Source organism: Oryzias latipes, chromosome 14, assembly GCF_053564925.1.
Source record: "Oryzias latipes strain Hd-rR chromosome 14, Olatipes_Hd-rR_3.1".
Taxonomy (NCBI): domain Eukaryota; kingdom Metazoa; phylum Chordata; class Actinopteri; order Beloniformes; family Adrianichthyidae; genus Oryzias; species Oryzias latipes.
The window spans coordinates 6,997,695-7,141,873 of NC_136250.1; the positions used below are offsets into that span (position 1 = coordinate 6,997,695).

A 144,179-nucleotide genomic window follows, 5' to 3' on the forward strand; every position below is an offset into this window, starting at 1 on the left:
TTTTCAATGTATTCAGTTTCAGGCATGAATGCATGCATTCAATTTTCACTGTATTGTATTGAAATGCATGGTAGTTATAACAGTGCGCCACTTTGCTAGCATGCCACGCACACGCCGTTCAAAATCTACAACTTCTAATTCCAACATTTTTTCCACAGTAGCTTGCCATTGATGCCCAAAAAGTTTCGAGATGATTGATGAAAATTCCAACGACAAGTTTAAGTTTGAATCCGGTGGTAAAGGTGTTTTTTATATAAAATTCAAGATGGCCGCCTTTTCCTGAGGTCAAAGGTCGACGAAATTCCAAAGGTGATTGTAGACTTACGCTAGGGACATGCGAGTCAAATTTCGTGAAAATCGCTCAAAAAAAAGTTCCTTTTTCCATATTGTGTAAAAACGCGAAAATCTCAAAATGGCCGATTTTGGCACAAAATGGCCGCCAAACCATAGGTCGTGTCGCCATCACGTAATGATTTCAAAACTTTGTTTGGATATACCCGACAAAGTTATCTGGGTTTCGCTAGCTGATTCATAAAAAAAAAATCCGAATTTTTTTTTTTTAGCCGAGTCAGCACTTTTTTTTGCGATCGTTTTTTGTTTACCACGGCCACATTCCTTTATGGATTTTGTCGTATCTGACATTGTTTTGTTCAGTGTGGGCCAGGGTATCGCATATTTCAGTTTCAGGCTATTTCGATAAAATATGTGCGTGTTAGCTAAAATGGCGATGGTTGCGAATTCGCCACCCGCACGTGTTTCAAATTCTACAACTTCTAATTCCAACATTTTGTCCACAGTAGCTTGCCATTGATGCCCGAGAAATTTCAAAAAGATCGATAAAAATCCCTAGGACGAGTTTTCGTTTGTATCCGTTACTAAAGGTGCTTTTTTTTGAAAATTCAAGATGGCCGCCCTTTCCCAAGGTCAAAGGTCAACAAAACTTCTTTGGTAGTTGTAGAATCGTGTTTGTGGCATGTGTGTGCAATTTCATGAAAATCGCTTGAACAAAAGTGTTGTTTTCCCATATTGTGAAAAAACACGAAATTCGCCATTTTTCTGAGTTCGCCACAAAATGGCCGCCAAGCCGTAAGTCGTGTGGCCATCCCATAATGATTTCATAACTTCTTTGGGATATCTCCAACACGTGTGTTTTGGTTTCGTAACTGTATTTCAAAATATTTTTTTTTGGCCCCATAAGCGATTTTCGGCCCATTCATTTTTTTTACGGGAACGCTCGCCGTGATGTCACTGCCTTCGGGGGGTTGACGTTTTCTTTGCCGAAAATTTATTTTCAATTTATCCTAGGTGTGTGCCAATTTTGGTGAGTTTTCGGGTATGTGGCGGGGGTCAAATTTGAGCTCAAAGGCGCAGATAGAAAGCGGAATAATAATAATAATAATTAAAGCCGCAAGCGGCGTTGTATGGCCCGCAGACGCAACCCGCCTTCCACGCCCAACTCTACGCACCACCGCCCTCACCGCCCTCACTGCCCACTTTTGATAATGGCTAGTCAAAACTGCATATGCTAAATATGCTAACTATGCTAGCTATGCTAATGTGGCTAAAAGTTCTAGCATAGCGATCAGCATCATCAACTGACTCAGAAAAACACATTACCTAAAATGCTAATTATGCTAACTATGCTAGCTATGCTAATGAGGCTAAAAGTGCTAGCATTGCAATCAACATCATCAACTGACTCAGAAAAACACATTACCTAAAATGCTAATTATGCTAACTATGCTAGTTATGCTAACATAGCTAAAAGTGCTAGCTTAGCGATCAACATCATTAACTGACTCAGAAAAATACATTACTGAAAATGCTAATTATGCTAACTATGCTAGCTATGCTAATGTGGCTAAAAGTACTAGCATTGCGATCAGCATCATCAATTGACTCAGAAAAACACATTACCTAAAATGCTAATTATGCTAACTATGCTAGCTATGCTAATGTGGCTAAAAGTGCTAGCATTGCGATCAGCATCATCAACTCACTCGGAAAAACACATTACCTAAAATGCTAATTATGCTAACTATGCTAGCTATGCTAATGTGGCTAAAAGTGCTAGCATAGCGATCAGCATCATCAACTGATTCAGAAAAACACATTCCTCCATTGGTGAGAGCTATATGCCATAAGTTGATAAAAACCCCACTTTTTCCAAAATGGCGGCTATTCTGTTGATTTTATCTCCATAGCAACCATTTTATGTTTTGGTCCCCTTGAGAAGACGAACAGATTGACTTCAGTTTCGGACAAATCGGTAAAAGTAAACTTTTTGTTGTCCTTAGCAACAGTGGTTTTATGCTAACCACGCCCACATTCCTTATATGTCCATATCCAGTGTTTTTCAATGTATTCAGTTTCAGGCATGAATGCATGCATTCAATTTTCACTGTATTGTATTGAAATGCATGGTAGTTATAACAGTGCGCCACTTTGCTAGCATGCCACGCACACGCCGTTCAAAATCTACAACTTCTAATTCCAACATTTTTTCCACAGTAGCTTGCCATTGATGCCCAAAAAGTTTCGAGATGATTGATGAAAATTCCAACGACAAGTTTAAGTTTGAATCCGGTGGTAAAGGTGTTTTTTATATAAAATTCAAGATGGCCGCCTTTTCCTGAGGTCAAAGGTCGACGAAATTCCAAAGGTGATTGTAGACTTACGCTAGGGACATGCGAGTCAAATTTCGTGAAAATCGCTCAAAAAAAAGTTCCTTTTTCCATATTGTGTAAAAACGCGAAAATCTCAAAATGGCCGATTTTGGCACAAAATGGCCGCCAAACCATAGGTCGTGTCGCCATCACGTAATGATTTCAAAACTTTGTTTGGATATACCCGACAAAGTTATCTGGGTTTCGCTAGCTGATTCATAAAAAAAAAATCCGAATTTTTTTTTTTTAGCCGAGTCAGCACTTTTTTTTGCGATCGTTTTTGGTTTACCACGGCCACATTCCTTTATCGATTTTGTCGTATCTGACATCGTTTTGTTCAGTTTGGGCCAGGGAATCGTATATTTCATTTTCACGACATTCCGATAAAATATGTGCAAGCTAGCTAAAATGGCGACAGTTGCGAATTCGCCACGCGCACGCGTTTCAAAATCTACAACTTCTAATTTCAACATTTTGTCCACAATTGATTGCCATTGATGCCCAAGAAGTTTCAAAAAGATCGATGAAAATTCCTTGGACGAGTTTTCGTCCAAGGAATACCTTACTAAAGGTGCTTTTTTATGAAAATTCAAGATGGCCGCCCCTTCCCAAGGTCAAAGGTCAACAAAACGTCTTTGGTAGTTGTAGAATCGTGTTTGTGGCATGTGTGTGCAATTTCGTGAAAATCGCTTGAACAAAAGTGTCTTTTTCCCATATTGTGAAAAAACACGAAAATCGCCATTTCTCTGAGTTCGCCACAAAATGGCCGCCAAGCCGTAGGTCGTGTGGCCATCCCATAATGATTTCAAAACTTCTTTAGGATATCTCCAACACCCGTGTTTTGGTTTCGTAACTGTATCTTGAAGAAAAAAAAAATCGGCTCCATTTGAGATTTCGGCCCCATTCATTTTTTTTACGGTTTTGCCGACTGTGAGGTCATCGGGTTTGGGGGGGGGGCGTTCACTTCGCCGAAAATTCATTTTGAATTTATCCTATGTGTGCCAATTTTGGTGAGTTTTCGAGTATGTGGCGGGGGTCAAATTTGAGCTCAAAGACGCAGTAAGAAAGAAGAAACGTAATAATAAAAATGAAACAAAGCAGAAACAATATAGAAGTTTGTGCGGTTAGGATTTCCTATGTATTTCAATGCGGCCTGTCTTTTACTATAGGCTGGGCATGTCTTTTTGGCTTTAAACCCTTCTTTTGAGGGCTTTTTGGGGCTTTTTCGTGTTTTTGTCGTCATTTTTGCGATTACAAATTTGACGTTTTTGCGTTGGTGTTGTACGTGTGTGTGTATTTTTGTTGCGTTACACAATTGTCGTGTCGTTGTGTGCTTTGGGCGACTTTTGACCCCATTTATTGGCGTTTAGACGTGTTTTTTTGACGTTTTGGACCTTTTTGAGTGTTCGACCCTCGTAGCAGTTACAATATGGTCCTTGCAGTCTATGACTGCTGCGGGCCATAATTAAAGCTACAAGTAGCATTTAGCGGGCCCGAGCACGTGCGACCGCATGGCACGAGCGACCGCTTGTCAGCTTGGTCAGTGGATGTTGCTGCAGTTGTCTCCCTTGCTGGGACAGCTGGAGTTAAACACAGCAGCTCACGGCTCTGAAGTGGACCCCGTTGCTGTCCCAGTCTGGATGGGCACTGTGGCGATGTTCCAATGGCCAGGCTGGCTCCTGGTATAAAGAGATTCCCAAATACCATTTCCTAACCGCAGAGCCAAGGATGTGTTTACATGTTTAGGTCAAAAATGTGATGGACAGCTTCATGTTGTCTAAACATGCCACCCTGTTATTAATCCAGTTGATATGGTTCTCCATCTGTGTCTAGGTGATAGAAAAGCATTTTTTTTTTTATATTTAGAGCTCTAAGCAAACAAACAGTTGTCTATATAAAAGAGCTTTTACAATTGTGCACTTTTAGCAGGTCTCTGAGTTCATGTGACCAATGTATGGTGGATTTTCACAGACCTTGTTTAAAACTGAAGGTGAGAGAGACTTAGAGAAATGGCTTCATTGTTCTGGAGTACTTTGTTTCATCCACAGAAGAGTAGAATTGGTGATTGATTTTGAAAAGCTGCTGAAAAAAGTATCTTTTTCAAATTGCAATTTCTAACTTGGGTTTTACATTTTGTGTTCCATTTTTTGTGCTTTAATTGGGAAGCATTTGTTATTTGTTTGGTGTTTTTAAGGTTCTGCAAATATACACATCATTTTTTAGAGACATTTGTTATCAGTTGTGTTTGTTGATTTGTAGTTTAATTTCATTGGATGTATAGATGTCGTGTGGGGGGGAGGCTCGAGAGCAGGTAGGACCCAGGCGCAGAGACGGGAGGCAAACGGGTTCAGGGCAAGTGGGTTTATTTAACTAACAAAAAGCGCTGCAGAGCAGGATGACAAAACTAAAAACAAAAACTTACTGTGGCATGGCAAGGGACATGGACGCCAGACAAGAAGACGTGATCAACATGAGCAGAAGTTAATGGACCAGCACAGGAGGAAGGCAGAGACAAGACTTATATACAGACAGGGCAGACAAGACACAGGTGAACACGATTAGGGCAGATGGGGACCAAAGGAAGTAAAACTCAAGAAACATGACAAGACAGGAAACCTTTCAAAATAAAACAGGAAACAGAACCAAACAAGACAGAACAAGAACTAAAGCGAAAAACAAGACAACAAACTGAAACCATGACAATAGAAAGGAAAAGAAGTTCAAACATTGATTATAAAAAAGGATATAAGAGATAAAAAAAAAAGAAAAAGGAAAAGAAAAAAAATAAAATATTGATTTAATTGCATTTTGAATGAATAAAAAACAATGATTAATAGAATCAGAATCAGAATCAGGAATCAGAAAAAGTTTTATTGCCAGGTTCAGTAGAGCGCACTTTACAAAACGAGGAATTTGACTTGGTGTATAGTGCAATTAAGAATAAGTTAAAAATTAAGTTAACAACAACAACACACTATATACAGTAGAGTAAGGTGAATTAAAGTGGGAGCACAGATGGGCTGGGATGGTGGGGCCTGTAAGTGGCACCGACAGTCCTTTGGTGGGCGGGGGGGGGGGTCACCTGGGGGAGTTGGGGTTCTGTTCAGCAGGCTGGCTGCAGTGGGGAAGAAGCTGTTCTTGTGGCGCGAGGTCCTGGTCCTGGTGGACCGGAGCCTCTTGCCAGAAGGGAGGGGCCGAAAGAGATTATGTCCTGGATGAGAGGGGTTGGCTACAATCCTGGCTGCCCGCCTCCAGGTCCTGGAGATGTGCAGCTCCTGGAGAGACGGGAGGTGGCAGCCGATCACCTTCTCTGCTGAGTGGATGACGCGTTGCAGCTTGGCCTTGTCTCTGGCCGTGGCCGCAGCGAACCAGACTGTGATGGAGGACGTGAGGGTGGATTCGATGATGGCGGTGTAAAAGTCTACCAGCATCTTTTCAGGGAGGTGAAACTTCTTCAGCTGCCTCAGGAAGTACATCCTCTGCTGGACCTTCTTAGTGATGGAGCTGATGTTCTGCTCCCACTTGAGGTCCTGGCTGATGATGGTTCCCAGGAAGCAGAAGGACTCCACAGAGGTCACCGGGGAGTCACAGAGGATGACAGGGGGGAGGGGGGCTGGGGCCTTCCTGAAGTCCACTGTCATCTCCACTGTCTTCAGAGCATTAAGCTCCAGGTTGTTAGCGCTGCACTATGACACCAGCCTGGCTATTTCACTCCTGTAGGCCGACTCATCTCCGTCAGAGATGAGGCCGATGAGTGTGGTGTCGTCAGCAAACTTCAGGAGTTTGACAGACAGGTGACCAGCTGCGCAGCTGTTTGTGTACAGGGAGAGTAACAGGGGTGAAAGGACACAGCCCTGGGGGGATCCGGTGCTTGTGGTCCGAGTATCTGAGACGAGCTTCCCCAGCCTCACATACTGCTGTCTGTCCGTCAGGAAGTCTGTGATCCACCTGCAGGTGGAGTCAGGCACATTCATCTTGGAGAGTTTTTAATACTAAAGATGTATGAAAGACATACCGAAAAAATATGTCTTTCAGTGTTTAACTGGCTGTCTTTGGATTATGCATGCCTGAGTAATGGCCATTCTTACTCCTCATCTCTCTGTTCACTGCTTGCTAATTTACATAGCAGGGGTCCCAGCAGGAGGGGGCGGGGTTGTAACACGACTCCTTCAGCAGAGCCAGGCTGAGAGAGGCTTTGACATGTAAGATGTTAGATGTTAGAATGCTAGATGTTAGAATGACCAGTTCATTTTATATCTATGAAAATATTCAGGGAGCTATGGGACATGTTCAGCTATAGGTCTGTGAAAATTGGTGTCGATTGTTGAAACATAAGTTACCATAAAAAAATGTTTGTTTGGAGTCTAGACAGATTTAACACAGGTTTTTGGATGAAAAAGGATTTTTTATAAATCATCTGTTACACTTTTAAGTCTGAAAAAAATATGGAAGGCAGCAAACACAGATCCCTACCGTTTTTAATTTTTTTGTGTTGATATTTGAAAGATAAGTTATGCAAAAAAATAGGTGTTTGCAGTTTTGCCTAAAAAGACGTTTTCGGACCTTTTTGGATGAAATGCTGTCTAAAAGTTCACCTGTAACTTCAATCATTCTGAATTTTTTTAGGAAGCAGTAGCACATAAATGCCTATTAAAGTGTAGTCTTTGGTGCTGATAACCTAAACAGAATTTATGCTAAAAATCTTTGTTCAGTCCAAAATTGCATAGGAAAAACACCGGTATGAAGTTTCTCGTAGACCCTATAGTGCTATCTATCAAAGTTGGAGATTTGTAAGAGGCATCTAACTCTGAAATCTCAGCTTCCTGAGACAAACGGCTGATTTGCTATGAAGCTTTGTTTTATGAGTAAGTGCAATTGACCACTTCCTGTTTGGGGGGGCCTTATGAAGGCACCGTCAGATGTACACCCATGAAATTTTAGATGATGAGAGAGGACCTTTCTGAGTATCTCCAGTTTTAATTTCATGCACGTCGGACGAAGCGCAGAGAAAAGATAGGGAAGAATGCGACAAAAACTGTTTTTTTCAATAAATAGATGGCGCTATGGAGCTCGTCCAGAATTGTCATATCCATGGGTTCAGAAAGGAAACCTCATCATATCCATTGAATTTCAGTGAGATTGGACAACGAATGTGCACGTGAGAGCAACTTTTGTGTGCATGGCGAGACGCCCAACTTCGCCGCTCTGTCACGACCACACCCCCGCATTGAAAGTTATGGCTTTTTATCAGAGTAAACTTCAATGGCTTTTCAACAGGTGGACATCATTTTGAGGTGTGTCGGCTCATCCTACTTGGAGCAGTGATGCTCCAAGTAAAACATGTCATTTCCTTTTGCCAGCAGGTGGCGCTACACCTGTTCTGGATTTTTCCACTTCTGATGTGGTCAGATTCAGACTACAATCATGCATATCAATTTTGGATCAGATTGGATTATGCATGGCTGAGTAATGGCCATTTTCCTTTTCATGGCGTGTTTTCGAAACGACCTCCAAGTTCGACGCGCCGCCACGGTCACAAACAACCGTAAAATCTTAAAAGCTTCACAATTTAACATCGGACATGTGTTTAGTTTACAAAACCAAAGTTTGGAGCCATTACTCCAAAATCTCTAGGAGGAGTTCGTTCTAGAGCGAGGCCTGCAAATGTCCAAAATGAAGCAAAAATGACATATTGACCTCAATATATCAGACTTCCTGTGCGAGTGACAGGTGGGTCCTTTCAGACTTTTTTGTAGGTTTCCATCTGAAGAACATGCCCTGTAAAAATCAAGCTTGTACGTTGAAGCCTATGCGGGGCGTCGGGACAAAAGTCACTGTAGGTGGCGCTATCGAGCCGTTTTTGTGCGCCCATGCCAATCTCCTATAAAATACGAAATTTTTCGCGACTCTTGATGTGTGTGCCAAATTTGGTGAGTTTTGGGGTATGTTAAAGGCCTCAAAAAGGCGACTCTTCCGGTAGAATAATAATAATAATAATAATAATAATAATAATAAACATTCGAATTACAATAGGGTCCTTGCACTCCGTGCTCGGGCCCTAATAATAATAATAATAATAAACATTCGAATTACAATAGGGTCCTTGCACTCCGTGCTCGGGCCCTAATAATAATAATAAACATTCGAATTACAATAGGGTCCTTGCACTCCGTGCTCGGGCCCTAATAATAATAACTCTTACAGATACAATAGGGTCTTTGCACTCCGTGCTCAGGCCCTAATAAACCTAACAGATACAATAGGGTCCTTGCACTCCGTGCTCGGGCCCTAATAATAATAAACCTAACAGATACAATAGGGTCCTTGCACTCCGTGCTCGGGCCCTAATAACTCTTACAGATACAATAGGGTCCTTGCACTCCGTGCTCGGGCCCTAATAATAATAATAATAAACCTAACAGATACAATAGGGTCCTTGCACTCCGTGCTCGGGCCCTAATAATAAACCTAACAGATACAATAGGGTCCTTGCACTCCGTGCTCGGGCCCTAATAATAATAATAATAATAAACATTCGAATTACAATAGGGTCCTTGCACTCCGTGCTCGGGCCCTAATAATAATAACTCTTACAGATACAATAGGGTCCTTGCACTCCGTGCTCGGGCCCTAATAATAATAATAACTCTTACAGATACAATAGGGTCCTTGCACTCCGTGCTCGGGCCCTAATAATAATAATAATAATAATAAACATTCGAATTACAATAGGGTCCTTGCACTCCGTGCTCGGGCCCTAAAAAAGACTTGAGTGTTTTTTCCTGAATAAAGATGCAAATCATTAACTTTTATAACTTTAAAATCATAAAAAGCAGCAGAATTTTGGGGGCTTGGAAGCAAATCTTTGCAGTTTAACACATTCCAAAACGTTGATGCTGTTTTGCAACCAGCGGTGTAAATGACATCATCACTGAAGCTTAGCAGCAGACAGAGGGGCCAGGAACCCGTGCAGGTTTAGACTGAGTGATTGGAAAACCAAGGAGTGAGTACAGAATGAGGAACCATAGAGGGATTGCTAGTGACAATATAAATGAGAAAACTGAAAGGGCAAATAAAATCCAGCGAAGGTTCTGAACGCACTCCAGAAATGACTTTCGGAAGTTACTTATAGGTGAGTTTGACATGCCTCACAGGATGTGGCAGGCTTTCTGCTGTAAATCAAATCAAGGATCCTGGTAATTGTTCTCACACAGAAAAAAACAAAACAAAACATCATCCTACTTCTGAACCACAAAAGGCCCATTCAATGTGTCCCATCAGTCTGACTCAATGGAGGATTAAAGGGAATGCTCAAGATGAATTATGAATCTAATGATTGATGTTTTAGTGTTGATGAGTCAATAAACTAAAAGGAGAAAGACATCAATTTTGTTTTGATTGGGTGAAGTGATGTATAATAAATCAGATACAACAACAAGAGAGACAACACACTTGGTAATGATGGCGGGTGATGACAGAACCTCCATCCTGTCAGCGTGATTTACTGACTGTGTCTCTGTGTTCCTGCAGTTCAGTCAAAATTTCTATTGAAATCAAAACAACAGTTTCACTGCAGACAAAGATTTATGAAACTAGACAAATAAAATCCTTTTCAAAGATCCCTGGTAACAAGGTTCTGATGATAATCTTCACCAATTTGTCCATTTTTTAGAGTCTGGAACAAAACTCGTTTTTTTCTTTCTCAAGTTGTTAGTTAGTGGTTAGTTAGGGTGGTGCAGTGGTTAGCGCTCTTGCCTCACAGCAAGAAGGCCCCTGGTTCAAGTCCCAGCTGGGGGACTTAAACATCAATGGGGGACCTTTCTGTGTGGAGTTTGCATGTTCTCCCCGTGCATGTGTAGGTTTCCTCCAGGGACTCTGGCTTCCTCCTCCCACCTTCCAAAAACATGCTTCATAGGTTAATTGGTCACTCCAAATTGTCCCTAGGAGTGACTGTGAGTATGCATGGGTGTGTGACATGTGTGACCCTGCGACAGACTGGTGACCTGTCCAGGGTGCCCCCCACCTTCCCCCATAAGTGGCTGGGATAGGCTCCTGCAGCCCCGTGACCCCAAAAGGGACAAACAGAAGAAGATGAATGAATGAAGTTGTGAGCTTAGTCGTTCCTCTCCTATCGCACAAGTTGTGCCTTAACCACATCTGGCTTAACAGGTTGATAAGGGCTGTCTGCAGGTATGCAGGCGGCCCGTATAAAAGTTTAAGATGGTAGACCCCTTGGTGAGACCAGAGCGCGCAAATGCTCATGCACATTTTTTCCGTGGGCATGTGCAGGCGACAGGTCGTAGTAAACACTCAAAAACATGTAGTGGTGAAGTAGGTGAGACAGACGCATGTCATGTGGATTTTTCGGTTTTCCAACTCCACCTGAAACCTGTGCACTGTGCCTGCTTACGAGAGCAGCCTGACAATTGAGAAAAATAGGAAATTAGGCAATCAGATCCCATGGGGGTCCAACAGGCACTTACATATCATCTGCACAGCCTCAGTAAAGGAGCCAGTCTAAGGGCACCAGACAACAGCGTTGCATTATTCTGACGAATACTTTACAATACACCCACTACATGCACAACAATTGTACGTTCCATTGTTATTACTCCCCTCAAGTTGGCCATAAGAGCCATAAAGAAACTGCACAACACACCTGCGCTCCCTTTGAGAAGCAGCCCCTCCTCTTTTCAACCCTCCCTGGGCCCAGACAGCCCAAAACGTCGTTAAAGCACCTTTACAGGAGTTGACCCATGCATGGGTGCAGCTGACAAAAGCATTGTTTGTTTATTGTTTGGTGAGCAGATCAATTAATCTTTGAGTAAAGGCGAGACTCTGCTCTTTTATTTAATGCATAAATATACATATTTGTTTGCTTTTGAGGTCACATAAAACTTTCAATTGAGGGTTTTTCTTTGCACCAGAGTGAGAAAAGACATTCTAACGTTACATTCCAGAAAGTCTCATGAGGTGTATTTGTCTCATTATTGGAAGAGTTAGGGACCAAAAGCAATCCAATGTGTAACCTCCCTTTTGTCAATCTCCTATGCAGGCATTGAGTACGACCCAATGTGACTTTAAATCGACTCCTTGCACAATCCAAAGAAAAAATGTCAACGAGTTAACACAGCCTTATGCTTTTTTTTTGGAAAAGGCATGTAAGATTGTATTATACAAATCAAAATTGATGATGTGCAGCAAACCAAACACATTAGTTCTCATTTGATCTGTTGCAAGTAAGAAAAATGACTGTGCCAAACCAAATAAATGACTTAAATTTGTAATGCATCAGGCTTAAATTGACCTCAACATGCCACCTATCAAAATGGGGGCACTGGATAATACAAAATCTTTAAAATAAAAATGTACTCTGTGTCTCCTGAAAATAGCTACCAGTTATCTATATTTTCTCTAAATCGATAGTTAAAAGCAATTAATAGTGATGGTTTTTAATCTACAGGTTTTAACTCACAGGTACACGGTTTCCATTGTAAGGTTATAAAAGAATTGTAGATCCAAATGGAAAAAAAAAAAAAAAAAAAAACAGGACTATTTAAAATATGCTTATATGGGAAGATTTGAACTCAGATAAAAACGTTTTTCCTCCATTTTCCCAAGATTATTCTGTTATTTCAACTAAAATAAACATTTGCAAACAAAAAACTAAGTTCTTCTAAAGTGTTACAACCAAATAATGTTGGAAATATTTTTCAGTAGTAAATTGATCCAAACAAATCAAATCAGGGTTGAATATTTTTTCATAGACTCTAAAAATATACATCCTGTCTTTATTGTAGAAGCCCTTGTTTTTATTTAAAAAAAAAAAAAAGAAAAAAAAATCTGTCTGAAATCTTATAGCTCAGTTTGTGTTGTCAGTCTCTGTAAGAGATGACAACAAACTTTCCAAAAGTTAAATAGAAGGAAATGACACCTAAGATTGAACATTGTCAGTTGTTGCCCTCTGTGTGTCCTCCAACTGAGTGTAGCTATGAGGCGAGTGTTGTAGCTGCACGTACAGCTATTTTCTGAGGATATCAGCACCCTTTTTGGTTCAGAGGAATCTGTGTTTCCCTGAAGTGAGACCTGTTTGGATATTTAAAAAAAAGTTACATTGTAAATTCAGAACTTTTTTTTTTTTTTTTTTACATCTGAAGGTCTTTCCCTTTTTACTTCTCATTTGATCAACACATAGAAACAATGTTTTATTGAGGAAAAAAAGGCTGCCCTTCAGCTTCAGGACTTTGTTATTTATTCTTTCTAAATTGAACAGGAGGTTTTGTGTATTTCAGTTCGAAATGAACAGCAGAATTTGTGCTTGGAAAAATTAGGAGCAAATTCAGGAGCCGTGCCAACATTTTTTTATGAGTGAGTTATTCTTATTCCTTTTCTCTTGTGTATGGATGAAGATTTATAGCCCTTTATTTTTCAAAAGTCATAGTCCCATACACTGTCCCTGGAGTGTCTATATATGAAATCTCTGAGGTGCGTCACTTTGCCCTAGTTGACACTTTGAGGTGTTCCTCTGAGGGACTCAAGGATTTTACTGCAAAAGTTTTGCAGTTTCTACAAGGTCTGCTCATATAGTGAGTAGGGAAAACTAATCTTTGAAATGTGTTAAACTGCAGTCATTTTGTACAAATTTTAATGATACACATAAAGCCTGAATATCAAATCGAACCATCTCAATCTTTATTTATAGAACACTTTTTATTTGTAACATAAATATATCACTAAATGTGTTATTTATCCAAAGTAAAATTGCGAGAATCTTGGAAACTCCTTCAAGTAACACAAAATCCTACGGATGTTTTCCTTAAAACAACAACAAAAAAAAAATGTAAAAAAAAGTAAAACTCTGAGGCACATTATGTCCAAAGCTGAGAGCAAATTATCAACTGTTACCTTGAATAACCAGAATAGAGGTTAAGCACAGTTGAACAGCATTGTCTGGCCTTAGATTGAACAAGATTGTATCTAAGCATTCTGATGAAAATACAGAAATAGAGTAGAGCTTTGGATACAGCCTTTTAACCAAATTATATCAAATGCAATAAATAGCATATAGGTACGGAGTTGGCTCCGAATTGACGGAAAAAAAAAAGCTTTTTCAATTTCTCGTCTAACTTGTTAGTGTTCTGCCTGAAACTTGCATTAGTCTTTCATTTTGGCACTTTTTCCTCCTCATTCGCAATCTGTAGTTTCTGCATCAGTGACGTTGGCTCATTTCTGTTTAATAAAGCTGTGACCCTAAAAAGATTATACAGGCCCTAAGAAAATAACAGGACGGGTGACAGCAGAAACTCCCTGGGATCTACCTGCTTAGCGTCAAATAGACCGAATACAGAGGCCGTAAAATCATGCAGCTAAACTTCCTCTTAATAATTCTTTAGAGGTTAGATACTGGCAGCCGCTTTATAATGCAGAGTTCGGGACTTTCAGTGAAAGCCTCAACTTCAACACAAACCACCCGGCTTGGCTATTGTTGATTTAAGTTTAACTGAATTCGAAATAACCCTATTTTTGACTGGTTGTGAAAGAATACGGACCCATTTTTCATTCGTCACATTGAGATGTAAACTACTTTTAAAAAGGGGGAAACCAAATTTCGCTATTATTACTCAGGTTCTGGAATTATATTTCAATCCAATCTTTTAGAAAACCGTGTTTGTTCACAGAAAATTCAACACACAAAACCAGAAGCATTAAAAAACATTATTAGTTTTGAACGTTCACAGACACTTTTAAATCATCGGTAATAAGCAATATTTAAAAAGAAAAAAAAAGGTTCCTTGTTGTTATAAATGGCTCAATAAACTTCCAAAGACAACTTTAGGAGTTAAACTGTTTTGTCTACTTTACAATTTCAAGAAACATATTTATTCAAAGATGGATTCTAAGAGAAAAGCACATAAAATAAAACCACATAACTATTCCTATTATGTATTTGTGTCAGGTGATGAGGGCTGTGGTAGCGTGAAGGACCCAGAATGCAGAGACGGGAGCACACAGTTCCAGGGCAAGGGATTTAATGTTAACAAAAAGCGCTGCAGAGCAGGATAACAAAACAAAACTCACGGTGGGCAAAACCTGAAAACATGGTAGGAGACAGATGTAACCCTGATTAAGTTTAGATGTTCAATCATACATCTTATGTACAGTACCTTTACTCAGACACTAGGGGGAGACACCCTTTTTGAGAGACGTTTCCTAGAGTGTCAAGGAAGGAGGAAGTTTCTTTTCATTGTTTTTCTTTGATCTGCGACGACACTGCTAGATGACGAGACATCGTGCTTCTTGAAAAAAATCAAATGCAGCTTTGCAGTGATCCAGACATTTGAAAATCGTTTTAAGGATTCAAGACAGAGTGTGTTTGAATGAAGAGATATCTTGGTGAGTTTAAAGTTGCTTTCAGTTGATGTTGAATAAGCTGGCCGAGTTAGCAAGCTTACAAGCTAGCAAGCTAGCGTGCGTACACGGAGCCAAGAAGAGAAATGTTTATTTTATGTTCTGTGTTTACTTTAATGAGAATTTCTATTTAAAAAAAAGCACAATTGCATTGTTAATGTTGAGGAGTAGGAATGTGCAAGATATTATTTTTGAGGATACAGCAAGAAGAAAAACTTGAGTTGGCTAACTACCTTACACGTGTGTGTAGGCTGGTTTTTTCCACGTGCTTCAAGGAGTGGACACGTGCTTCAATGAGTGGACCGAATTCCTCCGGATCTACGCGGAATTCACGCTTTTGCTGTGGCTCCACCTGAACTCAAGCTTACCTGATTTTCCCAGACTTACAGCTTCGAAACCAAAGGAGTGGTAAAGCTTCATTTCCCGTCTCAGGACGTGCAAGTATCATTTTTTTTTAATTTTTCTAAGTGCACTTCTTTTTCCCCCCCCACCTCCATTACTGGAGTCTTTTTCAGTTTTTTCTATTTTTTTCTTCTGAGATCTCAGAATTTAAGGACTTTACTCCATAAAGGGTATTGGTTTTCAGTTACCATTTAAGGTGTTGTTGGATCCAACGGTGATTTATTAAGAAATACTGAATATTATTCTATGTTGTGATTGATTGATTTTTCGGTTCTTTCATTGTATCTTGTTTTTTTTTACACCACACCCATAATTTAATTTTTGTTCTCAATTTATATGTTGATGTCAACATTTTATTTCCATGAAAGGATGTGTACTGAATAACTTGAAAAAAATCTGAATATAGATTATTTTTCCTTTCTACAATTTGATCTGTGTCAAGTGTGTTATTGTGGGTCGGAAGGGTAATTAGTATCTACTACCGCATTCCTCCTGTACAAACCTTGAGTATAAAGAAAGAAGTTCACATTGCGAGCTTAGTTGACCTCCCACCTAGGGTTATCCAGGTAGGCAGGGTTACACAGACATAGACAAGACAGCCAGGGAAGAGACGTTAAAGACGTTACGGACATTACATGAGAGACATTACAGACATTAATGGACCAGCACAAGAGGAAGGCAGAGACAAGACTTAACTACAAACAGGAATGACAAGACACAGGTGAACATGATCAGGGCAGATTGAGACAGCGGAAGTAAAACTCAAGAACATGACAAAACAGGAAACCTTTCAAAATAAAACAGGAAACAAAACTCAAACATGACAGTGACCAAAACGGAAAGCAAAAAACAATACAAAGAAACCCAAGCCATGAAAATTTGCACAGTTAGACTAAAAATATTTTTTGTGGAGAAATTGTATAAAAATCCATTAATGTATCTTCCATCGTTTCATAACTATTTAAATGGTGATTCATATAACAGACCCACCAAAAATGATGAAAAGGAGTTTTGAATGCCCCATAATGTACTGACAGACTTTCCCAGGTGTAGCCAGACTTTGCCCAACAGTACCCTGGGACTCTGGACAAAAATAAACAGGCATGGAAAATGGATGAAAATGTTTGTATTCTGTGTCTTCATTCATCTATTTGAGTTGCTAAAACTATGTCTGACACGTGGTCCAGGAGGAACGCACGAAGAGATGCAGAGATGTCACATTTGATGGGGAGCCTCATTTAAATCAGCAGCAAGCACTATCTGACACAGCTTAGTAATTTATAAGTCAAAGCGTTAATATTATATTGAACTTCAATAAATGCATATTAAAAACAAATCTAACGCTCAGAAAAGGTTTGGGTTTTTTTAACTGATCTTTTTTTTACCTTTTTAATGGGACAAAATAGTCTCAAATTTATTTAAGATGTGACTACAAACTTTTATTTTGTCCAACAGCTTGGCAAGTGGATGGATGTGACTCCATATTTGTCTTTCAAACAGATCACAAAGCCTCAAAGTGGATTTATCCCCTGCAAAGTTAGTATTAGTTTGTATGGTGGGTAGTGGTGGTATTAAGATGTGCTCACATTTTAATCATTTTAAATATAGTGGGAATTTTTTTTGTGTAAATAAGTTTTGACTTTTGTGCTTGTAATTTTCTATCACTTTTGAGAACGCCAGCTTTCTCATACCCAATAGTGCTGAAAGGAGATTGTTCGGCTCACACAGCTTGATGCTAACCGAGTAGGGCTGTGATGCCATATGTGTGGGCTGTAAAACTGGAATGATAATGGAACCTGGAATGATGGTGGAACTGGACATCTGTGTGTTCAGTGTTGCCATTACAAAAGATCATGCCTCCCCCAGTACTTATCTAAAGATGACACAACATATTATCACAGCCAGACTCACACATATCACTACGCCTGAAAAGAAACTAGGTGCCAAAGATGAAGTCATCGTTGGCTTCTTCTTTAGTGATATGCCACTTTCGTTTATTAACTTATACTCACTGTATAATTACATAAGTTAGACCCCCAAATGCTTGGAAAGCAACTATTTACATGGAGCTGTGTTGGGAAAGGACTTTATTTTATTTTACAATTTGGTAACATTAAGTCATATCCTAGGTGTAATTTGGATCAGGCGTCTAAATCTTGAGTAGCCAGTTTTGTTGACAACTGGGGTGCTCTAATTTATTCACCAATTACTGACTTATGTAAAAAAAAAAAAAAGGTATCTGGCCAAATCATATAATCCATATAAAGGTAGGAGGGCTATTAAGAATAGGTTTTGAAGTTGGGTCAGTGCAGACCCCAGGTGCACCTTTGATACTAGCATGTGCCAGTGTGGCACACATTTCTGCTGTGACTGCTGAACTGTATAAATCTAAGCTGACATCTCTCACTGTGTGACAGACAATATGGAAAAGAGAGATGGAGATGTTAAGTGATTGCTATGTAGCATCAAATACACCAACATAAATTAAACCAGAGTACTGAGATTCATAAAGGCTTACCTTTATTAGCAATAAAGACAAAAACAAGCCTTTTTTGTGGCCTTGTTCCTTTAATAATAGGGGTGTAATGATCAATCGACTTAATCTATGAATTGATTTTTATTCCTGAAATCCAACCAGACCGATCTGTCTGAGGCCAGTTGTTAATCAAATCAACCTATACCGTATTAAAATTGTTTCAAAATGAAATAAATCGATTATAATCAATATTGGAAAATATCATGTGGATTGAAACATGGTAGGTTTATTTTCCTATAACATAAAAATGACCAAGTGCATGCAGAGGGCAGCAAACGTGATGGCAGCAAAAACTGATCAAGCCATCAGTTCATACAGTATAGAATGTTCTAAACATGTTCCCTTTGGATTATTTGGTGTGGGCTGAATTTTATGGAATTGAAATGTGGATGGATTTGCCATGAATTATTTTTTACTTGTTTGTTTGGACACATATGTAACCCTTGTGCTATCCTAGGCATTTTACATTGGGAGTTGGGTCATCTAGACCCACTAGACAGTGCACTGAACCCTTTTTCTTCAATGATTTGTGATCTTCACTGGTGTCCATGAATTACATGAAATCTTTCCACCTTTATCCACCTTTGTCATGGTAGGGAGAACAGGTCAAAGTAAGGGGTGGGGTCATCTAAGATAGCACAAGGGTTAATTTACACTTGATTATCTTGCAAGAAATGAAAGGAGTCTGGAAAACTTCACCTGCACAGTTCAGTACAGCTATTTAAGAGAGTCACACTGGTTAAATTCTTGGCTGAAGATGTCCTGAATCAATTTTAGAATCGGATTGAATCGGATCCTTAAAAATGAACCAATATCTCACCGTCACTTTGTGTGCTTGGTGACATGAGTGCCATCGATATAGAAGAAGGATTAGCATCTATCATTTTCATAACTCTTTGTATTGCCAAAAAAACTATTTTAATAAATTGAAAAAACAAGAAAAATATAAACATAAGTCAACACAGAAATCTCCTGTTTGATCATATCAGCTTGGAAAAAATGTCAGCCCAAAGCTCAAGTAACTTTGAAAGAATTCAGTCTCTCTGGTCTCCTGTGGTTGACTCCATGACTTAGGGGGTTGAGGGCTTGGTCGTCGCTGTTCCTTGCCCTTCTGCCGTGGTTTGGGGTGGGGGTCGGGGCTTCCGGTGCCTGGCGGGGGCGGTGGGGGGCTCCGTTGGTCGGGGGGTCGGGTCCGGTGCCTGGGTGGGGCGGGCTGGGGCGCTGCGTGGTCCTCTGGGCTTGGGTGTGGGGGTGCGTGGTGGGGGGGTGGGGTGGTGGTCTGGCTTGGCTTGGGGGGGTGGTCCCTTTGCCTGTGCTGGGGGGGGTTGGCGGGGGGCCCTGCTCGGGTGGGGGGGGCCCAGCGGCGCCGGATGGGCTGCCCATCTGCACCTGGGGCTGGGATCGGCCCTTCCCTGGCTCTGGGACGGGACGGGACAACCCTCTCAGGGCCCCCGGCTGCGGGGTCTGGGGTGGGGTGGGGTGGGGGGCTTGTCGGCCCTGTCCTGTGGGGGGGCGTTCTGGGGGGGAGGGGGGGCCCATTATTAGTACGGGTCGGGGGGGCTAACGGGTCGGGGCCCCCCGCTGAGGCAATCAGTGGTTGCCTCGGCCGGTTGGCCTCCTCGGTCCCGTCGAGGCCTGACCAGAGCTCTTCTAGGGCCGGAGTCTGGGGGTGGGGGCCTGGGCTTGCTCCGGGGGGGGGGGGGGGGGGGGGGGGCGACGCTTTCTGGCTCCTCTCTCTCTCTGTGTGGGGTGGGTGGTGCCGGGCCTAGGGTGTCGGCGCCTCCGGGGGTGGGCCCCTGGGCTGGGTGGCCCTGGCCCCTTTGCTGGGGGTGGGCTAGGGGACGGCTGTTTGACCACCGGGGGACAGTCTACCAGCTGTCCCCAACTTACCCCCTTCCTTATATAACCTCATATTAGGGTGAGGGGGTGGGGGGTCTAGCCTGCGATGCGCCTTGGGGGGGGGCTACTTGGGAGTGGCCCCCCTCCTATGGTTGCCGTATGGAGTGGGCCCCCCCTCTTTCGGTTTTATTTGCACCTTAGACATGTAGGGTCCTTGGTAGGGGGGGTGCTTGGACATCACTGCAAGCAAGCAGCAGATGTCCTCCTGGCACCCTACCCGCCAATTTTAACCGCACCTTAGACATTTAGGGCCCCTTGGTGTGGAGGGTGAGGGGACATCACTGTGAGTAATCAGGAGATGTCCCCTTAGTGCCCTACTCGCCAATTTTAACTGCACCCCCCTTAGTACACACACCCCTCCCCCTCAATATATACATTCAAACATAAACACACACACATGCACACAAACACCCTCTCAAGCACCCATACACGCACACACATTTTACAAGGAAGGTGGGACCTGGGTCCATCTGTCCCCTACCCCTTCCCTGGTGGGGGGTGTGGGCCCCTTGGCGATGGCGGCCGTGTCCCTTGGGTGCCAGCTCCCTGGGCCCGGCGGTGCTCTCTCCGCGCGGTGGGGGGGTTCATATTACACCTGAGCCGGGGGTGTTCGTGTCCCTGGGGGGTGGGTCCTGGTCCTTGCCCCTGGGCGCTGGGCCCCGCCAAACTTCCAACATGGCCGAGCCTGGTCGGGCCATATTCATAACACCCCTTGTGGGCCGCCCTTTTTTCCCCGGGGTTCCCCCCTCCTGGGCGGGGGCGGCGGGCCCCTGCCTTGCTCCTACCTGGACCAACCGTGGGCCGGGTGGGTGGCTGCCTGGAGTGCGGAGCGGGTCTCCCTTGGGGGGTCCTGGCTCGTACCTGGGGTCGGGGCGGGGGGATGCCCGGAACTCCTGGGTGGTGGTGGGGTGCTCGTCTGGGGCTGTGGGCGTCCCTCTCCGGTGGGGCCCTGCGTTGGGCTCTTCCGGCGCGGCGGGGGGCTGCTTTCCTGGCTGGGCTGGGGCGGCGCTCTCTTTCCCTCTGCGCCTCCCTGCTCTCTGGCTCTGGGGGCCTCGCGGCGGTCCTGCTGGCCCTGGCCTGGGTGGCGGTCTTGGTCGCCCGGGGGGCGGTTGTTCCCTGCCTGTTCCCGTGTGGCGTTGGGGGAATTCCGGCTGCCGCTGCTGCTGCGGCGGGGGTATGGGTGTGGGGGTGGCTGGGCGCTCCTCCTCCTTCTTTTCACATTCCACCATCCATTTTAGAAGAACATAAACACTCACCTGAGCACAGGTGTTAGCTCACCTTTGCACTAATAGTTTGCATGATTGAATGAATGAAAGATTTCACACTAGTTGGTTTAAAGGCATAGGTATGCGTTCGTGAACACTATCTGTTTTGTGTGCATGTTGACATGTGGACTTTTTTGCGGCTAGCAGGTGTGTTGATAATATTTGAGTGTGTGTGAACAGGCCCCGCCCTTTTTGTACTACATTTGAACCGTACCGTAACAATAAACAACCAGTAAGCCTGTCTGCTCTATGCTGCTTCATGGTCTTACCCCCTTTCCCCTCCGATTATCACCCTCCTACCCCCCCCCTCTCTAACGTCCCTCTCTCTTCTTCCCCTCTTTCCTTTTCCGTCCGGTCCAACACCAATGATTTTCAAACATGATTGAAATTAATAAAGTTTGGCCTCAATTACAAAAAGGGTTTATTCAGACATACCTTTGGTTTGTCTGAAGATGAATAACCCCTCTTGTTAAAATAAAATATGTCCAACACAAGAGGCCCTCAGCTCTCATCTGTTTGCCTAGCTGTTGGACAGGACAAGTTAAAAAAAAAATAAAAAATAAAAAATGAACCAATATCGACTATGAATGGTATCAGCAACCACAAATTTTGATATGATTTGAATCATTACAATGAATTGTCACAACCCTATGGAATAACCTTATTATTACACAAGACTAAAATTCACCTCCTTCTTTTGAGTTAATTACTTGTAAAAACAAAATTGTGGTTGTTAAGTAGCATTAAACTAAGTTTGCTCTTCCATAAGCACCAGACTCCTCATTTAGATGGAGTATAAAAATGTGTCACTTGATAGTGAAAAAAAATGCTTTTTACTGGAATTGTAGAGTTGTTTTTTTAAGAGAGAGATAAAGTACACACTGTGGTGACATTAACTCCCCCTCACACACATTCACAACAAAAACAGCAAAACAAAGAAACTGTTAACACAAGAATTGATAAAAAAAAACGTTTAAATTGTGTCACAAATGTTAGACAGATGCATTTTTTGAAAGAGCAACAAAGTGGAATGCCATGAATTATATAGAAAAATGTAAAGAGTAGAAAATCTGTTCACACAAATTATTTCTGTACCAAGCACGGGTTGGAAGTTCCAAGGGCAAGATAGAAAACACCTTTTAATAGTAGGTTGAGAATGACCGAGCTAAGATCCTGTGGGACTTCCAGATACAGACACTATGGTAATGGATGACATAATAGTGTTGGGCAAGAAAGAGGAAAGTGTGATGATAGATACTGCAAAACCAAGTAAAATATCAGGGAGTAAATTAAGAAGCACCAAGGGCTGAGAGAAAGCTGGAAAAATGCGGAAGGTGAAGGCAATAGTGGTCCCCGTAGTAACTTGAACAGTCAGGGCTGTGACCCTCAAAGCTGGGAGAATAGCTCCATAAAATTTCAGGTAATAACATCAGAAAGGTTATGGCGGAATGTCAACACGGAGGTGCACACTTCTGCAGCTGCCGGGTCTTAAATGGTTGGTGTTATGTTTTGATGGTTTTTATGTATGTTTTGTGCACATTTGGTCATACTACTACACCAACAGCCTCCTGCCTTTGGCATCAGAATAATGGCCTTTTCATCTATTTTCATGTATTTATTATTTTTAGTCATAATTTTTTGTGTTGCACAGACCAAGAAGCACTTTTGGAATTTCACTGTACTTGTGATAATGATAATAAAGATCTATTTATCTAAATCTCTGCCCAGAAAAGTGCAGTCCAAGGAGAAGCTACGAAACTACAAGCTCAGAGAAGCTCAGTGGAGCTGTCCATGGTGCTGAATTTAAGTTGCGTATGCACTGTAAATTCCAAGGGTCAAGATGGAATCACATCAAGATTAGTTTAGAAGGATCACACTAAGATCATTCGGGGTTTTCAAATACAAACAGAAAGAAAAAAAATAAAACAGGCTGACATAATAATACTGAACAGGCAGGGGAAGGTCATGATGATAGATGTTGCAATCCAAAATAAAACATCAGGGAGAAAGAACATGAGAAGATTAAAACATTCTAAGAGCTAAGAGAAGAGATGAAAAAATGTGGAAGATGAAGTCAACAGAGGTACCCATGGTAATTGGAACACTCTGGGGCATGACCCCAAAACTGGGAACAAAGCTCCAGCAGATTTCAGCAAATACCTCTGAAATATCTGCCCAGAAGAGTGCAGCCCTATCAACAGCTGAGATACTGTGCAGGACCTTTAAGGACCCACTCATAGAAAAATCGTGTTTTTAGTGTTTTTATCATGTCCTTGAGGTATTTTTCTGATGATGGAGGAAATATATGAGGAAAATTAAGTGTAAATTTGCATTTTTACATATTTATTTATTTAAATTCTTGTGAATCAGAAGCAGATGAAAATATGCAGTTGAAAAGAACTTTCCACTCAGGTCATCTTTTAATCTATTTTAAAATTGTTCTCAGTGGTCTTTTAGTCATGATTATATAGTTTTTAGCCGAAATCTAAAAAAACCTGTTTCATTTTCTTAAACATAGTCTCTGCAGAGCTCCAGCAGTTAATTAGAAATTCACCTTTGAGTTGTGGAAGGGACCGTTGGAATGATGTAAGCATTTTCCATCATCTCCTGATTGCTTAAAGCCCCTCACAACCCCAACCTAACATGCAACAAAAATGGCCAGCAATATTGAAGCTGTCCAGCCGTGTATGAGCCATTTTGGACGAGGAAAACAACATACATGGATCTAGTTGTCCTCAAGCAGATGCATCAGAATTGAGTGTTGCAGGAAGCTTACGGCTTGCCGTAGTAGCTCCTATGTCACACCTATACAAACTTTTTCCAACTGCACTTTTTTTGCATCTGCTCCTGATTCACAACAACTTGAATAAAAAAATACTCAGAAATGCAACCTTGAGCTTAATTTTCTTTGTATTTCTAATAATAATAATAATAATAATAAACTTTATTTGTATAGCACCTTTCAAGCTAAAAATCACACAGTGCTTCATATTTGTACTTTATCATGAGAAAAATGCCAACAGAACATGTTAAAACACCACAAATACAATTTTCATCTGAGTCAGTCTTTAAGCTCTGAGATCTCTAGTAAAGGGTCCAAACTTAAAGACACTATAGTTTATTATTAAGTCGACATCTTCCATATGAAGCAGTTTGGGCATTCAAAGACACTCAGGAGCTGTCCAATGTTCTGATCAGTGGCTCGTAAATGATCACATAAGAGCTGTCCATGGTACTGAATGCATTTATCTTTAAGTACTGGCATTGTATATTTATATATGTGATAATATGGGTTTTAGTGTGTGTGCATCTTCCGCCTGGTGAAACCGCGCATGTGTTGATCCGTGCTGCAGCAACGTGCATCAGTTCCTCTCTGACCCCGGCCGGTGTTAATCTGCATTCAGGCTGAGGCTCCAATGCTTTTCTCGGCGGCTCGTTATTGTTTTAGCTCATCACTTGGCTCTTCTCTGCTCCTGCCAGCTTTCTAGGCCCCTGCCGAGCGGCCGCAGCGGCGGCGAGGAGCTTTCGGCTCGTATCGATCTCGTTCAGCCGGCTTCCACTCCAACGCACGTCCGTCTCGGATCCAGATTCGCAAGCCTCGCCCTCCCACCCCCGAGCTAACGCGCGTAATGAATCGCGAAGAGGAAACCCAGTGAAAAAAAGGACTTGTCCATCTGCGGGGAAAAAAGAAAAACGAAGATGGTGATTACGGCTTCGCCAAAATCAGCTTTCAGATGCTCGGCACCAATGGCGAAGCGTCCCCTCCCATCGAAGCTCTTAGTCTGGGTTTTTATTGTCATCAATCTGTCAACAAGGTAAGATATTAATACGTGTTTCCCCATGAAACGCGATTTCTACGTCGGGTTCTTCTTGTGGCAGCTGCTGTCGGTATTAAACGCATCAAAAAGCCTTCAGCCGTGCTATTTTTGTGTGTCGTTCTGGGTTATTTCCACCCGGAATTGCATGTTTTGGCTATTTGTGTGTTTTCTTTTGCCACATCTTTCTCATAAAAAACAAAACAAGAAACAGGTCATATTGGTGCAACATTCCCTGCATCTTTTGTGCGTAAACAGTTCCAACACCTACAGGCATATTTAGCTGTAAAGGGTGCACATAAACCTGTGCCGGGTCTATTTCCTCTCTCAATCTGTCCCGTGCTAGAAATAGCTTAGTTGTCACGCTAAATTAGGTGAAGCTAACGTCGTCTGTGCTAAGCTGTCTTTAGGGATCAAGTCTGACTCAAGTGTTCAAGCCTTAGGGGAGGGAAGTGGACAGAAAAAATAAGCAGGATGGCGAAGTCTTTGTTTTCATAAAACACAGCTTGATTTTTACTTAATTTTAAGGCAAAAATAAAAGAAGCAGAAAGCACTTCAAAATGGCAGACAGTCACACAGAGAACGCAAACGTAAGGGGGAGGACATCACATGCTGGAGTGGTCTTTGACGCGCGCACGCGTCGTGTTTCAGGCGTGTTGTGCTTCGGTCTGCGAAGTGCCGCAGCTTCATCTGCGAGCCGCGCGCTCGCGCGGAGGGACAGCTGAGAGGAAGCGGATGCCCGCTTTCCGTCTCGTGCTGCTGAAGGCAGAAAAAAAAAATGGAGGCGCATCCATCAGCTGACGTTCCCTCACCGTCACGCTGATCCACCTCAGGGCTCCAGCTCCTCTCTGTCACATCTGTGGAGGGCTAATTGTTTGCACCAGCAGAGCTCAGCTTGAAGAAACACTTTCCACTTTTACACAGCCCACAACTTGGGCATTCATGCTTCTATCAAAACACACGCACTTTTCTGTGCCCAGCAACAACCTTCTGATGACTCAGCATCTAGAAGACAAGAGTTAATGATGATAAATGGATTAAAGCTCTTACATAAGACATGCTTTTATTGCCACTTTGTTGATTATTGACATAGAAAAAGCTTGGATTTCAGACTGTACTAAGTTGCACTGAACCTGGTGCCCAGTAATGAAGCAAAATATAAATATCAATGCACATTTCATGTTTGTTAGTGTCCAAAAAGTTTGAAGTTTTAGCAAAACTTTGTAGATTTGTGTCCAAAGTGATAAGACATCATCTTATTCACAACAATTTATGATCAGCAAAAGCCTGCAGTGTGTTTTTAAACTAGTCTGAAATAAACTTTTGCTGCACTGTGTTATACTTAAAACTTTACTTTAGTTGCAATTGGTGACAGTTTCCTGAGTTATATTGATTTCCTGTGTAAATGTTTCCTTTTTACCCATGATGCCTCATTTAACTTACAGCTCTGATTGTAAACCTAATTTGAAGTAATGGTGGGCATCCATCCATTAAAAGATGGCAGAAATGTAACGTTACCCTGGTTTATCTGGAGTTTTAAAGAAAAAAAAACGATCCTGGGGGAGCTGATTGTGCACCAATAGAAACATTTAAGGGCATGCTGAAATAAATAAATAAAAAATAATAATAAATAAATAAAATCTAGAATTTCGTTCTGAAGATGTTATTGTTAATGGAGTGTAAGTAAGTATCTGAGAGAACATGATTCCTTAAGTATTTGCAACTGTGACTTAGTTCTGCTAAAGTCACTTTTAGACTATTATTATTACTGACATTAGACAAGATCATGGTGAATGTTGAGATTGGTAGCAAAACAAAACAAAGGACACCAAATGCAAACTTTAGAAGTACACTGCCTTAATGATATTGGAGCTTCATGTTTCTTAGCCTCCAATTGAGCCACTGAACAGATATTTTAAGATGTTGTTTAAAGTCAGGGCTCAAGTCTGAAATGTGTCCTTTCTCACAAATGGAATTACTAGAGGAGACACAAAAGCAGGCAGCTGTTTGTCCTGGATTCACACAAATAAAACAACAGCAAAAACGTAGTAAAGAATCTTTTATTTTGGTTGGATTTGACAGTGATGTCCTAAAGGTAAGAATAAAAGCATCCCAATTCCAAGTCAAGTATGAAGTCCATGCCTGTGAAAACGAAAAGCTTAAGAGTCTCTTGGAAGAGTTGTGTGTTTTTTAGATGTTCTTGTAGCATTTTTCTCTTGATGGACAACATATATAAAGAAAATTAAGATTAAAACTGCTTTTCTGTGTATCTCCTTATTAAAATTGTGGTGAATCAGGAGCAGATTAATAAGATCATAAATGCTGTATTTAAAAAAGCTTGTAGTTGTTAGATAGAAGCTATAGCCGGCAGGCCACAAGCTCCCTGCTCCACTCCATTCTGATGCACGCACTTGTAGATGACTAGATCCTCGTACGTCTTTGTTTTTCTCGTCTGAGCTGGTATCTGGCTCAAAATTGCACAGCTGGATGGCTCCGATATTGCTCGCCTTTTTTATTGCACTGGTAATGTGTTGGGATATGATGGGCTGTAAGCTAGTGTAACCAAAGGGATGATGGGAAATTGGGGCAGGCTTACTTCATGGCAACAGTTCAGCCATAACTGAGAGAGGAATTTCTAATGAACTACCACCGCTCTGGAGAAACTGTGTCCTACAAAAAACGACTCAGGTGTTATGGTTTTGGCGAAAAACGGCATAATTGTCATTAAAAGACCACTGGGAACGATTTAAAAAAAGATTAAAAGATGATTGCTTTAATGATGATGATTTCAAAAATAGAAGTTCAGGTCATTCCTTACAATAAAAGTGCAGAGTTTATATAGTTATCTAATTAGGTTATTAGTTCACAGTAGGTGAACATATAAAGGTTAAGCATAGTGTAAATCAGGGGTGTCAAACTCATTTTGGTTTGGGGGCCACATTGAACCTGTCTGATCTCAAGTGGGACGGACCACTAGCGTAAAAGTAAAATAACAGCTTTGTTTTAGTTTTTTTACTCAGTTAGAAAAAATGCCTCAACATAGTAGCCTAATCACTTGGGGCCAATGGATCTCAAATAGAATTAGTTTCACTTAAAAAAAAGTTGGTCTATTCAATTTTATACAGACTGAAAATTTTACGTCTGACACGGTGAAACTTTTCTTTACGGTGAGTCTCATAGTGGTGCTGAATGTTATATTCTTTGAACACTGCAACCTGTTGATGACATACCAAGCATGCAGGTTTTACATCCAGCTCTGTTAACAAATTAAACTCTGTCCAATTGTCCTGGAAAGCTCAGCAATCCACTTCTTTTTGACGACATTTTGGTCATTAGGGTGTCACTACTGGTCATCCTTATAGCAACATAACAGTGGTAAGGCTCATAGGGAACCAAAGTGTATCTTACCCAGACGCAGAGCTGTTAGGTTTCGCTTTTGGCACGTGCAGAGATGTTTCGTGTTTCCTTTGCTCCCCCTAGTTGCGCATTTCGGTTATTTCTTTAACCCTTGTGCTATCTTAGATGACCCCACCCTTGCATTGACGTGTTCTCCCTACCATGACAAAGGTGGATAAAGGTGGAAAGATTTCATGTAATCCATGGACACCAGTGAAGATCACAAATCATTGAAGAAAAAAGGTTCAGAGCACTGTCTAGTGGGTCTAGATGACCCAACTCCCAATGTAAAATGCCTAGGATAGCACAAGGGTTAAAAAATCATAACTCACCACAGGAATGGACTAGAAACTTGCTTTCTTTTTTAAATATGCTTATGAATTTTCTCTTCGTGTGTGGGCCGGACCAAACCACCTGGCGGGCCGGAAACGGCACGCGGGCTGTATGTTTGACACCCCTTGTGTAAATGGTACCAACAAAAACTAAGGCCTTAAATTTCTTTCTATTTTTTTTCGCCTGACAGTGTAGTTTAGTTTGATGAACTTTGGAACATTCTGTTTTTTTTTTTTTTAAATCTGCATTTGTTTCATGTTTTCTTCCCAACTTTGGAAAAGAAAACAATGAATAAATGATACACAATCCTCTTGAGGGTTTGTTTACGTCATGTGTTAGTCAGGCCTTTCAGTTGATTTCTACATTAATTAGTGGGGGGAAAAAGACAAAACAACAAGAGTAAATGAGTCTCAAACCTGAGGCGCAGCACTGACATGCGCAGAACTAATTAGCCTCAAGTCACATTTGACTCATTGAAAGAAACAAATAAGCATCGTTGATCTGCTTTTATTGTGAAGTGAACCAGGAAGCAGACTTGGATACAGGCATAGTGGACACATCCCAATAACTGGTCATTCAAATCTTTTAATTTGGGCATGTAATAACTGACGCTCATCATTGTCATTATTTATTATCAATATTATTGATGCATCGCAGCTAAATGAGAAAAGGTGGTTATTTTTAATGTCATCCTTCTGTTGTTTGGAACGTCCAAAGATTACAGCTGAAAAGTCTGTTTTCACCAAATAGTGAATAATGTGATAATACTTCCTATTCTTTGTCTTAGATTTATTTTTGATCCGACTGCAGTTCTCCCATTATCACTACATGCACAATCATGGACCCGTATGAATAAATATTATCACATTCATGCAGCACACATGTGCTCTGGCTTGCTGGCGGCCTCTCTGTGGACCTTCAAGTGCTGAATTAGTAACCAAAGCCTTCTTTTTGCCTGTAGTGGAGACACATGGTCGCTCCTTTGATGTGCTTGCGTTGGGGACATTTCCATATGCAGGAACACAGAGAAGTCCTAAGATTGTGTTGACCTAAAAAAATATGAATCATTTATTGAATAAAAAAAATTGAGGTTGATAATGCCTGCTCAGTCTTTTCTGTATTCGGACTGGAATAGAGCATTAAAGGTTGTTTTGTGTCCAAGTTGGAGGTATAGAAAGGGCTTAATGCGCCGAGCGCTGTCTAGGAAAAAGAAATGACGTATCTGTCACACCCATCCTGATGACATGAAAAATCCATCAAGGTCCATGTCTTTTTTTTTTCTTCATGGTTGGGTGTTATCCCACTTTGAGCCTCTTCGGGTCTATTCCTGTAAAGCTGTCCTGAAAGCCCTGAGCTATTTCAAGGCTGCTGCTTTATGCTGGTGCTTGTGTGCTTGATCTGATGCAATGTCTGCCATGGTCTGTAGATTAATAAAAAACACATATCTTCAGATTTTGTTTCTGAAAAAAACTTCTGTGTACAAGAAATTATTCAGTTTCCTGTTATTTTGAAATGCCGTGCTACAATTGGGAAAATCATAAAACAATAAAATTTGTCATATTTTATTGGATAAATCTTATTTTTCTTGCATGTTTTCATCTTTGGCAATGCTTTGAAAAAACTAAAAACAAAACAAAATAAAACTGTCTTGAAAATATCTTATAGAAAAAGCAAAACAGATCAAACATCACCTTTGCTCATAAATCTGCCTCACAGGATTTTTTCTCTTGGTATGAAATAAAAGACATCACTCCGGAGCTCCACTGCCCATGGGCAATGCAAACCTTAACCTTTTATTGCAGGTAGCATTTTATTGTGTGAGGTGCTTTTGACATAGTTGTACCCTGTGGCAACATATCGTCAGCTAAACCTTTCCCACTCCGCGGCATCACTTGCTACCAATCTATCAGAGCCAGTAGCATGTTTGAATTTATTCAGTATGGGCTTGAGTGTCAAAGATAGAATGTACTTGTAGTGAATACCAGGAGGGAAAAAACATGTCTTATCACACTTTGGATAAATTTTACTCTTTGGTTACATTTGAAAACCACATATTCTGTTACTGAGTGACTGTTTAATAAATTATATGTAGAAAAATCAGGATTTGACTTAGAATATTTTACTTCACAGTAATATATATATGCACATTTAAAGAGCGACAGACATTGCTGTCTAATTGTGTGAAACATTCATAAAGTTTATGCACATAAAACTGGGCTCTCCCAGCATTTGTCATCTAAAACAAGGATGGCCGACCCTGGTCTTCAAGAATCTCAACCCTGCCTGGTTTCCAGCTCCCCCTGGACTGCTTGATGCTGACTACCTAAACCAGGTATGTTCAGTCAATCAGGATTTGGAATCACTTGAGTCAGCCAATCAGCAGAAAGAAGGTCAAGGAGAGCTGGAAACCAGGCAGGACTGTGGCTCTTAAGGACCAGGGTTGGCCATCCCTGAAATAAAACCTTAGAAAACAATTTGACTTTTTTTAAAATTAAAAAAATAAGAAAATATTTTATACAATACAACATGCAAACTCCACACAAAAGGTCCCCCGTTGGTGTTCTGGTTCAGGTCCCCCAGCCGGGACTTAACCCAGGGGCCTTCTTGCTGTGGGGCAAGAGCACTAACCACTGCACCACCGTACAGCCCCCACCCCCCTTCGCGGTAAGGAAAAACTCCTTAAAAAGACGGAAACTGGAAAAAACAAAGAAACCTCAGGGGTGTCCACATGAAGGAGGGATCCTCCCCCAGGACGGACAGGCGATGTACCAGAACTCTTAGAGAGAAGTAGCTTATCTAACTCTACAACTACATTTTTAAAGTCCAGCATGTAATTTTCATCCAGATGAAGTTGGGGGACGGCTGGGGTCTAGAGACGAGCCGGAGACAGGACCCACAACAAGGTGTTGGAGCAGTAGTAGAGGCAAGCCAGAGACGAGGTACACGGTCAGGTACAGGAGCACGGATGAGCCAACTGGAATCTGGAAGCACGCTCACTCCCCAGGAGGGGAGTGGGAAAGAAGGAGAGTACAGGAATCACACTGCACCAAACTGAGGCATGGAGAACTAAATGATGAATAATGATCAAGAATAGAGAAGAGATGGAGAGTAGAAGTAGATGAGAAAAGAGGACAGAACCCCAGAGCACCATAGTTACCTCATCTTAAACTTCTACCAGCCTAGTGACAGCTTATTGTTATTGTTAAGTTTAATTTAAAGATGTTAACAGTAAGGTAAATATTCTCTGAATACTATCTAGTCTGACAATAAGCCTGTCCAAAGAGGAATGTTTTAAGTCTAACTTTGAATGTAGAAACTGAGTCGGCCTCTCTAACATGAGCAGGGAGCTTATTCCATAAAACAGGAGCTTGGTGGCTAAATGCTCTACCTCCAGCCGTACTTTTACAAATTCTAGGAACCACAAGCAGTCCTGCATTTTGCGAGTGAAGTGTTCTGTTTGGTTGGTAAGGCACTATGGGGTCTTTAATATAGGACGGGGCCATAGCATGTAAGGCCTTATACTGTAGGTAAGCAAGAGGATTTTGCACTTGATGTTAGAATCAACTGGGAGCCAGTGAAGTGAAACTAACAGAGGAGTTATGTGATCTCTTCTGCTAGTTCCTGCTAACAATCTAGCTGCTGCATTCTGAACAAGCTGGAGACTTCTTAAGGAACTCTTAGGACACGCTGCTAACAAGGAGTTACAGTAATCCAGTCTAGACATAACAAATGCATGGATGAGTTTTTCAACATCACTTTTAGAGAGTATATCTCTAATCTTAGCTACATTCCGCAGATGAAAAAATGCAGTTTTGCACCCCTGATATATGTGAGCCTTAAATGATAAATCCTGGTCAAATAAAACCCCTAGGTTTCTGACTGAGGAATTGGGGGCTGTACTTACGTTAACATTGGATGTCAACAATAGTGTTGTCAAAGCGGAGCTCTTTTGGCATTATTACATTCATTTTCACGAAAGAGCCAGCACAATATCAATCTTCTCATTTTAAGAAGGCATTGGAGGCATGATTGTCGGTACCCACTGTTGTGGAATGGGTATGTGTATGTGCTGGGGCCGCGCGCTTGTGTGTAAGAGAGAGGAGAGAGCGTGCAGCGCAGGAGGGAGTGAGAGGGGGCTGCGGAAGTGTATTGGGTGCGCGCATTTGTGTTGTGTGTTACGGAGGAAGGAGAACGATAATAACAGAAGGCTTCCCCCAGAATTAGACCTTTTATTAACCTGCTCTGAAGAATCTGAGGGTCCTAAAGGGAAAGTGAACCCCGAAGGAGGATCCGCCTTTGGCCCTGGAGAAGGTCTCCCCTGCGTTTCTGACCCCAGTCTTAAAGGAAAAAAAGTCATCGCAGGAAAGGTTCAACACCACACTCGGCCATTTCGCTGGAAATGTTTTCAAAAACTGCACGGCTGGGATAAGACCCCTCGAGTTTGCCTGAATAGAGTTGTCACCCCAAATATGAATCAAATCGGTGATCTCGCTTCCCTTTCCCTGAGTGGTCTCAGCAGCATCGTCCACCATGGTTGATGTTTTATGTTCTCGTTCCCACTTACTTCAATGCAGAATGATGACGTTTGTGGCGTATCAATGACGTGCAGATTGGATACATGTGGCCTGGCCGTTCAGACGGAGGTTGCATTTCAAAAGATCGGATACCTATCGTATTCAGGACCACATACTGTGGTAAGGTCTAAACCCTGACTGAAAGTCTTCAAAGCGGCTATTGTCCTGTAGGGTGCGATAAAGCTGCTTAACTACAACTCTTTCTAGGATTTTTGAAATAAAAGGGAGGTTTGATATTAGTCTATAGTTGGCCAAGTGTCTAGGATCTAAACTGGGCTTTTTCAGAAGAGGTTTAATAACTGCATTTGTAAAAGACTGTGGCATATCACCTGTTTCCAGAGAGGTATTTATTAGTATGTATTCATTAATTAAGGCAAAGGCTTCTGTAACCCTTGTGCTATCCTAGGCACTTTAACATTGGGAGTTGGGTCATCTAGACCCACTAGACAGTGCTCTGAACCTTTTTTCTTCAATGATTTGTCATCTTCACTGGTGTCCATGGATTACATGAAATCTTTCCACCTTTATCCACCTTTGTCATGGTAGGGAGAACACGTCAATGTAAGGCTGGGGTCATCTAAGATAGCAAAAGGGTAAAAAAGCCTAGTGGGAATTGGGTCTAAGAGACAAGTTAAGGATTTGGAGGACGTAATAATTGATGCAATTTCCGCTTGAATCACAGCAGTGAAAGTCTAATGTTACAGAAGTTTCTATGGATGCCTCCACTTCTACCACCTCAGCCTGCTCTGGGCTGACAATAGTAATAACTTGATTCAACTTATGTCTAATGTCTGAAATTTTACTATCGAAAAATGTAAGAAAATCATCAGAACTGAGAGAAACAGGAACATGTGGTCCTACTGAGCTCTGACTGCGAGTTAATCAAGCAATTGTACTAAAAAGAAATCTTGGATTATTCCCATTCTCTGATATAAAGGTTGAATAGTACTGGGTTCAAGCTCTACGCAGAGCTTTTTATAATTAAAGAGGCTATGTTTCCAGGTATTCAGAGACTGCTCTGAACCGGAGCGGCGCAATTCTCTTTCCAACTTACGGGTTACTTGTTTAAGAGAACGTGTTTCAGCGTTAAACCACAGTGCTACTCGGTTTTGTCTAACGAACTTGGGTTTCATGTTCTAATGTAAACTGGAAGGTAATCAGAAATGATGGGGTTATGAGGAAGGAAACTCAGCTGGCTAATCTCTATACCATGAGTTAAAACAGTGCTTGTGACAGTGAGTGGGTTCATTTACATTTTGGGTGAAACCAACATGATCTAATAAAGCTGCAAAGGCATGTCCTAGACAGTCACTGGGGTCATCAACATGAATATTAAAATCCCCTATTATTACAATTTGATCAAAATCGAAAACAATAGTTGATAGGAAGTCTGAAAATTCAGTTAAAAATTCTGAATACGGATTGGGGGGGGGCGATAAATAATTATGAGTAAAATAGGTTTTTGAGTCTTCCTGTTTGGGTGATTTAAAGACAATATGATGCCTTAAAAGGAAATATAATCATGTTTAACTTTAGGGTTGAGAAGTAAGCTAGACTGTGATATTACTACCAAACCACCTCCTTTCCCTGAAATCCTGGATTTTTGATAGTTAGCATAAGTGTGTGTGTGTGGGGGGGGTGGGGGGTGGGGGTGCTTCATTCAGTCTAACATAGTCATCCTGTTGGAGCCAAGTTTCTGTTAAGGCTAGTAGACTAAGTTTGTTATCATTGATTAACTCATTGACTAAGAGGGAGTTGGAGGAAATGGATCGAATGTTTAACAAACCACATTTAATTACATCATAATTCTGCTTGTGAGTACTGGTATCTGTCACTTTAAGGTTTATGTGTCTCACTCCTTTCACTTGCATTTCAGCACATAGGCTAAAGCTAGGAACTGCTTGACTTTCCCTGCATGGGTTTTGCACCGGCACTAACCCTAAGGGAGACTCAGAGCAGAGCTTTGCACTTCTGCTCTGTGCCCGGGTCTCGTCTCTGGGTTGTCAGGTTGCACGACTAAGGCTAGCACAAATGTTTCTAGAAAGAAGAGCAGGCGCATCATCTCTCCGCATGAGACCGGGCTTCCCCCAAAACTCCAGTTATCCACAAAACCAACGCCGTTTTCTGGGTACCATCTAGAAAGCCAGCGGTTAAATGATGAAAAGAGGCTGTACATTTCATCACTGACTAAGTTCGGCAGGGGGCAAGAGAAAATTACAGTGTCGGACATCAACTTAGCAAGTTTACACACGAAGCTACGTTTAACTTAACAACCTCTGATTGTCTCCGTCGGGCATCATTACCGCCTGCATGAATCACGACTCGACTGAACATGGACTTAATCTGAGGTAACATCCTAAGATATCCCTCGATGTCACCAACTCTGGAACCGGGATAAGACCTGACTGTAGCCGCTGGGAGCTCCACGTGTCTAACTACAGAAGAGCCAATAACCAGAATTGAGGGTTCAGCGGGTGTGTCACTTAGGGGGGAGAACCTATTACTGGCGTGGAGTCTCGGGTGCTCTACTTTTTTGCGTTTAGCAATATGTATACTCCCAACCGGTACAAACCCTCCCTGTGTGCTTTCCAGCTGCTGGGAAGGCGCTGGGGTGCTAACTAAGTTAGCCCTCGCAGTGCGGCCCGCGCTACAAGAAACGACCTGTCTAGCCTTCCACTGTGCGGAGCTGCGCCTCTAACTACTGTAGCCTGGCTTCCAAGTCTAACACAAGACTAAACTTAACTCACCTACCACTATCTACACCAAAGGAGCCAGGATCCTCACTAAACATAAAGCACATGGGGCAGGAGAGAAGGGGAAAGGCGGAAGGAGTGATAGCCTTGCTAGGTTCTGAGCTGAGGCTAGAGGTGTTTAGCTAAAGAGAAGCAGTTTACTTAGCAAACTTAGGACAAAGTGGACAGCAAGCGGTTAACACAGTTGTGTATTCGCTACTAGAAGGTGCTTAATGTGAATGTGACTATTAAACCAAATAACACTAAATTAAGCAATAATAGTCAGGCTATTGGCAAATAAGAGAGCAACAGTCAACGACGATCAGCACTTGGGTTACGCTCACCCGGAAATGACGTCACAGGAACTCCTCCTAATATACTAACTCAGGATTTACTCAACTTAAAAACATTATAAAAACCTAGAGTTGTTGTCTTAAATAGGTGATTTTTATATTTGATTAATACTTTATTCTTTATTTTATTTTATCTAGTATTTTATTTGTTTTGTGCGTATTGTGGCAAATGGACCTTGAGTATGTAACAATAAACATTCTTATTCTTATACTCAGCTATTAAATGCTTGACTTTTTTTCATTTATGGAAACCTTTATCAAATAAAAGCCTCAGCAGGTTCTTTTACTAAACAATTTTCAATATCTAAAAAAAATGTATCCAATTTTATAAAAAATATTCGAATTATTGCTTTAACTGATACATGTATTCTCTAATTTTATCTGACAGAAGGACCTTGAATTACTGTTTTACCTTTAAAAACAGACATATTTAAGATTTTTTTTAACAGGGAAGGTGGCCATTAGAGAATAAGAACAGACCAAAAATTCAGTGGCTTTTACAAAATGAGTTGGGTCAAAAATTACCTTAACTTGTTGACAAGTAAAGGTGGCCATGCTTACAGGAGGTCAAATAAATAATTAGGTCATGTGTCACAACAATTATGGCGGTGTGTGATGTGTAGACTGAATGTTTATGAGCTTTGTGTCATTTTGGCTGATGTTTCTTTGTGCTGTTGAAAGCTTTCTGTGCTGCCTCAGAGGCATTTCTGATCTCGGGAACCGTAGGGACATAAGAACAAAATTCCAACAATACTCCAAAAGTCAAATTTGAAATGGATATTATTGATTGATTGATTGGTTTCAAGCATTAATTGTAGTGAATACAATGAAAGATTCACAGCGATTTATCAAACTCATTACAGAAATGATGAAATGCCTAGATAAAAAAAGAAAAATTATTATTTTCAGAAAACATTCATTCATGATTTCAGTCAACAGTAATGGTAACCAATATGCATTAATCTTTGATTTTTTTTAGAACACATTATCACATTAGACCAGTAATTATACACATTGCAGATCAAGTAAAGAATTGACAGCTTATTGATTGTAATTTAAAACATTTCAATAAGCTAGCAATTTTCTCTGTGTAACAGATTCATTTCAGCAAAACACAATATTTTACCACAGAAGAATTTTTATTTTTTTCAAACTAATACAGAGTTGTGTACTAGCAAAGTACATTGTGTTTGTAGCAATACATAATTGAGTGTTTCTTTTCCCTTTTTGCAGCTCTCTCCAGAATGATGATGACGACGAGGTGTCTAACAAAACATGGGTGCTGACTCCCAAGGTGTATGAAAGTGATGTCACACACGTCCTAAACAGCCTACTAGATGGATACGACAACAAACTCAGACCCGACATTGGAGGTGGGCACTCGGCTGGTCGGGGATTGTCTGTTCTGCTACTGAGTGCATGAGCGCATTCGTTTTGCAATCAAACATATCCCAGAATCAGCAGAAACACAGAAGGCTATATAAATGATGAAGCCACATCTGGCCAGGAAACATTTAACCAGTTTGTCAATTAAAATACGTACATGACTCATACTGTGCAATCACTGTATTGTTTCTAAGTTGTTTTGAAAAAGTTTCAAAACAACTGCTGCTTTAACAGAAATATAAGAATTATGTTAGGCAAAAATGAATAATTGTCAAGAGTTAGCTACAGCAAGATCACAAAAAATAGTGTACATGCATTGAGAGAAACCAAACACCATGTTAGGATGTATAGTCCTGCTGTGAGCATGTTGCCATAACAAGCAGCTGGGCTATTTCTGACTTTATTCCACTCTTGTTTGTGGAATTGAATTCCTTGTGGCCAGGAAAGCTGTCCGTCATGGCCTCGTAAGCCTGAAGATGAGTGGCTTTCTTCCTTTACTTTGACAGACAGCTAAGAAGGGCTCTCTTGTCGGCATTAGCCCATCACATCTATCTGCATGGCGGAGGAGGAAGATGCTTGTTACCTTGAATACTGGATTCGGAGGTCAAGGAAAACTAGCTTAAATCAGGAGCTGTCAAATTCCATCACATAATAATGAAGCTGCTTCCGTATGCCTGCAGTATAATACTTTCCCAGCACTCTCTTGCTAGATAAGGACTTCTGAGATGCTTTACTTAATTTTGGAAATAGAAATGATCTCTTGGAAAATTTTCCAATCATTAAGTCTAAAAAAATTGTGGCTGGTAAATTTGGAATAGAGACATTTTTAGTGGTAGGATGTAGGTTTATGTAGCCAAAGAATTAGCTCCAAAGTTCTTATAAATAAGATTCTGGTTCATTTTTTATTATATTTTATGTATACATAACCTGATCATTGCAATGATTTATTTTTTCCTTTAAGACAGATAATTGTAAGAATGGTTTGCATAACTTTCAGATACAATCCTATACTATAAATTGTTAATTAATACGGACAATTAATTTTATCGTCATATCAACCAGCACTAGTAAACAGTGGCAGGAAAATTTCTGTTTTTAAATATATTACCAAAGCCACTTAGCCATAAAATACATCTTAAACAATGTGAGACGCAAAGAGTTTTAACATTTCTGTGTGTGACCATTGTCACGCATGCATTTTTAGTTATTTTTTTGCAAGGTCAAGTAATGCCTGCAAGCTGGGAGTTCAATACACATCTGTGTCTTCTTGTAAGTGACATAATAAAGCAAACCTGATTTTACTTCCTCTGCCTAGTCCTTGAGGCTGACTGAGCCTTTCCTTCCCTGCCCTCTCAAACACGAGATCCAGTCATCCATAAACATTGGATAGCAAAGTGTAGTGCCTGGTCTAGGCTAAGTCAGAGGTTCTGTTATACTTAGAGTGTCTGTTTGAATCCAGGCTTATCTTTTTAAACTATCACTGGTTGTAGACTCCAGAAAATGTAAGGGACTAAGCTTATGTCTACTGTGCATTGATTATGCACCAAAATCCAATGGTATTTGCATATGTTAAAGGGAAAAAAAAGGTATGTCACAGATTGATTTAGTATTGTGTCACAATGGATTTGAGCTCCTTTAGAGGATAAAAACTTGAATGCAGAGCTAAAAATGATGGTTCTACTGACAGAAAAACAATCAATATAATAAAAGTTTTGTATATAAAAAACTGGTAAATTACAATGGGGAATGGAGACTAACTATTCTCAAAAAATGTTGAGATAACTAAAACTAAAATAACTAAAAACCACTAACTGTGTCCTGGCGGTTGTTATGGTGTTCAGGTTGGTATGGTGGTTTAAAAAAGACTAATTACCCAATCTAAAAACAAGCCATGTTTGTATTAATCAAGACGGTGAATAAATCTTTCAGAATGAAAGAGCAGAGCTACTCTTCACTGTTAAAATGGGTGTAGCAAAGGGTCCTTCAGGCTGGATTTTATCGTCCTCTCCGACATCCACAAACACTCCTACAGACAGCACACATAAGTCTGGTCAATGCCTCTGAGAAACATAAACATATGCAAGATATAGCGGAGGGAGCCTTAGAAAATATAAAGGCATTTAATTAAAATGGCTAATCAAACAATGCTGAGGAGATGAGTTCAAGGCAGTGTCACTCTGCTGCTTTGCTTAAGACCTTAATTAGGTCAGGCCTTCAGACTTTAACACGAAAAGACAAGTAAATAGCTTTCAAATAGGCAATAAGAATGGAAAGAAGTTTATCCCCTAAAAACAAATCCTTTTCTTGTTAATACAAATGGCATATTTATCTGAGTGGTGTCTACCACAATTGGTGAGTTGTTGTCGTGAGTTTAAATCACAGTTATAATGACAATATCTTCTTCAAAACCAGTAAGACTAACAATGTCAGTTAATTAAAGCTACCAACCAGCTAAAAACGATCAGTTTATTCAGAACGATCCTTTTTCTCCTCCATTCCTGTCATTTTCAACATGAGTGAACATCGTGGTGCTATGAGTTTTGAACATCCTCTGCTCGAATCTCCCCCGCAGATACCTCCACCTGGGTTGGGTAATTAAAAGTCATTTTCTAGTAAACAAAGGTGACCTCATTGGTGTCTACGCAATGAAGTGGACTCAATTGACTTCTGGCTTTAATCAAGGATAGAATAAAATTTAACCATACCATTACCAATCCTCCAATTTCCGTTTTTATGCTAACCACATCTTGAAAAAACAAGTCACTCCATCTAAAGCCTCAATCTGAATGTAGGAAAGACTGCTTTCTTGAGATTTATGCTAAAGTGACAGCTCCATTCTGATATATGAAATACTTGGTGTCATAGAATTCCGCCCGGGCACAAACAACAATTATTAATTCCCCCTTCGTGATCAATTTTTAAACGGTTGGCACTTCCGAGTTTTGAATAGGATGCTAATCATCAAAGCCAAATTCCTGGTTGGTTTTCACAGTTCAATTTGGAAACAGTTTAACATGCCTAACCTTTCTTTATATATTAATTTCTATCAATGTGAATACTTTAACCCGTATATTTCAGTTTAATTTAGACAGGGTTAATAAAGCTGTTAGCTCTTTATATGTGTACAGAATATGTTTCTTTTTTTCAGTCACTTAATCAGCTCATTTTAACTTCTTTTGGTTACCTTTACCAGAGTCTTTTTTTTTATCCATTGGCTGCTTTACACACTTAGTTCAGTAAAAACTAATTGGGAATTTAATATCAAAAGTTTCCAAAATATGTATTTTCACAAGTACTTTATTCTATTTAGGACTTGTAATTTGCAGCAAAATCAACCTATATTTATTTTGTTGAAAAGGACAATTTCTATATAAATGTATTTTCCTCTGCTTCTTTCTAGTCAAGCCCACAGTGATCCACACAGACATGTTTGTCAACAGTATCGGCCCAGTAAATGCAATTAATATGGTAAGTTATACTAAAATATCCCAACAATTGCCGTCATCGTTATTGGAAATCTGTTGCTTTTCCTGTAAACAGAAGCTGGTTAAGATGCAATCATGTTGAGCTTCACGCAGGGATGATATTAAAACAGCTTGTCCTTATTTTAAAGTTAGTTTTTTTTGTTGTAATTAGCAATGCAAAAAGGGTATGATCAAAAAGAACAACTTAGTCTTTGTCTTGTTTGATGCTTGAATTTTTAGAAAAATCTACCTTTGTTTGTAGTTAGGCTGAAACCACAGTGGGAGCTAAACCAAATCCTTTGCACCATTTTTCAGTCCATATTGGGTTGTGCCATCATCAATCCACTGGCTTTACTTTTGGTTCATTTGCAACAAATGATATTTTGGTTAAAAAAAAAATATCATTTGTGGTCTATTCATATTGGTAGAGCACTCAGTTGCGCTGTGTTCAAAAGAAAATAGCAGAAAAAAAAGTTGAAGATTTCTTTCCTGCTTTTGTTGTGTTTCTTTTGTTGCTGATAGCCAGCCTCTATCATAATTTCACACAGCAGTCATGCCGACATGGTCGTTGTTCCACTTCACTTAACCTTAACTAAAACACCCACTCTCAATAAGTGCAGTCAGAAGCATTGATGGGATCGCTCGGAAAATGTGTGCTTAGCTCACATTAGGGAGTCGGCGCAAACGTGTGGCTGCTTGTGTGTGACGAGGGCATTCTGCTGACATGAAAGGTTGACTGATGGCTTCATATTTGTATGTAATGTGTTTGGCTGTGCAACTGCATTGACGCTATGACATGACAAATGTGGCGAGGTTGGTGGAATTCCTGAGAAGCAGAGAGTAGACGGCTGGTGCGGGGGTGTGGATCTACAGTAGGCATGGGCGCAATTTAGATTTCTTAATTATGAATTACGACGCTATGAGAAATGGCAAACTCGCAACTTGTGACAGTGGGAGAGGGAGAACAGGGACGGGGCATACTAATGTAGACAAAGTGTTTCAAAAACAATTAGATTTCTGCATTGATGTTGTATTGCCACTCAGTGTCAGCAGTTATGTATTAAGGATAGAAGTAATGAGAAAAATAAGTCTTATTCTCCTAAAAAGGTCCCATATAAAGCCTTCAACACCTTAAAGCTCCCTTTCAGCTCTGGGTTTTAACTCGGACCCTTCTAGAATTAAAGATGGTAAGTTTTCCTAAAGAAAAGGAAAGAGAGCAGAATTTCTTTGAGAACCCCTTAGCCTGGCATGGCGCTGAATTTTATTGTTTGGTTAAGCATTGTCAGTCAGTAAAAGGCTTGATGTCCTGCTGCACACAAATCTACTTCTGTTTTGTCTGTAGTACATCCTTGGGAACCTAAGGGTTTAACTGGCCCAAAGACAACATAAATACCCAAGATCCCTTTGTTTCACCGTCTGTTTTTAGCATAGACTGTAGAAACAATGGACGAATCGAGGTGTGACATCAGTTATAAAAAATGCCTTACCTCCAGCTCTCGAAAATGGAGGCAAACCCCACACCATTGCTTCCTGATACGGGCACCAACATGTTGAAACCAGTCGACAGGGATTGGTCCTAGTCACTCTGAGTCATTGCATCTATGGCATTGGCGACAGTAGTTGGCAATGATACAATGACTCATAGCGACTTGGACCGATCACTGTCGACTGGTTTCAACATGGTAGCACCTGTATCAGGAAGAAATGGTAGTTTTTATTTGGGAACACGAGAAGGGTGGGGTTGAGCTGTCCATTGTTTTTACAGTCAAGGGTTTTGCTCCTGTTGTGAAAGCAAATCTCACAATGTGCTTTCCGACAGTCCAATTCCAACCTTACTTCATCAAAATCGATGCAACTGTCAAGGCAGCACACGTATATTTGGCTCACATCTGGCCAGACGTTTAAATAAATAATCATCATGACGTTTCGTAGGGAATTAACAAGAATTATCAAGAAATTGCCTAGATGTTGGCATGTAAATAAAAAAGGCATCAAGTTGATAATTGACTGACCAATTTTTTGACCCGTGGTCAGTTTTAAGATGAGGGAGGAAAATACCCGCTCTTGTATTTCCAGGTGATGCACTAGCTGAGAACTGGCCTTGTCCAGAGCTGCACAGCCTATGAAATCCAACAAAATCCTCTGTTGTTAGAGAGATCTGGCTGTAGGCAGACTAGTTGGAGGACAACATAGCAGGTAGAGACAATGTGACAAGAATCCATTGGAATGGGCTGAGATACATGAAGTCAGAAATCACACTTGATCTATTTGCTTGTTGCTGCATATGATGTTTTTCTCTTATCTTGGATATGTGTCCTTGTCTGTCAAGCTAGTGCCGGGCAAAGCTTTTTCCACTCCCTTGTCACGACTACATCTGGAAAGAATAAGAGATGTATTCATTTGTGTAAGAATGTTCATTGCTATGGTATCAAATTGACAGGAAGTAGTTCACAATGACCAAAAGCATCCATGAAAGCCTTATGGTCAAAGTGCACTAAACATGCCTGATTGTGTCTGACCTCTTGGGCCTAAAAAGGGTTGGTCCTGGTTACCTTGGACCAATTTGGAAAACCAGTTTGGGTAATAAGGTGGGTTGATGATTGATTGTTCAGTGTTTGGACCAAGTGCTGCCAAAATAGTTTTTAAGGCTTTGGAATGCTTGAGTTGACAAGGATAAAGCACAAAACTTGCTCTTATGAACATTTAATGGTTGATATTAAACATCAAAAATGTTTTTTTTAACTAAGAAAAAATATTTGTCCCCAAAACAGAGAACCTTTTTTGTTTTATGACAAAAAACCGACATGCACTGTTAACAGTTGTTTTCATAAAAAATTCTCTTTAAAGGTGTGATTTTTCTGACTGTTCTGTAATTGTTTTAGAAAATGTCAAACCCAGTGGTGTTTTTTCCCCCCAAAAGTTGCCATGATGTCAAATTTGACATATTTTCTTTGCAGGCAAACACTTTTATGTGCCATAGAATATATTGCAGGCATACTCTTGGAAAAAAAAAGTCAAACTTGACAGCTAAAGTAGAATGTGTTCCTTTGTTCTCAGGAATACACCATCGACATCTTTTTTGCTCAGACCTGGTATGACAGGAGGTTAAAGTTCAACAGCACCATGAAAGTTCTGCGCCTCAACAGCAACATGGTTGGAAAGATCTGGATCCCTGACACGTTTTTTCGCAATTCAAAGAAGGCCGACGCCCACTGGATCACCACACCCAACCGCATGTTGAGGATCTGGAATGATGGAAGAATTCTTTACACTCTCAGGTGAGGCATCATATTTGCACAAGATGAAGCTTTCTATGCTGTGAATTCTGGGATGTGGGAGGAGCCATCATTTCAACATGGTAGTGTATATTAATAATGTACTTTTGAATGTATTGTTTATCTTTATCAGACATGTTGCTTTCTTGTGATGGTGTGCATTCTCCATAGCTCTGGCCTAGAATGTATAATCTGAATGGAATAACTGTATATATCCTTTGTAAAAATTTTAGTGCACACACTGGATTCTGGAATTATAGATGAAACAGAAATACCATTTTTCTGAGAGAGAAAAAAATGATTTTTTGTCAAACAGTCAAAGATTAAGGACAGTGAAAAAAGTCTTTATTGTCATATTTGTATTCTGTCATGAATGCAGTGGACATTTGCACTCACACCACAATTCATCAGTAACGATAATAGGACATAAAATGTGATCTTCTGGACTCAATGGAGCTGTGATGAATGCTCTCTTGGGCAGAATGCCATCCTTCTACCTCATTAATTTGTGAAGGAACTCCGAACTTAAGCACTGGTTAATTGGGATGGCTGCTATGACTCTGAGCACATTGATACATAACAATAGTGAGCGCATGGATGGGTGAAGTCCTTTAAGGTCATCCTCTCATTAAGAAAAGGTTTAATGACATGGATTTCAGGCCTGAAATGAGGGGGGGGGGGAAATAGGCAAGTGCGATTTTTAAGGTATGGTTTAGTCATGCTCCAAGTAATATAAACCATTTTGTCAGGTTTTATGACTGACTGTTTATACAAGACATTTACGTACTTTTTGCTGAATGTAAATGGTTGAAAACCGTGTTTCTGCAGGCTGACCATCGATGCAGAGTGCCAGCTGAAACTGAACAACTTCCCAATGGATGAGCACTCCTGCCCCCTGGAGTTTTCAAGCTGTACGTTTGCCCATGTGCTTGTATTTTCCAGCTCTATTCAGTATTTCTTTCGAAAGCTTTTTTATTTGCACACAAAGCAAAAATCCTGTTTTGTGAAAAAAAGAAAAAACTGAAACAAAACCAAGTGAAAAAATGAGATTAGAGTAAGCAATGTGTGTGAAAAATATCACATGCAGTTGATGGCACAGTTAAAGGAGAAGTCCTTTTTTTAAATGATAAAAACAAACTGAAATGCAATGTTATTTAAAATGGAATAGGTAATGTAGGTTTATATTTTATACTCTTTATACCTAAAGAGTGTAGGTTTCTGTAAAAAGTACTTGTATATTTACAGTGTGGTGGCATATAATAAACAGAATTATTAATGAGAGCATTTAGAATTTTTTTCATTGTAATGTCAGTCAGATGTGCAAATATGTGCGTTTTCTACACTTCTTTAACATAGTTAGGGGGAAAAAAAGCTTTGTATTGGGTGACATGAGTGAAAAAGGATTTCAAAGGCATGTAAAGACTATATAGTACGAGAATCTTGTGGTACTGAAGCATCTTCATAGTGGCAAAGGAAAGGCTCTCCAGGGAAAATGCTTCCTGAATAGCTACAAAGCAAAAGAGAAAAAAGAAGAAAAAAAAGCAGAGGGGGGTTAGCCAGCATAAAAGTGGAACAGAAGCCTTCATTTAAATTTGATGAGATTCCCGGACGTTTTCAAGACTTTTGAAAATATCTTGATATACAGTACATGAGCTGGGACTAAGAAGTTGCAGGGGGAATCGTCTGCAGCAATTTGTCACGTGGCAAACTCGTCTTAAGGGCTGGAGCTTCTTTTTGCAGTAGTTTTGGCTACAAACAGACCACATTAGAGCACTAGTCTTTTAGGCAAAATGTACACTCACTGCAAAAACAGTTTTGTATTGCACAACCTGTTAAAGGTAAAATCTTGTTTTTGAACTTTAGGGGCTTTCTGGCTCAAGTTTCCCTGAAGGCGTTTAAACTGGTTGCATCTCCCGAAGGCAGGGGATGTGAGGAAACAGACTGCCTTCCTGGATGAGTGTAATGCAGTGAAGTGGGAAGAACTTTCCGTCTCATTTTACTCTCTGCATTAGTGGATGTCTGAAAGCACTTGAGAGAGAGAGAAAAAAAGTAATTGAGGGTTTGCACTTAAGAAATGCTCATGTGCATTAGACTGTTCCTGCTCGTGGCTGGATGGATGGAGACAATGTCATTGTTGGTAAATAAATAATATTTACACGTGAAAATCGTGTGGTAATTAATCATGAAACTGCTTGAATCTGTTTTCAAAGTGTCCAGTAAAAACAGGGCAGCTATGTTAATATCTAACATCATTTTATTTAATTATTTATTAAATTAAAAGAAAATATTTTTTTAAAAACATTTATTTTGTTAGATTTTTGTCTTTAGCTGTGCAGTTAAAAGTCCCACTCCAATCATCTTTTGGTCCTTTTTAAAACATTCCTGAGGGTCTTTTTTATTTTATCTTTAATAATGATGCAGTTTTTAGGCTAAATTTAAAAAAAACTGTATCTTTCTAGGACATAGCTTCTGCAAAGCGGCAGTGGATTATCAGCCTTGTTAGTTGTGGGCAGGACTGTTAGCATGGAGTAAGCCAGCCCTCATTTCCCATCATCATTTTGTTTACATGCTCTCCTGCTAGCTTTGAGCCAGATTTGAGCTTGAATGAGGAAAACAAAGATGTACATGGATCTACTTGTCTGCAAGTGGATGCATCGGAATGGAGCGGAGCATGGAGCTTGTGCCCCGCCAATTGTAACACTTATGCTTTTTCCAACATTTATTCGTCTGCTCCTGATTCACAACAATTTGAAAAAAGAACTACACTCAAATTAAATTTTAAATTTACATTTCTTTATATGTGTCCTCCATCATGAGAAAAATGCCACAAAACATGTTAAGAACACCAATAACACTGATTTCATTTGTGAGGGTCTTTAAATGTGTTTAAGCAATAATTTACGTTTGAGTTTAGCAATTTTTGTAAGTGCATGCTTGGGTTTTCTCCGGGGACTCCGGCTTCCTCCCACCGTCCAAAAACATGCTTCATAGGTTAATTGGTCAACTCTAAATTGTCCATAGGTGTGAATGTGAGAGTCCATGGGTGTGTGATGGCGGACACTCTACCCTGCGACAAACTGGCGAACTGTCCAGGGTGTCCCCTGCCTTCGCCCACAAGTGGATAGACTCCAGCAGCCCCGAAAGGGACTAATGGATAAGAAGAAGATGGATGAATTTTTGTAAGAAAATATTTCTTGTTCCTCTGTTAATGCTTTCTGAATTCCTGCTTTCTTTGCCAGATGGCTACCCCAGGGAGGAGATTGTTTACCGGTGGAAAAGGAGCTCCGTGGAGGTTGGGGATATTCGTTCCTGGAGGCTTTACCAGTTCTCCTTTGTGGGCCTGAGAAACACCTCTGAGGTAGTCAGAACCGTCTCAGGTAGGACAAAAAAAAAAGCATTATTTGGTTTAAAGGAGCATTAGTCTCCCTTATACCCAATATTTGAATCTTTCCAAACTGCTTTGACGTTGGACAGGAGCGTTTTCTGTATCGGTGGGGCTTCAACGGTGAAGCAGCCTTTTCCTTCTGTCTGTCACTCCTTCCACACAGAGGCAGATGCGTTTGCTGCAGTGCATGAGCATGCAGAGATCTTTGATGTGATGAGTTTTCTGTGCATCACTGATTGTAGAGCTTAATCCTGGGTTTTCTACAAAATGTTCATAACAAAACAGGATTACTCTCTCCTTCCAAATCGCCACACCTCATCTAAATCCATATCTAGTCACTGCTGAACGGCAGACTAATCTGGCTTGTACATGTTGCTATGGGTTACAGAAGATTGAGAAACATGGACATAAACACTTTAGTTTCTTATCCAATTTTAGCTCCCACTGCCTTATCTTTCTCGCCTACTTTCCATTCAAGAGTCCACTGTCCTTATTACAAAAATGGAGTTTGTTGGGAACGAGGCTTATTTAATGTATACGCTGAGAGGGAAAATGTGCGTCATTGGAGTGTGTATTTATGGCCAGTTGGCTGGATTCCATTTGGAGACGAGACGAGAATGAGCGTGTTTGTGAGAGGGAGGAGCAGTTTCCTTACCTGTTTCTCAAGATCAGGCTGAGTGTAAAAACACTGCAACGGCCCTTCATCTGCTGAACAAGAGGTTACGATTGCTTCGGAGACGCTCTTTTAATTCAAATAAATACCACTCTTAACATAAAAAGCTCCCCTCTCTTTACATCATTAGATGGTTTGTCACTCCTCTGCTATCTGGTCGTAAACACTATTTAATTTGATTGAATGAATTGATTGAATGTTCTTCATGGGCAGATTCACTAAAAAGTTATTCATTTTGGCCTAATTTCTTTAAAAAAAATGTGCAAATATAATCTATGTTTTCATTCACCCTTCATTCTGTTTTAAAAAGATTGAATTGACGAAAAGACAGAACTGTTTGTTTTTCAATCTAAAGCAAAATGCGAGCAAATTTCACAAGTGAACACAGCTTACCTTTACTTTTTTGTCTCTTTTTTTTTCAAAAAAATTAATCAACAACATAAAAAATAAAGCTGTGTATGACTGGTGGAGACTGCTGGGTCCTCAGACTCTCTCCTTTGATCTGGCTTGTTAGTTCCACCAGCCGCCATCTGCTGCTCTTTCACAGCAGAGAACCTTGACTGCAGCTCTGAGACCCCGTGCCTCATTCTGCAGTCAGTTTGGGAACTGACCTCCTTCAGGATTTTTCGACACAACATCTGTCTCAGATAGCTGTCAGTCAGGGCATTATGAATATCACGCCATGTCTGATACTCATCAATATGTCTGATACTCATCAAGCAGCAGCCAGCGCTCTTGGACATGCAGGGGCATTTTTATGCTGTGTCATTGTCAGCTCCATACTTTTCACACCAGTAGCCCTTGACAGGCTGCATTTTATAAATTATAATCTTTTCCTATTTAGCACTCTTGTGATTTGTTTTTTTGAGTTTCTATTATCTTGGTATAGCTTAAGGTGTGATAAGATGGTACCACTCCTCTGTTGATGGGGAGTACCATATTTTTTCAGACATCAGGGTGCACCAGATTGTAAAGAGCAACCTCAATGAATGGTCTATGTTGGAGTTTAAGTCATATTCAAGCAAGCACTTTCAATGAAAAGTCTATGTAAGTCTGTGCTAATACGCGTTTTGGGCTTCCACGTTCAAAACGTTAATACTGTTTTTCATGCTCTACCAATTAAAGGTAAACCAGGTCCAGTTTTGACCAATCAGGGAAGAGGATTTGGTAGTGACTTACTGTATGGACATCATAGATGTGCCAACCGTTTTATCATAGAGGAGGAATTCATAATTGCTGTTTGTTCCCAGCTGGAAATGTACGACACCAAGTCTTTCATAAATCGGAATAGAGCTGTGAAAGAAAAAGCCTGGAGCAAGATTCACAAGATTTGCACCACTTCAGCATTACGCACAAAGCCTCTCGCTCCTCCCTGCTCGTTCAATGTGAACACCATGGGGTGTACTCACTTTCAAAAACACACTATTAGCGCGTTTTTGAACGCGTGTCAAATGCCTGGTGTGGCCATAGGTCCAGGCCACGTTAACCCTTGTGCTATCCTAGGCACTTTAACATTGGGAGTTGGGTCATCTAGACCCTCTAGACAGTGCTCTGAACCTTTTTTCTTCAATGATTTGTGATCTTCACTGGTGTCCATGGATTACATGAAATCTTTCCACCTTTATCCACCTTTGTCATGGTAGGAAGAACACGTCAAAGTAAGGGTGGGGTCATCTAAGATGGCACAAGGGTTAACCTTGTGACAAAAGAGTCAGAGATAAGTCAGGTAGTCGACAGACTTTATAAACTGCATTCACAGTCACTCTAGACCTTGTTTGTAATCCGCAACACAATACCCATGTTAGAAGCATTAGCCGCATTAGCGTATTTAGAATACCTGTATCTCCTAATCTTGTTTGTGACACATTAAAAAACAGACTAATACAACAAACATTATTACTGTGACTACCATAGCTCCCCACCTTTTGGTAAACAGTCTGACACTGCTACACATTAGCGTAATAGACAATCCCTGTAACTCCCAACCTTGTTTGTAACAATTTAAAAAAAAACAAAAACAGAATGATACCTTTGTTGACTTGACTTGACTCTAGACCCGGTTTTATCCCTTGACTCTCATGTCGGGTCACTTGTTCGCTCTTGTTTTTATCATTTTAAAAATATTGCAAAACTGAGTCCAATTGTGTCGTGTTCTGAGTTGGAGATGCTCATCCACGCTTTTATATAATGTCGTCGTGACGACTGCAACTCCATCTTCACATGTTCAAGCAAAAAATCTTTAGAACGGCTCCAGGTTGTCCAGAACGCTGCTGCAAGGCTTTTAACTAAATCAGCTAAGTTTTCACACGTCACCCCGTTGTTAATCCAGCTGCACTGGCTCCCCAACCGCTACCGAGTGCATTTTAAAATCCTGGTTTTAACATACACAGCTCTTAATACACAAGCACCAGTCTACATAAAAGACCTTTTGCAGCCGTACACTCCCAGCAGGTCCCTGAGATCATGTGACCAGGGTCTGCTGCTCGTTAAGAGAACTCGTTTAAAAACTAGAGGGGACAGAGCCTTTGCAGCAGTGGCTCCATCCCTCTGGAACTCCCTTCCTCTCAGCATCAGATCTGCAGACTCAGTGTTTTCTTTTTAAAAAAAACAACTAATAAGCTCTTTTTAAAAAAGCATTTCTTAATTATTTTTTCTTTTCTGTGTTCTACTATGTTTTATTGTGTTTTATCGTGTTTTATTGTGAAGCACTTTGTGATTTTTATCTTGATAGGTTCTATACAAATAAAGTTTATTATTATAAAGTTTATTATTACTGCTAAAACAAATGTGACTACACCAACTTCCAACCTTGTTAGTAAGATGTGAAAAAAAACTGCTGTCCATCACCACCTCATGTTAGCCACATTAGCTTATTCAAACTAATACCCAACCTTTTTTGCACAACCAGAATTAATCCATATATTAGAAATTCAGAAATACAAGGCGCACTGTTGTCTTTTTGAAATGGGAACAAAGACTTTTAAAAGCGCCTTATAGTTCTGGAAAATACGGTATCAGCCTTTTTTCTTTTTTCCTTTCTGAACAACTTTTTTAAACGACTTCCTTCCTAGACTTTTAGGGCAAACATCTCTGTTCATAATAAAACAGTCGCTCTGTTGTGTGTCTATTGCACTTTACTGTCACAAAGACGGCTAGAAAAAAAAACAAGGTAGCACCTTCATGATTGGGCTGAGGCACAATGAAGTTGTGTGTGTCTGCTTGCATCACGAATCGGCATAGTCATTTCCCCAATCCAAACTCTAAGTCAGACAGAGCAATTGTTCTTTTAAACGGCTTTGTGTCACTTTTGTAGGTTGTAATACAATATTCTGATACACAGCGTGACTGGGAGTTATCACAGGGGGAAAGTTTTTTCTTTGTTGAAGTCATTAGCAGTTTTTAGTTTACTTCTCTTATTCATTTTAAGCTTAATACAGAATTTCCTTAACTAAAATAAAATAAGTAAAAAAACAAAATGGAATTGTCAATAATAAAGAGTTGTTTGATAAAAGAAGCAGAGGCGAAAAAATGCTACATGAATTTTTTATGTGGAGCTAAGTTTTCTTTTGAAAATACTTTGTTTCTTTTCTTCCTTAATGTCCAAAGACTGAATGTCTCATCGTGACATTTTACTGTAGGACTGTACACTTTGAAATTTTACATTTTTGAACACACGTCTTTGCAAGCGTGCACACATTTGCAGGTACACCCCAATACATCAATACAAAGAAAAAGAAGAGCTCTGACAAAGCAGGATCCTCAAAAGGACTAAAGTGAACAGTGTGGGAACATGAGATTCAACATCAAAGAGAGCCTTGATGCCACTGGGTTAAGCTGCGTGTTTCCCTCTCACCTGTCTGCCATACTGAAGTTTAGGGATGATGATGAAGATCACAAAGATAGAGAATGATCAAAGTGAATGCCAAAGTAAGAGGAATAAAAAGTACAACGCTCCAACACTATGACTAGCACGAACCAATGTCCTACAGCATTAAGACACTTTTATGTTACAACAAAAACTAGTTTTAACTAATTAAAACTTTATGTTTACAAAAGTTTTTGGCTATGTCCAAATTCCTTCACTACACTACACCATGCACTATGTAGGGAGTTTGTCTTTTGAGAAAAATTTCCCAGACGTCTGTGAAAACCAGTGTACATCGATGATCACTTGATTGGCAAATAAGGACCACAATGAATCGGGTTTGAACAATATGCCATTTGAAGAAAGAAAAAAAAAATCTTTTTAAATCTTTCAAGTTTTCATCATCAGAACACAGTAGACTAATAAATAGTCTTCGAAAGTAATTTACACTTATTCTGTTTTTATTTCAGTAAATGGGTGATGTCAATTCTGCTTTTTTTTTTTTAAAGTAGTGAGCATGTTGTCTGAATTACAATCCAGAGCACTACAGTCCTGTACTATAAATGGATTATGGAGTAGTGTGTGAATTTGGACATAAATTTACTATTTATAATGTTTGCTCTAGCATTTGCATTCTAGTTTGCCCAGGTTCATTATATTCAAGTTATACAGTTGTTTAAAAATGGCTTAAAACCCCCCAATCTTTTCTCATCTGGCAATTGATGAAAAAAGGCAATAATAGGCTTATAATTACCTTTAAAATGCTATAATGCTGCATCTTCCACATTAGTGTGATGAATAAGTATCGAAATGTCTCCTAATTGAGCAAGTTGCTTTCCTCTGTAGGCCCAAAAGAAAATCTATGGTATTTTGACTAAGGCTTCCCTGTTTTGGATGCAGTTATCAGTTTGTTTAAGAGCAAATAAAGCTTGAATAGGTAGAAAAGCATTATTACTGAGAGCAGATGTACCTATAGGGGCATTTTTGTGGGTGTTGAACGAAGGTCTACATCTCTGCCTTTAAGCACATTCAAGCATTCTTACTGCACTGGACATTAGCCTCTTTAAATCTGGTATAAGCTATTCTTGGGAGGAAATTGCAAAAGGCACGACATGCAGCTTTGTTGTCCCCGAGCAGCTGCCTGTTTGGTTCAGTTTAAGAGGAGAAGGCCCAGGGTCACATGAGTGGCATTCTCCCGATTATGCAGCTTCCGTGTCTCCTCGTGATTCTTAGATAGGAGGCACTTCATCTGGACGGAAGCATTTATGCGCGGAAAAAAGATGCAGCAAAAAAGAAAGCTAGCTTATGTAACTATGTTGCATATTTGTGTAAATGACATGCATATGAGTATGATAATTGTGAGATGTTCAAGGATTCTACTAAAAAGTTCATTATTATGTTTATCTTTAGGCACATATTGTAGTAAATGGGGATCTAAACAAGAATTTCTTGGCCAGACAAAAAAAAAAAGAATACGCTTTGACTCAAATGTGACTTACAAATAAGACAATATTTGTCCTCAAGTAAATTTGTGTTAGTCTTAAAAGCAAAACATTTTCTAAACTTTTTGCATTTCCAAAAAAATAAAGTGGAATCTTGTTGTGTTCATGGTTGTAATCAAGAAACACAACACAAAATAATTTAAAAGTCTTATCAAATTTCTTGAAATAGATGATGCAGCAGAGACGGTTGTGTTTTGTTCTCGCTTGCCTGGTTTAATCAAGAAAAGACGGAGGAAGACAAAAAGCAATAAAACCAAAATGCCAATGGATTTTTATTATGACTGAGACGGCGAATCCCTGATCAAATAACTTCTTTGAGCTCCAGCATTTCATGTAGAATACTTTATCTTTCCAGTGGACAAATTGTGTTAATCTTCAGAATTATTCAACAACATAAATTAAGCCAGATGCCAAAAGAATGGCATCATGTATATCAATGATGATGCAATTGGTTCTTCAAGTCCTTCTTCATGCTGCATATTACATTTTCTATCATTAATATATCATTTGGAAAGGCATCCTTATCCATTTCATTTACAGTGATAAAAAATAAACAAAAGTGTAATTATTTTGTTAAATACAGTTGCACATTAAGGAGTTAAATCTCCTAATGTGTTTATAGTTGTAATCAAGAAACCCAAATCAAACCAATGAATATTCTTTAATATATGTGTATATGTATATATGCATATCTTTAAATATCTGCTTATTTAAGTATTTATCCAGTGTAAACCTGTCAACACTTCCCTACCTCCATGCTGTTTTTGCACATCTGACATGTTTATATCTGTACATATCACTCTGCACACAATCATAGACATTTTTATATTTGCACATTTCCTATTTTGCATATTTGCACACTTTTGTTGTACACTTTTTACCTATTGTACATATTAACATTTTTTATATCATACTTTGTTAGATTTTGTCTTTGCACTGTTTTTTATAATACTTTTAGTAATATTTTTAATTATTTAATATAAATGTCATTTGTCAATGTGATGTCCTTTATTGATGTTATATTATATAGATTATTTCTGAATGTCGTGTTGCTGCCACAGATAAATGAAATTTCCCCATTGTGGGATTAATAATGTCATCTATCTATCTATCTATCTATCTATCTATCTATCTATCTATCTATCTATCTATCTATCTATCTATCTATCTATCTATCTATCTATCTATCTATCTATCTATCTATCTATCTATCTATCTATCTATCATCTATCTATCTATCTATCTATCTATCTATCTATCTATCTATCTATCTATCTATCTATCTATCTATCTATCTAAATAGTGATGGCTTCAATTTCATTGTCCAAGTGGAGAGTGACAAAAAAGGCATATCTTATCTTATCTCTTTTCTTAAACCTTATTTGTTTTTTCCTACACTTCTAAGATTCTATAACTACATTAGATGTACTGTATAGAATAAATATATATTGTCATTTCTTTTTGTTCAGCATTTGACTTGATCCTGTTTACTTACAGTTTTTCTCAGTCGCTTTAGTACAATTCTCAGATCAGAATGAAATTCCAAAAATTGTTTGTTCAATCTTCACATCATGATGTCACTTGTGCACATCATATTAGCAGTTTCTCACTTCTTTGAACAAGTTCCAATTGCTTTGGTACATCCATGCAAATGCTTATGTACAATTCTCTGCTCTTTGCTACATTATCAATTGTTTATGTCATTTTGATCAAAATGTATTATGTAGTTCACTGTGCAATAGTCTTACTCCTCAAAACTCCTATTCATTAGTTCATCATATAAGTCATTAACGGCAAAATGGTTGACCAAGTTGTCATAATGTGACAAACATATTTCGCTGCATTGCAAGAGAGGATATTCGCTGTGATGTGTATGAGAATTTGTGGCCTAACATACAGGAACGACTAGAGGTGTAGGAAGACCACACCAATTCCTACTGCACTGCCTGTACTGTTGTACAGAATATTGTCCTATATTTTTTTCCCTTTGTGTTACTGTTTGCAGTGGGTTTTTTCTATGTTGGTATGACATGGTCTGTCAACAAATTACAATATGAACAATAAAAGTGTAAATGTGAATCTTGTCCAGTCTCTTGCAATCAAACAAAAAAGGTGTGACTTCCATTTTACAATAATTGTCATCAAAACTTTAGCCATAGTTTACATCAGAACCTCCCTCTAAAGTACACAGTTATATTGACAACATGACTAAGTCATTTGACTGTCTTGTTCGTAGACAATGACACAAGGACTTGACATTCTGATGGCACTGACATGTTCAATGACATAAAGACTTAGTTTTGAGAGATGAACTAAAGATTTTGAGCAAGTTACAGGCTTTTGCAAGAAATCCATAGTGATTTGCTGTTTGTACAAAGTGTTTTGAGAAATGCACACACGTATTTGCAAACTTCAATTCTGATCTGAGAATTGTACTAAAGCGACTGAGAAAAAACTGTAAAATAAATGGTGAGTTTTGGCATTTTCGCTACCTGATGTCATTTAATGGGCCTCTTTAACTGCATAAAACCACCAACTTTTTCCAAAAGATTATAGCAACTTTTTTATCATTGTATGGAAATTAAAATGATTAACCCAGATGATCAGATGCTGCACATTTAGATCTCGTGGATTTCGCAGTGTTACAGGTTTAGCACTCCTTAAACAACAAACAATTAACATTGGTATAACCCTGCTACCATTATGAGTCTCTCAATCTAATTTCCTCCTCCCTTTTACCCTGTGATTACTGTCTCTCCGGGTTCTCCTGTGCTCTTGGGTGATGGTTGTGATGGGCAGGAGTGGGAGGAAAATACTCTGCCTCAATCACAATGCCTCTTTGCAGCGCTAAATGCTACTTGACACTTTTCCTCGTTCCCCTTTTCTTGTCCACTGAAACCCTAATCCGCCCTGTGCACTAACAGAATTCATGTGCAAAGGTGTCTGTTGTGCATACAGCGTCCCGAATTAATTTTTTTCTGCTTGGCTTGGGTGTTTGTGTGTCCTACTTTTTGCTCCCAACCCCCTCACTTTCTCTTTTTTGCTCTTCTGCCTTTTCCAGTTGACAGTCTAATAAGCCAGTAATTAACACGAGACAACAGGGAACAGGAATAGGCTTAGGAGAGGAGATTGGATTGGGAAAGTAAGGGAATTGTTTTCCTCCCCATCGACCACTGCCTGCATAAAATAAGGAAAGAAAATGCCTGTGGGACACACATCGAGAGAAAGTTATTATTTTCTGGTTTGTTAGATTGTTAGCCCGTAGTATTCTGTAATGCTATTTATTTCATGGTGGAAGGACCATGAAATAAATATGTTGGAATCTGGATTGGGGACAACATATAAAGGCTGAGAGGTAGAAAAAAGTTTGGGGCTGCTCACTGAAATATGCCAACAGTTTATTGAAACCATAGCCCTCAAACATAATGTGTATCCATCCGCCTAATTTACTTATAACCATTATATCATATTGTCAAGGGCAATATGGAGGAGGGACACTAGAGGCCAACTTGGAAATGTTACCTCTTCAACTTGTCCTGACTAGTTATTCCTGTCTGAACCACACTTTACCAGGAAACAGATGTTCAAGCCACCTTACATTACTCCCCCGAAAGTGTAGGAGCAGCGGCTCCACTTAGTTTATCCCTGATGTCCAGCTACCTGAAGGAAAAGCTAGACACATTATAAAGGAATCTCATTTCATTTTGTTTTCTTTGTTCACTGTTGCTAAAGTAGTGGTATGTCTCAGGGAAAAGGCTCTGGTTCAAATCCCACATGTAAAGAACTGTTTCATGTATTCTTGAAAAGTGCCTCTACAAATAAAATGAGCTGATTGATAGAAAGCAGTCTTAACAATGACAACAAGCGCTGTCTAGGCACAGCAGGCCAATTATCCCGTACTGTAAAGCAGCAACTCTGGACTTTGAGGAATGCGTTCAAATGTCTTCCTAAAATCAATAAAGCTCGATGTAGACTTCTACACCCAGGACCAAGATGAACAAAATAGCTCATGGTAGTTCTGATGAAACACAGTATTTTTGTGTTAAAAGGGAGGTACAAACATTGAGCCCTTGTCCAGTGCCCTTTTATTGACTTTACCGGAGAGCCAGGTCCCAAAGAAAGTTTGCTAATCCAAATTTAGTGCCTCTGATATCCATGCAGTGTTGTAAAGGTATTTCAGCCAAGACAGGAAATTGTCCAGAGACTTATGGAATCCAGGAAAGATTTGATCAGCTCTAATAGTTCGGCTGCTCTCCAGTTTTTAGATCAACTCTGAAACCTTAGTCTGATAAAGAGCAGCTCAAGTATAAAAAGTAGTTGTTGTTTTTTTATTTCTTTTAGCATCATATTTTCTGCAGCGTAACTGCATCTAAATTATGAGTCTCATTGACCAATACAGATAAAATGCATCATGGGATTGTTCAAAAACTCCTTGTTTGCTGTAGGACAATGTGTCACAACAGCACTTAACTTGGAATCATGCTAAAAAAACACACAAGACCAACTGATTGTCAAAGTAAGACGCCATAATAAAACAGAAGTCTTTCTGTGTGAAGTTTAGTTTGCATGTACTTATAAGTTTTGGCGTCTTTCTCTGCCCTTTTGCTAGAACGGACAGAGCCGATTAGGAATGTGAAACCAGTTAGAGCCGATGCCACTCTGCAGAGCAATTGTTCCAAGGCCAAGTCTTCATTTCTCCATCATCTCTTATGAAGCCAAGGTCCCGTTTATTCTCATCAGGCAGCTTATGAGACTGCAACCCAGCATTTCAAAGTAATTAGTTGCAAGGGCAGAGTTTTTGTGGAACTTTCAGTGACTAGTTAGATAAGACACGTTATGATGAGATACATCTTCAGACAACAGATTTAAACTTTTTGTTTTAACCTTCATGAATGATTTTATCAGCGCTTACAAAAATGAATCTTAAAAAAGAACATATATTGTTTGCACCTTGCTAATATCCACAATAGATCTTCTCGAAGGTCTGGGGGGATTGTAAAATAGACAGTAGTGAAATTAAATTTGAAGTCATCGAAGCTTGGACTCTGCTTACTAAGAGGATTAACCTTCCTTCACTCTTCAATGAAACCGTCTGTAATCTATTTCCCTGTCAGCGTGCATACTAAATAACTGGTATCCAAGGTTTTATAAACCTGATCACATGTACACAGAAATGTACTACACCCATATTCAAATTGTCAAGACATAAACAAGAACATTTGTTGAAAATTGTCAATAGTGAATTTGTTCTACAAATTACTTGATTTTAAATCATACTGGGGCCTGTTATAGACAGACCTCCTGTCCAAGGTGTATAACATCTTCACCCAACAGTAGCTGGCTCCTGCAACCCTGAGACCCCATAAAGGATTCATTTGGTTCTGAGAATTAATAGATGGATAATCATACTGGGCTACAATTCTTAATGCTTAATCTTGTGAATCTAGGCTCCAGGGATTTTTTCCACCGCCATTCTGAATATATGGAAGACTTGGTGAGATTTGATTCTGGGCAGGCATTAACCGCAATTATTCATTTCTCCTTCAGGATCACTTTTCAAATAGTTGTCACTCTGTGTATTGAAAAGGACGCAGCCTATACGTCACTATCAAAGCTATGTCCCTGATAGGTCAACTGTACATAGAGCCTGAAAATGGACTTAAAAACTTTGTAGTGATGGGTGAACGCAAGAGTTTTGAATGTGCAAGCTTTTCAATGAAAGTGGTTGCTTGAACACGCATTTCCAAGCCCAGTGTGAACGTAGAATTAGTGTAACCGATAATCCGGATCCTAGGTTTTGGTTATTTTTTTTTTCTTTATTTTTATTTTCAGTCAATTATTTAGTCTTTATGATGTATCTGCATTCATCGTCTTTTCTTCGTGTCAGCAATGACTTGCTCACACCAGGTTCTGATTTATAATTGCCGCAGCTGTTTCATCTTTGTTAATTATCCTAAAGGCATCATCTGTTTCTTTCTGACACTTTTGATAAGGAGCTTTTTGTTTTCTTTGCCTCTGCTATTATAGTGTCCTGACACCTCAAGTTATCAGGCCAGTGATGGGGAGTGATCGTCTTTCCACAAACTATGTTTAGAAAATGTCGATTGAATTGATTTTTTATAAAGGGCGGTGGGTGGTAATGTTTTTTTGCAACAATGGTATTCCAATACAAAACTAGACATTGCCTTAGATGAGATTGAGAGTGATGCATTCTTATGTTTGTGTTTGTGTGGTGAATTACCAATTTACATCTGGGTCTAAAGCAGAAAAAGGAAATAACAAACAAGTAGTTTTTTTTAGTTTTGTTTAAAAAAATTGGGCACATCAAATCAATATATAGAAAACTAGAATTGGTTTAATAATGGTGTCAAAGACACAGTTTTGGGGTTATGGCAAAGTCGACCAGGGCCACTTCCATACAAGTGTAAAAACACAACAGTGAACCAAAGATTATTCGAAATTAAAAGGAGTAGGATTATACAACATGGCTGACCTGCCTTAAAGCTGTACGCTGGTTCAGTCCTGCTTCTAAAATAGGTTATGGTTAGAATTAGATGAGCTCAATGCATGAAAGGTAATTTCAGACTCTTATCAAATGCTACAAGTAAAACCTAAGTGGCTTCTAAAGAACAATAAGCCTAACCTCCTGAATCTATAAAATAAGCCTCCACTTAAAATGTGTGGATGAATACCTTAAACTCACAGTTATGTTACCTAAACATAACATCTTTATTGTATATATATATATATATATATATATATATATATATATATATATATATATATATATATATATATATATATATATATATATATATATATATATATATATATATACATATATATATATACATATATATATATATAAAAATCTTAATCATCTTTCATTAGCCTTTCCAGGATTATCTGGATCTATTTAAAGTTGTCTTCATTAATTTAAAGGCTCCTTAACTGAACAAATCAATGCAGATCAGTCTGTCACCTGACCAAGTAATTACAAATAAGATGCAGAATAGACCAAAGCAGCATATGTAACGTGGGCAGAAAGAGGTTTGGAGGTATAATTTTAGAACTTCTAGCTCACGTAATAGATGTGAATCACCTTTCTTTAGACTGTGAAAAAATGACGTAGAAAAACCTTTTTGAACAGCGCCAACTGAAGCAGAAATAAACCGAGACTAAAATGTGTTTTTCCTGATCATGTTGAAGCAGCTTTATGTAATAACCTCAAACAAATGAACAGATTTTAGGGTAAAAATTCAAAAAATAGTTGGTTTAGAATTGACTAAGTTATAATTAACCTTAAAAAAATAAATCTTTATTATATAAAAGAAATTACAAGGATACCCTTTTATTTTTCATTTTTATAGTAAAAGATGGCAACAGAGCTGGCAGTGATCCCAATGATTATGTAAATATTGATTTGTTGTGTTTTAAATGAATATAAATTAGTTAAAGAAAGACAGATTAAGCACAGTTTAAATGGGCCATACACTCTCATCATTATGTGAATCAATACATATGTATGGTAGGCTCTCTTTGTGTAATTTTCATGTTAACATCATCATTATTTAACTATTATTTCCTTTTACCTGAAGCAAAGATCCAAAATAAAAATAAAAAACAAAAAAAAGATAAATATGAACTTAAATACATTATCGTTTGTTTTAGTTTGGTTCATTTAGCCGTGCATCATAAGTAACTTAAGATATGTGTATCCACTGTTAACTGTTTACTTTCTTTTAAGCATACGTGAAAATTACCTTTGGGTGTATATCATTTTATTAAGTGACAAATATGGATGTGGAATTTTAAGAAAATTGAATTATTTCATAAGAAAGGCAATTTCAACTTGTCAAACTAACATCCATCCATCTTCCTCGTCTTATTCGGGACCGGGTCACGGAGGCAGCAGTTTGAGCAAAGATGCCCAGACATTGTCTCTCCAGCGTGTCCTGGGTCTTCCCCGGGGCCTCCGCCCAGTGGGACATGACCGGAACACCTCTCCAGGGAGGCGTCCAGGAGGCATCAGGACTAGATGCCCGAGCCACCTCAACTGGCTCCTTTCGATGTGGAGGAGAAGCGGTGCTACACCGAGTTCTCCACGGGTTACCGGGCTTCTCACCCCATCTCTAAGGGAGCGCCCAACCCCCCTTAGGAGAGAGCTCATTGCAGCCGCTTGTATTCGGGACCTCGTTCTTTCGGTCATGACCCATAGCTCATGACCATAGATGAGTATTGGAATGAACGTCGACCGGTAAATTGAGAGCTTTGCATTTTGGCTCTGCTCTCTCGTCACCACAACGGAACGATACAGCGACCGCATAACTACGGACGCTGCTCCGTAGTTATCAATCTCAATCTCACGCACCGGTCTTCCCTTACGCGTGAACAAGACCCCAAGGTATTTAAACTCCTCCCCCAGGGGCACGGACACTCCACCCACCAAGAGATGGCAAACTACCTTTCTCCGGTCGAGAATCATGGCCTCAGATTTAGCGGTGCTGACCCTCATCCCAGCCGCTTCACACTTTGCCACAAACCGCCCTAATGCTTGCTGGTGGTCCTGGCTTGATGAAGCCAACAGGACAACATTATCTGCAAAAAGCAGAAAGGAAATCCTGTGGGTCCCAAACCAGACCCCCTCCAGCCCCTGGCTGCGCCTACAAATTCTGTCCATAAAAACTACGAATAGAACCGGTTATAAAGGGCAGCCCTGTGGAAGTCCAACGTGGACCGGGAACAGGTCTGACTTACTGCCGGCTATGCGAACCAAACTCCTACTCAGGTCATACAGAGACCGGACAGCCCTCGGTAAGGCTCCCCGGACCCCATACTCCCAGAGCACCCTCCACAGGATACCACGGGGGACGCGGTCGAACGCCTTCTCCAAATCTACAAAACACATATGGACTGAATGAGTGAACTCCCACAATCTCTCCAGCACCCTAAAGAGGGTGTAGAGCTGGTCCACTGTTCCACGACCAGGACGGACCGCACTGTTGTTCCTTAATCTGAGGTTTGACTATTGGGCGGACTCTCCTCTCCAGTACCCTGGCATGGACTTTCCCAGGGAGGCTGAGGAGTGTAATTCCCCTGTAGTTGGAACACACCCTCCGGTCCCCCTTCTTAAAGAGGGGAACCACCACCCCTGTCTGCCAGTCCAGTGGTAAAGTTCCCGACTGCCACGCGATGCTGCAGAGACGTGTCAGCCAAGACACTCCTACAGCATCCAGAGAATTAATTCATAAAAAAGGCAATGTCAACTTGTTAACAGATCTTAAAGATTTTTTTTTTTTCTTTTCAAACAAAATGACTTTTCTGTAGATCTTAAGGTTCTTTTATTGCAAAACGTTGTCAGAACCGTCCTTTTTAAATTTGTTTCCGTTGTTCCTCATCTAATTTCATAGTACACGCTCCCATCACAAGCTCACCTAGTTTGAGTTGGTAATCATCCACAGCTGTCCTCAATTAGTCACTCATTCACCGCTTTATTTAGGTTTTTGGTTTTCAGTTCAGCTGGATCAGGTCATCTGCTGTTGCTCCCTTTAGATGGTTCATGTTTAAATTGATCAAAGTTTTAGGTTTCTGTTACCAAGCCTGGCCTCCAGCATTCTGGGTCATACTCCTGACAGAAATGTATATTTTTATTCTTCATAGTTGTGCTTTTGTTTAATTTAAGTCAGGACTTGTGTGAAAATTGTTTACCAAATCATACAAAGTTTTGAAGACATTAGGAATTGGAAAAGTAATGAATTTAATCATAAATCTAGTTTTAGTTATGGCAGTTAAAGTCTCACTTACTTTAGGTTTATAATGTTTAGAATGTTGGAAAAATACAACCGCTTAATACTAAAACGTGTCAAACATGCTGTTTTATTATTTAAATTCATTCTAAAGTAGGTTTTTATCTTGTGTATACAGTAATTTCCAAATTATAAGCCGCTACTTTTGTCACACGCTTTCAAACCTGCGGCTTATTCGATGATGCTGTAATTTATGCCTTTTTTTCTTTGTTCTTTTATGCATTTTTTCTAACGGCCGCTAGGGGCGCTCGAGCAGAAAGGGTAAAAGTTAGACAGGGGGAATATGGTATATGTGTCGAGGAAGACGCAAGTTTAATGTAAATTCCTGCTTTGTGAATGAATGGTCGGCTGCGTGAGAGAGAGGACAGTGCAAGCTCAGGGGTGAATTTGCCTCAGGAGTGACACTGACACCAACAACGAAGGAGACACTGAGAGAGTGTGACGAAGAATATCTGACGCTATTCCAATCCGACACTGAGGAGGAAGACTTCCATGGTTTCAGTGCACTGGAGGCATGCGCAGAGGCTATAAGTTACTGCTGCTGTCAGTGACTTTTACAGGTGTTTTTTTTTTTTTTAACCAGCCCTATTAGTGCTGTTACTATCATATTGCTGCCGTGTTCCTGCGGCGTCACAGGCACTGTTTGGAATAGAGCTGTGACGATGTGGGATTTTTGATCACCGCCGTGATGCGCGTCGCAAATGAATACAGGTACAAGTAATAATTACAACGCAGTATTCTTTATTAACAAATAACAGTAACAACTAACTATCTAATTAATGAACTAACTATATAGGTGTTGTAGAATGAATATGTATATGTGTGTGTGTAAGAGGAAGAATCGCGTGCAGCGCAAGAGTGAGCGAGAGCAGTCCCTCTCCCTCTTGCGCTGCACGCGCTGTCCCCTCTTTCTTACACAGGCGGCTAGCGGTTTCAGCACATACACATCCTCAATCTACAACACATGTGGGCACATGCGGCTTATAGACAGGTGCGGCTTATGTATGCACAAAATTGTTTATCCTAAAAATGTAACGGGTGCGGCTTGGAATCAGGTGCGCTCTATAGTCCTGAAATTACGGTATGTAGAATTTGTTTAAATCCTGTATAACATCAAAAACTTGTTATTGGATATAGAAAAATAAAGACATTTGGATGAATATATTAGAACTTGTTGACAAAACCTTAAACAACCTTGCTTTGAATCATTTGCAATCTATAAGTGAGTGTATGGCAGGAATAATCATATGTCACTGTCTCAGTTAAACAGAGTTTTAATAAGACAAACAAAGCCTGCAGGCAAGTGTTTGGTGTTTCATCATGCAGCCTTGTTTCTGCACTTAATCACCATGATGATGCTGCAGCAGCGTCATTTGGCGCGTTATGTTGGCCTTTGCTGCGGGAGCCTGCAGAGGTCTAATGCACCGCAACGGTGGCTGGTTAATAATCACTCACATATACCCTGCAGCCATTTTGCACAAGGTGGTGATTTATATTTGGTGTAAATATTTTTGACCCTTGCAACCAGTCATTAGCAAATTTCCCTTCTTTTTCACAGCTCCACGCATGCATACACATTCATGCACACACACATATATGCACAACGGCAGCTGCTGTCACCTTTCATACACATGACCCCGGACAGCAGAGGTGCTCCGTGAGACAGCCTGTCAGCAGCTCTGCAGTGTTTCTTGCTTATCTCTGCTTGTTGGAAGGCCAGCATGTGCCTCAGGTCTCCCCCGTCCATGCATATCCACAGTGATTTCTAGCTTCGTTACCAGGTAAACAACAGTTTGTTCCTCTCGTCAGCATTCCTGAATGTCCATATTTTACTGTCATGAACTCTCGTACCCGCTATTCTGCTAAAGTTCAGCATCACAAAATGATAACAAAAACTTTATGCTTCTTCGAAATCTCATACTGGAAGAATCTTTTCATCGTCTGCTGCTTTGCGAGTCAAACTTTGTTGTTGTCTCTACGGCTTTTTGGCAGTTGAGCTGCGCCTCCTCCCTGATAAACGATCCCGCCCGCCACTCTCTTATTGCTTTTTTGCAGATTACATCAACTCATGGTAAATTGCTTTAGCCATGAATTTGTCTGATCATAATAAAAATACTACAGACCATATCTTAATACAAACAATGATGCTGTTGTTTGCTGTCTTTTATTATTTAAATGACTGAATGTCAAATTTTTAGGCAGTGATAATATTTTTAGTGCTAAAACAAGTAGGCTATTATTTGGCCTTATCTAAGATTCATGAATAAAAAGAGGTTTATGAAAGTTGTTTGGAAAAATCAGTCCTACATTATTCTTTGGATATGTTGGTGATTACAAAAAACTCCAAACACATCTGTGTCTATGGTCACCAGTTCCATTTATAGACAGAAATGTCAGTTCAGTGTCCCTTTATTTATATGGGGAAAACGAGGAAGATAAATTATACCTATAATAGGTGAAGTACAGATGTTTCACTCCAGTAAAATCCCTCACTACATATTTTTTACACTTTTTTTTTACATCAACAATTTCACACTTTTTCTCTCCTGTCTAAACTCAAACCTTCATTTATTTTTTTATTTCTAGAGCACCTTCCGCTAAAGTTCCCAAAGTGTTGTACACAAGGTCAAACAATAAATTATCCAATGATAAAACATAAAGAGGATAAAACACTTGAACAATAAGGTAGATACTAAGGTACAGTGGTGGAGGAACAGTTTGGCTTTAAAACTCTCCCTGAGGATGGTCTCTTTAATAGCCAGTGGCAGTTTATTCCAGTTTAGGAGCCAACACGGCCAATGTTCAGTCGCCCTGAAACTTGCATTTGGCTGTTGGAACTAGAAGCATACACTGGTCTTGTGAAGAAACTGGATTTTCTAGAAAGGACTGTATTTGTGTTAGTCCGTAACCCCGTCAGTTTCTTACACACAGAAATAATGAATAACGACTCAGAGACAAAACTTATCTTTTGTAGATTTACTCCGCACAAAGACCACAGATTTGTACGCAGGGTTACAGACAGATGAACAAGGTACATTCAAAGTCTGAACAACGGGGTTCAGCAAAAGGCCTGGCATATATACCTTGCATTTGCATATTCAGAACCTCATTCGATGGATCATGGTGTGAAAAACACACCCACAGACTGCTGCAGGCTAGATGCTCGAAGGTCAGAGCACCTAAAGTGTCAGATCTCTTACAGACATTTGCCAGAACGCATACACCAGAACACACAAAGATGAAAAGGGAGGATGTTAAAGGAATGTTTGCGAGACAATAGTCTTGGCTGTGCTTTGTTTGGAGTGTAATATAATTTTGAGATGATAATACATAGTAAATCGAGGTTAAGCCATTAATGTAATAAAAGGTAAAAGTTAGTTTAATAAAATGAAAAAGGGAGTTTCTAACTATTCTGTTTCTAATCACTCCTAACAGGTCTGAAGAACATAGAGACTTTAGGAGGGAATATTTAAAAGCAAACTAGAAAGTTTGCAGTAACTGCAAGTGAATTCAACTTAAGAACAAGAATTTTAATGAAAATCAATGTACGACTAGCAGCCAATTTAATGAGACCAGGATCGGGATTATGTGCTCGAACTTTGGAGCACCACAGATAAATATAGCTGCTGCATCTTTAACCAGTTGCAGCCTCGTCACTAAAGTTTTAGGCCACCCTGCATATAAGGAGCAGCAATAACAACACAAAAGTGTGTCGTCATAAAAAGACAAGTCCAGTATTATAGAATAAAAAACAAAGATCTGCTCGTAATCAAAGATTCATATAAATGTGGAAAGCTTTATGCATTCTGTATAGGAGACATGCTACAGAGACTGACAAGGTCAACCGCCAATCAGGACATACAACACAGTATGCTGTCAAAAAAAAAGTCCACGAAATGGCAAATCAGAACTGCAATATGCCGAGAGAACACTGTAATAAAATAATTGTATAAAATTCATGTTATAGTTTCTTTAAACCCTATTCTTCATAATCATTATATTCTCAACAAGCCAACATATTCAAAAATAATTAGTGTGTTTCAAAGACCAGAAAAATGTTTGTTTTTTTACAATTCATTAAAGGGGGACCTGTCCAGGGTGTTCCCCACCTTCGTCCATCAGTAGCTTGGTTAGCTTCAGCAACCTTGTGAAAAGAATTCAGCGGGTTTGGAAGAAAGATGGATGGAATTCATAAAGCGGGATAATTAGCACATCATTTATGTCCTTTCACCTTTATTGGTAAAAGTGTGTAGATATAAGCTAAAAAAATATCTTTGTAAATAGTTGATTTCAGAACGTTTTACTGTTACAATTCCACCCAGAGATCAATGGGTTAAGATGTTTTGCTGACTGACTGCTAGAATTAACAGGAGAAAACTCTCATTAAGGAATATTGTGACTATTAAATACTGACGATATTATCTTTCATTGATGGGAGTACATATTTTCAAACTGCTGCATGGATATAACCCATCCGGACATTCTCGCATACCTCTGCTTGTAAACTTTGCCCTGCAAAATCATCTCCACATAAAACACGTTTGTGTAAGTTAATGTTCATGCTAATTGCATCGGGACTGTTTATGCGGAGAACCAAACAGCTTACTCCCTGAATGGCTGCATTGTGCGATCTCCGAAAACATTTAAGTTGGAGAAGAGACCATTTTCTTTTTGAAAGGGAAATCAGGAAGCCATGCCATTAACAAACTAATGCATTGCTGCTGGGCTGTAACGGTGCGCAATCCCATACAGATACATTACCTTGATAGGACGAAGTGCATTGTTCAATAGCATCCCATCACAAGGCTAACGCTGGGGCCGACAATGAAACTGGCAGAAGAGGAGACGAGAGGCTGGGAGAGTTTTACAATAAATGACCTCACCTCGGCAGCGGAAAGATCATTACAGTTAAGGGTCTGAGGAAATGCCAAGGAGGCTTTTTGATGCTGACCAAGCCACAATAAGCATGTTTACCTGCAGTTTCTCAGTTGCCAAGGGTCTCAGTTTCGGGCCTTGGCTGATGTTGTGTTAATAAAAACAAACCAGTTGGCTGAAAGACCCCTGAGAGCGGCCTTCGTGTGTTTCCTGTCCACTTCCAAGCCGATGCATTGTAATCTTCCATGCACCTGCCTGCATCAGCAGAAACCGGTGAACTGTTATGGTTGTGCTGCTGGGGTTATTGCACTTGCCTCATTTAATGATACTATCAGAGGTGAACGGAAGAGGCGCATACTGAGAGGAATAACGACAAGTTGGTCCCTTTAGACTCCACGTGGACCCCATTACAAAGAGTTTGCGTGGTTGCAGATGGAGTGTGGGCTGACGTCCTCCATCAACACACAAATACACAGATGTTGACTTTTTTTGTTTTTTTTTTTTCTGTGTGCCCTTTGCTGTGAGGAAAATGATTAGCCAACTGCTCGTTTTTCAGCTGCAGCAGAGACCGTTTCACGTGCCACGAGTTTTTAAACCCGCACGCACTCAGACATACAGATGCGTATCGGAGAGACAGTCTGCCTGTGCCCTGAAGGTTACGAGCCATAGCAAGAGGCCGGGGAATGTTTCTGACACTGGTAATTGTCTGATGTTAATCAATTAACAGACATCTGACTGAGCTGCGGGGCAGCAGTGAAGTGCCATTAAGTTCACAGATACAGACAGGTACATTAGTAGCGGGCTAAAGCGGACACTAACTATTGACAGGCTGAGTCAGACCATTACTGTGGTGCTCAATGAGTTTTTCTTGTAATAATTTTCGCCTTTCAGATTCACTTTACTTTTTTTTGTCCACTGGACTTCAAAGACTATTTTCAAGAGTACACACCTGGATTTAAGAGACTTTTTTGGCATTACTGCTTACTTTGCATTTCAAACAGGCAGGGCAGATGATGCACATTGTCAGGGTCGGGTCTTTCTGGTCCCGGCTAACCTCAACCTCTTAACACCCAACATCTGCTCAGGTCAGCCAGCCAGTCAGCACAGGGGTGGCTCATCAGCTGGCTTTAGGAGTTCATGTCCCAACCAAGCACTGGCAGGAAACGAGGGTTTGTGAGTGCATCCGAGCACAATCGGCTCCAGCTCAGTGAATCCCTCGCTTTTATTCGACATCTCAGGTTGCCTTGAGCTACAATACAGTGAGATTCTAGTTCCACTGCATTATGTACTAAAGATTTAACAGTTTGTTTAATCTCTGCTTGACGTTTCTGTGTTGATAGGTCTCTAACATGAAATGTAAAATGAAAACTTTCCTCTTTAACTAAGAACCTCATATCATAATCAATCAATGGTCATATCAGTGTTTTTATGCGGCAAAATGCAATGAATTTATTGTTTGTTTGTTTTTTTTATGTCCCTAACATCGTACTTTTTGTTCCACAATTCACTAGCTTTCTCTCTGTTTTTGTCTTTACCTCTCCTTAGGGGACTATGTAGTGCTGACGGTCTTTTTTGACCTGAGCAGGAGGATGGGCTACTTCACCATCCAGACCTACATACCATGCACACTTATTGTTGTCCTCTCCTGGGTCTCCTTCTGGATCAACAAAGATGCAGTGCCTGCAAGGACTTCATTAGGTATTGTAACACAAAGGAGTTTCATTTCAAATTCCCGAACATCAAGTGGCACTCCTAAAAATGCTTAACAGTGTTGCCAAAAAGGCTAAAAAAAAAAACACACCAAGTAAGTTGTCACGAATCCATTGGCTTTGTTCTGTCAAGTTTTTCTTGTGTTTTTTTGAAAGGACATGTGTCGAATATGATCCTAAATGGAATCAATCCCAAAACTTTTAGTGCAATATGTACTTTTTTATAATCTTTTTCAAAAGTTGGATTTTATATGTAACTTCTTTTAAACCCATGAACTGTCATGAGTAAAAAAAATGTTTCCATGAATTCGGATGATGTTACCACAAAAAAGTAATTCATTTATTCTTTTTCCTTTTTTTGTATAGCACAGATTTTTAAATGTGCCATTTGTATCAAAAATCATTCTAAATCAAAAACAGAACTCACTATTTAAAAATGCTTCTGATACAATTTTTTTTCCATCCTGATGTGTTCAAAAAAGTGACACTCATTACAGATGCTGTGAACTATCAGTTGTGTAGTCATTCATCACACAGTTTCTCGAAATTATCATATTTTTTTTAAAAGAAAGATCTGTAATTACATCACTGAAATGTTTTTTTTACTGTAAATTAAGAGCTTTCCATGAATTCAATCCCAAATGGCATTAACTTTTTCAGGGTTTGGTGGCGTGTGGGAAAAAACATCAAATAATGGAAGCAGATCTTAGGGCCTGATGGATCAGTGTTTCCTAACGTTTGTAAAAAAAATTTAACAAAATAAAATAAAAAATCAAAGGAAATCAGATATTGTGGAACAAACGGTAAATCTAAACTACAGCAAGTCCCAAAACCAGGTTCCTTTTTGGTAGAGAGGTATGTCATAGTCGCTGAAGCACGTTTTTGTCAGTTTATGCAGACAACGGAGATTGAGGATTTTAGAGGGAGACATGCTGTCTCCAAAGTGGTACTATCACGCAGAGGTACATGCCATTTCCCCTCAGATTAACCCAAAATATTCTGACCGTGACATTCCAAAAATGCAATGAAAATAACCTTTTAAGAGTCCACGAGTTTAGTTGAAGGCTAAAACAAAGACAAAATGTCTTGCTTGTATTTTAGTCACTTTAACTTTGTGTGTTTTTGTTTACAAGGTTGATTTTTTTTTTTTTTCATACATTGTCTTCAATTTCCAGTAACTCCCTACTGAGAGTGGAAATAACTACTGTTATTAAACCGGAAACATAATCAACACTGGGCTTTCCTATGTTCAAGGCTGAGCCACACAAAAGAAGAAACAGATATTATTTAGCCTATTAAAAATTGTCTTTTCAAAACTCTTTATAAATATGTCCACTGTAGAAATGGCACAGTAATGCTTTTATTTTTGTTCTAAAACTGTTACTGTTTAGCTTTAAAAACATATTTGAATGTGTGCTCCTGTTTACCATTGACAAAAAACGCCTTTATCTTTTCAAATGTGGCTTTAAGGGGGGCAAACCAACTAAACTAATGATGACACTGTGGCATTAAAGCCTTAAAATATTAATATGAATTTTGGCAGTGAGCACATCACATTTTCTGTTTATTATTAGTTTATTAACCAGGCGATTTACGACTGGACATTAATGAATTCCTCTTTGATTTTACTGTGACATGTTGATACATTGGGTGAAAAAAACAGATAAATTATTCTGATTTATTCATTTCATATCTTTAATAACTGATTACCAAACATTTAACTAACACAGTGTTTATTTAACAAAAAAAATGGTTTAATGAAATGAACGTAGTCGTGCTATGGACCTCTCAATTGTGTCTTTTGGCAGAAGTGTTTGTAAAATTCTTTGGTTTGAGCTTTTTGCTCCATCTGACTCCACAAGCAGGTTTTTCAGTCATCCAAGTCTTTGTCAAGTGAGTTTTGATTCACTTGAGAACAGAAAAACACAGTCCCAACAGGCAATGTCAATTGTATCAAAATAAAAATAAAAAATCCAAATGTGTGAAACTGATTATATTTATAAAATGTGCTTTTTTTGGTTAACATTTACAAGGGAAGTAGGTTTTAAGCTCCTTTGTTTCTTCCTCCACATGTTCCTCTTACTCTTCTGCAAACTCGTGTGACACTTTCTGCCCCCACAGGCGAAGGTTAGACTTACGGTTCTTCATGAACTTGTCATCCCAGTCACTTGGAATTGGTAGTCGTTTGAAGTAGGTGTTTGTTTTGTGGAGAACGTGGAGGCATCCTGAAAGCAGGAAAGCCAGGAAGAGGAAGTCGGATGAGGAAGTAAGCACGTTGGAGGCAGCAGATAATAAAAACAAAACAAAACAACAACAAAAAAAATATGATGGCAAAGAACTTGTAACAGAAGCGCAAAGGACGCAAAGAAAAAAATGACAAGCAGGTACAAAAGAATAGAAAGCACATTTGAAACAAGATGGAGAGTTTGACTAAAATGACTAAACAAAAATGAGATTTTTCAAAAGAAAGTGGGAACAAGAATTGAGGAAGATATAAAGTCATCTAAAATGTACTCCATATTTAATAAAATGAAAGAAAAGTTTCCTCAAAGTTTGACAGCTTCACATCTTTGGTAGTTCTGCCCCCCAAAGGCAAAAACACCCTGCAGTTCTAAGGGTTCATTAAGGTCTCCTTGGTATTAATTACTCCCTGATGTAAAACGCATCCAGAGACCTGTCGTGCTTGTACACCATTGCATAATGTAAAGCAGTATGCTTTCTTATTCCCGTTTTTTTTTTTTTTCATTCTCATTTCCTTCATCCTTCTCCTTCAACTTTATCACTCCTCCTCTTCTTTCCCCTCAGAGAGCAGGCAGCTGCTTAGAGATCTAGTGCATCTTGAGTAGATGAGCCCATCCTGGCACATATGTTTGCATGCACGCTCTAATGAGGCATTAATTATGCAATGCAGCAAGGAAGGTGCAGAGATGCTGCTTCAGCGCAATAATAATGCAGGTGGCCACTTCAAAGAACGCAGGAAAAAGAAAAGATCCAGAATCGAGGGGAAGAATGTGTGAATTTCAAGGAAATTTTCCAGCTTTTTAACTTTCCTTTGACAGCTTTGGAAGTTTTCTTAAGATTCAGTGGCGCACATATCAGTCACACGGCTCTCTAAAGGGTCTAAAGCCCCACTTCAAGTTCCCTGCTGTAATTATAAGAGAATAACTGATTGGAAAGAAATCCCTTTATGCCCAACTTCTTATCTTTGCTGCTGTTATTTCTTTATCTTTTCTAAATCTTTTCAAAAATGCCTTCTTTTTGCTTATTTGCATTTGAAGCAATAGAACCCTTACTTTGTGGCATAACTACGTCGTAATTTAGAAAGATAATGCGGGATGCAGCCTTGTGAATAAAAAGCTGATTATTTCAGATGACATAATTCATAATCCTTCAATCCAAACCAGGAATCTGTCGGTCCACTCACAAAACAGGAGCTTTAAACCTGTCGATGTCTGAAATACAGTTCAGACTGAGTTCAGGGATGAATCAATGGGCCAGTTTACAACGTCTGAATGACTGGGCGTTGTCAGTAAGAGGCAAATTGACTTGAACTGCAGATATTATGTGGTAGTATTATCTCATTTATTTCCAGATGCAGAACTTTTACATTTCCCTTTCCTCTTAGAACCTCTCGTATGAATTCTATCTTCTGTTTCTTTAGTTTACACCATGCATACCAGGTGAAAGTGGATGCATGGCGTGAAGTATCAGTTAGAAAACTACATGTTTTTAATCTATCTGCGTTTTTTCTGAGAAATCGGATAACAATATTAATTGCTGTTCATCTAATGGCCTCATTTTAAAGAGTGAAATCAAATTGAATTTATATGGTCATTTTTTATGCATTGTAACAGAAGTGGTGTTCACCAGCTATAAATAAATAATAGCTATTAAATAAATAGAAATCAATCCGCTCTCCCATCTCCCTCCCCTGAAAATAACCAGTTCCTCAACATATACAGGGTGTGTAAAGCCATTGCTAACCTTCGACATGTAGATAGACATGCCTCCATCTTCCTCCATGAAACTCTTTATTTAAACACAAACACGACACAAGGGAAAGTAGCCATATGGTAGATGTAGGGATGCAGCGCGTCAGTGTTGTGGTCAGTAGTAGTTGAACTGTGAAAAATGTAGATCAAGAGGCCAGTAAGACAGCTGCTCACCATCCCATAATGACCGTCCGTCTGTTAAAGGTTTGCAGGGACAACCAGACTAAATGACTTCACTTCAGCACAACTTTAGATTGGAACAAGACAACCCAGTGTCTTGGTAAAATAACTATAATGGGGACATTTTTGGTGTGTGGAATCAATCCCCAAAAAATGATGCATTTTACATTTTTGTATCCCAGTTTTTTGTTTGTTTGTTTGTTGTGTTTTTAGTCAGATTTTAACCATTAAGTATGCTAAGTAATTCTTAATCAGAGAGACATTTTTTATCAACATATCATTCTTTTTTGAGCTTTCATAGTGTGAAACATTTTTGATTTTAACAATGTGACATTCCTTTTCCACTCCTAAATCTGCTGTTTCCTGCAAACTAGTTAAGTGACAGTTTAGGCAGAACAGTCTGACATGTAACAAATGTTAGCCTGCTATAATGAGAACCTAAAAAAAGCAGAGATTTGTACAAGGTTTGGTCTTGTCTGACTCTTTTACAACAAGCAGAAAATGTACAATTTGCAGTTATGAGGTGCTTACTATGACCTTTTGGGTTTGAGTTTCTCGCTGCAGAGTTTTGTGCTTTTTGTTTTGAAACTTTTTTCCCACTTAAAAACAGTGCAGGACTTCTTAATTTTGGAATGAGACCAAATAATCTGTTATCTTGTTGTTGTGATAATCGTTTAATGTATTTTTTTTAATTATCTTTGCATCCTTTAAGAAAAACCAACAGAGTAAATGAGTTTGTAGTTATTTCTACTTGACTTTTTAAAAGTGGACTAAATGTTGGTTATACGTTTTCAATGAAAAAGGAAAAGCATTATATGAAAATAATTCACATTTTTGGTATTAGAGGATAATTATTAGTGCTGTTCTGAATACTCTTACAGAAGATTTTTAGAATTAATTTCACGTTTTTTTTCTACACCCCCCACAGGTATCACTACTGTGCTGACCATGACCACACTGAGTACCATAGCCAGAAAGTCGCTTCCAAAAGTGTCATATGTGACCGCCATGGATCTGTTTGTGTCTGTCTGCTTCATCTTCGTCTTCGCTGCCCTCATAGAGTACGGCACGCTGCACTACTTTGTCAGCAACAGGAAGCAGAGCGCCAAAAAGGACAAGAAGAAGAAAAACCCGGTGAGCTTTATTTTATTTTTTTTATAGTGCAGTATAATTACTCCAGATTTCCTATTTTGCCCAAAACATCCACTTTAAAATGAAAAAATATATTTGAAAGTAAAAAGTGGAAGATATCCAGGTGCTTTACTCTATAAATGTTTAAATAAGATTGTTCTTCTAGGCATTTTAACCTTATTTCAGAATGTTACAGTAGTGAATAGAATCAAAAATCCTCACAACTTACACAGTTAGTGAGAATTGCAGTTCAAATCTTTTCATAATCCATCACACATCTGTTGCAGTTGTACTTCAAACCTGAGTCACATGACTCAAGTGTTTGCTTCCTGTGAGCCTGTAATCCCAGGAGAGATCATTGCAGCTTGGTCTGATGGTCATGAGCTCTCACTTAATATCACAACACTCACCACAGACAAAAGGACCCTTCACTGCTTTGAGTCCTAGCCACACGTTTTTTTGTAGTTTACAAAAATACATTTTCTAAAAAAATTTAAAAAAAATAGATAATTTCCAGTTCCAGTTGAAAGTTGGTTAAAATTTTAAATCAAGTTACAATCCCATGAAAATAGCTGTTTTGTTTACCGTTCTGTTGAAGGTCCAGCTATGTCATTGCATTTGAAACAAGAGGTCTGCTCTCAGGTCAAGAGCATTGACCCAGAACTTAAAAGGGAAAGTGGGGCAATCCAGTTTTAGCATCTAAAGCTAAGGTCATCCACATGGTATGTCCTAAATATATGAATGAGTAATGAAGTAAGAGGTAGAATTCCAGTCACACAGCTCAGCAAGACTTTGCAGAGTTGATTTATCAGGAGGTTTAGGAAGGTAAGTATGCATGCTGACTTAAGAGTACGAACCTTTAGAAAAATTGTTAATATTTTCCTGAAAAACTTTAGGAAAATATGTTTATATCTGCATGACAGTAATATTGAGATTAATATTTCAACTTCTTTATTTTCTTCACAGCATTACCTGTCTGCAGTGAAATAAAAAAGGCAGTAATAACTCATTATCGCTGTTGTCAGAGAGCAAAAAGTAATTTTTAATAATAATATTTGACTGTATATGAGAACTGGACCGAGTGACCCCCCTTTGCTCTGCTACCCTTTTAAAATGCTTCTTTCTAAATCTATCTATTTTTTTTCATATTTTTTACTCTAGTGCAAGTTATTAAAGTTATAAGCTGGCCAATCAGATGCCCTCAATAAAAGTATGCCGTCCCAACGTTCCAAATAATTTGACTAAACCCGCTTTCAGTGGTAGGGGTGTGGACCTCCAACAAGCTCGAACCTTCCGACTCGGACCAATCACAGCTTACTGACCTCCTCTGGTTCCACCATGGTGACGTCCGTATGGCGCCTGAATTGACTTCATGTGGTTGAAGCTATTTGCTATGGATGACATCACACTCACTCGGTCCAGTACTTGGATACAGTCACTGACAATAACACGCTTTTGCCATTTCTTGAACGCCGCTACTTGAAAGTGATTGTGACAATAAATTTAATGACAAACAAAGTTAGTTAATAACTGCATTTTCAACGCTATGCATTGTATCTGTAGATATTTAAACCAACTTAGCAAATGTCTGAAATCTGTTTGACAATTGACGATAACATTGTCTCTGTTTTTCTTTTTTCTTATAATCATATTTTGTTTTCAAAAGCAACAGTTTATACGAAAGTAAAAGTATGGGCAAATCATGTTTTTAAATCATAGAGTATATTATTTTTAGTTTGGAGCCTTTTTGTTTTCCATTCTTTACACATTCTGGGTTGAGACTGTGTTAATTCTGGACTGTATGTATTTTATCTTTCTACTCCTGCAGCAAAGTTTTGTTTTGGTTTGTTTTCCTGCGCTGATGCTGGTGTAAGAAGCATGTGAGATACGCTCATATCCCAACATGCATCTCCCTCTGTGTCTGTTTTTGTGACTTGTGTCTCCCTGCAGTGTTTGTTTTTCCTCTGAAATTTACAGTAGTTTGAATTTTTCCACACATTTTTGTTCATTGTAGTTTTGACTTCTTGTTTTCTTTTTACCTTCCTTAAAAAAAAAAAAAAAAAAAAAAAAACTCTTCTCCAATTCCACTTTTTTTTTCTTCTACTGTCTGGACAAAAGCTCCTTCGGCTCTTTTCCTCAAAGGTATTTTGCCTGTGTCTGACTGCATGTGTCTGCTGCATTGTGGCTCTTTGAGCCCCCCCCCCCAACACTTCACTGCTTTTGTGTCAGCTAAACAGCAAATACGCCCGTCTCTGTTACCTCTTTATTTCCCTGCATTCTTACTGATACTCAGATAGCCTTCAAAAGGGCCACTTTGCAGTGTACAGTGCGGAGGCAGCCAGCCAGACATGCTGATGTGCGTCTCAAAATCCTAATAAGCATTCCACATTCCTTATGTCCAGAAGGATGTTGCGATCCCAGATTCATTCTGGCTTCCTCTGTCCTGTTCCACTCTTTGTTGCTGCTTTAACAGCAAACAAGCAGCTGCTACAACAGCTTCCTCCTCTTTTCCTTTTCTTGCCAGTAAATCTATACCTGTGTGTTTGTTGGGCTTCTCAACCTGACGCTTCCTACAGAGTCAGCAGAGCCTTAACAGACTGAAACAGACAACCGGTGCGCTGAGGAGAAGCTAATTAAAATGTAAGAAGTCCTCGCAGGTAATTCACAGCTTAAGACTGTAATCCACGGATGTTAAAAAGGTATCCAGGGTGAGTGGAACAGACAAATTTAATGCAGTTTTCTCTGAAGAGGACTCCATCGATATCTGTTTTAGAAAACAAATATTAGATTTCTAGCTTGGTCAAACTGCAGTGTTAGTTTAAAGCGGGAAATGTGCAGAATTCCCCACCGATGACCCCAAGGGTCTTTCCACTCTAACTCCTCTGTGCGGTTGTCGACTTTCAGCCAGTTAAAGCTGCCAACGCCACTGTGCTGGTTCTTTGTTTTTATTTATTTACATTCTGCTAACACCAAGTGAGCGCAACCCAGCTTGACCAGGCCATGCGGCGGGATGCTGTTACCCCTCCTCCTGCTTCTGATTCCACCATGATTCTTTTCAGTGCAACCAATCCCCTTTGAGAACTGAGCCATAACCTGCTCTGCTAATCCCCTCATTAACTTGACATATGGTCCAATAATGAGGACAAAATGCCCAAACTAACCCATATGTTGTTTTGTTGTGGTTATGTATGGTTTTCAAAGGGACGGCAGGTTTTTGTTTTTTGTTTTTTTGCACAATTGCTGTAAAGGATGAGCAGTTGCAAGGAACGGAAATGATGAGAACCAGTGGATGAAGCTTGTTTGAGGATGCACGTCAACAGCAGAAAACCACATGCTTTAACCTGCAGTGTCTTTCCTGTATTTAGATTATTTGGAGTTGGCATGCTTTTGGAGATCTAACAATGAAAGATTCGCAAGACAAATGTCCTCTGATATGATATTTTTACAATGTAAAAGTAAAAATATACATGATAGATGTATTTAAAGATTATATCATCCTTAAAGACCCACTCCAATCATCTTTTGAGTTTTTTCAAAGGGTTTCCTGTGGTCTTTTAATTATGATTATGCCATGTTTTGCCAAAACTGTGCTGTTTATTAGGACATAGTTTCTGCAGAGCGGCAAGAGTTCATTAGAAATTCACCTCTGAGTTGGGGGCGGTCTGCTGGCGCGGAGTAAACCCATCACCACTTCCTGTCACCCATCTGTTTACACACTCTCCCACTCGTTTACACCCACTCACAACCCCAGCCTAACATTACCAATGCAACAAAAATGATGAGCAACGTTGTAGCTATCCAGTCGTGCGGTTTTGAGCCAGATTCCAGCTCAGACGAGGAAAAAAAAGACGTACGTGGATCTATTTTTCTGCAGGTGGATGATCAGAATGGAGTGGGGCAGAGAGCTTATAGCCAATGACTTTAGCTACTTTGTAACAACTACAAGCTTTTTCCAACTGCATTTTTTTGTCAGCTCCCAATTCACAACAATTTGAATAAAGAAATACTCAGAAATGCAATTTGAGCTTAATGTTCTTCGTATATTCCCCATCATGGGGGCATATCATGCGGCAAAAACATGGGTCTTGATCTCAACTATTACCTCTAGAATTGGACTTTGAGGGGAATTGACTTGTTTCTATGTGTTCATTTTTATTGTTTCCGTTAATGTTAAATGTGCATGTGCAAGGTCAAAGGACAAGCCAGTTTCACCACCAGATGGGTGAAGCAGGGCATTATTTAAAAGCAAAACTCCAATTAGTATGAAGGTGACAAGGTATTTTCAGATAAAAACATGGTTGAATACTCCCTGGCCCTCTTTTGGACTGACAGGGACACCAAGTGACTGATGTCATTGTCCTATTTAGGGAGTCTGCACGGAGGACAGACATGTGCCCTGCAGGAGTTAGCAAAGATTTTTAGACAAACAGAGCTTTTATATTAACCCACTTAGAATAAGATAGAGTGGACTGGAAAGATGTCGAGCTTTGTGATGCACCATCACTTGTTCTAAATGGAGTTTGAAAATATAGCCGTATACATTTAGAAGCATTGCCTCTCTTTAATGGACATAGTGGTATATTGCTGAATCACTGGGATAAATATACTTTTTTTTTTAAATACCCCTAAAAAAAATTTCAATTTCAATTTTTTTCCTGATTCATGTGTTTTCTAAGCACTTCAAGCAGCAGCAGTGGAATAATTATGAATCATTCATCCAGCTTTATATATGTTAATTTAAACAATATGGGCCACTGTGAAACAACAATGAAATGATTGCTGCAGGTACCAGCTGTGCCACAGCCAAAAGGTTTCATTTTAAAATGGATTCCACTGGGATTGACCTTTTCTATTTCTGCAATCCTCCTTAATTACACCAACAGTTCATAGTCCGCCTGTACTTCTTGACAAGAAGTAGGGTTCATATGCAGGTTAAACCAACACATTGCATGTTGCTGATAAAAACAAAACAAAAAAAGAGGAGTAAGGAAAGAATAAAAAGTCAGCAAAAATCTTGACCACCGCACCTTGGTAACTGTCATTTTGTCTTGTCAAAAGCAGACACCAACGGTGGACATCCGCCCACGCTCAGCCACGGCGATTCAGATGAACAACGCCACACACATGCAGGAGCGGGACGAGGAGTACGGCTATGAATGTCTAGATGGAAAGGACTGCACCAGCTTCTTCTGCTGTTTCGAAGACTGCCGCTCCGGAGCCTGGCGGCACGGCAGGTTGCACATCCGCATCGCCAAGATAGACTCGTATGCACGCATCTTTTTCCCCACTGCATTTGCCCTCTTCAACCTGGTCTACTGGGTCTCCTATCTCTATCTCTAAGCTGGGGTGTGTATGCAGCTTTAGCCTATGGTCTGTTACATTTTGCATATGCTCTGCTCCAGCAAGTGACATTTAAAGGGAACCTGTATGAAATCCCCACATTATCTTCTAGTTTTTGTTGTTGTTGTTGTTGTAGCATTACATTATGCTAGTGTGACACATTTCATTTGTTTAATTGCACAAAATAATAAAAAAAAAAGAAAAGGGAAATTGACCAAAGGGGTTTGCAGAAAGATCAAATTAGGACATTATTAGATTAGAGTTAAATGAAATCAATTGAAAACATCCTGATGTTTTTTTTTTATAGATTACTTCTTCTTATATTCATCTATTATGCATCACTTGGTTATTTTAATCCTTTTTTCCAATTACTGAAATACACAAAAGCAGAAGCACTTTAAAGAAGCTGTGTTCAGGAGCGACATTATTCATTTCTTCCTTTAAAGCTAACTTGTTTTTTTTTCTTTCATTACACAATAATAAATGACACATCACAATATGTGCAGTCAGAGGACAATAACATGAACAAATTCAGCTGTACAAACTTTTATTTAAACTTTCTTTAACCAGGTAAGTCGATGGAGAACCAATTTTCATTTACAAAGACAACCTGGACCTATGAAGCATGTTTTTTTTTTTACTTTTGGACTGTATATATTTTAAAAAGACATGGTTGTTTACATTTATTGCATGCAACTTTCAAACCAAAAATCTGCATTTTTTTTATCACTGTCTACTGTTGGCTATGGAAATGAGAACGATTAAACAGTTGATTATTTTTTAGCATTTAGTTTTTTAGCATTTAGTTGCACTTTTTTAAGAATATGGCTGAAAAATGGGTACAAATCTGTTTTCTACAGACATTCACACCAAGTTTCCAATCATTATCCAATTGTTTAAATTATTGGAAAATTATCTAGTAAAATGTAGACAGGATAATTTGGATGCTGTTATCTAAGAAACAGATTTTAGATCAATATAAAAGCAGATACTGTTTAACATCAAGCCTCTTTCTGCCATTTATTTTAAAAACAGCAGCAATGTTTTTATTTTGTCAACTTATCTCTACCCACATTAGCAAAGCTAACGCAAAACCGCTCGCGCCGACCATTGACTGTATAAGAGAACTGGATCGAGTGAGTGTGACGTCCCTCGCTTCCCTTTCCAACCAAATGAAGTCAATTCAGTCGACATTTCTTGGGATACGGGATCTTGCCATGTAGGAGCCAGAAATCGTCAGGAGGCAGGGATTAGTGTGAGTTGGTCTGAGTACTTCCTGCTTGGAACATGAAGGGGAGGGGTCACTCAGTCCAGTTCTCTTATACAGTCAGTGGTGCTGACATGTTTGCCAAGAGCAGATGGGTGGTGGGTTTGAAAGTGACAGGAAAATGGAAAGTTATGACGTATAAAAATTAAATCAGATAATTAACCACCATGTAGACTGGGATATTCTGATGATCACATTTCCATAGTCAATTTGCAAATCTGATTTCTCCCGGTTTTCCAATTTTTGCGAGCGTGCAGACAGGCCCAGTGACGCTTCTTAGCGAAAAAGCACACATTTGCACAATTATAGGTTTTTCCATTTTGCTTATGCAAGCTTCCTCAAGAGAAACCCGGTGAAAACAAGCAGTTCTTTTACCTAATTTATTGCAGCTGCAGTATGACACGCAGTGTTCTAATATCTAATTTAGCTAAAGCATCAACAAAAAAAGCTGGTTCATAAACTAGATAAAAATGTGTACACAACACATGTACAGGCTCTGTTTTTAAAAGAATTGTATCAAGAGCTCAAATTTCAAATGGTTTATAAGAAAATCCCACATGTTTTGTTATTTGTTTGTTTTGTTTGAATCAAATTCAGCTTGAATGTGTGAAGAGTTTATTGACATCTGAAATGTAACTGTTTTGCACAGGAATTAGAGTCCCTGACCGGTCAATTCGGATAGACGACATAATGCAACTGACAGTGTAGCACTACCCTCTGTAAACTAATAGGAAATGGGTGTAAATCACATCATTTATGTACATAAGTAGTAATGGAAAAAAAGACACACTTGTCAAGCCCATGGCATTTTGTAATAGGGCATATATTTTGTAATTTTAGCAAGGTTACAGTATATCAATATAATCCACCATATTATACTTGCTGTATTATGTTGGACTGATCACGCAAGGCATCTGGGTGAAGTTTAAGGTGGGAGGTAGGGTAATTTATTTATCTATTGATGTTATTTATTCATCATTATGTTCAATAAAATGCCTCTTTAGCCCCTTAAAAATAACAGCAAGCAAAAAAAATAAAAAATAAAGGATAAAGAGTCTTTTATTAACTTTCTGTTGTCAGTGGAGCTTGAGCTTATTTATCTTGTGTTTTCTATGTTGTGACCAATGTATGCTTCTTCAACAAAGGTATGTCAAGCTGTTATATTTGCGTGATTTCTAACATTCCCATCTTCCAGGATCTGAGTATTGGATTTTTAAAAAATGGATAAATTAAAAAAAAATAATAATCCGAAAGCAGCTCCTAAATCACCACAAGAAAAGTGCTAGCTTTAGTTTGACTGTAATTTCACACTGTTTTCTAAAAAATGAAACTTTTCTTAACTTGAAAGAGCACCGATCAAGATCCAGATGTGTTACTTTAACAATTTCTTAGGCTGTTTATTTCCCTTCATGTGTGTGATGGTTGTCGTGTACGGTTCAACGCTGCCGCTTAGTTACCTGAACCCGTCTTCAATAAACACATGCTCTGTTTCTCACATCTTTAGGGAAGTAGGAGTGTAACTAGTTACATACACTCACTTTAATCAGTGTTTAGTTGTTGACAACCATTCACCTGTCTGATTTCTTCAGTTTTGATGTGCCAAAATAAGAAAAAAACTATAATTCTGATTTTTTTTTTCCAAACGTTTTTACATCAGAAAATAGCGAATGGAAATGCAGGTGCTTTAGAAATGTTTTTTTGAATTCATTATTGAGATTTTTTGTTTCTCTTGTTTTTGTCCAAAATGTCTTTTGATAAAAAGCAAAGGAAATTAAACAATGATTCAACCTAAAATTGAATAATTGTAATAACTGAGGTTCGTCTGCTGTTTTCACTGCGAAAAAGGAAAAATGAACGAAAATAAAGTGGCCACGAGCACATTTTCCATGGTTTATTGCAGGTTCCATGAAAGTTAAAGTTTGGTGATGTTGTTTTTGTCATAAAAAAACAGTTTTTTAAGGATTCTGAGGCATGCATACTCCTCTGTAGTGTGCACATGGGACAGGAATTTATTTCAACTTGTTGAATAATCAGACCTCATTCCTAATACTTTGACTGCAATGACACACAAACATCCATTGTACTTCTTTCTTTTTGTTTCAATCCTTTAGTGAGATCTAAAGTGAACGGCACAAGTAGAAATTTTCTATCGTTCCATAGTTTGTCCAACACTAAAAAAAGTAAAAAAGAGCTGGAAATGCAGGGCTCAATAAAACGAGTCCCGAATCAAAATCAACTTCATACGATTGTCAACCGCACAGTATTGTTGGTTATTTGTCCACTATATATATATATATATATATATATATATATATATATATATATATATATATATATATTATTCTATAAAAGATATATTATTATTCCATAAAAGGGGCACTGATCAATTCTGATGCTGTGGATCATATATTATAAATGTTATTTGAAAAAAGCCTTTTCTTAAGGAAATTGCACATAGCTGTGGAATTTTACAATAAAATTGTTGCATTTGTTAGTGTTTTATGTCATTTGTTTTAACTGTAGGGAATCAATAGCGTACTGACCCAAAAATGCTGCTGTTTATTGTATTGCAGTTTAGCTGCGAAAATGTTAGTAAATTACTAGTTTATGAAAATACTTCATATTTCCCATTTTGCTAATTCATACCCAGAATGAGACATACGCTCTTGAAAAAAAGAAAAAGCTAACACATGATTATACTGAATGACAGTTAAAATTTGCATTAAAAAAGGGTTAATTTCAACGATTTGACGAGCCAAGTATTTGGCATAATAGGATATGCTGTATGAATAAAAATAATAGGTGGTAGGTGTGGCCTTGAAGTATCAGTCACTCAACAAGAAAAAACTTCAAAGATCTCAACAACAAAACAGCAAAGCTAAAAATAAAAAGACAAACATATTTTAGAAATTAAAACTGAATACATTTTCTTTTGGTGTTTTTTGTATTTGAAATTACGTTTTGGATTCTGGATTTTTGTTTTCATTTGCACTTCAGGGCCACTGCAGATTAGAGATACAAGAGCTCTCAATCAGTTTAAAAAAAAACTTCTCTGATAACTTTATAAGTCACAAGGGACTGAAAGCTTAAAAAAAGGTTCCAACAAGAAGTAAGTGTGGAAAACAATGATATGGGAAGGAAAAAGCTTGGCATAGTCGTGATCTGAACACCCGGCTTTGATTTTCAAACTACAACAGCAGCTGCAGCAAACTGCAAGAAAAATAAGATGTTAACATAAGAAGCAGATTTAGCTTTTATTTTATCAAAGAAAAATGGCCTCAGATCTCAGTTTCGTCCAATATATTCCGGGAAGAGCACTTGAACTAGAGCAGCAGTCAGCGGATGGAACCCTGCGCTGATACCTCCCTCCCCACTGGGCAAGGTGGCAGCTGCAAAGGACGGCAGCCGAATCCCTCTGATTATTACACAACCGTCTGCAGTGTAGCACATCTCTGTCGGTTTGAAGCTCTTTCATCAGCTGAGGTGGTGCATGCAGAGCTGAGAGTACAGGGAGGCCCGCATGAATAATGCAGTCTGCACATGGCTCACGTTTTAGCGAAGCACTCTTCACTGAGGTGCAGCAGAAAAATGAATTCACTCAGACACTCCAAATATCTTTTAAAGTGATAAAAATGAACAATAAGAACTCTTAATATGGTGTTTTGTGCATTTATTTAGGAGGATTATGCAACATAAAAGTGGAAGATTAGGCTAAATGATGACAGCATAATGTTGGCCTTTATTAAATATTTACGATACCTATTAGTATATACATTTCTGTCACAGAAAACCCATTGTATGGATTTTCAAAATAATAAAAAAAAATGAACATTTTGCTGCACACATGTCAATATGTTCTTATTCCAAAATAAAGGTTGTGTTCAATGCCTAGCTTCAAATACACACAAATGAAAAAGCACATGCAAGAATAATGGATCATGTAATTCTGTTCACCCTAATCATGTGCTACAGTGTAATGAAAAAGCAGACGATGCTTGTTGCATAAATTAGTAAATGTCAAATTATACTTTCATGATTTACAACTTGGTTTTCCATCTTAAAACCAAGCTGCAGAACAACCTCTCTAATCATTTTTTATTTTCTGTTTTATTTTTGATTCATACATACCATGAATAAAACAGGATGACATGGACTTTCTTACGCTCTATTATCGTAAAGGGATCCAAGATGTTCTTTACATTGAGGTATTCACATCAAACACAGAAATGGAGTAAAATAAATACAACAAAAGGTTTAGCACATGTCATTTTGTGTGTGATTTAAGTCAGCTCCAAGATCTTCTAGCAAAAAAAAAATCTTGCGGTTGGAAAGCCTGGAACTTTCTTTTCCTTTTTTCCTGTTATAAGCAAGAACAAATTGATTGTCTTCCTGTATGTTTTGCATCCAAAGAGGCTGATGCAAGTTGTGATCAGAGGTTACGCTACTGCCTCTGCTATCATCAGCGCTCAGCCTCTTCACCTTTGCTGCATTAAAACAACCAGACAGGAATAAAATATCTGAGCAGCTCTGATAGTGGCCTCTTTTGAAAGCAGAGTTTAAAATGTCATATTAGTGGATTTACCCTCCCTGTTATGTCAATATACTATAGGTTTCATTAGGGATGACATTTTATGACTTTTGAACTATTAAGTGATGCAAGTTGGGATTTCAAATGTCAGAACATAACATGACCTTTTATAATAAATTAGGCCGTGATAATGTCTTTTAGCACAAAGGGCTGCATTGTCCTTGTGCTTCTGCTCACTTCTTTAACATTTTGGGCATTTATCTGCATGAAGGTTTTTGTCCTGCTTCCCTCCTGCCTGGATTCAGTAGCTAAGAAAGAAACAGATTGCAGGTTGCATAACTTTCAGCCAAAAGGCTATCAGATTAGATATTTAGTGGTTTGGTCAGTAGAAGCGGCACACTTGGTTGCATAAATTTAGCAAAGTAAAAGTTAAATAGAGGCTTTCTTTAAAGACCCACCCTGATGAAAATTGTATTTTTGGAGTTTTTAAGCAGTTCTTGTGGTGTTATTTTGATAATGCAGGACAAATATTGAGACAATTTAGATTAAAAGTGCTTTTCTGACTATTTCTTTATTGAAATTGTTGGGAGTCAGGAGCAGACAAAAAATCCAGTTTAAAAAAGATTGTATAATTTATTACGTAGAAAATACACTGGGCGGGCTACAAGCCCCCCTTCTCTGCTCCATTCTGATGCTGCCTAGATACATTTATGTCTTCATTTTCCACGTCCGAGCTGGTATCTGGCTCAAAATGATACGGCTGGACAGCTTAAAGTTTAAAAAGTTAAGTCCCATCAGTCATTAAAGGTCTGTGAAATTGCGTGTGGTGTGCTGCAGACACAGCCACCCATGCAAACCACACACACACACACACACACAATCCAACCCCTTGATGCTAATTAACAAGCAGGGAGGTACTGGGTCCCAGTTTTAGTCTTTGGTATGACTCTGTCATGGATTTGAACCCACAACATTTTAGACAATCTACCACAAGGCCACTGAGCTGGCTTCAATATTGCTCGCCATGGTGCAGCGGAAAGGCGGTGGACCTCTGAATGGAAGTTGCATGTTTGATTTCCGCCTTGCCTACCCACATGTCCTTGATTAAGACACAACCCCACCTTGCCTCCAGTGGAAGGTTGGCGCCAGTGTTTGGCAGTGGCGCCGCCATCAGTGTGTGTGTGTGTGTCTGTCAATGGGACTGTGACTGTAAAGCCTTTTTGGCCTTTGAGGTAGATAGAAAAGAGCTGTATAAATGTACACCATTTACCATTTTTGTTGCAGTGGTAATGTTAGGTTAGGGGTGTGAGGGCCTGTAAGCTAACAGGTGAGCACCTAAAAAGAAAGCTCGGTTATGGGTGACAGAAAGTGGGAGCGGGGTTGCTTCATGACAACAGTCGCACAAATTTCAAAGGTAGATTTCTGAGGAACTACTGCTGCCCTGCAGGAACTGTCCAAAAAAACATTTGTTTTTGTTTTTTTGGCTATAAATGGCATAATCATAATTAAGACCACTGGGAAAGCTTTGACAATAAATCAAAAGATGATTGAAGTGGGACTTTTAGCATCTAACAATTTAGTAGATTAACTCTTTGGCTCAACTTAAATGTCCAATACTTACACCAAAAAGACAGTTGTACCAGTCTGTAAACCTTGCAAAAATGAACTTCCACTGACCTTTGAAGATTAATTGGGTAATAATAATTATAAAACTGCAATGGGACATTTTAACAAAATTTAAGGCATTTATTATTTTTGAATAAGCAAATGCTGGCAAATCACAGTGACATGCTGCAGAAGGGTGAAACACATTGGATCCTAGCTCTTGGTGCGTCCTATCATTAGCTGGGATTATTTGTCTGCTGACTCAACACAAATGTTATGGATGAAACACTCAGAGAGCATAAACAGTTCCAGCAAAAATCTATGCAGAGGCAGACACAAATTGATTTCCTACAGAAGGTACATTTTAAAGTAAGAAATTCAATACTTTGAAGTAAAAAAATTACAATTGTTTATATTAATTGCAGATCATCCTGAAATGCAGCACAGATTTTTCATGCATGCACCAGTTAGGATTAAGCAATTTTTAAAAACTTATTTTTTCTCACTCACACATTTTAACTTTGTCATTTATAAATATTTAATCTTACTTGGTTTAGTGAAAAAAATCACAGAAAAATGACCAATGTATGCTCCTAAACTGTGCCTTTGAAGTGCTGTTCTCCACAGAGAGCATCAGGAGTGAAGTGAGCAACCCAACTCCACTTGACCTCCTCTTTTACAAGGTGAGCTTCTTTGATGCAGGTGTCCGCTACCCTTCCTTGCAGCTGAAGCAAATGCACCATGGTTTAAAGATGGAATGAGAAAAGAAAAAAAAAGCTAGAACTCTCTCCTCTGATGTTACGGGTCTTTGCAGAACTGAACCACTCACTGAATTAAATATTTGCAGGCCAAGCTGCTCCCAGTTATGCAAAAAGGTTGCAAAAAAGCTGAAGGTTTATGGTGTACTGCCTGCATAAATGGAAAAATCCACAGAGACGACTTTAACCACTGCAGTTTGACAGGTTGGGTAAACTAAACTGAGTTATAAAGAATGGTGAATAAACTTAAGTAAAGTTGTTGAAGGAAAAATGACTACATGGCATTGAAAAGGGAACTATAAACCACTAAAAACCACTAGTCTAAGCATCCTGAGTTCAAAGGGATTCCCTGTTGTGTTTTCAGGTTTAAAAGTACTTTATTTTTAGCTGCTAATTGAGCCTCAAGTGGCTTGAAGGAAGAAAAAAAACATGTGTGTCATTAAAAAGCAATTTAGACATCTAGAAAGACTGTCAAAGGGACATCGTAAATGAAATCTGCCTGGAAGTTTAGAATCACGATTTTTTCAAGTCTGGAACGTTTGAAAAAAGGTTTGTTGTCAGATATTCTTCTTTGTTTGTTTGTTTATTTATGCATTTATTTACAGGAACACAGCCAGCAATAACTCTGACTTTATAGCAACCAAAGGGCCCCATCCTTAAAATGGTTCACTGAAAGCTTGTTCCACAGTTTTCTCTTATGGTCAACATCAGTTTTTATTGTTTAAGGTTTTGGCTGGAAAGCAGGAAAAACATTAAAATGTTTAGATCTGGAACAGCGTGTTTTCATATTTTGTATATATTTTCACCTGGATTTAATTGGAATATTGTTATTAATAGAGGTTGTCGGTAAAAAACTGAAAATGTGTTCGTTGTGTCCTTACAATATAATTGTCTACTGATAACAGAACGGGTTTCACTGTAGAAAGGGGGGGGGGTGAAATGGGTGTGGTGGAATTGCAAAGGATTGAATGGAGCAGTAAAACAGGGTAAGGTTTTGAGACATCTTAGAAAATTAGGAACTGACATTCGGTTCTTACAAGAAACACATTTAAGAGAAAGAGAAAATAAATATTTAAGTGCAAAATGGATAGGGCAAACTTTGCAGTCCAATTTTACAGCTAAGAGCAGAGGAGTAGCAATAATTATCAGAAAATCTATCCCTTTTGTTCCCTCTACTGTAATATCTGACCCTCTTGGGTGGTATGTTATGATCGCAGGAAAATTACATAATGATTATGTTACATTAGCTAATATCTATGCTCCCAATATTGAGGATGAGAATTTTATTAACACTTTTTTTCATTACTTCCAAGCATTAATTCTCATAAGTTGATCATTGGAGGGGACTTCAATCTAATTTTGGATCCCATTATGGATAAATCATCACAAAAATTATCTGCCATCTCAAAATCAACAAAAGCTATAAAGAAATGTATGGAAAAATGTAAACAGTTTGATCCATTTCGCACATTGTCACCATTGTCACTTAAAAAAAATATTATTTTTTCTCTCCCGTCCATCACTCCTATTCTACAATAGATTTTTTCTTGGTGGACTGTGCATATTTATAAAAAATTAGCTATTTTGAAAACTAGGCGATTCTAATATCTGATCACAGCCCAGTAATTCTTCAAATAGCAATAGAGCAGAACCTAACAAACAAGAAGTGGTGATTTAATAATACACTTTTGGGAGACAGCAAAATTGTAGAAAATATTAAAAAAGAAAAAAAAAAGATATTTTTTGAAATAAATGATAAGCCGGAAGTCAAAAGATCTGTACTATGGAAAACACTAAAAGTGTACATTCGAGGGCAAATTATTTCATTAAGCAGTCAAGTGAACAAACAACAAAAGGAAAAAGAATTAAAACTAACTCAAGATCTAATCACAATTGACAGACAATATGCCACATCTCCCACACCTGATATTTATAACAAAAGGTTGTCTATACAGAGTGAACTCAATTTGCTCTACACAACTGAGACCGTAAAACTACTAACACAACTAAAGTACAAATATTATGAACATGGCGAGAAGACTGGGAAATTATTAGCCAATCAAATTAAAGAAAATATAGCATCAAGACTAATTACCGAAATGCAAATGAATTCAGGGCAAATCACCACAGACTCAAAAGCATTAACGATGTGTTTAAGCATTTTTATTCCAAACTTTACTCCTCAGAATCCAAAAAAGACCCAATCTTAAAAGACAATTTCTTTGCAAATATTCATATGCCCTCAAACAACTTAGAAAATAAAAGTTGTTAGACGAACAAATCACAAAAGAAGAAATAAAAGTTTCAATTCACAGTATGCAAAGTTCCAAATGCCCAGGTCCTGATGGGTATAGTGCAGAGTTTTTTTTTAACCCTTGTGCTATCTTAGATGACCCCACCCTTGCATTGACGTGTTCTCCCTACCATGACAAAGGTGGATAAAGGTGGAAAGATTTCATGTAATCCATGGACACCAGTGAAGATCACAAATCATTGAAGAAAAAAGGTTCAGAGCACTGTCTAGTGGGTCTAGTGGGTCTAGATGACCCAACTCCCAATGTGCCTAGGTCAGCACAAGGGATAAACGACTAGTTCAATGGCCACAAAAAAATACCATATTTTCCGGACTATAAGTCGCACCAGCCCAAAAATGCATTATAAAGTAGAAAAAAACACAGATAAGTCGCACTGGACTATAAGTCGCATTTTGACGGGAAATTTATTTGACAAAATCTGAGACCAAGAACTAATAACTTTCACAACCTCATATGACACAATCATAGCAGAATGTTTATCTCATAATTTCACAGTAATTCTTTCTCATTCTTTATTTATTTATTCCTTTCATGAAGCATCATTGGCCAACTAATACTCTGTTTTCATCCTGTATTTGTAGAAACAGTTGTCATTTTTATTGCATTTCTGAATCTATGAAATCATTGGAAAATAGAATACTATGTTGTTAGCCTTCAAGATCTTATTGTAAAAAAAGGTTTGCTGATTCTCTGAGTCACTTAACATACTCTTAACACTTAACATACCTCATACATCAAATTGACCCAGGAACATCATCTCTGTTCCTCACAAATGAACATAACAGGAGGGTTAACAATGTATTTATTTCAATTTATTTCTAATATAAGTCGCTGCGGAGTATAAGTCGCACCCCTTGCCAAACTATGAAAAAAAGGGCGACTTATAGTCCGGAAAATACGGTAGTGTTTCATGCCATGCATGCTGTTCAACCAGCATGCATGGCAAACATCCATGTTTATTTATACACAATATCAACAGCTGAAAGTGCAGGTTAACCCTTGTGCTATTTTAGATGACCCCACCCTTACATTGATGTGTTCTTCCTACCATGACAAAGGTGGATAAAGGTGGAAAGATTTCATGTAATCCATGGACACCAGTGAAGATCACAAATCACTGAAGAAAAAAGGTTCAGAGCACTGTTTAGTGGGTCTAGATGACCCAACTCCCAATGTTAAAGTGTCGAGGATAGCACAAGGGTTACTCGCGTACAATGTTTCAAAAACCACAGAATCAGTAATCTTAATTTTTGATAATCCCGCCTTCCTCTCTTTCTCAAAACACCGCAGGGCCGTGTGGTTTCTTACTAACATAAAATCTCCTACATGGAGCAAAGCTGCAGGTGCAGACATTTCTGAATCTTTAATCTCTCACTATGACTGCCTTATTCACTCAAATTAAGTAAGAAATGAAATCAGAATACTGTTTTGCTTTGGGCTGCCTTGCAGATTTATACTTAATCTGGCTATAATTTGGACTATTAAATTAATTTAGGCATCACTTATCCAAGGAAAAAGTTTTCTCACAGCCATTCCTTTTTTATCTTTCTAGCCTTTAGCTCCTTTTCTTTTGTGGTTCTTTGAAGGATAATTTTTCTGTTTTCTTAACAAAATTATATATAAGCATAAATTATTATTATAAGACACTTAAAAAAGGGGTTTTTATTACAGGCACATATTGCCTAGCAACCTGCTGCTTTGAGATGGGCTTTTCAGGTTAGAAATAGCTGTCATTTTCAGAATCATAAATTATTCACAGAATGTTACTGAAAACACTCAAGTGAAGATAATTGAGTGCCCTTCATGAAGTTACGACCCTAATTCAATGAAGGATGTGTAAAAAGTGCATTCACACCAACAACAAATATTAGCAAATTTCCACAGATTGCCAGCTTTTTCTTGTTGTTGTTTTTTTTTCCTCACCACTGTTACACTCATAAATTATCCACCCCTTTTTATAAAAGACCACTACACATTATCAGATTTTTTTCCCTTTCTAAACACCTTGAGTTCTTACCAGAAATATTAAGTGATCGTACAGTATACCAGTTTAAAGCTTTAAGATTTCTATCATCTCGTTTTGTCTCAAGTTACAAAAAGATAATTAATAAAGAACAATAAAACTGCATTTATTACTTTTTTTAATTATTGTGAATCAGGGATGATAAGAAAATGCAATTTAAAAAAAACTTATTTGTGACGGAAAATATGCCATGAAGCTCTCTGCTTCATTCTGATGCATTCACTTGCAGGCAAATAGATCCATGGACATGGCTGTTTGCTCGTCTGAGCTGGAATCTGGCTAATGCAGGTTAGCCGCTAACCTGTATGGCTGGATAGCTTCAATACTGCTCGCAGTAGTTGTTACACCACTACTGTTAGTTTGGGTGTGTGAGGGGCTTTAAGATAGCCAGAGTGTATAATCATATGGGTGATGGGATGTGGGGGCGGGCTTACTACGTACCACAAATTAGAGGTGAATTTCTGATGATCTACTACTGCTGTGCAGAAACTATGCCCGAATTCCGTTCCTGATCCCTAACTAATAACAAAACTATATAGTGCGGGACAATGTAGTGCCATGGATTTTAATAGCAATTCAGACACAATGCTCACTACTTATTTATTTTTTATTTATTTATTTTTAACGGCAAATATGACATCACTTATTTTACGAAGTGTAAATATAATCAATATGAGCATTTTTTACGATGACTATTTATGAATCCACTGTGTTCTGAAGATCAAAACGTCAATGGTTTCACATAAAAATAAATGTAATTTTTTTTTTTGTTTAAACGCAATGCATTGTGGTCTGTATTCATCTATCTAATGAGCATCGATGCACACTGGTTTTTCACTGAGACTTCTGGGAAATTTCTAGGGCACTCGATTTTGGTGTTGTAGATTTGAACCGCACCACAAAATGACAAACGCACTATATACGTAGTGAGTAGTAAAGGAATTGAAACACAGCCTATGTTGTAGGAAACATTTCTTTTTTCTTTTAACCCAATATCTGAATGACAAAACATGTAAAACAATATATTTCTTGTCATTTTTCATTGTCATGTTTCTAGCAATATATTTGAACATTACATGAAATAAGATTTGATTCTGTTAGATTGTATTTATTTATCCAGTCAATGCCACAGCATTATAATTGTTATTAAAATATTAATGACAAATAAAAGTATTGTCAGTATCATCAGTCTGCTTAGGAAGGCACCATTGATTAATGAGATCACTATAGATGTTAATCTGGGTTAAATCTCATTTGCATTGATTTAGTTATCAGTATGTTTGTCGTACTCCAAATGAGAATCCATGAAAAGAAACTTCCCATGAATGTGTTTGCATAAAAAACATAATGCATAATACAACAGTGAAGGTGCTGATGACGTTTCGGATGATCTGCAAATTTTAAAGTAAGTCCATTGCTGTGCTTGAACCTTGCATACAAAACAGCTATCAACTAACACTGCACAACTCTGATTAAGTAAAATAAAAATAGAAACCAAACTTTTTTTCTTTAACTAAACAATTGTTTGATTTTTTTCTTTAATTTAACTCTGTAAAAGATAAAAAAGGCTGAAATTGTGAACTTTTTCACAAGCCGCATTATATAAACTCATTTTGGCTGAAAGAAAAAACTTGTCGGCATGAAAATTATAAAATGTAGAAGAAGGGGAAAAAACCTCCAAAAAGTTGGATGAAAATTGATAAGCCAGCTGTTAAAGCGCGTTTGGTCATCCGCAATGAACACGCATTAAGCTGCAGCCCATATTTGCATGCTTAAAACAAGTGAAATGAATATTACAGCCCACTTAATGCGGGCACAGGCTGTGGATTTGTGCTGAAAGTTATTGATGGTCGACTGAGAGCAGTGGCTCATCTTTGTTAAAATTCATCCATGTTCAAATTTACATGAAAGTTGCCCACAGCTGAAAAATTAGCAGGTTTTTTCTCTCATTTTATTGAAAAATATTAAATTTAATCCCCATTTTTGGTCAGTTAAAGTAGGATAGATAAACTAGTCAAATGAGGACAAGTATCCTGGCTCTTTACATGATAGCTTTCATTGTTAAAGCCATTTATGGTAAGTTAAACCAACATTTAATTACAGTTTATTAACTTTTATCATTCTCCTGCCAAACGAGCCAAACAAAGGTCTTTTTTCTAACAAATACAAAGTCCCCCACTGGATCTGTGATGGACTGGCATCCCGTCCACGGTGCACCCTGTCTCTGAATCAATGATGACTCGTACATCACACTTTTGCACAGCTAAATTCACTGACTGAAAGAAAAGACCAGTTACATGACAACCAGGTTGTTACAGGTGTAGTGGTAAAGGTTATATATACTAAAAGTACTCAGATTTTTGTTACTGCATTTGTTCAGCAGAAAAACATGGAGGGAAATTATGCAGTACATCTTATATTCAAGACAGGTGAGAATTTACTTTGAGCAGTTTATTTCTGTGAGCGCTTTGATGCACATTCTGTTCATGTACTCAGGCCTCAAAAAAAAAGAGAGAAAATCAAAGAAAGCTAAAAAGAGTTCTCATCTGAAAACCTCAGGTGTGAAGCTTTTACAGCACAGTGTGTGTTGCAGAAACAGAGAGCGTTTATAATAGATGAAGGTAGAATATAGAGCAATGTTCATAGGAAAAGCACTAAATGGTGTTTATCGCTTGACCTCATAAATGTATATCTGCAAGGCTTAATGGGGGCCTGGGGGCCGTCTAGGCTTGAATGCTAAACATTTTTTTTTCTTTTTGAATTTCTAAAGTAGCTTGTAAAGTTGAATATTTACAAGGATTGGAACCTTTCCTTGGTTATGTTCTGATGTTTGAGTTTTCTCTTTAAAACCAGCCTCATTTCATGTCTAACCAGGTTCATCTTAAGGCCACACAGCCACTACGTACAATTTGCGCATTTTCATAATACGTGTGATGTTTGTAATTCATAGGTGTTTCTTGCATCCGTCATTCGTTGATGCATCGATGCCCAGATGTCCGTCAAGGCTTTTTGCCGACGGGTCTTTAATTGAATTTTGTTTTGAGCTTTTCAAAATTTTTGGTTGGATGAAAACTACGCATTTTTTGTGTATTCGACGTAGTATACGCCGTTATACCATGGTCCGGGTGAATACTCGATTCTGATTGGCTGCTGGGAGTGCATTAAAAAGTGATAACGCACAACGTATATCACTGCGCTAGCTTCTATAAGACAAACTTTTGCTTCATCATCTGGACAAAGCAAGCAGTAAGAGGTGAACTTTCTCTCTGAACTGATGTGTTATTCAACCCATCACCATATAAATCGTTTTCCTTTGCCGCTGCGGTCTAGATCGGAGCGGCGGTGCGCATTGAGATATTTAGTTTTGTGACATTTCTATATTTTCCTTGTTTTTCTAATCTTGCTTTAGATAGTTTAGATAGGAGACATTTCAAGATGGCGCAGTGAACGGACGCCTGTTGCCATAGCTCCTGTAATCGTTTTAATCAAGTCTGTAATCATCGTCTTCTTTCCTTTTTCCATTCTTTTTTAGTTGTTCTTCCATTACACACACACCCCTCGAGATGTGTGTGTGTATCCTGTGTTGCTGTTTGTCTGACCTTCTTCATCGAGATGTACTGGAACTGAGTTTCTCCTTGTTGGGATTAATAAAGTTTTCATTCATTCATTATTTCTGTTTCCCGTCATTTTCCCCTTTTGTGTTTTTTTTTTTTTTCTCGCTTTGATTTTCCTACGTCTGAGGGAATAACACTGGAAAGCATGGCCATTGTTTACCCGCGCGACCAGTTGCTGGCTCTGAGGGAGTCTAGCCTGTTTCATGGAGCTCGGCATGAGATTCCGAAGGAGATAGGGAGGAAACGTCGGTGTCGCAGAGCCGGGTCTCACGTTAAGATGAACAGAAGGAAGTTCAGACCTGTCGTGCCTGCAGTCATTATGGGGAATGTGCACGCACTGACCAACAAGACCGAGGAGCTAACGACGCTAATGTACACCCAAACGGAGTATCGGGAATGCAGATGTGTAAATGTGAATTTGAAATGAAATTCACATTTACAGCCTTCCTTGCTGGGTGATAAGCTGCGGCTGATGGGTGCTGGTGCGTCCACCGTCTCCTGGATCACTGATTACCTGACAGACAGGCCACAGTTTGTCCGACTGGGCGGGTCCTGTCTGACGTGGTGCTGAGTAGTGTGGGAGCCCCACAGGGCACTGTGCTCTCTCCATTTCTGTTCACCTTGTTCCCCTTCAGATTTTCAGTACAACTCAGAGTCATGTCACCTACAGAAATTCTCTGATGACTCTGTGGTTGTGGGGTGTATAAGCGGTGGACGGGAGGAAGAGAACATGAGGCTGGTGGACGGATTTGTGGAGTGGGCTGGAGAGAATCACCTGCTGCTCAATGTGGACAAGACCAGGGAGATAGTGATCGACTTCCGGAGGAAAGGGACAGTCTTACAACCCCTCTGCATCCTGGGCAAGGATGTGGAAGTGGTGGAGGAGTACAAATACCTGGGTGTGACTATCGACAGCAGACTGAGCTGGAGGAGCCACAGTACTGCTGTGTACATGAAGGCCTGCAGCAGAGTCTACTTCCTAAGGAAGCTTAGGTCTTTCAATGTGTGCAGCAAGATGCTGGGGATCTTCTACCAGTCTGTGGTAGCCAGTACCTTGTTCTCCTCTGTGGTCTGCTGGGGAAGCAGCATTGCAGTCAGTGACGCCAACAGACTGAACAAGCTGATCAGGAAGGCAGGTTCTGTTATTGGCTGCAAACAGGAAACATTTGAAACAGTGATGGAGAGGAGGTCACTGAACAGACTCCTTTCAATCATGGACAACCCTGAGCATCCTCTCCACCCTCTTCTGGACAAACAGCAGAGCTCCTTCTCTAGGAGGCTCAGACAGCTCCGCTCCCAAACTGCCCGGTACCAGAAATCCTTCATACCCAATGCAATAACCCTGTACAACAACTCACAATGCAAAAGACAACCTTTGCACATTTTTTATTATCTATTAATTTATTATTTTTCTATTTTGCACATTTCTTTTGCACATCTTTTTACCTGCACTGTTCTGTAAATAGCTTTTTAAATTATACTACCTTGTTTTTTGCATTTATGCTACATTTTCTTTGTTCTTGTTTTTATATTATTCTAAGTCTTTTTTTCCCTCTGCTGTCAGTTGCTATGGTGACAAACAAATTTCCCACGTGTGGGATCAATAAAGTATTTCTGATTCTGATTTTGTAGATTACTTTGAATTACTCTGGTATATTAGACTAGAATAAATTCAGATCATAGATTAGATAAGTTTCCATCACCACAACCTACTAATCTTCATCAACAAATAATACAATTACCATGGTCTAACTATTTATACAACAAAAAAAAAAAAAAAATCGATATTTTCCTTTAAGGGTTGTGTGTCACATGTAAATATTGTACATTAATGTGGCTTTTTTCAGTTATTTTCAGTCAAATTAAACAAACAAATAAAATGCAAATTATGCCTGATGATAACACGCACCAGTTTAGTCCTAAGTAGCCGTGTGAGCTGTAGAGTTAGTGCTGCTGCCTTGCCTCTTTATTAAAAGCTTCATGGCTTCCCAAGAGCAAGCTGGATGATGTAAAACTGACTGAACTGTTACACAGCCCTGCCCTTTTATCTCCCCGTCTCTCCCTGTTCTCCCAGTGATACTTTGCAATAATGATGGTTTCCAACCCCAAAGGTTCATGCTGTGAGGCACTGCATTTTATGCTCTGTGCTCTGATTTTGTTTTTTGTCACGTCTACTTAATCTTTTGAACAGAATGGGTTTTTTCCTTTTTTCAATTGTTCAAATTAATTTCTTCGGGGCCAAATGCCTTATGCATGAGTCACGTTAAATAGAAATATTCATGAAAACTGCAGTTAACTTGCATTTTTACATGTTTGAAATCAAAAAGGGTGAAACTGATTTGCAATATTTTCAGAGTTTAAGTTAAACAAATTAAAATAGAAACTAATCTATCTTAAAATTGTAATTTTAAGATAAATTAGTTATTTTTTTACTTTATTTTCAAACTACTTTATTCTAAATAAAAGCTTATATTTTTATATCTGAAACCTGAGCATCTAAAGAGCCCAGACTGTGGTATGTTTAGCAGTTTTCATCACATTTCTGTGAATCAGACACTTCCTAAGTATTGTTTTGATGAGGTCCTGTTACTTTTACTACATTCACTGATGAATGTTGCTTTTTTTCTGCACCTATGGTGGTTTTCAGCTGCTAGTTGCTGTAGATCAGACATGTGTCAAAGCTGTGTTGATGATTCCGGCTTTACTTGAGTTTGCAAAGTATGCTTTTAAGGTTTTACGTTTGTTATCGGCTGTTGCAAGAATTGTCTAAATATCTGAAATACTCCTCTTCACATGCAGATATATTTAGTGCCTGATCCTTTTCCTAAAATTGGGTTACTGTTCCCATTTTTCTGAAAAAACACAAGCTGACACTGCTATTGATTAATGGACATTAACAAAAGCGTTATCAGCTAATGGTATTCAATGTTGAAGTTTCCTAAAGAGGAAAAGTTAAACAGCTGTTGAGAAGAAGCTGATTAGCTGCACTTGAAGAAAGATACCCCGAACAAAAAAGTCATTCAGTGTTAGAAAAGCAGCTTAACTATCATTTTCTTGACAACCCCATAAAATTGGCTTATCACTCTGCTAAAACAGTTCAGTGTCAAACTCTGCAAAAACTGTGTGTGATTTGGCTTTTCTGAATCACAAGAACCAGTGATGCATTATGTGCTGCATGTAAAAAGCTACTCACTTGTCAAGTATCCTCTCTTCCACTTCAGCAACTCACCACCACCAATAAAAACCTCAAGAAAGTCTAAATACTGCCTTGGTAGGCAACTTAAATCACTTAAGCCTCTCCCAGCCAAAAAAAGGGCAAAACTCTTTCCTCCGCCTTTGGCAGCAAGCTTTTTCAACTGTTATCAGGTCACACATTCAAGTTCAGAATTCACATGTGAACTGATTTGACATGTAAGGAAGTGTAATCAAGAGATTGTAATAAAAGGAAATCCAAAAACTTAAAATAATGTTAAAAACCTAAAGACTGAGTATTCTATTATACATATTTAGAAAAGATAAGCAAGATAACTGGTCAAGATACAAATGAAAGCTGTATGATTACTGGTAAAACAAGTCAGAATGGATGACTCAATAGAAAAAAATACATGTTGTTTGCAATGTTTTGCCTGATGTCTGCATTCTTCTGCCAACGTCGAAACCCAACAAAAATTGTTGTTTAGCAGAAATGTCCCAATTTCATTGATACACAGAGGAGCTTAATTACATTTGTAAAATAAATAATTTCTCTTTTGTAAAATTGTCAATATTTGTGGGTATGCTGGTCACTAAAATAGCAAAGCTGCATGTCATGATGATTAAGTCAGTGTTTTTCAACCTTTTTAAGCGACGGCACACTACCTTGACAAAATCCCGTGGCACACCAGCATCCAAAAAGAAAGAAACTCTTAGTTTGTATTGATCTACAGTCTCTCCACAATCTCTTGTGATAATTGTGGCAGAAAAAGCTGGAAGCTGCAGCTGTTTTTTCTTAAAGATGAGATAAAAGTTAAGTTAGAAGATTAAAAACTGTTTGATGTGTGTTCGTTTCAGTTTCAAGATGTTTAACAAGGACGACTTATTGTGAGCTGAGACGCTGTCACTTTAACCCAATGCATCATGGGAGATGTAGTGCAAACAGCCGCTGAACGCCAGAAAGACTCGCGTCTCTGAGCTTCATTATTTTGTTCCCTTGTTCCACGGTCTGACACCAGATTCTGTGGAAAGCTGCACAGCTAAAGACAAGCTTTAGCTGGTATTTTTGTTAGAACTGAGCGACTTTATGAGCAGAATCTGAACAAGGAAGTAAAGACTTTAACCACTTCTGATTGGTCAGACTGATGACATGTGATTAAGCCTCCAAGAATGATTGGCGGAGACAGTTAAAGGGACGGGACTTTTCCTAAAACAGCTGTAGCTGTATCGCGATACATCCACTTGTGCCTCCTTGTTTTTCTTGGTTGGTTCCTTCATTTGGATCTAACTGTACAGCTTGAAAGCTCCAATAGTGCTCGCCATTTTTGATGCAGCGCTAATGTTCTGTTTGGGGTGTGAGGGGTTGTAAGCTAGCAAGAGACCATGTCAACACATGGATGATGGGAAGAGGGGCGTGGGCTTACTCCGCAACAACGATCCCTTTCACAACTCATTGTCAATATTGAATGACTGGCAAATGGATTTTCATGGGTGTCCAACCAGGGAAAGACCAAATTCAAACCAATAAAGATAACAAAATGCAGCAAAAACTCTAGAATCTTTGGGATAGTACAAAGTAGCTGTTTCAGGTAAATAGAAAGGCTGATAAAAGTATGAGGTAGGGAAAGACTGAATAGCTTAGTAGTTTCCATAAAGCTCCGTTTCAAATTTCCCATCAAACTTTTCTCCCTTTGCTTAAATCTACTATCCAACATATTTATTTGATGACCTTGGACTGATAGGTTTGAAGTACTGCTAGCTATAAACACTGAGTAGCCACTTAAGCTTTTTGTTTGATCAGGTTTAGACCATTTTAGGGGAGGGTTTACTTTGTGAAGAAACCAAAATAGTTATAAATGACTAAATTAACTTCTCAAAATGGCAAAATGACTCAATGGATAATATGGGACTTGCAGAGATGAGCACATGTATATGTTAATTACATAAATGGCTGAAGGCGACAAACAGAGCCAAGATGCTTAGTGAAAATTCTAATTACTTCAGACAAAGGAGCCTGAGTGACAGTGCAGGTTTCTGAGGGCATTTACCCCCCGTGCCTTTCTGCCAAACCATGGCATTTCCTTCAGCACAAACCATTTAAGGTTCCCACTGGTAGGCTAAGCACAGAGAGGCTATGGACGCCGAAATGAATGTAAAAAGTGAAATAAAAAGAGATCAATGATTTAAACGTGACCATGCATGAGTTGGAGGAAGGCCAGGGTTGGGCCTCCTGTCAGCTGAGAAGACATGCAATTGAAGATAATCTGCAGTCACTGAGAGCTCTCTGCTGATGCTCCAAGGGTCTGTGGAAAGCTGTCACACCCTGCTGCTGCTTTCAGCAAGTTCAATGCCGATTTGGAAATACACTGTAGCATGCGGGTGAAAGTGGTGATGTATGGACATGGAGAGGAACCTTCGATTGAAAGGCTGTACTAAATAGTTTAAACTTTTAATCAAGTTAAAAGTTAAAATAGAATTTTAAATGACCTTTTTGTGAAAAAAAAAAAGATCTAATATCTATTTTATCTGAAAAGATATACTCACTGAACTGATCAAAGTCTGTTTTGAACCTTTAGGCTATGGAAAGTTTAATTCATTTCCATTAAATTTAGCTTCTGTAGAAATCACATAGAAAACCATCAGCTATGAGTATCTTTCTGGCACATTCAAATGATTTTATTTATTTAATTTTCCTTTTTTTTTCAACCAGATAAACACAAATTGAGATTAAGATCTCTTTTTAAGGGCGACCTAACCAAGAGGTCAACAGCTTACATCATGAAAATAAACAGTTAAACTAAAGAAAAAGACAAAAATGTCCCCAAAAAAAGGGATCCAAGAGTAAAGGTGCTTACACAATGGCTGTCTCTACTTGCATCCAAGCAGCCACTTTCAATGACAGCCTATGCAAATGCACGTGGGCCAGAATTTCAGGCTTCCGTGTCCATAACACTAGTGACTGCGCATCGCTAAGCAATTTTTACATTTTATCGCAGGCTCTAAGTACAAACAGGCCATTTATTAATCCCTCTGTACGAGTTCAACCGGTCAAACTTCTAGTGCTTAATTGTGGCAACACAGCACTGTGAACTGATTTGATAGTGACTTGTACGTAAGGGGGGTTTTCAAATCACAGGAGTACCAACCTTTCTGCACATGACCACGAAGGAGAAATTGATAACTGCGTTTTTTGCCCAGCCAGATTAAAATCACGCCAAGACAGTACATTTTATAGGAAAAGAGCTGCAGACAAATTTGCACCGCTTTGACTTTTCACATCACGATCCCACTGTAGGTAGCGGACAAGCGCTAATAAACAGTAGAAAGAAGAAGAAGAATCCCCTTCTCTGCAGCTCCCTGATGGGACCTGATGGCGTTCATGGAGCCACGTATAGCGCTTTCTTCAACGCACCACACAAGGCCAGTGCGAATGAAGCATTAGACTTAGAAGAGTAACAAATGAGAAACACTGTTTAAAACACCCCACCTATTTTGTTTTTTGGGTTATTACTACAAAGAGCAATAAATTAGACAGCTCCATCTCAGGTCCTAAAATAAATGATAAAAATCATTAGAAAGACTTTGAAAAGTTGTAGATCAGTCATCCAAACACTATTTTCGTGGACCGGCCTCATAAATAAACGTGACTCCACTATTTGAGCAGTTTCATTGGCAGCATCCTTTTAATATTATACAGTTAGTTGCTGTATATTATTAATTATTATTATGATGTAAGGAAACAACTGTAGTAGTGATTCTATGTTATGAGTTAAGACTCCTGTTTTTTGTCTGTTAAATGCAGCTTTTATTTTCTAAGTCAAAGGCTCTTCTTCCTATGTTTCCTCACTGGCCCGTCTCTGCAACAGGAAACTTAAAATATATATAAATATACATATATATATATATATGTAAAAAAAAATTATTACTATTTATTTATTTTTGTGGTCGGCACAGCCATTTTAAGAAAGTAGCAAATGTATTTTTGACAGGTGACCGAGTGACTTGGCATGTATCAAAAATGTGTTAGATGTAGTGGGGAGGAAAAATAAAACAGGAAAAATGTAGGTCATGTTATCAATCCACGATTGGTCCCAGGCCAGGGGGTCGGGGACTACCAATCTAGGGAACCCATATCCTACATATCCACATCCTTAAGCCCCTGCACATTCAGACCCAGACCTCGGTAGTTTAGCTACTTTGAGATTTATTTTATTTGAGGATTACAAGCAGAAACTCACCTGAACCACTTAAAGGCAGGAGTTCTTTCAGGCCGGACATGTTTGCTTGTTTTACTTTTTTGCAGTAAAAAAAAGCTCAAAAGAAATATGTGTTAGAGAAAAGGACTAACAGATAGCTAATAATTTCACCTCAAATTAAGTCCCTCATAACATTTACCTGTGCAGTAATAATGCCATCATTGATTTTCTAAAAATACTGACCAGTAGCTCACAGATCTACGCTGCCCCCATGATCAGCAGTAATATTGAGTTTTAAACCTTCAGCGATATAATATCATATTCCACAGGATTTAATGAGATCATTGCTTGTCTATTCTTGAAAAGGATCGCCTTCCTTTTCCTACCATCCAACAATGTTGCTGCAGTAAAACATTGCTCCCAGAGACTCCGGGGAACTCTCTTGAGTATAATTGTGCCGGGCAAGGTAATTTATCAGAGAGTATTGCCTCTGTGTAGTGTGGGAGTCCCTCAGCCCTTCCTGTGGGGGGCTAGAGGGCTTGGCCGGTAGACGGAGAGAAAGGGAGGTCTCCTCACTGATAGAGGTATGAATCTATCAATCTTGAAGAGATTCCAGTATTTTAGAGACCCTGCAACACTGGGCCTAATGAACGGCTCATGTGGCGCACTGGCTCCTCAACACAACATGTTGACCAATATCTAGGATTATGCTATCTGTGTCCAAACAGATCTAAGATATGTCTCTATCAATCTTCAAACATTACATTACATTACAAAATTGATGAAAGAGAGGGATTTAGCACTGAAAAATGCAATCAAAAGTAAATCTCATAGTTCAAGATATCTATTTACAACATTGAGAAATAAAGTGGTAAAAAGCATACGGAAGGCCAAGGCAGATTTTTTCTTGACAATAATTAAGAATGCCAAAGGGGATTCCAAAAAAACATGGAGCCAATTGAAAAAACTTGAAGGAAAGGACACAAAATGTAAAAAAGGTTTAGAAATAAAGGTAAATGGACAAACTACTAATGATCCAGATACAGTTGCAGATGCCTTCAACAGAGGTTTCATTGAATCTGTTTTCCTTAATTGCTGCTCGTTTTAAAGCTAATGATTTGCATGTTTGTCCCATAAATAAGATAGAGCCTATACTTAACTTAATGACTGTCACTGAAACTGAAGTCGCTCAAACAATCATGTCTCTTAAGTCAAGCAGAACAAAAGACATATTTGGTATGGATACTTTTGTGCTCAAAGAACTCTGCTCATCCTTAACATCTCCCTTGACCACTATTCTCAATCAATCAATCTCTGAATCCATATTTCCAAGCGCATGGAAGTCATCAGTTGTGATTCCAATCTACAAAAATGGCGACTCCATGTTGCTTTCAAATTACAGGCCCATCAGTATCATACCCACAGTGTCCAAGATCACAGAAAAACTTATTGCCCAACAAATCATTGAACACCTCAACAATACATCTTTTTCTCTTCATCCAATGCAGTTTGGTTTTAGAGCTCTGCACTCAACAGAGACAGCCAACTGCTTTTTCACAGAAAACATAAAACAGCTGTTGGATAAGGGGGGTGTAGTTGGGGCTGTGTTTCTTGATCTAAAAAAAGCATTTGACACTATAAATCATAAAAAGCTACTGACTAAACTAACCAAATTCAATTTCTCCTCTAGTACCATAAAATGGATAGAATCATATTTGTCAAATAGATCCCAGTCAGTTAGGATAAATCACTGTCATTCCTCGCCTCTCCCTATCTCTACAGGTGTCCCGCAAGGTTCTATTCTAGGGCCTTTACTTTTTTCACTATACATCAATGATCTGCCCTCTGTTTGTTCAAATGTCTACACTCAGATGTATGCTGATGATACTGTCATTTATTCACATGGCAATAACACATCTGATGTGGCAGAGAAGCTCACTGAAACGATGGGACATGTGGCAAAATGGTTGGAGCAGTCAAGTCTATGTCTCAATGTAAACAAAACAGTTGCAATGTTCTTTTCCAAAACAAACCGTAAAAATATTCTGGCTGATGTTTTTGTGGCAGGAAAGAAAATAGACATTGTTGAAAAGTTTGAATACCTTGGGATTTTAATTGATACAACATTCAATTTTAAATCACAAATTCAAAAAGTTTGTAACCGTGTGAGGTATAACCTGTCCAATTTTAGATTTATTAGGGCAAATTTGTCACTGCAAGCTGCCACAATGTTCATGCATGCAATGATTTTATCCCACATGACATACTGTCTCACTACATGGTCACAGGCAAACAAATCAGCATTAAAACCTCTGGAGTCACTTTACAAACAAACAATTAAAGTACTGGATAGAAAACCAATAAGACATTGTTACATCCAGGCTCAGTGGGTGCAACATAAAAGACACAACCAAGGGCTTACGGTACGAAACAACCAGGTTTATTCCCACTCATGTGGAAACACTAACAACAAATATCTGAGAAGGGACAAAGGCTGCTGTGTCAAGCATGAGTCATCCTGCTAGTGTGGCTGCCAGCCATGGGAGAAGGGAGGGCCAGGGAGGAGCCAAAAAGGGCCTTTTAAACCCTCCTCAATCAGGTGCTTCTGGGGCAGGCTGGGAAACCTGGAGCTGGAATAAAGATACTGAAAAGACAAGAAAATGGTCACATAACATCCCCTCCCATAAGCATGTTGGTCGCCAACATGCACAACGTTTTCGGCTACTCACGACCTGGAAAGGGCATCCGCAAGGACATTATCACGTCCTCGAATATGGCGGATGTCCAAAATGAAACCTTGCAAAAACAGGCACCACCGCATCAGACGCTGATTGGAATTTTTCATGCGTTGAAGGGCAACCAGTGGATTGTGGTCTGTGTATACCACTACTGTTTGGGTGGAGGAAACGTAGACCTCAAAGTGTTCAAGAGCCAAAATCAGTGCAAGGGCCTCTTTTTCTATGGTGGAGTACCGGAGTTGATGGCAGTTAAACTTTCGGGAGAAGTAGCAAACTGGATGCTCAACTCCTGATCGATCTTGAAGAAGGACAGCTCCAGCACCAACCTCACTGGCATCCACTGCAAGTTTAAATGGCAGGTTGAAGTCGGGAGCAACAAGAACAGGGGCACACGCCATCAATGATTTCAGGTTGCTAAAGGCCACCTGACAAGCCTCAGACCACTCAAAGGAAACCTTTGGGCTGAGCAATGTGGTTAGCGGAGCAGCCACAATTGAAAAGTTTTTGCAGAAACCCCTATAATAACCGGCCATGCCGAGAAAACGCCTGAGGTCACGTCTTGTGCTAGGAACGCAGAAGTTCACAATGGCCTCAATCTTCGCTTCGACTGGACAGACCTGTCCACAACCAACCACTTTTCCCAAATAGGTGACCGTAGCTTGTCCAAACACACACTTAGCAAGATTCAGTGTTAGATTAGCCTTAGTCAACCTCAAAAATACATCACTGAGTTGTGACAAGTGGTCAGGCCAACAAGAGCTGCTAACCACAACGTCATCCAGGTAAGCTTCACAACCTGATACATCCCTTAGCACTGTGTTTATCAGCCGTTGGAATGTCGCTGGTGCGTTTCTCATGCCAAAAGCCATGACCGTATACTGACAAAAATCATCAGGGGTAGCAAAAGCTGAAATCTCACAAGCCCTAGGGGTCAAAGGAACTTGCCAATAGCCTTTAAGTAGGTCTAGTTTTGTGACATAGGCGGCAGATCCCACACGGTCAATGCAATCATCCAAGCGGGGCAAAGGAAAACAGTCTGGCTTAGTGAACGAATTAACCTTCCTAAAATCAGTACAAAAACGTGGTGACTTGTCAGACTTTTCAACTAGGAGACAAGGAGAGCTCCATGGACTGGAGCTAGGCTGAGCAATCCCATGTTGCAACATGTACGATACCTCCTGTTGCATTATCCGACGCTTCTCTGGGTTTATTCGATATGGATGTTGCTTTACAGGGAGAGCGTCACCAACATCTATGTCATGCTCTAGAACACTGGTGCAAGTTGGCACGTCCGAGAAAAGCTCTAGATACCTGTGAAGGATAGCAACAATGTCAGCACGCTTTTCACAGTCCAAATAAGCCAGATGTACATCCAAACTTGAAAGTAATTCAGAGTTCAAGAGTCTTCGTTCAGGAATGCCCCTTAAAGCCACATTGGAGGTGTCCACCGGGTCTGAAACTGACACAGACAATGACATAATAGGCCTTGACTCTATCTCCCTATCAAAATAAGGCTTAAGTAGATTCACATGGCACCGACGTTCTTTTCTTTTTCGGTCAGGAGTCCGAACCAAGTAATCAGTGTCACTGATTTTGCGCACAACTGTGAAAGGCCCACTGTACTGGGATTGCAAGGTGGACCCTGGGAGTGGTAAGAGAACCAACACCTTATCCCCTGGGGAAAACACCCTGTACTGAGTGTGTTTATCATACCTCAGTTTCATTTTTTCTTGAGCCTTCTCTAAGTTCTTCCTGGCAAGTTCACATGCCCTCAGAAGTTTGGACCTGAAACCACAGACATATTGCATTAAATCTGTCTTGCAAGTGGGCTCCTCCAACCACCTCTCTTTCAATAGCTTCAAAGGGCCCCGCACTGTATGTCCAAACACTAACTCAGCCGGACTGAAACCCAGAGACTCCTGAGTTACTTCCCTAGCTGCAAAAAGTAGCAATGGGACCCCATCATCCCATTCCTTCCCAAACTCCTGACAATAAACCCTCAGCATGGTCTTTAATGTTTGATGAAAACGCTCTAAGGCCCCTTGGGACTCGGGATGATAGGCTGAAGATGTGCAGTGCTTGATGGAAAACTGCTGCAACACCTGCGAAAAAACCCTGGACATAAAGTTTGTCCCCTGGTCTGTTTGAATCACACGTGGGAGTCCAAACAGTGTAAAGAACTTGACAAGGGCCTTAGACACTGCAGTGGCTGTTATTGTCCTCAAGGGAACAGCCTCAGGGAAACGTGTTGCTGTGCACATCATAGTTAGGAGGTACTGATTTCCAGACTTGGTGCGAGGAAGTGGACCCACACAATCAACCAAGACATGCTCGAAAGGCTCTCCAATAGCTGGAATGGGATGTAAAGGAGCCCTGGGAATGGTCTGATTAGGCTTCCCCACAACCTGGCAAACATGACAGGTTTTACAGTAGCCTGTCACATCAGATTTAACACCCGGCCAATAGAAATGCCTCGTCACCCTGTCCAAAGTCTTCCTCACACCCATATGACCTGCTAAACCATGATCATGGGCAAGGCGAAGAACTTCAGTACGAAAAATGACTGGGACCACAACCTGAAAGAAACTCCCCCAGCTGTCTTCACAGGTTAGCTCAGGGGGCGTCCATTTCCTCATGAGTACTCCATTGCTGATGAAATAAGCACGGGAGAGTTTTTCAGCTTCGCCCTCCGGGACAACATTATCAAACAAAGAGGATAAACTTTTGTCAGAAGCCTGGGCAGCTTTAAGGTCCTCATGAGAAGGAAAAGAATCACCAAAACCAAACGTGTCACATTTAGCTAAGAAGGTATCTGACAAATCAACATGGGGGTCCATCTCTTTCTCTAAGGGCTTCTTAGACATGGCTCGGGTGACAGCACACACAGGGAAAACATCCGGGTACTCCTGCTCCAACTTATCTGGACACTCCAGTTCTGTAGGGGTGGAAGTAACCACAGGAGCGGCTAACACTCTGTCCCCAGCCAAATCGTTGCCTAGAATCAGAGACACACCATTTATGGGTATAGACGGACAAACAGCCACAGAAACCTTCCCAGAGACTAAAACACTATTGAGATTGATTGAGTGCAATGGGAGTGTCATAAAACCACAAAATCCCTGCACAATGGCACTGCACTTCAACTCAGACTGCTCAGAAAAGGGGAGAACATCACGCAGAATTACAGACTGAAAAGCGCCACTGTCTCTCCAGATTTTAATTGGACGGCTATCCTCTTGATTCGAATTCGAACCAAGAGATACATACCCATCCATCAAAAAAGATGAAGTGCATTCAACCCCACCTTCTGTTGCTGTCCCCTTACTCACTCTTTGGCCAAGGTCTGTATGGAGAAGGCCAATAGGTTTAGGCTGCTTTCTACTCAAAACAGGGCAATCAGCAATAAAGTGACCAGGCTTCCTGCAGTAGAAACAGACACGTTCAGTTGTTTCAAATGACCTTCTAGAGCTAGTCATGCGGGTAGGTGAACTCTGTTGACGCGTCTCTGGTCTAGATTCTCCCGATGGTCTCTGAGAGTCAAACTTATGTATTAACATAAACTCATCAGCCAAAACTGCGGCTGTAGACAGAGTGGTAACTTGTCGCTCATTCAGATAAGTGCATATAGTCGGAGGAAGACAATTTTTGAATTCCTCGAGCAAAACAAGCTGTTTAAATTCATCTAATGACTCTGCTTTCTGGGAGGTGCACCATCTATTGAAGAGTGTCTCCTTCTCCTTTGCAAACTCCACATACGACTGGTTGCCCTGTTTAATTAGCCCCCGAAACCGTTGGCGATAGGCCTCAGGAACCAACTCATATGCTTTTAAGATGGCTTTTTTTACAATTTCATAGTCCCCACTTTCTTCCACTGTTAGAGAGGAATAGGCCTCTTGAGCTTTCCCAACCAAAACACTTTGTAGAAGTAGTGTCCAAGCTTGTTTGGGCCACTTAGACATGATAGCAACACGCTCAAAGTGTGGAAAATACTTCTCCACATCTTTTTCAGCAAATGGGGGAACCAATCTAATATGTCGGGCCACGTCAAACTCTGATTGCTCCAAGCTAATGTGCATCGAAGCCCTCCTAAATTCTAAATCTGCTAGAAAACGTTCATGTTCCAACAGAATTTGCTTTTCTTTCAGCTGTATCTCCCTTTCCTGCATACTTAATTCCCTGAGTCTCACCTCCAGAGCCAAATCTGTTGAAACTGTGTCAGGTGAAATTGAAGTAGGAACACTTACAGGTGCCAAAGGGTCAAGGGTGGATGTTTTCAGCAGCCCCTCCCCAACCAAGGCAATTCGAAGTAAATCCTTAACAGGTTCCTTTCCACGTTTACTCCAACCTCCAGTGTCAATACCATAATGTGAGGCCAAACTCAACAACTGTTCTTTAGTGAACTTCTGAAGGAGCTCCTCAGAAGGCGACTCTATGAAGTCAGCAAGGGAAGCCATGCTACCTGCTATTAGCAAACAATCAGGATGCTTTAGCAAACAAAAAAAAAAAACAGCAGGCCAAAACCACTACTTAGAAGCCACGAGCAAACCCAAAGCCCAAACTGCCACAAGAAAACAAGAGCATTAATTACAGATTTCACACAGCTTATCCTCCCTAAACAAACAAAGGGGCCCCTGGTACCTGCCTGATTAAAACTAAAGCCTAAACTATCTTCTGAGGCGTACCGGGCTTGAGGTGGCTTTAAAAGCAAAGCGTCAGTGACCGCTAAGGTCCTGACTTGCTTACCCCTGACAGGGACAAAATCCCCACCCAGGATAACCTCAAAAATAAAAAAGGCAAAATAACAAATGAATGAACCGATGGCAGATGAGCAAATCAAACCTGCTGGAACACTCCCTATTCTAACCAGGGAACCCAAACTAAACACCCCAAACAGATGCAGAAACCAAACCGGCAGCCAATCTCACACCAAATCCCACAATGACCAACAAAGCATCACAAACCTCACACCTGGGGCAAGAGTATCCCGGACGAGCGCCCATATGTTACATCCAGGCTCAGTGGGTGCAACATAAAAGACACAACCAAGGGCTTACGGTACGAAACAACCAGGTTTATTCCCACTCATGTGGAAACACTAACAACAAATATCTGAGAAGGGACAAAGGCTGCTGTGTCAAGCATGAGTCATCCTGCTAGTGTGGCTGCCAGCCATGGGAGAAGGGAGGGCCAGGGAGGAGCCAAAAAGGGCCTTTTAAACCCTCCTCAATCAGGTGCTTCTGGGGCAGGCTGGGAAACCTGGAGCTGGAATAAAGATACTGAAAAGACAAGAAAATGGTCACATAACAGACATCATCACTGTGACATTTTACAAAAACACAAACTGTTAAGCTGGGAGAATTTCATTAAGTATACAAAACTATGCCTATTCTATAAAATCATTAACGGTCTATCATCCCCTCCACTCAGTCAGTTTGTTAAAATAAGATCATCCCTAAGAGTGACTCGAGGGTCGGGTCAACAAGACTGTATAGTTCCTCTGAGGAGAAGTGCCTTCAGCCAAAGCGCCTTCTCTGTAACAGCAGCACAAGAATGGAACTCTGTCCCTCACATCATAAGACACATCACCACATACACTCTGTTTAAAAAGAACCTAAAAAACTGGCTCATATCACAGCAAACATGTTCACATTGAACTGGATTAACACCTGCCCTTCCTCCTCCCCTCTTTCACCTTTGTGTTTTTTATACTTGTTTTCTATGTTTTTCTCTATGTGCATGTTTTTATTAGTATATGTATTTTAGATGATAATTTAATTGTAAATGTATATTTTTAATTAATGTATTGATGTTTTTAGGTTGACAATTTTTAACACCTGTCCGGGGACTACGGATGAAAAATAGCCTTTGGGCTAATTCTGGCGCATTGCAGTGATGCTTTTAATGTGCACTGTCCCTGTTAAATAAACGAAGTAAAAAAAAAAAAAAAAAGAGGCCCCAAATGCTTTAGTGAACAGCAACACTGGGCCAGTTACACAACACAAGTTTTTTGCTGGGTCCGATAACAAAATGCTTCTCATTGAGTCCCAGATGTAAAAAGGTTTTTTATCGACTGCTCGGTGGCCTGTCAACCAGAAATGTGAAGCACCAAAGGACTGATGTTAAATGAAAACTTTCAAGATGACATCTCTTCTGTCGGTAAAAACAGCTGCGGGAGACCCATTTAAGTAGGTTGGTGTGAGATGTCTGCTTGGTTTAGGCAGAGTATCTTGTCTTGCACATTCTGATAACAATATTAGAGCTATCCAATCATGAGACATATGCTAGCTCAGATGAGGAAAAACTTATTGCAGAGTGGCTATAAGACAAGCTTTTTTAAAACTGTATTTTTCTTTACTAAGCAATTATGAGCATTTATTTAATATGTCCTCCATGATCTTAAAAAAATGAAGCAAAACCATGTTATAAGCACAATTTGGGAGTATGTCTTTGAAATATTTAGTCCTGTGACCAAACTCAGCCCAAAATTATACCAAAAAAAGGAAATTTGACACCACAAAGCCTTGAAAGGGTTTAGTTAAGGCAGTATTAACCCAATACTTTTGAATATAATTGTAATGTTGTAATGTCTTTGGTTTTTTTTTCAGCTATATAATGGGCATAAACTTTTTTTGCGTGTCTTTTTGATTGGTGATGCCGGCATATAGAGACATTTAGCTAAACTTCACTTTTTCATGTATTGTTAAAACAAATATGTGATGCCAAAATGACTTTATTATGAATGTAAAACGTTTACTACAGATCATGTGAGATTAAATTGATTTTTCTCAACTGCTTGATGCAAAATTCTACATCTGCTTTGCTATTTTGCTATATTTCCAACAAAATGTAAAAACTCTATTTCTTTGAAGTTTTTGTTTCATCATTTCTACGAGCACCTTGTCCAATTGAAAACACTAAAGTAACTACTGTGAACTCGGCTTTGATTGAGCTTCCCACACAAAATCCAGCCTTCAGGCTCCCCCTGCATGTAGCTCTCAACACCACCTCTGCTTTGTCAAACTTCTTTTATCTACCACAATACCGTGGGAAACTTCACAAGATACTGAATGGGCTATAACTTTCAAGACGGCAGCAGGAGCAGACGTTGTCTTGCAAGAAAATGCTTGGACTAGAAAAAAGATATATGCCATCCTAGCATCAGCAAAACCCAATGGCCATTTTTCTGCTTTTTTCCAATTAAAAGGCAACTCCAAAAGGCTTTTTCTCTATTTGCATTAAAAGCATTTTTATTATGTAGTCAATCATTTCTAATTCACAGCACATTTCAGTGTCAAAGAAGGCACTGCACAATCATAAAATATTGAAAAGGCCCCTATGGGCAAAAATATCAAGCTTGCTCTCTCAAAAAGATTTAAAAAAAAAAAGATACCACATCATAGCATCCCCAGGACAGCGGTGCATCCCATTGATCCTCCTACCTAACTCTGCAAAAACAGGTTTCATCAATAGAGCAGGACCAGAATAGATGTGAAAAGCGCTAAAACTCAAAATTACAGCAACATGTGAGCATCTTCACTCATTAACCCCTAAGATGACCATTTGGTAGTATACAGTGGGGCAAAAAAGTATTTAGTCAGATACCAATTGTGCAAGTACTCCCACTTAAAACAATGAGACATGCCTGTCTTTTTGATCTTAGGTATACCCTAACTATGACAGACAAAACAAGGGGAAAAAAATTAAGAAAATCACATTGTCTGATTTTTTAAGAATTTTGTTTGTGAGTGTGAGAGTAAATGTGTGATTGCGGCCCTGCGACAGACTGGTGACCTGTCCAGGGTGTCCCTTGCCTTCGCCCTCAAGTGGCCGGGATAGGCTCTGGCAGCCCCGTGACCCCGAAAGGGAATAAACCGAAGAAGATGACTGAATGAATTGAATGAATTTGCAAATTATGGTGGAAAATAAGTATTTGGTCAATAACAAAAGTTGCGTTATATACCCTTTGTTGACAGCAGTCACACATTTTCTGCAAGTCTTTACAAGGTTTTCACAAACTGCTGCTGGTATTTTGGCCCATTATTCACAGATGATCCCCTATCCTCCACTCTTTACCTGTACTAATGGCACCTGTTTGAACTTGTTATCTATATAAAAGACACATTGGTACCCCGCTGTAAATGGTCAAATAAATTTCATGTGCAGCAGCGTAAACATGTCCTCAAACTGCTGCCATCAATGTGTTTAAAAACAACAACCCAATTCATATGTCACTTCAATTGGCTCACATCACCCTAAAAGTCCTATAGGTGGAAACCATTTATGCATCTTTGCCACAGTGAATTCATGGAGAATAAAATACCTCTGTCGTCCAGATGACCATTTTAGTTCCTGGTCATTGAACTGTAAATCTATTTGCTTTTATCAGTTCTACTTCCTTGGTTCTTGCATTGTTCTGTTTTCAAGTTTACCCCCCTGTCAGTCATGCCAGGAGAATGTTGATGATCATCCAAAGCTGTTTTCATTTCAGTTATTTATCCTCAGTGTATTAAGGGTCTAGTTTTTTAAATTCCTCCTTGTCAGTTAATCTCCTTTGAGACGCCTTTCTTCTCCATGGGTTTTGAAATGTTCAATTGTATTTATGAAAGGTTTACGCTTATGATCCCAAGACAGATCTCCTTTGGGTCCTACACCACCAGCTCCTGACAATATATGCAATTTTAGACAATTACAAAATCTTATGAAGCATGGCAGGTCTCTGGGGATAAAGGAAAAAGTCGGAGGACTTTTGTGCGCACCATTTTTACTTTTTTTTTTACTGTATTTTCAATGCACAGATTAATAAACCGCTCTTGTATTGAAGCATTCTGTGCATAAGCATGCTCTTTGTTTTGTAAATTGAGAAATTGGGCCTCCATGGTCTCTATAGACCTGGTAGGAGTTCAGTCGGTATGGTGTCTAATGTTGCATGTTCGACTTAATGAAGGAGTATCCTTTGATCAGCTCATGTCATTCTACACTAGTACTGTACCAAACTCAACTAGGAATCATCTGTGCACACGCAAACTTCAAAAAGGAAAGCATACTTTAATCATTTGTGTGAATGGATTGCATTACCAAGAGCAAATATTTATTATGCGTGTACAGATTACTAATTTGTGAGCGCAAATTAAAAATGTGTTCACACGGATTACAAAATTTGATGGTAAATTTGTTAATCTTTTGCAAAACTGAAAGCACAGTTTGGCAATTTGTACAATTTTTCTGCCCTTTAAATTTGTTTTAGCCCCTGACATTGCGTTTCATTTCATCTCCATGTTCAGTGATTTATTTATTTATTTATTTTTCAGTGATGACATTTAGAAAGATCTTTTTGTTAAAGTGGTCTTCACAACCACAACCTACTAAAGCTTGGCTTCAAGATACCTTTCCTATACTCAAATAGAAAAAAATATGTTTCCTTTAACCCCCTATTAGACACCATTGCAGTAATTTCTGCCCCCTCAGTCCTCATATCTGCTGGCCTTGGAGTTTTTAATGTATTTACCTAATATCTTAGTGATGTAATGTAATTACTGGCTGTGAATTCACATTCAAACACACTCATTACACTCGTTGGCCCACAAACACATTAACAGGATAGTTGGAAGTTAAAGTTATGGTATTGGTGTTGAGCTGGAACGGTGACAATCAAGCTGGCGGGCATAGGGGTAAAAACAAAAATATATATATCAGTTTTAGGCTAAAAGTTGTCAGCTTACACCACCATGTTTGGAATGCACCCACTAGCAAGTGGAATTCATTGTGGCAGGTGTTAACGCACAAGTCTGGCAGAGTAATTTCATCAGCATCATTGTAAGGAAATAAAACGCTTTTGGGCTCAGACCTTAAACATTTTTTGACATTTAGTAGAGACAAAGTCTCAAGGAATTATTTTATTTAACTCGTGTTGTGTTAGACCAAATTTCCAAACGGACAAGTGTGTGTGTGGCTCCAAACCTGATATGCAGAGCAGCAGACCTCACTTTTTATGTTCAGCTGCTGATGACGCCTTCAGTAAATTTGTAGAAGAAAACAAATAAACGTAGTCATTCATTAAATCATGATGTTCTTTTTTCCTGCAATCGTTTTTTCACCACCTCCTAGAAATTTAATAAAAAAAATAATTGTCTTACCTTCATCTTATGTATTTGAATTTTATGTTTTTATTTATTCTGTATTTTTTGCAACTGTAAAAAATGTTTATGGTACTGTGAACATTTCATATAGAATTACTTTTAATAGCATGAGATAGAATAGTCCAAAACAGAGTAAAGATAGAGTGTTGCACATGAAAGAGCGGTTCCTGGTCCCGGACCAGGGTCAGTTTAGATGTATTCAGACTGAAAATTTGTTCCAAATGATCTGGGTAAATGAACTTTAAGCAACCCAAATGTGTCACTGGCGAATTTCATCCTATCATTTCTTATCTAACCAACACTCAAAGTCGTTTTGAAACTGTAAAACAGTTACTTTGAAAACTTACAGTTACAAAGGGGCTTAACTTTCTGTTTTGCTTTAAATTTTTCAATAAGTTCTGTTAAATAACAAATTGCAGCAACCGGTGATTCTAATTGCAACAAGACAATATAGTTTACTATATAATCCTTCTGTGCATTTTTTTCCCTCCTGAGATTATTCCTTGCTTTTCTTTTTTTTAGTAAATCCTTTTTTTCTGTGCACATTACCAGGTCTGAGAAGATTGTTAGGTTTTTCAGGTTTGCACGCTGCAAAGGGTTCCAAGTCAACTTTTAAACAGGATGGTTTGTGATGCCATTTTCTAATATAATAAAAAAAAATGAGAGCTCAAATAAAAGGATAATAACCTCTCTGTCACGGGATGGAGGCTCGAGAGCCGGTAGGACCCAGGCGCAGAGACGGGAGGCAAACGGGTTCAATGGCAAGGGGTTTAATTATAACAAACAAAAGGCGCTGCAGAGCAGGATGACAACAACAAAACAAAACTCACTGTGGCGTGGAACAAGAAACGAGGAACATGGCATGACATGGCATGAACACCAGAACAGGAATACTAATGGACCAACACAGGAGGAGGGCAGAGACAAGAATTAAATACAGACAGGGCAGACAAGACACAGGTGGACACGATCAGGGCTGATGGGGACCAAAGGAAGTAAAACTCAAGAAAACAGACAAGACAGGAGACTTTCAAAATAAAACAGGAAACAGAAACAAGACAGAACAAGGACCAAAAACAAGACAACAACTTCAAATCATGACACTCTCCCCCCTATTAAAAAATATTACAGCGAGTTTAAACCAAGGTCTGTCAATGAAATACTTAGGTGAACCTAAAAAAAGCCTAAGAGCCACATTTTAGACTTACAGGCTTTAATTAGCATGTTAAATTTTAAGTGCATGAAAGTAAAATGAGAAAGCGTATGAACAATAATGGCATGCTTGGTGGGATATTCAGGGAGAAGATGCTTCGCTCTAAAAAGAACATGACAGCTTGGCTGAAGCTTGTGATGTTGTTTTCAGACAAACTAAGACTCTCCTGGGACAACTTTTTTATAAACTATAAAATCTAAATAAGTTTATTATATTTCTCTTTTGGTTATGAATTCAACTGGCAAGATGACAAACTTTGTTTTTATGTTTAGGTTTTTTTAACTTAATATTTGCAAAGAAACTGATAATTGCATAAATTTAAAGGTTTTTTTACTTCAATACAGGCAGTTTAAATAGCTCATGAGTAGTGTTTTAAACATGACAACAACCACCTTGATGAACAGAAAATGACAATGCCAAGTCTAAAGTTGTTAAACTCATATTTAAGTCACAGAAATTACTCTTGTAGTTGCTTAGTGGTTCAGACAATCCTACTTTCTTTACTCCATTCTACCTCACATGATCCTTGGAGTTGATTAATTCAAAGAATAGATTTCTGGCAAGAGCCGTTCTCCTAATGTTCTGCTCTTTTCACAGAAACCAAATGATTTAAAATCTCACTTCCTTGAAACCTCTTCTGAAATCATGTGTAAAATTCCTATCTCTGTAAATCCTGCCGACAGAAGCAGCTAAGGAAACCTCTAACAGACATTACTCTTTCAAATTCTATCATGACTAAGATGTTTACATCCGATACTTAGAAAATAGTTTGGAGGAAAAAGAAAATGTTAGAAGGATTTAATCAGAGTAATGTGAGTCTTATTTTATTTATCAATGAAATATATAATCAGATGAAATGTGGGCTTAAAAACTAGGAGATCCAAATTTTCCTAAGAACCTACCCCTCTCCATTAAAGTTGGCCTGTTTATCCTGTGAGGTTTTTCTACATATGATAGAATCCTTGTGAAAGCCATTTCCTCCTAATTCAAAAGGCGTTATTATGACCTCATGATCATCTAGCTTTGGCAGCTGAAAGATCCTCACAAGAACTACCTAATGCACATAATGAAGCTGGCCTAACCTGGATAGAATAATATGTTCATCAATAGACATTATGTGGTTGCTTTGTGAACTTTTGAGGAAAATGAGTAACTCCTTCAAAAGATGTGTATACAAATTGATAAACTGTTGGGAGGTCAGCCATGCAAAAGAAACTGAAGCAAGGTTTACATCTTCAAAAAGCACCACCACTGTGTTCAGACAGATCAGTTGCTTGGCAACAGCTAACCTGTTGACATCCTGTGTGGCAGGTAACAGAAAAACTTTACTAGTCTGAAGTCTGAAGTCTGATATCCAGGGTCTAGTGATAGTGACATTTCTCTAAATTGTGTTTTCCACTCTCTTAAGTCTATCTTTTCCAGGATTGTTAGATTTTTTTTGTGTATTTTTTTCATTTGAATAATCATTCTGCATTCTAGTCTTAGCAAGGTGGCATGAAACTGTCAAAGAATCATGAGTTTATGGATCATGTTTCTGAAAACCAATCATGGGATAGATTTTTTGTAAATTTTGTACACAGAAAATTTGTCGGGCCCTGTTTTTGTACACTTTTGCTGTTTTTGCTGTAACATATATGCCTAATTAAGGTAATGTTGGAGCCAAAGTGGTTTGAAGCATTTTTCAAGCAAAAGGGGTCAAGAGGTTGAGACTGGCATGTCAGACTTAAGGCTATTTCTTCAGAAACCCCACATTTTTTGCAGTTGATTACCTGCATCAGGTATATTTTGCAAATAAGAAGCTACAACAGCAGGTTAGTTTGAAGACATGTAAACACCTGTGGGTTAAGGGCTTTATCATACAATTGTCTTTCAAACTGCATAAAAGCCGTCAATTAAAATGTGAACTTTAATAGAACAGTACCATAAATCACAAGATACTCCTTGCTCCCGGCTTTGGTTTGGCCTTCCATCCTGCTGTGTCATCTCTAAAACAGCTTCATCCTGTAACATTGCAAAGTAGATGAAGTTAAATTGTACTAAAAACAAACTTGGGTGGATTTACAGGGGAATTTCTAAAACGTTGACACATACTTCAGATGTTTCTAATGGCACTTTATTGCCCTCCTTTTCCTTTGCCTTGAGTGACTAGACCATAATCATTTCTTTATCAGATTATTGGCTCAAGATTGTTCATCAGCTCAGCGCTGTGGTTCTTTGCTTGGTTGAGTGGCATGGCCTGAAATAAAAATATTTTTCCGAGACGTTTTTGTTGAAATTACCCATTGTATTTTTGACAAGCTTCCTTTGCCATGTCTACATTTTGCTCTCTGTGTGACTGAAACTCTAAATGTGTTCAGACTCAGTTGGTGTCTGATTCTCTGCTGAGAAGGAATTTGGTCGGAACCTTTGCCTACAGAAATAGTTTTTATTCCTGATGCTCTAGTGCAAAAATATCTACTTTGGGGTTAAATCCTCCATTTCATATTTTCAGAACGGTGATGCTGAGCTGTTAAATTTGTATGAAACAGTTTAAAATGTTTATTAAGACATTTTAAACTAGGATCTTGTCATGTCCTAAGATTCTTTAAAAGTAATTCAAGGCTAATGTTCAGTGTCTGGCACTTGTCACTTTCTCATAGTTTCTTTTCAAGGTTTCTCTTAAAGGTGACTAAGGCCAATGTGTACCAGTTACGTTTCTCCTAAACATGCAGCAAAATGTGTAGTTTAGAACTTATTTTCTCTAAGTAATGTTTTGTTAAATAATTATTTCTCAGTGTGTATTCAGGCTGGGATAATCCTTTGGTCCGAATCGAGTCCTGAACCTTGCATTTGGTCTGTATTCAGACTGCCGTCAAGGGGACTTTCCTGTTCAGGAGCAAGTCTTGTAAACAAAACCACGTGACTAAAGATCTCTTCACTCATGGCCAGGAATTACGAGGGCAGGGCAAACCAACTAGAGGCAGAAATTATGAAAGCTTTTCAGGTCTTGGTCGGGGTCTTTCATTCAAACTTTTTTTTATTTCGCTCATGAATTTTGAACGCCTGTATCGTCAGGCTCGACATGTTTAACTTGCTTTTTTGTTGAACAGAGGATGCTGCAGGGTGGTTCCTGGAAAGAAGACAGCTAAAAGGTATGATAAGGGTTCATAACATAGATTGGAGCAAAAGTTGTATTTTGCTTCAATAGGGTCCAGGTGATAAAACAGACGTGTGAGACTCAAGGGCCAACCTTCTGCTGGTTTTTCAGAAACCCTTTTCTGCAGTTAATTATCTGGATCCGTTTAGCCTGTGTTTTGCAAAATAAGAAGTTCATCCTACAGCAAGTTAGTTGGAAACATGTAAACACCTGTGGGCTCAGGTGGCTGAGCAGGTGACACCCTCCCTGCCTCCAGCATGGCCATACTGGTGTGTATGTCCTGGTGCTCACCATCGCCGAGTGTAAATGAATACTGGATACACATTGTAAGAGCTTTGAGCATCTGGAAAAGCACAGATAAATTCAATCCATTATTTTTACAGTGAGAAGCAATGCGTGTCACGTTACATAAACGTGCTTTAATGAACCTACATTCAACTGATCACATTTCATTGAGTTGCTGTGTATCATTTTTGTGGTGTTATGACATTGTTTTAAAGAAAATTCTGTTAAGTAAACTGTAAGGTATGTTTTAGGACGTCTTCACAGCAGTGCGTGCAGCTCAACAAGACATAAATTGTTTTTGGAAGAAGTTTTTGCTGAAGCATGTATGAAGCATTCTCAGCCGTGTTAAAATAAACGTAACAAGAAGTTGGACCCTTTTTCCTCTTTGATAGCACGACAATCGCTGCTCTACATTTGTTCGTGGCTCATCTGTTGCTACATTCTGACTGTGTTTAGATCACCCGACCATCGGCTACAGTGGCTGTTTTGGTCTAGTTGTTCCGCCCCAAGGACGGATTGTATGCAATTGTTGTTTTATTTTTTTACTTTTTTTTTTTTTGTATTCATGCAGCCAAAAAACCTTTAAATCCATCTGGCTGTAAACTCATGTTGTCTAACTGCTTCACACTTCAGTGGTTCCCATTATACTATCCATTGATTGCCACTTCAATGTGTTCAACTGTAGCACAGCTTTGTAAACCCACTGATGCACAGTTTGTGTTTATTTTTACCAGTGGAATTCTTGAATTTTTTAAAGTTATAAGTCAGGGGGTAACCAGAGTGGTGTTTTTCCCATGAGGTCTTGCAGTTGTGTTCATCCAGTTTGCCACCATACTTTTACTTGCCTGATTCTTTTGAGCTTTACAGAAAAAGCTCAAAGCTCAAGCTGTACCATTGTGAAAACAAAAGAGAGAGTACATTTTCAGGGCGACATATATTTGAAGGTTCTGCAGTACTAGTCCCCTCTTTTCTTTCCTCTGTCTTATGTCTCATAGCAAAACTGTTGATGTATTATTCATCTAACAAGTGAGGAGCTAGTAATTTGCCCCCAAATCCCCAATGCTGTTAGACGAAGCAGTGATTTGTGTGAGTCAAAAATATTCATTTATTACCCCCCTAAAAAACCCAATAAGAATAAAAAACTTTGTCTTGGCCAAGAATAAAGACCAAATGCCTTCCATCTTATGTAGACTATAGCTGCACTGAAAAACTGCAAGTGTCGTGAGTGAGAGCTCTGTCTCCCCCTCTGGTCACCAGCGGGAACCATCTCCCAGCAACCTCAGCGCACACTTCCTGGAGGCCGCACACCTGACTCTCATTCACTCAGTCACTCTGAGTATACTTAAACCCTGCACTGAGGCTCACTCGGTGTGAAGTAATGTTTGTGCCAGTCTGCCTTCATAACAAGCTTTATAGCTGGATCTGAGCTTCTGTTTGTCTGCTGTGACTCTTGCCTGGACTCTGACTACCCCTGGCTCTTCTCTGATGCCCTCATATTGACCCCTGCCTGCCTGACCCTGATTTAGCTTTGTGGACTTTAGCTGAGCTTATTAACCTGCTGCATTTGGAATCAGCCATTTGCCATTTCTTGTGACAGCAAGGCTACATGTGCTTGGGATCAAAACGGGAAGAAAAAGAAGCAACAGATGTATCAGTTTAACCATTTTCATTTTGTTGGTATCTCTGGTCAAAAACTGGATCCACGTTCTTGAGTTTAGCTCTGTTTTGTGATATTTTTAGATCAGTACTGGGTATTTAACTTAATTCCATTTACTCAAATGCATCTTCTGTCCTGTACATTTTCTAAAATCTTTGCTGGCCAACTTCTCCCAAAAAAGATTTGAATGGAAATGTGGAAATTCCAGATTTGAGTCAAATCTGAGCTTTAACTCTCGAAGTCATCCAATCTGGGTATACAGGATATTATTTGGGGTCTAAACAGCCCTTTGTAATGGAGCCGGATGGGCCAGGGTTATTCTGTCTAACCTGGCCTTGTACTGTCTGCTGACTGCTTCAGCAGTGTTAAGTCACCATGGCATTGGCCCCAGGGATGTGACATACACGATCTTCCTCAAAGGCCATAAACAGGTGAAGAGACTTTGCTTCTGGCCAGAGGGTGTCTGCCTTCCAAAGCATAAGCAGCCACATAGAAGCTTTGTATCTCTTAATAAGCATTCAAAAATGCAAGCTTTCTCTCTGTCAAGTGTGCATACAAACACATGCACACCTGCAATGAGTCAGAGCTGACGAGGAACAAAAGGTAGAGTTAGGAAGGACAAACTTTCCCTCAGGTGTGTGTAATGAGAGCAAATGAGCAGCTCTAACACAGTGCTTGCATCTCAAATTCAATCTTAGTTGGACTTTAAACATTGACCTTTTATTTTTAACTTTTTAACTTCAACTTTCTCTTGACAGCTGAAATCTAAACCAGATACATTTTTAATTAAAGAAAATGCTAATTTAACTTAAGTGTATCATATGTCTTGATTTTAATGAACAAATGTTCAACAACATTAAAATGGAATTTTCATAAAGTAAAATTATTCTATTATAATGAAAAAGCATTTACACCTGTTTACACTCTTTTTTTTTAAATAAGTATTTTAAATTTTTCTGCACTAAGCTGGTTAACATATTTTCTTTGCAACCTGAAGATGGAAGGTTAAAATCCCGAACATTGTGTCATCCCAAATTTTTCTCATGGACTTAACCCTTGTGCCATCTTACATGACCCCACCCTTACATTGACGTGTCCTCCCTACCATGACAAAGGTGGATAAAGGTGGAAAGATTTCATGTAATCCATGGACACCAGTGAAGATCACAAATCATTGAAGAAAAAAGGTTCAGAGCACTGTCTAGTGGGTCTAGATGACCCAACTCCCAATGGTAAAGTGCCTAGGATAGCACAAGGGTTACATAAATTCTCGGCAGTTTTTCCATAAAAATAGTAAAAAAAAAAAAAAATTAATGAAATTTCTGTTAATGACTGTAACTTATTTCAGCTCAAATTAAAAACTTTATCAAAATACAACAAAACAAGAACCTAAAACTGCTGAAGTTAGCACTATAGGTGTGGACGCAGTTGTCTTTTTTTAAACCATTAGTAGTGCTGTGCTCCTAAATCATTTATGTTGCTGTAGCTTTACCAGTTTGTAGTTTTTACAAAGCAGTTGGTTGAAAGGGGAAGTCATAAGGAACTCATGACTTTATAAGTTCAGCTTTGTGCCTACTAAAAAAGTCCAAGGATTTTCTGTTTTCTTGTCTAATTGCTGCTGTGACAGCCTCTGTTGAGTTGAGGGTGTTTAAGTAAGCCATAATCACGCAGATATTTACTTTTTTTCACGTCAACTCCAGTTGTATCCTGTTTGTAACTGATAGAGATTGCCGTGACACCTGGCCAGCCTTTCAACCTTTACCAACTTCAGTTATTCTGGGAAGGCTTTCATGAAGGTTCAAGAGTCTATTTATGGGAATCTTCCACCATTCTTCCAGAAGAGGTCAGATACTAACATGGGATCAGAAGGCTTGGCTCGTTTTCTTCTCTCTAATTCATCCCAAAGGTGTTCTATCAGGTAGAGGTCAGGACTATGCAGGCCAGTCTGCCTCACTAAACTTGCTCATCCATTTCTTTAGAGAAATCAGTGTGTGCACTAGAGTGCAATCACATATGAACAGTGAGGAGCTATCCCCAAACTGATCAAATTTGTGCAGGGATTTATCCAAAATCTGTTTGGATGCTGAAGCATGAAGACCTCTTGTCATCAGAACTGAGGAGCCATACCTCTTGGAAAAAAAAAGAAAAACTCAGGTATCCCCCTCCACCAAACCTCACACTTGACACTTTGCAGTCAAACAAGTGCCAATTGCATGGCAACCACCAAACCCAGGCCCATCCTTTTGCATTCCTCTTGGTGCCGCATGGTTTGTCTGAAGTTAGCTAGGAAGACCCATTTCATGAAGGTCTCTTCACACTCCCCAATCTGGAGGCAACAGGAAATTTGAAGACTGACTTCAATGAAAATAGTGGGGTTTCTTGGTGTTTTTAACATGTTTTTTCATCATTTTTCTCACGATGGAGGACATATGTCAAAGAAGTTACGCTTAAAACTGCGCTTTTGAGTATTTTTTTTTATACAAATCAGATTAAACCAGAAGCAGATGAAAAAAATACCGTTTGAAAAAAGCTCTCAATTGTGACATAGCAACTGTGATGGTTGGGCCAAAATCTTACTGCTCCACTCCATTCAGATGCATCCACTTGTAGACCCATAGATCCATTAACGTCTTTGTTTTCCTCATCTATGCTGACCTCTGGCTCAAAACTGGTTTTGTTTGACATTTTTGTTGCTCCGCTAGTGTTAGCCTCGGGTTGTGAGGGGCTGCAAGCCAGTGGGAGAGAGCGTAAACAAAGGAATCATGGAGAATAAGGAGAAGCTTACTTCTGTGCCAACAGTCTCGCCCACAATTCACAGGCAGGTTTCTGATTAACAATTGCCGCCCTGCAGAAACTATCTCGTAGAAAACAACACCATTTTTTTTTTTGCTAAAAATGCCTCAGTCATAATTAGAAGACCACCGGGAACACTTTTACAAAAAATCAAAAGACGATTAAAGTGGGACTTTAAAGTTTTAAATAATTCTGAAGAAAGTTTGCAAACTCCATCTATTGGATACAATAGCTTTCACTGATCCCACTTTGTCTGTTAAGCTCCTCTCTTTATGATCTACCTTGCTCATCTGTTACAGGTGTGCTGCATATGTCCCAGGTGCATTTGGATCAGTCCATCTCTGCAGTCCTTTCTAGATTATGATTTGGACACACAAGTCTTAATTACTGTCTTTATGCAATCAGTAATCGTGTAAATGGCAAATGTAATTATTGTCAGGATGTTGAAACTGTAGAGCATGTCGTATTGAAATGGCAATACTATGTGAGACAAAGGGCCACACTCAGAAAACAGGTCAAAGAACTGAAGATTCAATGGAATATTTATGAAGTTTTAGGATAGGGACTGTTTGGTATATTTGTTTCAGCTTTAATGGAATACACGCATGATGGGGAGAATACAGGTTTCATAGGGAAGTACACTCTAACAAATGATTCATGGGGTTAGTATGTAGAACTTAAAAAACAATAACATTTAAGCACAAATATTTACGTTTGCTCGATAAAGTTACAATAGTAAGTTGTTAACTTATTTAAAGATGTGAGTTGAACTCAAAATGTATTAAAGTTGTGAGAACTTAATATATTGCACGTTTTTTACCATCAATTTTGTGTTCACTCAACTACAACAAAATATTAAGTTGGTGAAACTTGATTTTATGTTGAGCATTCTTGAAAAACTAGTGCTACAACACCGGAAAGACAGGCCACGCCTTCGAGGAGAAACGGAGCAAGCACGAAGCAGCTCAATGAAGGACTGTCCTCTCTGGTAAGTTCTCATTTTTAAAATTTGTTTTTGGCTAAATTAATTCAAATAAAATATTATCTTTCAATTGTGTCGCGAGAGGTGCAGGAAGAAAACAACTAACTACAGCTGCCATGTTGTTTTCTTGCTAACGTCGACTTAGCTAGCAACTGAAATCATTGGGTACTGGGGTGGAGACTGTTATATTTTAACATGACTAGATCTAAGTATTCTGTGTCATTTGATCTCAAGTTCAACTGAATAAACGGCAAGAATAAACTGCCTCCTCGCAGAGTTTTTCTCGTATTTCTGAAATGTTGAATTCATCTCACTGTTGAAAACACACAAAGTTAGCGTTTGAATATCCCTGGCGGGAGAAACACTAACGGCTTTGTCTGCGTCAGGTGTCGCAAATTGAACGGCTTGGTGGGGTTATTTATCCAGTTCTGGTGTTATTGGCCTGTAGGAGAGAGACTTTTTGTAAGTTTGATTGTTTTACTTCACTCTGTCTGTGTCTGTTAATTAGTTTCCTCTTAAGATTAACTGCATAATGAGTCATATCTGGAACATTGCTTTTCTGTAGGTTAATATTTGAGTACAGTTTATAAGGCAGCTAAATCAGTGATACACTTTTAGCAGAAAGAAAACGTTTATCGAGGAATTCCAGCTCCTCCCTGATCCGCACCTTTCCTGCAAACCCTCATTTTATCTTAAAACATATATAATAATAAACATGCTTCCTGGAATACCCCCTGGTGGTTGTAATGCACAATTTTGTTCAATTCAATTCAATTCAATTCAATTTTATTTGTATAGCCCAAAATCACAACAACAGTCGTCTCGATGGGCTTCGAAGTAAAACATGAAATCAAAAGGATCACGAATACAAAGAGTTCAATAGGAAAATACTAAAATGAACTAACAAACTGACTAAGCTATACTGGCATCCCTGCCCTTAGACCCCCCTTCGCGGTAAGGAAAAACTCCCAAAAAAACCGGATTCCGGAAAAAACGAAGAAACCTCAGGGGTGCCCACATGAAGGAGGGATCCTCCCCCAGGACGGACAGGCGATTTACCAGAACTCTTAGAGAAAAATTAACTTATCTAAATCTACAACTACATATATAAAAGTCCAGCAGACGAGCTTCATCCAGCCGTGGTTGTGGGGACAGTCAAAGGCGCGAGTCGAGCCGGAGACAGGAACCACAGCCAGGTGTAGGAGCAGGAGCAGAGACGAGGTACTCGGTCAGGTACAGAGCAGAGACGAGCCAGAGATGAGCCAGAGGCAGGATCCACAGCCAGGTGTAGGAGCAGGAGCAAAGGCGAGGTAAACGGTCAGGAACTGGAGCACGGATGAGCCAACTGGAGTCTGGAAGCACTCCCACTCCCCAGGAGGGGAGAGGAAAAGAGGGACAATACATGAATCGCACTGCACCAAACAGAGGCATGGAGAACTAAATAATAAATTATGATCAAGAATAGAGGAGAGGAAGGGTAGAAGTAAAAAAGGAAAGAGGACAGAACCCCAGTGCACCATAGTTACCCCAGCTTCAACTTCTAGCAGCCTTTTAAAAGAAATAGTTTTTATTAAGTTTAATTTAAACAAACTAACATTAAGTTAAATAATCTCTTTGTTGTTTGCAACCACCATAAAAATACAATAGAAGAAGACGAAAAAGTTTATATATGCCTCTAGAGCTTTTCTTGCAGTAGTGAATAGGTCAATGGCAGAGTGTGATACAGCAATAGTTTGAGTTGGTGTAAGAGGGGTGTTGGACTTACTGTTTTCTTTTTTCCTTTTTTTTTTTGGTAAATATCTTCAATGAAACTGAATACAAAGTTCACTAAATGTCATATCCAATTCTGGACTTATTGTATTTTAAATTTTGTTCTTGTTCTTATTTTGCACCGGGAAGAGAGCAGGGTGGTATTCCAGAAAGCAGGTTTAAACTACCCTGAGTGTAACCCTGAACTCTGGCTGAAACCCGACTGAACTTGCTTAATCTGGGTATGTCGGTTCCAAAAGACCGGATATGAGTTGGGGTAATTACGCTCGACTTGGTAACCCTGGGTTAATGCACGTGCACAGCAGGTACATAAAGACATTCTCAATGGATGGAGTCACCATGGAAACGCATGGAGAACAAAAGAGAGCACTATAATAGTGAGACGGAGTCTGAGATTTTAATGACGGCGTATGATAATTATACGTCCATCAAAAAGTAATACGACTGCATCATCAGCAAAAGAAAGAGTTTCTGCTTGTAGTAGAAGAACAGACAAAGTAAACACACAAGTTTCTGATCTTGTTTCCATTTTCCTTGTGACGCATATATATATATAACTTATCCAATTTTGCCAACTTAAATGAATTACTTCTATTGGTAACAAATAATTGAGTTAAATTTATTCAACTTAATTTCTTAGGTCTATAAAACTCAATAATTGTTTATACAACTCAAATTTACGTATTTATTTAACTAAATGTCATATTACTCCAATTCAATTTAATATTTTTTCCATCTTAATTAATTATATTTCTTGAACTCTCATATGTCTAAGTTTGAGCCGGCAGATATACTCATTTTTATAACAATAAAAAGGACGGGAAAAAAATGCACGGAGTGCATAAATTGATTAAAGAATTCTTCGTCATTGTCATTACAGACATAAGTGGTAGGGGTGCTATATAAAATCATCATCCTCTCCTTTACTCCTTCACTCATGGTGTAGAGACGTAAGCATAGTAGGACAAAATAACTCGCCAAAAAACAGTAAAACAGCTAAACAACTAAACACATTTGTGTTCTTATCACCCTCTCACGGTGGAAAAAGTATTATCTGAGCTTCTTCATCCACTAAATCATCTTCAAATGGACACGCCATGCTCCTTTACCTCTCTGAAAACAAACTAACTTTCAACTAAACCTGCTCCAGACCAGGTTATGTTCAGAGCATGAGTTACTATGGCAACTTGACCTACCCTGAAACATACCTCCATTTCTGGAACCGAAAGCTGAGATTATCAACTTCCTTAGCCTCAAACTTACCGTGGGAGCTAGCATAACCTGCTTTCTGGAATACCCCCCTGTGTTTTGATATTTTAGTTTGGGCTATTGATTGGTAGTTCAGTTTATGGGGTTTATCTTAGTTAAAGTTTTTATTAAGGAGAGATGCCTTCTTTTTTCCTAGTGCGGGACACATGTCATTTTATAATGCCTAAAATACTCTGTTCCTGAATCATATGGTCCCTCTGTGTTGCATCTCGGGTTGTAACACCATCCAACTTTAAGCTCCTAATGGTGGCTCCCCCTAAATGGGTTATTCCTAATCATGCTTTTATCAAACCCTTAAAAGCATCATTTCAACTGGAACAATCCACAACTAATATAGATTCCTCTTAAGTTCACTGTCTACACTCTTTGGAGATTTCCAAAGTGGAGGTGAAAAGTGTCTACAGTAAGTAATAATTCAGTTTTAAACATGAGATGGCAATATCCAAACATTAACATAGGTTTCCAATAGAGCACTAAGTACTATATTTGATTTTTCCAAGTTAAAATGAAATTAACTTTTCTACATGATCTGACTCCGTCCCACCTAGTCCTCCCTGAGTGTAAGCACAGCCAGAGCAGGCATTCAGCTGAAAGCATTAATCCACTCTCCATGTAAAGTGAGTGCAAGCTGGAGTCACGGCTCCAACCATGACTGTGAAATAGCAGCAGTTTGTCAAGTTATAGTTGGACTTCAACTTAAGCTGTGAGAGTTGGAGCTATTCAGTTTGTTTTGTCAGGCACAAGTATTTGAACTGTTTTTTATTGAAGATGGTTAGCTACTGGTGTGAGTTAAAGGTTTTCATCTGGGCCTTTAAATTGATGGTGTGTCTAATCAAGAAAGTAGAACACACATAATAAAAAATTTAAATCAAAACAAACTTAAATAAAAACAAAGTGCTTTGCTTTCTGTGGATCAAAACACTATACAATTAAAAACAAATCAGAGGCACAGAAATTGAAATAAATATCCAAACCACCCTGGTGGTTTTTCAGAAATGCTGCCTTTTCTGCTGTTGATTACCCGAATCAAGTGTGTTTAGCCAATGACGAGCTTTGATGGCAGGTTGGGTGGAAAACATGCAAGACATCAGCCCTCAAGACCTGGGGGGTATTCCAGGAAGCATGTTTAAACTAGCCTGACTTTAAGCCTGAACTCTGGCTGAAATCCGCCTGAACTTGCTTACTCTGGGTATGTCGGTTCCAAAAGACCGGATATGAGTTGGCGTAATTACGCTCGACTTGGTAACCCTGGATTAACGCACGGTACATAAAGACATTCTCAATAGATTGCCGATTTCTGGAGTCACCATGGAAACGCGTGGAGAAAAAAAAAAAAAGAAAGCGCGACACTTGAGACGGAAGTGAGACGGAGTCTGAGATTTTAATGACGGCGGATAGAAATTATAAGTCCATCAAAAAAGTAACACAGCTCAAAGATAATTTAGTTAAATTTATTCAAACTCAATAATTGTTTATACAACTCACATTTACGTATTTATCTAACTAAATGTCACATTACTTCATTAATCTTTTTTCCATCTTAATTAATAATATTTCTTGAACTTTCATATGTCTAAGTTTGAGCCGGCAGATATGCTCATTTTCATAACAATAAAAAGAACGGAAAGTTTGAGCCGGCAGATATGCACGGAGTGCAAAAATTCATCACAGAATATTCAATCACTGTCATAACAGGTTTGGGTGGTAGAGGTGCTATATAAACTCATCATCCTCTACTTTACTCTCACTCATGGTGCAGAGACTTAAGCATAGTAGGACAAAATAGCTCGGCAAAAGACGGTGAAACACGGTAAAACAGCTATACAACTAAACACATTTTGTAAAAAACCCACACTTAAACCCAAATCCCTCCAGACAGGCAAAGGGAATGATATCCCAGAATTCCTTGCGGTGCCGATCTAACAGCAGCACCAAAGTTACACCTACTTAATTGAATTAATTTGAACGAAAGGAAAATAATTGTCTGAAAACTGTGTTATTTTTAAGGTGACCTAAAAAAAAAAAGATTTATCTTAACTGAAGCAAATAATTAAGTTAGATCAAAGTAAAAAAGTTTATTTTTCCAACATCCATATGTGGTCTTATCACCCTCTCACGGTGGAAAAAGTATTATCTGAGCTTTTTCATCCATTAAATCATCTTCAAATGGACACGCCATGCTGTTTCACCTCTCTGAAAACAAACTAACTTTCAACTAAACCTGCTCCGGACCAGGTTATGTTCAGAGCATGAGTTGCCATGGTAACTTGACCTACCCTGAAACATACCTCCATTTCTGGAACCGAAAGCTGAGGTTATCAACTTCCTTAGCCTCAAACTTATCGTGGGAGCTAGCATAACCTGCTTTCTGGAATACCCCCCTGACACCCTTGGATAGAATAAAAGTCAGTTGTTACTGTTTTTTTCCATGTTAAACCCTATATTGCCTCACCAATGTACAATTCAACACATTTTAGTCAGTAAACAAGCAGGTTTAACACTTTTTTGGTCAATAAAACTAAGTCGAAGAAAAGGCAAATATCCCACATGGAGACTGTGGCATTCTTCACTTTTCTGTTTTACAATAGACGATACCAAAAGTACTGACAATATCCCCTCTTTCCACAAATGGTGTCTTCTTACCCACAAGTCTTTTAGAGGATGAAACATCATTAAAGGGACAAAAGTTGGATGAGACAGCAAAGAGAAGCACTCTTAAAGCTATACTTTGAAGTTGCAGTATCACACTCTCACACAGCTTTAAAATTCTCAGTACTGGAACGGCACGCACTCAAACACACAACGGAAGCAACAAAGCACACACAGCAGATTTCCATACAAACAACAGCTTAAATGAATTCTGCTGCCTGTGTGTCATGGGAGCAGCGAGCCAGGCTCCACTCCTTAGACATGGTCAGAATGAGTGAAGGGGAAAGCACAAGAAAGGAAGAGGAATACAGGGAAAGGGGACGCAAAGAGAGCTGACAGCCTAGTAATAAATGACTTGACTTCAAAACCCCTTACATCTTCCATATCCCTGCAGACATTTCACCACCCCACCCACCCAAAAGAGAGCAACAAGCTAGCAAAACAAAAGCCTTGTGACTTTCTCAGTAGCTTTTCATTAACAGCTCGCCTGTGTATTTGCGGAATACTCCACTTCAAAGCCTTGTCTGATTCCTCCCACCATCGTCGAGGAGGAAAGTAAGGCTTTGTCAGAGAGTAGGGATGGGAGAGAATCATCCTCAAGGTGCAGTTTGGAGGAAGAAGCCGATTAGCCTTGCAAATGATTCAACCAAGAGTTCGAAATTGACTTTCGGAAGAGGGGGGGCGTCTGAAAGTCAGTTGATGAATAATATCTGACTTGTTTTAAACAAGGAACTTTATTTTAATAATACTTAAACTGATAGATATGCAAAAGAAATGTTGAACAATCAGCAGAGTCAGTCATTAACTCTGCATCTTCTGCTACCCGTAAATTAGATGAAGGTTGAGATTGAAGAGAGGATTAAAGCAGAAACTGGAAAGACAAGCTGAATGACATAGGACGGACAAAGAGGGGATTATTCAGCATCACACCCCCAACATCTGCCCATCCTGCAGAAGCTTTACCATGGCAATAAGACAAACAGCATCCCCTACTGGTGCACACTTTAGCCAGGTGTTTAGAGATCTTAAGCAAAAACATCTTAACCTTGTGCTATCTTAGGTGAACCCACCCTTACATTGACGTGTTCTTCCTACCATGACAAAGGTGGATAAAGGTGGAAAGATTTCATGTAATCTATGGACACCAGTGAAGATCACAAATCATTGAAGAAAAAAAGGTTCAGAGCACTGTCTAGTGGGTCTAGATGACCCAACTTCCAATGTAAAGTGCCTAGGATAGCACAAGGGTTACATGAGTAAGCATATTATGTTTTTAATGTGCGCTGTATACATTCAAAATAATGAAATGGGGGAGACTTTAAAGAAAAGGCGATGTAACAGCTTCCTGTCCATACCTCACTGCTGAGATTCTGGGTTAATCCACATGTAGTTGTTGGACATTTCTAAAGACACGGAAATTGTCTTTTTACGTAACAAGTAAACACAATTTTAATGATCCTGTTTGAAGTTAAAGGATGATTGAAAACTTGTAAAGGATGATCGAGAGATTGTAGCACCAAAGAGGACAGCCTCACCAGAGTACAATGAGATTAAATGCTTCCACCTATAAAAAGATCAGCTTTTATTGGGTCGTGGCATTTATCTGTTTTCACTCCAACTGTCTGCAATTCAGACACAAAGAATTTCCGCTTGATAATCTATTTAAAACATCCTCTCAAACAAGCATATCTGGAGCATGAGATTTAATCTGACTCTGTGACATTTCTGATTTGTAAATAATGGGGGAACCTTTCATCTCCATCAAGGCAATCATTTTTGGTAAAAACTATCCAGCCCACATTTGAGTTTGTGTTTGTGTGTGTGTGTGTGTGTGTGGGGGGGGGGGGGGGGCACTTTTGTTAGAGTGCCAGTCATTAAACAAGTCATCGAGCTTTGAGAAACACGCTACTGTACATTTATGTATTTATTTTTTTGTATAGCAAAGATACGAATTTAAGCTTATTCTGGCTTGCAGAGTTACAAAAGTGAAAAAGGGTGTGAAAGTGTCCTCGGAGCTGGAGCTTGATGTTTAGGTTTATGAAAATATGAAGCAAAAAATGATGAGAATAAAGGTCAAATTTGGGGAGATTTAGTAAAACCTATTGTATTTCTTAATGTACGTTAGATTCATCCAAAAGCTTAAAAAAACTAAGTTTTTGGTAGATGTTATTTTCAAGAAGCATGAAAATATCTAACTTACCTCTTGGACATTTGCCCTTTTACTGAAATTTCTCCATGTTTGTGAAATTTATGATTGATACTTAGAAACAATTAACTTTAAGACCCACTCCATTTAAAATGGTGTTTTTCAGCATCACCATAAATAAAGGACCACTGGGAACGCTTTTACAATATCAAATGATGATTGAAATGGGATTTTAATGCAGAGATCTGACAGAAAGAAATATTTTTAGTTGAAATCTCGAGTTGTTTAGTAAAAAGCTTGACCGTGAGAAACCTTTAGTTGCAGATTTTAGTAAAGGGTTTATCCATCTCCTTGCATCCTTCATCCTACATCCCCACCTGTTGAGGGTTATGAGGGTAGTAAAAGCCCATTTTGTTGGTCATTGGGCAAAACCAGGGTGAGAGGCGGACTTTCACATAATGCATTACATTCTGAGAGGTTTAAGTTTTTATTTTTCATTTGTTTTATACATAAAAACAATAAACTATATGAAAATACATCTTTATATGTATATTTTAGATATTTAAATATCTGTTAAATATGCATTTAAATCAGAGGAAATGTATCTATTTAAAAACAAACACTGATAATGTAACTAAATAAATAAAAAGGCCACGTCTTCTAAATCAAAAAATGAACTTTAATTGTACTAAATTATGAAATGGTATTCACATTCTAACATCTCCAACATATATATGTAATGTTGTGGAAGTCTTTGATGTTGGAGGGCCCTTCCCAGAACACGAGCTGGCAAAAACATACACACATTATTTACAGGCGTGTGCTGTTTGTTTTTTCTGTCAAGGGATCAATGAACAATAACCAACAATGACGAGCGTATACACCGGCTGTCATTTACAGGTCATTCGCTTCTTCAGGTTCCAGCATGCGGCTCTAAACCAAAAGAGGGAGCGAGAGGGAGTATAGGACCAATTAACATCGCTGCATTGGATTTGTAATTACTCCCTCCTGGCAATGTTCCCTGAACTACTGCACCACTTCTCGACCCTGAGCTGAGCATAAACCATGCAGCACCACAGGCTGCTTTTACTGTCCCGAGCAATTAAAAACATTAGCTTCTATCAACCCATCTGAATCCTCGCCAAACTTCAAAACAAAACAGAGTTTGACAAGACTGGAGGGGGAGGCATTAAAATTAGCAGTTTGAAATATTCTGAACCTGCTAAATTTAAAAGCAAAAATAATAAATATGAAACCTAGTTCATTTGGGATAAGCTCCAAAGGAATTAAATTGAGGTGAACCAAATTAAAAACTGTGTTTGAAGGTCCATTTGACAAAAAAAGAAAGTGTTGCAGTGTATTTTTTTTTAAATATTTTTTTTAGGGGTTTAAAAACCTTCATTTATTAGTTTGGTTTCTTGGGAGTTTTATAGATGTGTTTTCTCAGATGTACTTTGTTCAAATGAAGATGCCATTTTCAATAGAAAAGCCTCTTTATTTTATGAAGGGTAAAAACTTTTGGATACCTTACAAATGGAATTTGCTTGTTTCTCTCCTAACGCACAATTATCTCCGATAGACTGTCTGGATCATTGCTACTAACACGCTTTTTAATTTTCAAACCATTCACACCTCAACTTCTAATGCCTCTTGTGCTTCTCGAGCACTCAATAATCTATCAAGTCATTAAGATTGAGTCAAGATTATAAAAGAACCAAGGTGAATCTTAAGAGGTGTGGTGCTGAGAAGAACAGCAATCCTTCATTGTGTGTTGATGCATCCAGTCGATTTATCTGTTAGCCGCCTACCGTCCTGATCAAACACAACAAGCTCTCCAAAACAAACATCCGTCTATCTGCTGGGACAGACAGCCCTTCTGGGTCACAGCTTGATTGGAAACGTCCTTGACACTCACTGGGTAAGTAGAAGAAGGCACTCAACATGAATTAAACAAAAGGCTAGACATGTAACTGTTCTTTGGAGGGTGTTTGAGTAACTCAATGAGCCCTGAATGAGGTGAACGAGCCGGGAATGGCTGATTTAACAGCGGGCTTCAGTTCACTAAACAACAGGAAAAAGGGCTTCCTTTAATATTCAAAGCTGTCTACTTGGTGACCTTCATTTTGGTTGTTTACAAAAGGCTGTATGTGTTGTATCCCGTTCTTCAAATAGAAAGATGCATACTTCATAAAAGTATTCTCGCTGTAATTGTTCGTTCAGCATATAATGCCGCATTATGTCTTGGACTTGTCTGTCATTTTATGCCTTCATAAGTTATGAAGAACTAAGTTTTCCTCCAAAAAATGTCAGAGAAAATGTTAAAAGGGGGCATGATGTGACTAATTCCCCCATAAAGTTATCTACTCTTTGGTTAAACTGGGACCACAAAGATAAATTAAGATTAAATTGATCTGTAGTTGAATGAAAATCCAATCTTAAAATCAAATCAATTCAGTATTTTGACAGTGATACCACCTCTGAGGGTCAAAATTAGGAGACATCTTACTATAAGGTGAGCAAGATACCTTTCCACTTGCTAGTTTGTCAAAAGTCCCTTCAGAGAAAATGAAATCAAAGGGTAACCCAAATGTTCCTTTTATATTAACACGTGAGACTTGAAAAGTCTCACCATATCCATTTAATAACGCAGCACGCCACCATCAACTTCTAGAGTCTTTTTTCTTACAAATGCACTGCAAAAATTGTCAGACAGCGTGCAGGAGTTGTTGGAGAAATCGTTGCTGATCACAAATCGAGCCATCCAGGTTAACCACCAGTGTTAACTGGTGAGTGACACTGTTTGTTTGTGTATGAGTCAGTCAGCTGACGTCAAGTCTTACAGCGTGACCATGGTGTTTGTACTGACTATGTTCAACAAAAACAGCGAAAAACGATTTTACTAATCCTGAATTCTCATTCTGAGTATTCTACTAATGAACTTTAATCAAGTACATGAGGAATGTTATGAAGTTTGATAGTTGATAAAGATGCATGAAAAAAATTATTCTGAAATGATTATTTAAAAAAAGATAAATGATTGAATTATTATTTGTTCTTGTTTACAGGCCAGTTTGTTTTTTACTTGGGGATTTTCTTCCCTTCTCTATATAGATGGTGGGCTATTTGACCAAACGGCCACCTCTACCTACCAATGCAGTGGGAAATCTCACACAACCCATTAGCCTGGCCTTTTCCTCCACCGCTCATCCGAACCAACAAAAACCAGAGCTTGTTCGTACCCATTCATTCTATAAACTCTCTACTTGGACACCCAATGAGGGCGATTTTTATCCCAACAGGTGGGATGAATGCTATTTGTAATTATTATTCTTGTCTAATTATTATCTAGTCATTTTGAAAAGCCAAGCGAGTTCTGGTGTGATTCCAAACCTTCACATTCTCTCCCTGAGCCCAAACTGCCATAGCCCAATGTTTCTATTCACAAGCAAGTACATCAAAAGACCTACAAAGTGCATAAAGTTGCAAAGAGAAAGAGAGAGTCTTGTAGTTTGATCAAATGTTTCAAAGACTTTATTTATCTCCAGCTGGAGTATACTAATATTTTGAGACTTTGTAGATTTTCACGAGTAAGGCTTGAGGGAAAAAAGCATAAAACGATTTGCTGCAGCATATTTCTCTGAAAGACAGGCACCCTGAGGAGATGTAAAAACAGGAATTAAGATCAGATTACACTTGTCAGTTTTTTGGTCCTCATATCTTCAATCGGACAAATAAAATCCAAACTAGTCTTTCATCGGAATTATTCTTATTTACTCTTCTGGGTTTTTAAAATCATGTGCACGGATTACCCATAAGATTATTTTCTTTTTGAATGCCATCCTATTCTCCATAACTTTTTAACCCTTGTGGTATCCTATGACCCCACCCTTACATTGACATGATACAATGAAATCCCATCAAATGCTATAAATTTGCAAATCTACAAGTTGTGGTAACAGGTTTGAATTTCTTTCTTATCCCTTGTGCTATCTTAGATGACCCCACCCTTGCATTGACGTGTTCTCCCTACCATGACAAAGGTGGATAAAGGTGGAAAGATTTCATGTAATCCATGGATACAAGTGAAGATCACAAATCATTGAAGAAAAAAGGTTCAGCGCACTGTCTAGTGGGTCTAGATGACCCAACTCCCAACGTTAAAGTGCCTAGGATAGCACAAGGGTTAAATAAATAAACTCTGATTTGATAGAACACAAAGGTGTTAAATTTTCCATTTTACTCAGGACACAATTTAAAATTCTGCACCAAAAAAAAAAAAAAAAACTTTACCATATATACATTTGTAGCTCAAAAAACTATAGCTAATATAATGTAATGTAATGAAGGTGAGGTAAATGATCACACAATCTGCATATTGTACTTTTTAAAATAAAGCTTTTATGTGTTTAACTGCAAGTTAACTGCAAGTAAAATTCTTGCTATCCTCCAGAAGTAATCAGAAACAAACACTGCAGCCAAGATGTGCGTAGTGTGTAGGTGAAGGTCATCCACTGCAGGTGACAGGCCTCCCCCTCGTGTCTCTCCTGCAGAGCAATTTTTGCCTTAATGGCTGTTATGCTAATGATATGCAAAATACTAGGTGTACCAAGGACAAGAATGGGACATGATTGTAGAGGAGCTAATGTTTCAAAAGATTCACAGCTTTTGACTGCTTGATAAAAATGACATGAATGGCCTGAGTCAGTCTTCTGTCTATGGACATCACTTTGAATTTGTTAACTGTTTATGTCTCGATGTGATGGCATGTCAACTGCTTAACATTTCAGAAATATTTAAATCAGGCTCTAAAACTCTGATGAAGGATCAGAAAAGGAAAGTGGTAAAACAAGCAATGCATATAAATCAGTGCAAAGGATATATGCCAGCATCTCAAGAACCAATATATATTTTTAATAAAGAAAAAAATAATATTTAAATGGATGTTGAATCAGACTGTTGATAAATTTGTTTCTAACTTGTGTGGAGTTTTTAAAAAGTGCAGCATCAGTGAATTTTTTTTCCTAACGGAGCAGAATTTTCTTTTTAGGAAAATGTCAATGGAATGGGTATCTGTATTCAAACGCTACACTGGCAATGGGCTGTTCAATTGAAAAAGGTCAGAGGGACTCTAATTAGGAACCTGCAGGGAAAATAACAAGCCCCCAATGCCTCAGTGAACACCTCCCAATTTCAGAGCAGGTAAGGTGAACGAGCACGGGAGAAAAACATCCCCCAAGTGTGGATGCCAACATTAATGACACATTTTCATCTGAAACATGAAATGACTACCCTACGTCAAGCTTGTATTGAATTATATATATATATAGTTTCAGATCAGTGGAAAAGGAATTTTGTTGCAAATTCTTTTCCCCATGAATCACAGGTTCAAATATTTTTCTCCCAATAATCAAAAATATGTTTAATATCAAATTAAATATACACCAATGTAGCTATTTAAAGAAAAAAAAGATTTTTGCATTTATTAATAACAACCCTTTATACTCAGTACTATTTGATACAGATCTTTTATCTGGTATAATTTCTAACACAATTTTATTGTTTTTAAGCACTAGAAAGACCAGATCTTGTGATGTAAAAAAAAAAGTAAAAAAAACGTAACCATTTACAGGAACTTGATGTTACTAAGCAACGACCCCCTTTGACATGTAAGTCTTCATTTCCAGCACACACTAGCAGCATCTTTCTGACAACTGACAAGGATAGTATGCGGTATGATACTGTAGCTGCCGTAACATCCTGAAATGTGTGACTGTTGTCATTGCACTCCCCTTGTATCTGTAAGTGTTTATGTTTGGATACAGAATGGATGGTGATTGCAGAGACAGTTTTCCTACAGAGCAAAAACAGCATCCCAGACTGTAGAGAGGTGAGTGGACAGCAGTGGGTGGATGAGAGGTGGGCTGAAACCGTTGTTTGTGTGTGCAAATCATTGTGATGAATGTGGCAGTCGGGGTGCTATTTGCTGTACCTTTGTCATGGTTGACTGATTGTGATCGAGAGACTCTTTGTTGACACTGAACAGCAGCACACACTGGATTTGATGTTTGCTGACAGTTGCCGCATCTGTCGGCAATAAACCTTGGTTATTTAGTGCAAGGAAAAGTTTTCAAAAAGTGGCGGAAAAAAGAAAAAGACTTTGTTAAACCACTGTCCCCAAGATGATTCCAAGTTTTTGAATTTTGAGGTGGATCAAAACTTGGTTTCCAAAAGCACATTAGAGCACATTTTCTAATTATATACAGAAAACGGACAAGGCCAGTTGTTCGTTATGAGAGCATGATTTTGAGCTGGAATCTAATGGCGAGCACTTAACATCACCCAGTGAGGGCCCTTAGGCAAGACTCCTAACGCTACTGCCTCCTGAGCGGTTCGGCTGCAGTTCACCGCTCCCCCAGGGGATGGGTCAAATGCAGAGAAGACTTTCCCCATTGTGGGATAAAAAAAGTATCAATTAAAATTAAAGGACTTGATGTTTATATTTCATACAGTGTTGAAAAAAAAGTCCATCAAAACTGGTCCAGTTCTGCTGATTTTCAGTTACATACCCGCTTTGATGAAAATTGTACTTTTGGTGTTTTTAATGTGTTCTTGTGGCCTTTTTCTGGATGGAGGACATACAATAAGAAAATTAAGCTCAAAATGTCCTTTCTGCAAATTTCTTTATTCAAATCATTGTGAATCAGGGGCAGACAAAAAAAAAAGCAGTTTGTACAAGAGCATGCTTGTGATATAGAAAATACACTGGGCGGGCCACAAGCGCTCTGCATTGCTCCATTCCGACACATCCATTTGCAGACGACTAAATGCATGTACGACTTGGTTTTCATCGTCTGAACTGGCATCTAGCTCAAAACTGTAAGTCTGGTTAACTCCAACATTGCTCACCATTTTCTGTTGTGACGAGCTGTAAGCAAGGAGATAGTGTAAACAAAGAGCTCTCAGTTAAGAGTGGGTGGTGGGATTGTTCCGCGCCAATGGTCCCACCCACAAATATGAGGTAAATTTCTAATGAACTCCTACTGCTCTGCAGAAACTGTCCTAGAAATTGATTTTTTTTTTAAATTTTGGCTAAAATTTGTGAAATCATAATTAGAAGACCACTGGAAAAACTTTAAAATGGATCAACAGATGATTGAAGTGGACCTTTAAAACCTCAATGCTAATAGTGGCCTATTGTCTCTTAGGCAGCAGCTGAGGTTAGCACAAATACCCACACCATACAGGCAAAAAACAACACAAATGTAAATTGTTAAATGTTGGAAAACAAGTAGTATATAAGTATTTTGCCTCCAGCACTAAAACAAGAAAAGCAACTTAAAAGAATGTTTAAAACTTTGATTCAATGATTTTCTTTATGAACAGACAAAGAAAGAACTCAATGTGCAAGGCCATGAACCACTGTTAAAGAAAAAAGGATTTGAAAAAAATAACATTTTCAAGATCAAGGGTTCATTTTAAAGAAATGTTATAAACCACAAATAAGATAATTAAACAAGGATAAAACATGCTGACAACAACTCAGATTTCAAAGAAGTTGAAAAAAAGAAGTTGTCTTTTCGTCACTTGACGAAAAGACAACTTCTTGTGGCCTGCAAGATTTTTCGGTTACTGTGAAAAAGTACAGCATATGTCTATGATATGATAAAAACCTGTCATGAAACAGAAATGTGACCCTGAGCACAGCAGCAGTTCTACAATAGAGCAATTAAATAAAAATAAAAACATCAAGAAGACAGTCCTCATCTTTATACAGAACCCCTAACACAAGTCTAAATGATGCAAAAGATAATAAACATGATACAATAAAATCCCATCAAATGCTATAAATTTGCAAATCTACAAGTTGTGGTAACATGTTTGAATTTCTTTTTTAACCCTTGAGCTATCTTAGATCAGTGTTTTTCAACCAGTGTGCCGCGGCACACTAGTGTGCCGTGGGAGAGGGTCAAGTGTGCCGTGGAAAATTGCCCTCATTCACTGATCTCAAAACAATTACCATCTCCAGGAAATCAGCTCTTTGTTCATCCAAACAGGTCCTGATAAAACACTGAGTAGTTAGGAATATAAAAGATCATAAAATACTTTTTTCTTTGTGTTTATTTGATTCTATTAAAGACATTTTGATAAGAATGACGGTACCGCGACTTAGCTGCAGCTAGAACTGTTTTCTGAAAAGTCCCGCAGCTTTTACTGTCTCCACAACTCCACCAATCATTCTTGAAGGCTTAATCACATGTCATCAGTCTGACCAATCAGAAGTGTTTGAAGTCTTCACTTCCTTGTTCCAATTTAGCTCATAACTCTCTCAGTTCCAACAAAAACACCAGCTAAAGCTCGTCTTTAGCGGTGTAGCTTTCCACAGAATCTGGTATCAGACCGTGGAACAAGTGAACAAAACCATGAAGCTCAGAGACGCTAGTCTTTCTGCCGTTTTTTCGCAGTGTTCGCACTACATCTCCCATGATGCATTGGCTTGAAAGGGACAGCGCCTCAGCGTACAATGAGTCGTCCTTGTTACACGTCTTGAAAACACAACGAACATACAGTTTGTATGTAACTTAACTCTTATTACATCTTTTAGAAAAAAACATCTGCAACTTCCTGCTTTTTCTGCCACAATTATCACAAAAATGCACGTCAGATTGCCCGGGGGGGGTGGGGGGGTGTTGTAGATCAATACAGTCTGAGTTTCTGCTTTTTTTTTTTTTTTTTTGGGATGCTGGTGTGCCGCGGGATTTTTGTCAAGGTTAAAGTGTGCCGTGGCTCAAAAAAGGTTGAAAAACACTGTCTTAGATGACCCCACCCTTACATTGACGTGTTCCTACCATGACAAAGGTGGATAAAAGTGGAAAGATTTCATGTAATCCATGGACACCAGTGAAGATCACAAATCGTTGAAGAAAAAAGGTTCAGAGCACTGTCTA

General features: G+C 39.0%; 1 protein-coding gene and 1 long non-coding RNA gene across 5 annotated transcripts; one reads left to right on the top strand and one right to left on the bottom strand.

The window, feature by feature from the left end:
• Positions 1 to 4,946: 4,946 nt before the first annotated feature.
• Positions 4,947 to 16,906, bottom strand: LOC144983750 (uncharacterized). Its single transcript, XR_013647541.1, has 2 exons — positions 16,264 to 16,906; positions 4,947 to 5,282 (listed from the first exon to the last, which is right to left on the bottom strand). It is a non-coding gene; the product is annotated as an uncharacterized LOC144983750 (long non-coding RNA).
• A 7,586-nt stretch (positions 16,907 to 24,492) lies between these two features.
• On the top strand, positions 24,493 to 84,040 carry gabrg2 (gamma-aminobutyric acid type A receptor subunit gamma2). Of its 4 annotated transcripts, none has more exons than XM_023962362.2 (10): positions 24,495 to 24,991; positions 37,613 to 37,752; positions 41,166 to 41,233; positions 44,287 to 44,507; positions 45,333 to 45,415; positions 47,744 to 47,881; positions 70,156 to 70,308; positions 75,420 to 75,625; positions 77,741 to 77,764; positions 80,681 to 84,040. In XM_023962362.2, exons 1-10 carry the CDS (start codon positions 24,876 to 24,878, stop codon positions 80,960 to 80,962), a joined length of 1,431 nt encoding a protein of 476 aa, XP_023818130.1. In that variant the 5' UTR covers positions 24,495 to 24,875; the 3' UTR covers positions 80,963 to 84,040. The 4 variants fall into 4 exon arrangements, with proteins under 4 accessions (XP_011481483.1, XP_023818130.1, XP_023818131.1 ...); XM_023962363.2 differs by having other exon boundaries at positions 80,684 to 84,040; XM_011483181.4 differs by lacking the exon at positions 77,741 to 77,764 and having other exon boundaries at positions 24,493 to 24,991; positions 80,684 to 84,040.
• The last annotated feature ends 60,139 nt before the right edge of the window (positions 84,041 to 144,179 follow it).

What these genes read in the sequence shown, in the direction of transcription:
- gabrg2 (XM_023962362.2), top strand. Translation starts at nt 24,876, where the DNA reads ATGGTGATTACGGCTTCGCCAAAATCAGCTTTCAGATGCTCGGCACCA. An exon ending in ACAAGAAGAAGAAAAACCCG is followed by an intron (nt 75,626 to 77,740) that starts GTGAGCTTTATT and finishes TCTGGACAAAAG; the next exon opens with CTCCTTCGGCTCTTTTCCTC. An exon ending in TTCGGCTCTTTTCCTCAAAG is followed by an intron (nt 77,765 to 80,680) that starts GTATTTTGCCTG and finishes TCTTGTCAAAAG; the next exon opens with CAGACACCAACGGTGGACAT.